This window comes from Neoarius graeffei, chromosome 23, assembly GCF_027579695.1.
Source record: "Neoarius graeffei isolate fNeoGra1 chromosome 23, fNeoGra1.pri, whole genome shotgun sequence".
Taxonomy (NCBI): domain Eukaryota; kingdom Metazoa; phylum Chordata; class Actinopteri; order Siluriformes; family Ariidae; genus Neoarius; species Neoarius graeffei.
The window spans coordinates 50,416,516-50,560,694 of NC_083591.1; the positions used below are offsets into that span (position 1 = coordinate 50,416,516).

At 42.3% G+C, this 144,179-nt stretch overlaps 4 protein-coding genes and 1 pseudogene across 4 annotated transcripts; all 5 read right to left on the reverse strand.

Moving 5' to 3' along the window:
• Window positions 1-4,915: 4,915 nt before the first annotated feature.
• On the reverse strand, window positions 4,916-33,315 carry LOC132871315 (GTPase IMAP family member 8-like; annotated as a pseudogene).
• A 10,247-nt stretch (window positions 33,316-43,562) lies between these two features.
• LOC132871264 (GTPase IMAP family member 7-like) lies at window positions 43,563-48,326 on the reverse strand. The gene is made up of 2 exons (XM_060905385.1): window positions 48,239-48,326; window positions 43,563-46,011 (listed from the first exon to the last, which is right to left on the reverse strand). The coding sequence occupies exon 2, from the start codon at window positions 46,000-46,002 to the stop codon at window positions 44,743-44,745; it is 1,260 nt and encodes a 419-aa protein (XP_060761368.1). The 5' UTR covers window positions 46,003-46,011; window positions 48,239-48,326; the 3' UTR covers window positions 43,563-44,742.
• A 10,510-nt stretch (window positions 48,327-58,836) lies between these two features.
• Window positions 58,837-65,064, reverse strand: LOC132871820 (GTPase IMAP family member 7-like). The gene is made up of 2 exons (XM_060906349.1): window positions 64,996-65,064; window positions 58,837-61,286 (listed from the first exon to the last, which is right to left on the reverse strand). Exon 2 carries the CDS (start codon window positions 61,275-61,277, stop codon window positions 60,018-60,020), a length of 1,260 nt encoding a protein of 419 aa, XP_060762332.1. The 5' UTR covers window positions 61,278-61,286; window positions 64,996-65,064; the 3' UTR covers window positions 58,837-60,017.
• A 17,342-nt stretch (window positions 65,065-82,406) lies between these two features.
• On the reverse strand, window positions 82,407-90,252 carry LOC132871265 (GTPase IMAP family member 8-like). Its single transcript, XM_060905386.1, has 3 exons — window positions 90,172-90,252; window positions 86,587-87,246; window positions 82,407-84,481 (listed from the first exon to the last, which is right to left on the reverse strand). Exons 2-3 carry the CDS (start codon window positions 87,235-87,237, stop codon window positions 83,156-83,158), a joined length of 1,977 nt encoding a protein of 658 aa, XP_060761369.1. The 5' UTR covers window positions 87,238-87,246; window positions 90,172-90,252; the 3' UTR covers window positions 82,407-83,155.
• Window positions 90,253-115,700: 25,448 nt separating this feature from the next.
• On the reverse strand, window positions 115,701-125,510 carry LOC132871266 (purine nucleoside phosphorylase-like). Its single transcript, XM_060905387.1, has 6 exons — window positions 125,393-125,510; window positions 119,406-119,575; window positions 119,046-119,149; window positions 118,351-118,526; window positions 117,996-118,186; window positions 115,701-116,610 (listed from the first exon to the last, which is right to left on the reverse strand). Exons 1-6 carry the CDS (start codon window positions 125,413-125,415, stop codon window positions 116,396-116,398), a joined length of 879 nt encoding a protein of 292 aa, XP_060761370.1. The 5' UTR covers window positions 125,416-125,510; the 3' UTR covers window positions 115,701-116,395.
• Window positions 125,511-144,179: the final 18,669 nt, after the last annotated feature.

Sequence of the window (144,179 nt, forward strand, 5' to 3'; positions counted from 1 at the left end):
TGACTTTTTTCCCTTATTGAGATAAGTAGAAACACTCTCAAAAAAAGCAATAAACAGCAATATGTTTTCTATAACATTAATGAAAAGCGTAAATAACCAAAGGCCAATTTTGCCCTGACATGATCAATATTGAGAGTAACCACAGGTGCCCCTAAAATCACTGAATCATTGAAATTGAAAAGGATCCCTCCACCCCTGCACAGCCGCTCTCAGGTGATCATGTCAGGGCAAAATTGGCCTTTGGTTATTGACTCTTTACATTAATGTTATAGAAAACATATTGCTCTCAATGGTGCATTTTGCCCATGTTCAGGGTGGAAAATAAAAAAGAAAGATTCGAGTAAGACAAGCCAAATTGGTGTTTTTAAAAAGAAGGGATCATGGAGAATAAAGAAAAAATATTTAAAAAATCTGTGCACATTCGCACAAGGTGTTACGGTGCTCTGAAAATGACATCCAAAATGATTTGTCAGACTTGTGAGGTCTTCTGTTCAATAGAGTTTCCTTTCTGTTTATTGATTTTTTTGAGAGTGTTTCTACTTATCTCAATAAGGGAAAAAAATCAAGAGCCTATGTTGGGTAAAAATATGTCTTCTGAAGGCCTAAACAGCGCACAGCCAAAAACTCCAATAAAATTTTGATCATCTTTGAGGGAGTGCTATGACCATGCAGGATCATCCAGACCCAAAATGACAGTTTTACTACATACTATGCCTATTTATGTACCAGCATGCAAAATTTGAGCCTCCTACATGGTTTAGTTCTTGAGCTATGGGCTTGTGAACTTTGACAAAAAAAAAAAAAAAAAAGAGTCTGAACAAAATTGACACCCATCTCCCCCAGTAAAACTGGCTGTAACATGGAAAGTATACATCTTACATTCAAATAAATTTACAGCGTTTCTCCTAGGTAACATGGGTACATCTGGTGATTTTTTCAGAATTTTTTGAGACCTACCGGTAAGTGCGTGGGCCCTGGTTGAATTGACGTGGAATGACCCCTATGAATCTGCTTCTGCTGGTCATCAAAGGAACATGTCAAAGGTGCTCTCCAGATCAAACACACAACAAAGTCTACTGGTTCAGTCCTCCGCAAGTGCTAACTATTGTCAAGAATCTGCAAGTACTACAGCTTCTGGTTTGTTTTCTGGTGCCAACACTGGGAAGTTTGAAGGATGCACGTTCCATTTCAATTTCGCTGGTCCTAGCACAAGTGATACTTCTTCTAGCTGTGCAACCAAGAGAAGGTGCTTCAACTTTCTTGACTCTGATTCAGATTAATAAAAAACATTTTCCTTTCTTCTGGGCGAACAGTGATTTCTTTGAAAAGGTGGTTATGCTCACATTTTTGGCATGTTTTGTCACCTAGATCAGGGAAGTGATCTAGATCAAATTTTCTTTTCGGAAAATTCCGAGCTCCTGTAGCTTGTCAAACAGCTTTCTGATGAGTTTGTAGCAGGTTTGTTCTAAATATGGTTTTCCTTTCACGTGCTCTCATTTTGTAACAATTTTGTAAAGAAAAAAAATTATATAAAATTTACTGGGCGGCACGGTGGTGTAGTGGTTAGCACTGTCGCCTCACAGCAAGAAGGTCCAGTTTTGAGCCCCATGGCCGGCGAGGGCCTTTCTGTGCGGAGTTTGTATGTTCTCCCCGTGTCCGCGTGGGTTTCCTCCGGGTGCTCCGGTTTCCCCCACAGTCCAAAGACATGCAGGTTAGGTTAACTGGTGACTCTAAATTGACCGTAGGTGTGAATGTGAGTGTGAATGGTTGTCTGTGTCTATGTGTCAGCCCTGTGATGACCTGGTGACTTGTCCAGGGTGTACCCCGCCTTTTGCCCGCAGTCAGCTGGGATAGGCTCCAGCTTGCCTGCGAACCTGTAGAACAGGATAAAGCGGCTAGAGATGATGAGATGAGATGAGATGAGATGAGATGAGATGAGATGAGATGAGATGAGATGAGATGATGAAAGCGCCTAGTTTTGTGTGGCCTAGATCAAGTTTTTTATTTTTGGAAAATTCCGAGCTGACAGCTTGTCAAACAGGGTTTTGACAAACTTGTAGCAGGTTTGTTCTAAATATGGTTTCCCTTTTGGGCGCTCTCATTTTCTGTTAGAATTTGGTAAAGAAAAATATAAATATGTGGCAGATCACAGAATCCAGGGACACATGTCGGCCCAGGGGCATTTTGAGTTATTGACAGATTCAGAAAGTACAGTTTCTAAGCTTTCCAATGATGCCTTCCATGTGGAGATCTGACAATATTTGAAGAATGTGTGGCCTTTTGAAAGTGTATACTTCTTAAAACAGAAAAAGGAGAAAATCGCCCTCAAAGTTTTCCATCTCAGCTACTCTGGGTGTAGGGCGGGCACATAATGGTGCTCATCTGCATGATATTAAGGAAAGCCCTACCCCCTACTAGCTAGCACGATACTACTTTCATGTAAACAAAGATCACCACGTCAATTTTCCTTCCATGCAAAGTATGCCCAACACAATTATGAAGTACAAAAATAAGTCCTAAAGTATACTTTAACGTTTTGTGGTTGAAAAATTACTCACACCATAAGAAAGAAAGATAGCACGATGATGACACAACTAACACAACGCTAGTCTCATGTAAAGCCTCGGTCACAACCGGCCGTATGTGCTCCTACGGCCGGTCTACATGCAAAAAATGCAAGAAACACACGGAGAGCGCGCGTGTGAAAAGCACGAGAGCGCGCGTGTGATGTGCTGATTTTCGAGCCGCAGAGGTTCTTTGTCATGCCAAACAAACTCTACGGGCGCTTACTTTTTTTCAGGTTGCAAGACAAACTTACGGCCAATGCGCGTCTTTCTCCGTGAAAAAAAAAAAAACGCAGCGATTTGGGAAACGCCAAAAATCACACGGCCAAAAAAATCGTACGTCCAGTTGTGACCTAGGCTTAACCAAACCACAACACTCTCCGTTACATGCAAAAATAACCACACAGCCTTAGATTAATAAACTTACCCCATCAGAAAGAGAAACGTCGCCTTGCACACACCAATGCCTCCGATGGAATAATGTAGTCCTAGAACGGTCCGTGTATCATCCGATCATTCAAGTATTCCATTCAATCTGGAAAACGAGGTTGCGTGTTTTTTTTGCTAGAAATGGTGATCTCCGATGTAAATACCATGTGTCTGTTTGCTTCGCGGTGTTTCAGCTCCTCTGCGCTCTGTTTAGTAACTCATTCCATAGTGAAATCACACGCCTGTATGCAGTTAAGTAGCCATGTGCTCAGCTCGGATCATACAGCTGATTCGCAGAAAAAAAACAAAACAAAAGACTTAAATCATCATGTGAATGGCCCATATGGTAATTTACCCACACCCCCCAGCAGGCTACAGTCCTGACAAAAACGAGACAATTTGCAACAAAAAATTTATGCTTTTCCAACAAAACAATCTATTATCTGAAATACTGATTGCATTCTTCAAGATCTCAACTTGCACATGATGGAAAAAAACAAAAATCACAAATATCGAAAAAAAATGCTTCTTTTGCGATTATCTCGGATTCGTTTCGGCCGACATGTGTCCCTGGATTCGGTGAGGGGTCACATATATTATTGACCAGCTTAAGGTTGGTCCGTATCGTGAAATACCGTGACCTCGGCCTTGAATACTGACCTCGGCCCAGAGGCGTCGGCCAGTATTTTCAAGACCTCGGTCATGGTATTTCACGATAAGGACCTCCCAGCTGGTAAATAATATACATTTCATTGCTATGAGTTGTATTTAAGCAGGAAATGAGAAGCATCATTGACAAATTCTACAAACTCTAGAATAACAGAATCTTTTTTTTCTGCTAGGTGGTAAGATAAGAAATGTATTAAATAGTGCTGTCAAGCGATTAAAATATTTAATCGCGATTAATGTCGCGACTGTCATAGTTAACTCGCGATTAATCGCAATTTAATCGCACATTTTTGTCACATGAAAAACCATTGTAATTCTCTTATCAGCATAAAAAAGTGAATGGGCTTGCTCACCGTTCGACCTACGGGGGTACTCGGGGGATCCGAGATCCGCTGAAACAGACATGAGATCCCTTGAAAACATGACTTGGGAAATGTTGGGGGGTCTCTAAAATATTGGCAAAATGATGTTTATTGACATAGCAATCGTGTGTAACGGGAAGCATTTGCATATCCGAAGTGAGCGCGTGATGGAGAGCCGCGCTCTGAGACAAGTGCAAGCACCCCCCCCCAAGGGAATAAAGGGACCCCCCGAAAATATCGGCATAGTTCGAACACTGGTTGTACCAATGTTTGTTTTTTTTTATTGCAGAGCATAACACGTCTTGTCACAGCCACTGCAAAGTGGGGCTGGAGCCGCCGATGGGAAAACGAAACTTAAGCCGAGCACCGTGGCTCTTCGGGGGAGGGCAGAGGACTCTGGCTGTGCGGGGCGTGGCATCATGTCACAGAGCGTTAATCTCGCGATAAAAAAATTATCGCCATTAAAATTGAAACAAGTTAATGCGTTAATAACACGACATTTTTGACAGCACTAGTATTAAATTAAAACAAAGATATATGAATAAAAATACATGAGACACTATTTGGAAAAATCCAAAATTTATTGTATTTATGAAAGATGTATTGTCATTCCTTACAATAGTCTACTAACCCCATACGTACTTTGTTGCATGCAAACTTATAAATCTGATTAATGGAACATGTACATACTAGGAATGTGTATTAACATAGAAATATTTAGAATTACAGTTCTACTTACTATATTGATTTTTCTGTTTGCAGTAAAATGTTTTGAAATTATTGCATCATTGAAAAGCCCAAAGACAGAATTGCTTTGTACTAGATGGCAAAGAATGCAAGCCCTAGACCGACTATGATTAGTAGATGCAAAAATGAATAATAAAAGAGATTATGATTGTAATAAAATTTAAAAAACATAAAACAACTTTTTAAAGACATGTTTCGGCATATCCTATGCCATCTTCAGTTTCCTGAGGAATCCTATGCTTTATCTTAATTTTTTAATGTGTGTTGTAGTTGGCTGATTGGTTCATGGTGTATATATTGTCATGTGATGTAAGACTAGTCATTCCTTATTAAACTGAAGACGGTATGAGATATGCCGAAACATGTCTTTAAAAAAGTTTTGTGTTTAAATTTCTCTTAATTTTATTGCTATCAATCAATACATTCAATAAGATCAATAACATATTTCTTATTTTTCCTGCACACTACAAGCATCTGATACGACCTGATTCCATCACACAGATTAGAGCAGCGGTGTGAAACTCAGGGGTAACAGGCCACAATACACTTAGTCCCATGTCAAATCAGCCAGATTGAATACAAAACAAATGAACAATTCATTACTATTACCATATTCACATCCAAATTGTGGTTTTACCATGCAGTGTCTTGCATAAATATTCACCCCCTTGAACTTTTCCACATTTTGTAGTGTTACAAACTGGAATGGATTTAATTAGGATTATATTGGACTAATATGTGGACTGAATGAGGAAATGGACTCTGATATGATGATGTGTAAAACTGGTAGCTTGTTATTGGAAAATTACTGATCAACTTGTTGGTCTATTTTGCTCTCGAGTCAAAAAACAAATAAAGCTTTGTTAATATCTTGCAATTTGGTTTTGCTTCACAAGGCAGTAGTTACTGAGAATATTTTAGATTTATTTTCTGTGCCTGTTTTACACTCCTGGACTGGAGGATGGCAACATTACTGAATTTTCCAAACTTACATGATCAGACAGATATATGCTTTGACTTCTGTGTTACTGAATGGAACAAAGGCCAGTCACCAATGGAGCTACCTGTGCTGCTGTGGTACAGACTGCTAACACGGCAGCTGCAAGCTCTGGTCCGAGCAGTGCAGTTAACTCTGCCGCCAGTCCCACAGGTGCTGCAGCGGTGAAAAAAAGTGCATGTACTAATGCGAATCCAGCTCCAGTGCTTCCCAAAAAAAAGACAAGGTACTTCAGAATAGTGAAATATTTTTCATCATAATACCATCTGCTTTCATCTTCATTTGAAGCTTTTTCTCTCTCTTCTTGTTCTCTTCTCTGCTCTTCTTCCTTGCTCCATTTTTCCACATCCCTTTTCTTTTTTTCACTTTCTTTTATCTTTAATTCCATCTCTTTCTCCAGCTTTCTGACCCTGTTTTCTGCAATCTTTAGAGACTCCTGCAGCAACTGCTGCTCTCCATAAGGTTTTTCATGCTTTTTGTGAATTTCTGCTGTTAAATGGCCGATTTCACCCTGGCTGTGACACCTGCGTCTTTCTATCTCCTGCTTCTCTATCTCCAAGGCCTTCATGATATCAGCCTTGCGACGTTCAGCCATCTGTTTAACTTCCTGCTTGGCCTTCTGAATTGATGCATTTAGTTTTTCTTGCTTTTTCTGTTCCAATATTGCCAGTGTTTTCTCTATAATCTTTGTTTCCTGGTTGGTGAAGTGACCATAGTCGTTCTGTTCCAGCATCTCATCCAGCTTCTTCAGGAGCCGTTCCACCTGGTCCCGGTTCTCTGGGTTCTTGTTGTTGAAAGCCAAGAAACGGCCACCGAATCGTGTAATGACATCCCGGATGCTTTGACTCTGTCTCGATATAAACTGCTCAATTGGCTTTCCTTTCAGCTCGTCTTCATGGGTAAATATGATGATTGTGTGGTCACTCATGTTCTCCTTGAAAGCTGCCTCAATCATATCTAAAGTCTTCTGCTGCTCCTCTGTGAAGCGAGCGATTGGTATGATGAGCAGAAATGCATGTGGTCCAGGTGAACACATGGTCAGACATCTTAGCACTTCTTCTGTGACCTCACTTTGCTGGAGCGAGGTGTCAAACCAGCCAGGAGTGTCAATCAGCGCCAGGCTCCGCCCCTGAACTTCCCCACATTCCTTCTGGCATTTGTTTGTCACCGAGTCCATGCTCACTTCAGATGGGAAGCATTCTTTACCCAAGATCGTGTTTCCAGTGGCACTTTTACCTGAACCTGTTCTGCCCACCAGCACCAACCGTAGCTGAGTTCCTGGGGACTGAACGGCTCCATGGAGACTGGTGGAGTTTCGCCTCATCTCTGGATGCTGTTTGGACAGAAAGGCGACCTTATATTTTAGTAACACCAACAGAATAGTGTAGGATATATATGTATAAATCTATTAGTCTCCGTATCTCTCCGTTAGCCATTTAAACTGCATATGAAGTGATTTTTTTTCAAACATACAACTGCAAAGTTTAAGACAACAGTCATAAAAACTGATGTTTTTACGACACAAAGAATTTTCATGGGTTTACTAAAATATTGTCTGTTTTTAAGTCGCAGCCAAAATGCATCATACAGCACTGCTAAGACGTCACGCTGATTGCAAACTTACTATCACATTTCACTACGGCAGACAGTAAACCCAAACAAAGAGGAGGTCGATATTGTGTCATCAGAGCACCAAATAATGTGAGTTATATGAACATAAATTTTACCCCGGTACATGGATGCATCAGTTCCCATCCAATCCACCTCTGAGACAAAACCGGGTCATGTTTGTGCAGCAGCATCTACCGGACTTTCATGAACTTCTGAGCAAATATACTGTGCTATGTTCAACACATTTTGAAGACGGCTGTTATGAAAGAAGGTATTCTGCCTTCATGGTTGGTGAAAATAAACTACACGCCATCCTGTGAAAAGAGTCCATACCAACCAGAGACTCTGTCATGATAAAGCCATCAGAAATCACCAGTGAACACCAAAAAAAACAAGTTTATATCCTAAAATGTTATATTTTCTGTCAGTAGCAATCGAACAATCTGTGTCACATGATTTATTGTTCTTATTGTCCTTTCTGTGGACCAAATTTGTAGCAAGTAAGAATATTAAGACCTATTCTTGTCGAGATGGAATAATAAATAAACAGTCAGGCTAGCCTATTTATTATTCATTATGCAACAAAACTAGGTGGTGCTTCATAAAGAGCCTCATTAATACTACTAAAGGTAAAATGGAAACGAAAGCCTAGGTTTCATGTTAGTTTCATAAAACTGCCTAATTACTAAGAGAATTGTTGTCTTCATGCTGTGTGATGCATTTTATTCGCTCGATAGAACCGTCAAAAGCCATATTTCCAACAGCATCAACCACTTCTCAACAGCAGCCAAATTCCAATGTCCTCACAAGATTGGAAGCATCACAATGTTCACATTTGCACCTATATACAGTAAAATATTATATTCATAAAATTTTCAGCAAACAGCCAGCTATAATTTGAGTGAAAAAGGTATCGCTCTGTCATATCACCACACTAGAGATCAGACTGTCAGTCATACAAATGCCACTGCACACGACATACAATTTATGTTTTGCTTTTCCTTTCCATCAAATAATTTGTTTATTCAAATAATGTAGTTTAAAACTAATCAAGCCTCAACTGCTCCTGTTCCGTCATAATATGCTTCTAATACTGTTTGACTAAGACCATCAATATCAGCTTGTTCGTCCATATTGTTGTCTTGGTCTTGCTCTTTGTGAGTGGTTCATCTTTATATGGTGCATACTGGCTGTGAAAAACATCGTAGTCTGCTTCTGCTTCATTTGAACTAAATCATCGTAAAATGTCAACTACATTCAGTATAAAAATCTGGGTGGTATTTTTCGTCCCTGTGTAGATATATAGTAGGAACACGGAACAGACACTCTAACATGTTGGAAATCCCATTTCTCGGATAATCTCTTCAGCTATGACGCTGTATTGGTAACTATCAAGAACTTGGTACGCCATTTTCTTAGCTACTGGAAAGACACTGTGTATAAATGGCAATATCACTTTCAAATATAACCAGAATTTGCAGAAATGTATAGAAATCTAAACATTTATTATACTGTGTCCGAATATTAATTAGATTAGACTTTATTGATCCCTTTGGGAGGGTTCCCTCAGGGAAATTAAGATTCCAGCAGCAGCAGCAGCATTACAGGATAATAGAGAATAGGAAAAAAAAATTATATATATATATATATATATATATATATATATATATATATATATATATATATATATATATATATATATATACACACACACACACACAGCTGGGGTTATTGACTAAAATTTAATACAAGTGTTTTCTTTGCTTATTGCCCAGTAGGTAAAAAACAAACATCGCTTCATATGCATTTTAACTTTTGCAACAAACATCATTCCTACAGAACTAACAATGAGAAAGAAACAACAACAACAGGAAAAGTGCATAACTACTCACTTTTTAAAATCACAGAAAAAACCTTTCCTCAGTAAATAGAATTTTGCTTCTCTCTGCCTCTCTCTGTGTCATGTGTAGCCTTCTTCTGAATTTAACTTCCTCCTGAAAGAGTAATGTAGCAAGTGTTCTAGGTGGGTGGAGCACAGAAGCACGGCAGTCTAGAACCGAGTTCTCAAAACTCGTTTATTGTAGCTTTTCAGCTTTTAACTATACACATGCACGCACGCACACAAGTATCCAGGTTGGGAGTAGCTCCCTTCCTCCGCTCTCCCTCTCCTCTTAGAGGGCACAGTCACTGGGGAAGACACACAAACACAGGTTAATTCCCGTCACGTGCAGTGATTCCGCCACTTACCTTCCCTGACTCCGCCCTCCATTCACAGACCGCCGCTTGACCACGCCCCCGCTGCCACATACCCCCACCGCCCGACTCAGGCCGGGCAGCCGTCCGGCCTGCAGCCGACTCCCCCCCGATGGGAGAGGAAGTCCGCCACAACCATCTGCGCCCCCGGCCTGTGGACCACCTCGAACTTAAACGGCTGGAGTGCCAGTTACCAACGGGTGATCCGCGCGTTGGCATCCTTCATGCGGTGGAGCCACTGCAGGGGCGCGTGGTCCGACCAGAGGGTGAAAGGGCGCCCCAGCAGATAGTAGCGGAGGGCGAGAACCGTCCACTTGATGGTGAGGCATTCCTTCTCTATGGTGCTGTACCTGCCCTCGCGCACCGACAGCTTGCGGCTGATGTACAGCACTGGACGGTCCTCCCCCTCCACCTCTTGGGACAGAACAGCCCCCAGCCCTCTGTCTGATGCGTCCATCTGTAAAACAAAGGGGAGAGAAAAGTCAGGGGAGTGTAACAGTGGCCCCCCACACAGTGCAGCCTTTACCTTAGAAAAAGCCCGCTGGCATTGCTCCGTCCACTGGACCGGATCTGGCGCCCCCTTTTTAGTGAGATCAGTCAGCGGGCTGGTGACATCCGAATAATTAGGTATAAACCTACGATAATAGCCAGCCAGCCCCAGGAACTGCCTCACCCCCTTTTTGGTCTTGGGCCTTGGGCAGGCCGCAATCGCTGCTGTTTTTTTTTTTTTTTTTTTTTTTTTTTTTAAATCTTTTTTTTATTTTTTATAGTTAAACACATACATACCAGTATATGCATATGTACATACAATATACCAAAATATATATACATAATATATACATACTTACATACACATGAAAACTTCAATTATATATATAAAAAAAAAAAAAAAAAAAAAAAACAACAATGAACAAAAAAAAAAAACACTACCCTACCACCCCCCGCCCCTCCCATCTCCCACGGCTCGTCCTGACAAAAAAAAAAAAAAAATGATACTGGTTACCGATGCATTCCTGAGTACAACAGACACACTCAGTTGGGCAGTACCTCCAAATTAGTGAAATATGAAATAAAGGGTTGCCATTTGTGAAAAAACTTGTCTGTACATCCTCTCAATGTATACTTAATTTTCTCCAGTTTTAGGAAAAACATGGTGTCTTTAAGCCACCTGAAAATGGAAGGACATTTAGCAGATTTCCAATGCAACAGTAAAGAACGTCTTGCTAGTAAGGATGTATAAGCAATAATATCCTTTTGTATAGAATTCAGTGCAAGTGAGGCATCAGGAATCCCAAAAATGGCAACCAACGGGCAAGCCTGCAGATTTACACCAAGAACAGTGGACATAATGGAAAAATAGCCTGTCCAAAAACTATTCAGCTCAGGGCAAAGAAAAAACATATGGCTGAGGTGACAGGGAGAGCCATGGCACTTATCACATGTATCTTCTACTTCTGGATATATTTCAGAAAGTCTTGACTTGGAAAAATGGACCCTGTGTAAAACTTTGAATTGGATAAGTCCAAGACGAGCACAAGAAGTAGTAGACTGTATCCTACCTACAGCGCGTTCCCAGACCTCTCCAGTTAATTGAATTCCCAGTTCCCTTTCCCATGCATTCTTAATTTTGTCATTTGACTGACTGTTTAATGCCAAAATGAAGTTATATATATTTGAAATCATTCCTCTCTGATGTGGAGAACGTGAGAGCAAGCTTTCCCAAGGTTGCTCTGGAGGTACAGAGGGAAAATTAGGGAAACACTTAGAAACAAAATTACGAATTTGAAAATAGCGAAACAAATGAGTAGCAGGGAGTCCAAAATTAGATGACAAGTTGGCAAAACTATCGAAAACGCCATCTACATATAAGTGTTTAAATTGTTTGATACCCTTGTCATACCACCCTGAGAATGTTGAGTCTAAGAGTGATGGAGGAAATAAGTGGTTGTTGTTTAAAGGACCCAAAGAAGATATGGCTGTGAATTTAAAGTGTCGTCTAAATTGATACCAGACCTTTAGTGTATTCAGAACCACTTGGTTATCAGTGTATAAAGAGAGTTTTGTAGGTAAAGAAGAATAGAGTAAAGCGGCTATGGAGGATCCCCTACAAGATGGTAGTTCTAATTTACACCAGCAGGTTCCAGGAGATTGTAACCAGTAGCAAAGTTTATGAATGTGAGCAGCCCAGTAATAAGATTGAAAACTGGGTAAAGCAAGTCCACCGCTAAGTCTGCATCTCTGCAATAAAGATTTACGAACCCTTGGTGATTTCCCAGCCCATATAAAAGAAGAAATTATCTTATCCAGGGAGTCAAAAAAGTTTTTTGGCAGAAAAAGAGGAATTGACTGAAATAAGAAAAGGAATTTTGGTAAAATATTCATTTTGACAACATTAATCCTGCCAATTAACGAAAGGGGTAGGTTACCCCACCTTTGAATATCCGATCTAATCTTTGAAATGAGAGGAGTGAAATTAGCTGCTGCAAGGCCAGATATTGAACGCGTCACATTTATACCTAGGTATTTGAACCCCGCCAAATTAAAATGAAAAGGCAAGTCTGACTGTTGGAGGCAACATGCTGCAGTGTTAATGGGAAAACATTCACTTTTCTCCAAATTCAATTTATAACCTGAAAACGAACTGAAGTTCTCCAGAATATTTAAAACGGGAGGGACAGAAGTTGCAGGATCAGTTACATACAATAACAAATCATCAGCATACAACGATAATTTATATTCAATCCCATTTCGAACGACTCCTCTAAATAAAGGGGAGGACCTTAGTATAATAGATAAAGGCTCAATAGCGACTGCAAAGAGCAAGGGCGACAAAGGACAGCCTTGGCGACATCCGCGACCCAGGACAAAATAATCAGAGTAGATATCGTTAGTATGGACACTAGCTTTTGGGGATGAGTAAAGAAGGCGAATCCAAGAAATAAATTTATCACCGAATCCAAATTTCTTCAAAACTGCAAACAGGTACTCCCACTCTACCCTATCAAAAGCTTTTTCAGCATCTAATGAAATTACAATCTCAGGAAGTTTAGATGAATACTTGGAGTAGATTATATTAAAAAGTGTACGGGTATTAAAAAACAGTTGGCGTCCTATTATAAAACCATTTTGCTCTTCAGATATAATAGAAGGGAGCACGTTCTCTAAACGAGATGCGATTACTTTAGCCAGCACCTTCACATCAGCATTAAGCAGAGATAACGGTCTGTAAGAACCACAGCTGGTTGGATCTTTATCTTTTTTAAGAAGGAGAGCTATAGTGGCTTGTGTCAGGGTTGGTGGTAAAGAACCAGATTCCAAGGATTCGTTGAAAACTGATAAGAGTAGTGGTGCCAGTTTTCCAATAAATGTTTTAAAAAATTCAATTGGAAACCCGTCGGGGCCAGGGGCTTTATGAGATTGCATAGCTTTAATTGAATTGGACACTTCCTCAACAGAGAGAGGGGAGTCCAATTGTTTGGCAGTGTCGGAATCAATCATAGAATTAGAAAGATTCTGAAGAAATTCATTCATTCTAGTATTGTCTGCAGGGACGTCAGCCTTATATAATGATGAGTAAAATGATTTGAAAGTAGCATTAATTTCCTGAGGGTCTGTAGTAATTATACCAGTCGTGTTTTTAATACTAAGTATCAATCGGGAAGTGGCCTGTCGCCGTAATTGATGTGCCAGTAATCGACTGGCCTTGTCACCATGCTCATAGTATGAGCTGCGGCTGTGTAATAACAAGCGCTCTGCCTCTTTAGTTGACATAAGAGCAAATTCTGCCTGTAAATCTAAACGCTGTTTAAGAAGTTCTGGAGAAGGGTTCAGACCGCATCTTTGATCAAGGTCACCAATCGCAGAAGTAAGTACTTTAAGCCTAGCATTAAGCCTTTTATTAGAAAGCGCAGAATAAGAAATAATCTGTCCTCTAATATAAGATTTAAATGTCTCCCATAACAATGAACATGAAGTGGAGTCATTCTGATTGAAAGAAAGGAACTCATCAATAGAATTTGAAATGAAGTCACAAAATTCCTTATCTGACAAAAGAAGAGGGTTAAATCTCCAAAGTGGGGGGCTACGTCTGTAAGTAGATAATTGAATATCTAATAACAAAGGTGCATGGTCAGATATTACGATGCCTAAATAGTCAGAGGAAACTACACATGAATTAAGAGTGCTATCTATAAAAAAATAATCAATCCTTGAATACGATTGATGCACCTGAGAGAAAAAGGAGAATTTTTTAATGGAGAGGTTACGAGATCTCCATGGGTCAACAAGACCGTTCTGCCTCATAAAATCAAAGAATGTTTTAGCCATACCAGATTGAGCCAGATTACGGGGATTAGACCGATCCAACTTTGGGTCAAACACGCAATTTAAATCCCCACCGAAAATCAACAGGTGAGTATTTAAAAAGGGGAGGTTGCTTAATAATCTGTTAGCAAATTCAACATCGTCAAAGTTTGGTGCATACACATTTACCAACAAAACCTTTTTTTGCATTAATGTTCCGGCAACTATGAGGTAATGGCCATTCTTATCAGCAATGACATTAGTGGATGTAAACTGTACTTTTTTGCTAAATAAGATGGCGACTCCTCTTGCTTTTGAGTTAAAGTTTGAGTGGAAGACCTGACTCACCCAAGGGCAATGTAGTCTGTGATGGTCCTTAACCTGAAGGTGAGTCTCCTGTAAAAATACTATATCAGAGTTTAAACGTTTCAAGTGTGTAAAAACCTTAGATCTCTTAACAGGATTACCCATGCCTCTAATATTCCAAGTAATAAATCTGAGAGATGTGCCTGATTTATTGTGGTTAACCATTTAAGTAAATAAAGAAAAAAAAATACAGATAGTCATAACAAGCCGTGGTGGGACACCCTCCCCCCAACACACCCCTAAACACACATACACCCAAAGTCTCCACATAACCCCAGAACAAAGGAGACAGCGGTGTTCCCCAAAGTGACAAAAAGTCGTCCACAACAAAGTGAAAACGACTCGGAGAGTAAGCAGAACAAACAGGAGTAAGAGAAAAAAACCAAGAGTACAATAAGAAAAAAAAACCGAAAACTCCTACCGATTTCAAATCAGATTAACAGCATGCGCAAAATGACAATTACAATATATATATAAAAAAAACTCACACGAAGACTTGTTTCGTCCGATAGAAAACATTCCACCAAAATACCAATGATAAACATCCCGTCAAGTTTCCATAGAGATCACGAGAAATACAGGCAGTATGGGAGCAAAGGAAAATATTCTAAATAACAAACCAAGTTATACACAGCACTGCGAAAGTCTCCAAAAAAGTAGTGAAAATACAATAATTTCCATTGCTCTTTAAATAACCAAAATAGTGTGTATAACTCCTAAGAAAATAAATTATATATATATATATAAATAAATCTTTTTTTTTTTAAAAACGGCGTATATTACAACAAACAAAAGCTACACTAACCTAGTTAGTGCATCAAGTCGGAAAAACCCTCATTAATGCAATGACAAATTTGAGATTGAGTCCACAACTGTAAACAATAGAGCAAAGATCAAGCCTGAGTGCGATAAAGAGTAAAAAAAGATCGACTGTGTAAAAGAGTCATTACAGCTCACCCATCCGTCAACTTTTTGACATAATCTCCGGCTTTCTCCGCTGAAACAAAGTCCTTCTCCACTCCGTTATACGTGATGCGAAGCCGCGCCGGGTAAAACAGCCCATATCGAACACCGTCAATGCCACGAAGTTGCCGCCTGACATCGTTGAATGCAGCCCGAGCCCGGGCTATCTTTGCAGTGTGGTCTGGGAAGACTGAGATGGTCAAACCTTGGACTTTAATTTCACGGAGCTCTCTCGCGCGGCGTAAAATGTCCACACAATCACTATAATAATGAAATCTGCACACAATAGCTCGTGGTCGTTCTCCGGGCTTGGGCTTAGGTTGAAGAGTCCGGTGGGACCGGTCCAAAAGCGGCTCCTTTTCCAACGCGAACGCTTCCTTTAGCATGGCAGCTACAGCAGTGGTGGTGCAAGTGTCGGGGCCCTCCGGTACTCCAATTATCCTCACGTTGTTACGTCGTGACCTAGACTCCAAATCCTCACACTTATCTTCCAGCTTGGCTACGCGAGCAGTGAGGTACTCGATGGCGCTTTTCATCTGGACGATGTCGTCGGTACACTCAGAGAGTACATTCTCCATCTCCACAACAGTACCTTTCAGTGTAGCCACATTAGCATCCGTATCAGCTTTATCCTTAGCCAACTGTGCTTTCACGGTTTGCAAGTCGAGCTGGATAGTTGACAAAGCATCCCCAAGAGTCGCCTGTAGCTCCTTCTTAAAAATATCAGCGATGTCAGCCCTCAACGAAGCCAACAACTCGAACTTGAGAGCGGCGACGTCAGGGCCAGCCTGCGACGGGACGGACTCGGCGGGGTTGGGTGGGTCACTCGAGGCTGTGGTCGAAGCTTGCGGGCTAGGCCTCAGTTGCGTCTGAATAGTGTTGCGAGTTTTTACGCTCTTCCCGGCCATTTTACCGTCGTCCAAGATTAACTTTGCAAATAAAAAATGAAACGAAGTGAGACTAGACAAATTTTATGACCAAAAAGCGCAGATTAATTACAATTTAACTCGAAATCGGCAGGAGCCCTCAAACTCACGTCCTACTCCATTGACTGCTCAGCAGCGCCCCCCTCGCTGCTGTTTTATTGATTTGGGGACGCACCTGTCCATTGCCCAAGTGGAAGCCCAGATACCGTACTTCCACCCGCCCAATCGCACACTTCTTCGGGTTGGCTGTGAGCCCCGCTCGCCTCAGCAACCCCAGGACGGCCCTCAGGTGTTTTAAGTGCCGTGGCCAGTCATTACTATAAATAATAATGTCATCTAAGTATGCGGCCGCATAGGTGGCGTGGGGGCGGAGGACCCTATCCATAAGCCGCTGGAACGTAGCGGGCGCCCCAAACAGCTCAAACGGAAGTGTGACGAACTGGTGTAAGCCAAATGGTGTGGAAAAGGCCGTTTTCTCTCGGGATAGTGGAGTCAAGGGGATCTGCCAATATCCCTTTGTCAAATCCAGTGTTGAATAAAAACGAGCCGTGCCTAGTCAATCGAGCAACTCGTCAATCCAAGGCATTGGGTATGCGTCAAATTTAGACACCGCGTTGACTTTTCTATAGTCCGCACAGAACCGGACCGACCCGTCGGCCTTGGGATCCAAGACCACCGGACTGCTCCAGTCACTGTGGGACTCCTCGACAATGCCCATTTCAAGCATGGCCTTGAGTTCTTCCCGAACCACCTTTTTCTTGTGTTCAGGCAGTCTGTAAGGGCGGCTGCGCACTACCACCCCCGGGGGCGTCTCAATGTGGTGTTCTATGAGGTGGGTGTGGCCGGGCAGGGGCGAGAACACATCAGAAAATTTTGTTTGCAACCAGGCGACCTCCGCGAGCTGGGTCGGGGAGAGGTGGGCTCCACAGGGGACCGGAGCGGTGGGTGATGCCGATTTTCCCTTTTGAACCTCCGGCCCTAGCTCTGCCTTCTCTGGAACCACCGACACCAGCGCCACAGGGACCTCCTCGCTCCAATGTTTTAACAGATTGAGGTAGTATACCTGTAACTCCCCGCCCCTGTCCGTTCGCTTCACCTCATAGTCGATGTCCCCAACTCGCCGTGTGACCTCAAAGGGTCCTTGCCACCTGGCGATTAATTTAGAGCTCGATGTGGGCAATAACACGAGTACTTTGTCTCCCGGTGTGAATTCCCTAAGGCGTGTGCCCCTGTTGTACAGGCGGACTTGATGTTCTTGAGCCTGCCGCAAATTCTCCTGGGTTAGGTGTGTGAGTGTGTGGAGTTTTGCATGCAGGTCAATAATATATTGAATTTCATTTTTGCATGGGGAAGGTCCCTCCTCCCAATTTTCCCGCAGCACATCTAGGATGCCACGTGGCTTACGCCCATATAATAATTCAAACAGGGAGAACCCCGTGGAGGCTTGTGGGACCTCTCACACTGCGAAAAGCAGGGGTTTGAGCCATTTATCCCAGTTACGTGCATCCTCGCTTACAAATTTTTTAATTATGTTTTTGAGGGTGCGATTAAACCGTTCGACTAAGCCATCCATTTGTGGGTGATACACGCTGGTGAGGATCGGCTTGATTCCCAATAACCCATACAGTTCGCGCAGTGTGCGTGACATGAACATAGTGCCTTGATCAGTCAGAATCTCTTTGGGGATTCCGACTCGGGAGATGATGTGGAAGAGCGCTTCCACAAAACTACATGCAGAGATATTGCAAAGCGGCACTGCTTCTGGATATCGCATTGCATAGTCCACCAGAACTAAAAGCGATACCCTCATGTTGACCGATCCAATGGCCCGACGAAATCCATCCCAATTCTTTCGAACAGGGTCTCGATTAATGGTAGAGGGTGCAAAGGCGCTTTTGAAATGGACGCTGGATTTACTAACTGGCATTCATGGCATGCCGTACACCACCTACGGGCATCGCCGCGAATCCCTGGCCAATAGAACCAGGCCATTATTCAGGCTAGTGTCTTATCCTGCCCTAAGTGTCCAGCCATGGGATTAAAGTGAGCCGCCTGGAATACCAATTCCTGGCAGCTCTTTGGGATCAAAAGTTGGGTTATTTGTTCCTTAGTTTGAGTGTCCTGCGTCACTCGGTATAACCTATTCTTAATAATGGAAAAATAGGGGAAAGACGGGGTGGCGTTTGGCCATCGATTACTCTCACTTGGTCAAATGCATGCTGCAGAGACTCGTCTCGCGATTGCTCTAATGGAAAATCCGCGAGGGATTCCCCGAGAGAGGGAGGAGGAGCCTGCTGCTCCTCACTCTAACGCGGTGATGACATAGACGGCTCTGTGACAGCTGCTCCCATCAACGCCACTCCGGGACCTCCCCCTGCTGAACTACGGCAGGACCCACTCTTCACTAAGTGCATCATTAAATCCCAAAATCCCGGCCAATCAGTCCCCAAAATTATCGAGTGGGTGAGGCGAGCATTAACCGCCGCCTGAACTCTAAATTTCTCCCCTCGAAACAGAATGTGGACCGACATTAAAGGGTAGTTGTGAACATCCCCATGCACACATACAACACCTTCACCAATTGTGCTCTCCCCAATGCCTCATCTTGCACCAGGCTTTGGTGGATTGAGGTCTGATTACAGCCGGAGTCCACCAAAGCCTGATACGTATCCCCTTGGATACTCACTGGTATGCGATATGCTCCGGCCCAATCGAGGGCGGTTCCTGGTGCATCGGGGATCCAGACCACCATGCCCACCTCCATCGCCGAGCACTGATGCTGGAGGTGCCCCGGCTCCCCGCAGCGCCAGCACACTGGCCCAGGCTCTCTCTCTGCACCGGTGTTCCGGATATCACTCACCTGAGGGGAGGGAAGACACAGACACGGAAGTAGGAAACGGTAGGACACCGCGGGTGTGGTGGGCCGGCTGGGGTGGAGCCGGCCCCCGCCTCCGTAGTGGGGGAATGGGGCGAGGGAGAGGGACAGAAGGGGAGAGAGAGGGAGAGGGGAGGGGAGAAGGGGAGACACGCTGTCCTGCTGTTGGAACGGCCGCCATATGGTCCTCCGCCAGCTCAATGGCCTGATCCAGCAACGCCGGGCGATGGCACTGGACCCACTCTGTGTTTCCTTTTGGAAGTTGAGTGACGAACTGCTCCAGCGCCACCAGATTGATGATCTTCTCAGCGTCGCGGTTGTTGGCCCTCAGCCACTGGCGGCAGGCGTCCCGGAGTTGCTGGCCAAACGCGAACGGCCGGCCGACCTCCTCCAGGCACAGTGCGCGGAAGCGCTGCTGCTGCTGCTCCAGAGTGCGACCCACGCGCTGGAGGACGGCCCTGCGGAGGTCCGCATAGACCAGCCGGCTGTTGGCAGGGAGCTGTAGCACGGCCAGCTGCACCTCGCACGTGAGCAGGGGGAGGAGGCGCGCCATGCGCTGTTCCACTGGCCAACGCCACGCCTCTGCTGCCTGCTCAAAGAGAGCAAGGAAGGCCTCGGGGTCGTCGTGCGGGCCCATCTTCGTTAGGGTGAGGTGGGAAGGGCCCGTGGCGGTGGAGGTGGTGGACCCCGCCGACGCGAGTAGGTGCCGGAATGCCTGGCGATCTTCCTGCTGCGCCAGCACCAGGGCCTCGAACCTTTGCTCCCATTCTTCCCGGAGGGCGACCAGCGCCTGGTGCTGGCTCTGTTGGGCCATGGCAAGGGCATGGATCAGGTCCTTGAAGGGGGAGGACTCCATGGGGCTGTTCTCTCCTGCGCTCCGTCCTGGGTTTCAGCACCACTGTAGCAAGTGTTCTAGGTGGGTGGAGCACAGAAGCACGGCAGGCCAGAACTGAGTTCTCAAAACTCGTTTATTGTAGCTTTTCAGCTTTTAACTACACACATGCATGCACGCACACAAGTATCCAGGTTGGGAGTAGCTCCCTTCCTCCACTCTCCCTCTTCTCTTATAGGGCACAGTCACTGGGGAAGACACACAAACACAGGTTAATTCCCGTCAGGCGCAGTGATTCCGCCACTTACCTTCCCTGACTCTGCCCTCCATTCACAGACCGCCGCTTGACCACACCCCCGCTGCCACAAGTAATGATACGACAGTGTGTACAGCCATTGCGGCCAAAAGGAGAGAGCTGGTCCAGCACACCTGCTCAACTCAACCCAACATTGTCATTCTTCCACATACACAGTATACAGCAGAAGGGAGCGTCGTTCTCAATAGACCAAGGTGCTTAGATAGTGCAAACATTATCATGACAAAACAGTCAGCATTAAATACTAAATAATACAAGAGCTAAGGCAGGTGTCATGAGTGTGAAGAGGTAGAGATGTAAGAATAACGTGCTAGTGTGCAGTTTAAAGTGATTGTGTGCAGTTTTGTGCTAAATATCCATTGTTCCTTTTTGAGTGATGGAGTACAGATGCTTGGAATGTCCATTGTCTATTTTGTGTGTAGTGTAGCATGAGGGAGGCAGGTTGTTATGGACGTAAGGTGTTGGGTGGCACCAAGGTGTTCAGAGGGCTGATAGCTTGGGGGAAGAAGCTGTTGTAGAACATTGCAGTGCAAGTCCTGATGGCAGAAGGTCAAACAGACTGTGGGAAGGATGAGAGGGATCCTTCACAATGGCAGAGGCTCTGCATACACATGTGTCTGGAAGTTGTTCTTGATGGAGGGGAGGGAGACCCCTATAATCCTCTCAGCTGTCCTCACTATGCATTGTAGGGTCTTGTGTTCCAGTATTTTGCAGTTCCCGAACCACACAGTGATGCAGCTGGGTGGGACACGCTCCACAGTTCCTCTGTATAAGGTTGTGAGGATGGGTGGGGGAAGGCCAGCTCTCTTCAGGTTCCACAAGACGTGAAGACGTTCTTGTGCCTTCTTCATAGAGGAGTTGGTGTTGATGGACCAGGTGAGAAATGTGCACATCAAGAAACTTTGTGCTTCTGAATCTCTCTACTACAGAGCCACTGATGAACAGGGAAAGGTGATCAGTCGACCCTCTCTGGAAATCAACAACAATCTCTTTTGTTTTGTCTACATGAAGAAACAGATTGTTATCATGACACCAGCTCACCAGTTGTTCCCACATCTTCTCTGTGTGGTGTTTCATTGTTGTTGCTGATGAGGCCCACTATTATTGTGTCATCAGCGAACTTGACAGTGAGGTTGGATTCCGACTTGGCCGTGCAGTTGTGGGTGAGTAGCGTGAACAGCAGTGGGCTGAGTACGCAGCCTTGGGGGGTACCTGTGCTAAGCATGATGGTGCCTGATGTTCTGCTGCCGATGCACACTGACTACAATCTTTGTCAAAAGTCTAGAATCCAGTTGCAGAGCGGAGTGTCAAGATCCAGCAGAGAGAATTTCCTCTTGATTGTACTGAATGCTGAGCTGAAGTCAATGAACAGCATTCTAACCTATGTATCCTTTGTGTCCAGATGTGATAAAACAGAGTGCATGGTGTCAGAGATTGCATCACTGGTGGAGCAATCAGGGTAGTATGCAAGTTGCATAGGGGTTCAGTGAAGTGGGCAGAATGGAGTGAATGTGTCTCTTGACCAGATGCTTGAAGCAGATCATCATGATGAGAGCCAGTGCTACTGGACAGTAATCATTAAGACATGTAACTGTTGACTTCCTCGTCACTGGGATGATGGTGATCTTTCTGAAGCTCACAGGGACCACAGCCTGGCTCAGGAAGATGTTAAACATGTTTGTGAGGACACCTGCCAGCTGGTCAGCACAGTCCCTGAGTGCTCTCCCTGGTATGTTGTTCAGGCCTGCAGCTTTGTGTGGGTTGACTCTGGAGAGTGTCCTCCTCATGCCAGCTGGGGCCAGGCAGTGCGCCTGCTCCTCAGGGGTGGGCATGGACTTGCATGCCACATATTGTTCAGTCTGTTTCAACCATGCATAGAAGTCATTTAACATTTCAAGGAGATAGGCGTCATTGTTGTTGGTATGCGGTGTGATTTTATAATCTTTTAGGGCCTGAATGCCCTGCCACATGCATCTGGGGTCTTTAGTATCACAGAAGTAGATGTTAATATTTTGTGTGTACTGGCATTTTGCTTTCCTGATGGCCTTGGAAAGCTGAGCCCTTGCTGAGAAAACGACAACATTCTCAGGTGAATAGCAGTTGTCAAGGTAGTGTTTATTTGGACTGAGTGAATGGCAAACTAACCAATCACAATTAAGCAGCGTGGGACCGTATCAGAACGAGTACACTGCATAAAGCCAATGGCACTTTAATGAAAAGACTGAGACTTTCATATGAATTTCTTTGGGTGTGAATTAACTAAATTAGCTTGCAGATTGAATTTGACAAGAGGATATGCAATTTTCTACAACCTTGATTTTCTGGTTGGTGAAGTGACTGTAGTCATTCTCTTCCAGCACCTCATCCAGCTTCTTCAGGAGTCGTTCCACCTGGTCCCGGTTCTCTGGGTTCTTGTTGTTGAAAGCCAAGAAACGGCTACCAAATCGTGCAATAACATCCTGGAGTCTTTGACCCTGTTCCAATATAAATTACTCAACTTTATCTTCTTGTAGCTCGTCTACACAGGTAAATATGATGATCATTTGGTCACTGATGTTCTCCTCGAAAGCTGCCTCAATCATATCTGTAGTCTGCTGCTGCTCCTCTGTGAAGCAAGCGATTGGTATGATGAGCAGAAATGCATGTGGTCCAGGTGAACACATGGTCAGACATCTTAACACTTCCTGTGTTATCTCACTTGGCTGGACGGAGGAGTCAAACCAGCTAGGAGTATCAAACAGCGCCAGGCTGTGCCTCTGAACCACTTCACATTCATTCTAGCATCGGTTTGTCACTGAGTTCATGCTCACTTTAGATGAGAAGCATTTTTTTCTTACCAAAGTTGGTGTTTCCAGTGGCATTTTTAATTGTATATATATGACAGAGAGAGAGAGAGAGAGAGAGAGAGAAAATATTACATGGTGCCATGAAGATATGAAGTTTATCTTCGAGTGGTGAATATATTTCATGAGTGAGCTAAGTGAACGAGTGAAGTATTTTCCAACACAAGAAAAACTTCATATCTTTTTGCCACAGCCCTGTGATGACCTGGCTACTTGTCCAGGGTGTACCCCGCCTTTCGCCCGTAGTCAGCTGGGATAGGCTCCAGCTTGCCTGCAACCCTGTAGAACAGGATAAAGCGGTTAGAGATAGAGATGAGATGAGATCTTTTTGCCACCATGTAATATCCTGTTTGTATCTGAACTAGTAATGTCCCCCTGTGACCTGAGTGCAGCAGACAACCACTAACTCCTCAAAATACAGCAGCAGGATCACTAAACACATCACAAATATTTTAATCAAACATTTTATTCCAAAAGCATTTTAAGGTTGACCTCTAATTTAGTTTTCAATATTTTTATGTAGTTACTGTATAGAAATAAATTCGCATGTAATTTACTCTGTTAGCATCATAGCCAGATAATAAGACTCTTTACATAGCTCAAAGGAAATGATACAAAGTTCTTATGAAGTCGGTTCAACTACATCACACGTAATCTAATGAACCGTTTCTGAGATTGGGTTTGAAAAAGAATAGAACTGGAGTCAGCCACTAGAGGGCGACAGACACTTCAACATGGGAAAAATGGCGTCTCATTAGTAAACCAGCCCGCCAATGACGCCACCATTTTAGAGAGGGCAACTTTCCATGTTGAGCTTCAAGGTTCTTAGTTCATGTGGTTAATATTTGGAGGTACAGTGCTCAGCATAAATGAGTACACCGCCTTTAAAAAGTAACATTTTAAACAATCTCCCAAATGAACACAAACAATTTCCAAAATGTTGACAAGACAAAGTTTAATATAACATCTGTTTAACTTATAACATAAAAGTAAGGTTAATAATATAACTTACATTACACATTTTTCAGTTTTACTCAAACTAGGGTGGTGCAAAAATGAGGACACCCCACAACAAAAACTACTACATCTAGTACTTTGTATGGCCTTCATGATTTTTAATGACAGCATCAAGTCTTCTAGGCATGGAATGAACAAGTTGGCGACATTTTGCAACATCAATCTTTTTCCATTCTTCAACAATGACCTCTTTTAGTGACTGGATGCTGGATGGAGAGTGATGCTCAACTTCTCTCTTCAGAATTCCCCATAGGTGTTCGATTGGGTTCAGATCAGGAGACATACTTGGCCACTGAATCACTTTCACCCTGTTCTTCTTCAGAAATCCAACAGTGGCCTTAGATGTGTGTTTAGTTATCTTGGAAAAGTGCACAACGACCAAGGGCATGGAGTGATGGTAGCATCTTCTCTTTCAGTATAGAGCAATACATCTGTGAATTCATGATGCCATCAATGAAATGCAGCTCCCCGACACCAGCAGCACTCATGCAGCCCCACATAAGGACACTGCCACCACCATGTTTCACTGTAGGCACCATGCATTTTTCTTTGTATTCCTCACCTTTGCGAAGCCATACAGTTTTGAAGCCACCAGTTCCAAAAACATTTATCTTGGACTCATCACTCCAGAGTATAGAGTCCCAGTAGTCTTCATCTTTGTCAGCATGGGCCCTGGCAAACTCTAGGTGGGCTTTTTTGTGCCTGGGCTTTAGGAGAGGCTTCTTTCATGGACGGCATCCATGCATGCCATTCCTCTGCAGAGTACGCTGTATTGGGTCACGGGAAATAGTCACCCCAGTTTGGCTTTCTACTTTAGATAACTGCAGTCAACTTGCATGACGATTTTCTTCAACCCTTCTCATCAGAAGACGCTCCTGTCGAGGTGTAAACTTCCGTGGACGACCTGGACGTCTCTGTGAGATGGTTGCAGTTCCATCTTTCTTAAATTTTTGTACCACTTTTGCTACAGTATTCTGACTGATAAGTAAAGCTTTGCTGATCTTCTTGTAGCCTTCACCTTTGTGGTGTAAAGAAATTATTTTCTTTGGGGAATTCTGAAGAGACAAGTTGAGCATCACTCTCCATCCAGCATCCAGTCACTAAAAGAGGTCACTGTTGAAGAATGAAAAAAGATTGATGTTGCAAAATGTCGCCAACTTGTTCATTCCATGCCTAGAAGACTTGATGCTGTCACTGAAAATCATGGAGGCCATACAAAGTACTAGATGTAGTAGTTTTTATTGTGGGGTGTACTCATTTTTGCACCACCCTAAATTGAGTAAAACTGAAAAATGTGTCATCTAAGTTATATTATTAACCTTACTTTCATGTTATAAGTTAAACAGATGTTATATTAAACTTTGTCTTGTCAACATTTTGGAAATTGTTTGTGTTCATTGAGATATTGTTTAAAATGTTACTTTTCAAAGGGGGTGTACTCATTTACGCTGAGCACTGTATATGTGAGGTTTGGTAAGATTAGTGAGTGGATTGGTATAGACAGGGCTAATCTTTCTACAGGAACATGTACATATATTTGAAATATTGTCTTATGGTAAAACTGTCTTGGTTTATTTGACCTCATAACTAAAGCCAGTATTTCACTGGGCTGCGACAGCTCGCGACAAATAGCAAGCATCATTTGCGAGAGAGTTTCAAAAGTGTCTTGAAACATTCGTGGGGCTTCTCAATTTCCCCGCATGAGTCGCAAAGTGTCGCTCTTTCATCGCTGAAATTTTGAACATGTTCAAAAAATTTGAGCGGCAAAATTTCTCTCAAAATAGCCGCAAACGCGTCGCTGGTGTCGCAAAGCCGTCACGAACTCTTCTCAAGTCAGTTTCTGTGAGGCTTCCTCTACTTCCCTGCGTGCCGAGGGAAAGCTGGCCTGCGACTAGTTGGAGACACAACAATTGCGATAAAATATGCGAATATCAATTCAGTGTGATTTCAAGTGAAAATTGTCACTAATTTGCATATTTTATCGCAATTGTTGTGTCTCCAACTAGTCGCAGGCTGTCGCAGCCCGGTGAGAGACTGGCTTAATAATCAAATCAGAATGAATTTGGAATCTAACATTTTGGCTGCATCTCCCTGTTATTATCCCTTTAACTGATTCAACAACCATCATTCCTACTGAGCTAGCTAACAATTAAAAACAGGAAAAGTGCATAAAACTTTTTTTTTAAATCATCAAAAAAGCTTTTATCCAAACACGTAAAAATTGCATTTGTTCATGAAAGAATCACGGTTGGGCGGCACGGTGGTGTAGTGGTTAGCGCTGTCGCCTCACAGCAAGAAGGTCCTGGGTTCGAGCCCCGGGGCCGGCGAGGGCCTTTCTGTGTGGAGTTTGCATGTTCTCCCCGTGTCCGCGTGGGTTTCCTCCGGGTGCTCCGGTTTCCCCCACAGTCCAAAGACATGCAGGTTAGGTTAACTGGTGACTCTAAATTGACCGTAGGTGTGAATGTGAGTGTGAATGGTTGTCTGTGTCTATGTGTCAGCCCTGTGATGACCTGGCGACCTGTCCAGGGTGTACCCCGCCTTTCGCCCGTAGTCAGCTGCGATAGGCTCCAGCTTGCCTGCAACCCTATAGAAGGATAAAGCGGCTAGAGATAATGAGATGAGATGAATATGTCGATTGCCATTGTTGTACAAGTTCCTGTGCCTTGTACAACAGCAATGCTAGCAGACAACTCCAAATAAAGTATTTTCAGTGCTATGAGCTGTATTTAAGCAGGAAATGAGAAGCATCACTGACAAACTCTAAAATAACAGAATCTATTTTTTTCTATTAGGTGGTAAGAAAAGAAATGTATTAAATCAAACCAAACAAACAAGTGTTGCCAGGCAAAACAAACCTCGCCCGGTAGCACTTATGATGAATATGAATGAAGATATCGCGAAAAAAAAATAGGTACCCTATGGGTACATGTAGCTACTGCTTATAAATAAAATTGTTTTCTGATACCATGTCCATATACTGTAGCATATATACGAGGGTAAGTCAAAAAGTTCTAAGACAGATGTTATAATTTCAAAAGGTGTGAAAGATATCCCCCAGAATTCTACAAAGAAGGAATTCTCCGATGGAAACACCGCTTGCAGAAGTGTTTAAACTTAAATGAAGGATATGTAAAGAAATAGTTTTTGTTATTTTCATAAATAAAAAGATTTTTTTCAATTTGTCTTAGAACTTTTTGACTTGCCCTTGTATTTACTCTGTGAGCCAGTAGCCACAAAAATGAAACGTAATCCAAAAATGAATAATTTAAAAATCACAGAAGTAAAATATACCAAGCGTCTGTACTTTATATTATTCGACTCTTACCTCTTACAGTTTTTTGAAACTGAAACCTCTGAACCGAGGCTGATATACACACGCTGTCGCCATGACCCAAACCCTTATTTCCCGGAAATGGCCCGGCGCTAGAACTCTGTGGAACGCACTTTACCTCTGCAATAAGCATAAACATGTCTGAAAGCAATTTCTTTAGTCTAGTCCATTTATTTCGAATGGTGAACCGAATTGTATACACTCACCGGCCATTTTAATTGGAACACATGTATGTGCATGCACAGTGCACGATCGTTACACTCTTACATTCTTACAGCACGATGACGTAGTGGCTAGCGCCTCTATATGAGGCAGTAGCCACAACAAAAACGATTTTGACCTTTTTGGTGACCTTGACCGGATGACCCTCAAAATGTTGGAGGTTCTATTTGAGACCAATGCCCATCTATCCTGAAAGTTTCAAGAAGATTGATCCAACCATTTTCCCAGAATATCGTTAACAAAAAACCCCACCGAAAACAATACCTCGCCCCCTGGTGGACTCCGTCCCGGGCGAGGTAACAAAAATATGTAAATAAAAGACATTCATAAACAAAGATGTATGAATGAAAATAAATGAGACACTATTTGGAAAAATCCAAAATTTATTGTATTTATGAAAGATGCATTGTCATTCCTTACAATAGTCTATTAACCCCATACGTACTTTGTTGCATGCAAACTTATAAATCTGATTAATGGAATGTGTACATACAAGGAATGTGTATTAACATAGAAATATTTAGAATTACAGTTCTGCTTACTATATTGATTTTTCTGTCTGCAGTAAAATGTTTTGAAATTATTGCATCATTGAAAAGCCCAAAGACAGAATTGCTTTGTACTAGATGGCAAAGAATGCAAGCCCTACACCGACTATGATTAGTAGATGCAAAAATGAATAATAAAAGAGATTATGATTGTAATAAAATTTAAAAAACACAAAACAGCTTTTTAAAGACATGTTTCGGCATATCCTATGCCATCTTCAGTTTCCTGAGGAATCCTATGCGTTATCTTAATTTTTTAATGTGTGTTGTAGTTGGTTGATTGGTTCATGGTGTATATATTGCCATGCAATGTAAGACGAGTCATTCCTTATTAAACTGAAGACGGTATGAGATATGGCGAAACATGTCTTTAAAAAAGTTGTTTTGTGTTTTTTAAATTTCTCTTAATTTTATTGCTATCGCAGTCAATATATTCAATAAGATCAATAACATATTTCTTATTTTCCTGCACACTACAAGCATCTGATACGACCTGATTCCATCACACAGATTAGAGCAGCGGTGTGAAACTCAGGGGTAACAGGCCACAATACACTTAGTCCCATGTCAAATCAGCCAGATTGAATATATTTCACTTACAAAACAAATGAACAATTCATTACTATTACCATATTCACATCCAAATTGCGGTTTTACCATGCAGTGTCTTGCATAAATATTCACCCCCTTGAACTTTTCCACATTTTGTAGTGTTACAAACTGGAACTGGAATGGATTTAATTGGGATTATATTGGACTAATATGTGGACTTAATGAGGAAATGGACTCCGATGTGATGATATGTAAAACTGGTAGCTTGTTATTGGAGAATTACTGATCAATTTATTGGTCTATTTTGCTCTTGAGTAGAAAAACAGGTACAAACATTTTTAAAAATATTTTGCAATTCGGTTTTGCTTCACAAGGCAGTAGTTACTGAGAATATTTTAGATTTAGTTTCTGTGCCTGTTTTACACTCCTGGACTGGAGGACAGCAACATTACTGAATTTTCCAAACTTACGTAATCAGACAGATATATGCTTTGACTTTTCTGTTACTGAATGGAACAAAGGTCAGTCGCCAATGGAGCTCCCTTTGCTGTTGCACCCATTAAAGGAGCTGCTTTTTTACGTGCTGCTAACACGGCAGCTGCAAGCTCTGGTCCGAGCAGTGCAGTTAACTGTGCCGCCAGTCCCACAGGTGCTGCAGCGGTGAATAAACGTGGATATCTCAATGATAATCCAGCGCCTCCCAAAAGAATGATGAGGTACTTCAGAATAGTGAAATATTTTTCATCGTAATACCATCTGCTTTCATCTTCATTTGAAGCTTTTTCTCTCTCTTCTTGTTCTCTTCTCTGCTCTTCTTCCCTGCTCCATTTTTCCATGTCCCTTTTCATTTTTTCAATTTCTTTTATCATTAATTCCATCTTTTTCTCCAGCTCTCTGAGCCTGTTTTTTACATTCTTTAGAGATTCCTGCACCAGCTGCAGCTCTCCATAAGGTTTTTCATGTTTTTTGAGAATTTCTGCTGTTAAATGGCCGATTTCACCCTGGCTGTGACACATGCGTCTTTTTATCTCCTGCTTGTCTTTCTCCAAGGCATTCATGCTATCAGCCTTGCGAAGTCCAGCCATCTGTTTAACTTCCTGCTTGGCTGTCTGAATTAATGCATTTAGTTGTTCTTGCTTTTTCTCTTCCAATATTGCCAGTGCTTTCTCTACAACCTCTGTTTCCTGGTTGGTGAAGTGACCATAGTTGTTCTGTTCCAGCATCTCATCCAGCTTCTTCAGGAGCTGTTCCACCTGGTCCCGGTTCTCTGGGTTCTTGTTGTTGAAAGCCAAGAAACGGCCACCGAATCGTTTAATGACATCCTGGATTCTTTGACTCTGTCTCGATATAAACTGCTCAATTGGCTTTCCTTTCAGCTCGTCTTCATGGGTGAATATAATGATTGTGTGGTCACTCATGTTCTCCTTGAAAGCTGCCTCAATTATATCTAAAGTCTTCTGCTGCTCCTCTGTGAAGCGAGCGATTGGTATGATGAGCAGAAATGCATGTGGTCCAGGTGAACACATGGTCAGACATCTTAGCACTTCGTCTGTTACCTCACTTTGCTGGAGCGTGGTGTCAAACCAGCCAGGAGTGTCAATCAGCGCCAGGCTCCGCCCCTGAACTTCTCCACATTCCTTCTGGCATTTGTTTGTCACCGAGTCCATGCTCACTTCAGACGGGAAGCATTCTTTACCCAAGATGGTGTTTCCAGTGGCACTTTTACCTGAACCTGTTCTGCCCACCAGCACCAACCGTAGCCGAGTTCCTGGGGACTGAACGGCTCCATGGAGATTGGTGGAGTCTTGACTCATCTCTGGATGCTGTTTGGACAGAAAGGCGACCTTATATTTCAGCAACACCACCAGAATAGCACACACACACATATAATTTATATATATATATATATATATATATATATATATATACACACACATACACACATATAATTTATATATATATATATATACATACACACGGCGGCACGGTGGTGTAGTGGTTAGCGCTGTCGCCTCACAGCAAGAAGGTCCTGGGTTCGAGCCCCGGGGCCGGCGAGGGCCTTTCTGTGTGGAGTTTGCATGTTCTCCCCGTGTCCGCGTGGGTTTCCTCCGGGTGCTCCGGTTTCCCCCACAGTCCAAAGACATGCAGGTTAGGTTAACTGGTGACTAAAATTGACCATAGGTGTGAATGTGAGTGTGAATGGTTGTCTGTGTCTATGTGTCAGCCCTGTGATGACCTGGCGACTTGTCCAGGGTGTACCCCGCCTTTCGCCCATAGTCAGCTGGGATAGGCTCCAGCTTGCCTGCGACCCTGTAGAAGGATAAAGCGGCTAGAGATAATGAGATGAGATATATATACACACACACACTCATCTATTAGTCTCCGTATCTCTCCATTAGCCATTTAAACTGCATATGAAGTGATTTTTTTTCAAACGTACAACTGCAAAGTTTAAGACAACAGTCATAAAAACTGATGTTTTTACGAGGCAAAGAATTTTCATGGGTTTACTAAAATATTGTCTGTTTTTAAGTCGCAGCCAAAATGCATCATACAGCACTGCTAAGATGTCACGCTGATTGCAAACTTACTATCACATTTCACTACAGCAGACAGTAAACCCAAACAAAGAGGAGGTCGATATTGTGTCATCAGAGCACCAAATAATGTGAGTTATATGAACATAAATTTTACCCCGGTACATGAATGCATCAGTTCCCATCCAATCCACCTCTGAGACAAAACCGGGTCATGTTTGTGCAGCGGCATCTACCGGACTTTCATGAACTTCTGAGCAAATATACTGTGCTATGTTCAGCACATTTTGAAGACGGCTGTTATGAAGGAAGGTATTCTGCCTTCATGGTTGGTGACAATAAACTACATGCCATCCTGTGAAAAGAGTCCATACCAACCAGAGACTCTGTCATGATAAAGCCATCAGAAATCACCAGTGAACTCCAAAAAAAACAAGTTTATATCCTAAAATGTTATATTTTCTGTCAGTAGCAATCAAACAATCTGTGTCACATGATTTATTGTTCTTATTGTCCTTTCTGTGGATCAAATTTGTAGCAAGTAAGAATATTAAGACCTATTCTTGTAGAGATGGAATAATAAATAAACAGTCAGGCTAGCCTATTTATTATTCATTATGCAACAAAACTAGGTGGTGCTTCATAAAGAGCCTCATTAATACTACTAAAGGTAAAATGGAAACAAAAGCCTAGGTTTCATGTTAGTTTCATAAAACTGCCTAATTACTAAGAGAATTGTCGTCTTCATGCTGTGTGATGCATTTTATTCGCTCGATAGAACCGTCAAAAGCCATATTTCCAACAGCATCAACCACTTCTCGACAGCAGCCAAATTCCAATGTCCTCACAAGATTGGAAGCATCACAATGTTCACACTTGCACCTATATATAATAATTATATTCATAACATTTTAAGCAAACAGCCGGCTATAAGTTGAATGACTCACCACAATAGAGATCAGACTGTCAGTCATGCAAATGTCGCTGCACACGACATACAATTCATGTTTTGCTTTTCCTTTCCTTCAAATAATTTGTTTTTTCAAATAATGTAATTTAAAACGAACCAAGCCTCAACTGCTCCTGTTCCTTCATAATATGCTTCTAATACTGTTTGACTAAGACCATCAATATCAGCTTGTTCATCCATATTGTTGTCTTGGTCTTGCTCTTTGTGAGTGGTTCATCTTTATATGGTGCATACTGGCTGTGAAAAACGTCGTAGTCTGCTTCTGCTTCAATTGAACTAAATCATCATCATAAAACATCAACTACATTCAGTATAAAAATCTGGGTTGTATTTTTTGTTCCTGTGTAGATATATAGTAGGAACACGTACTCTAACATGTTGGAAATCCCATTTCTCAGAAAATCTCTTCAGCTATGACGCTGTATTGGTAATGATCAAGAACTTAGTATGCCATTTTCTTAGCTACTGGAAAGACAGCGTGTGTATAAATGGCAATATCACTTTCAAATATAACCAGAATTTGCAGAAATGTATAGAAATCTAAACATTTATTATACTGTGTCCGAATATAAATTAGATTGGAGTTTATTGATCCCTTTGTGAGGGTTCCCTCAGGGAAATTAAGATTCCAGCAGCATCATTACAGGATAATAGAGAATAGAAAATGGAGAAAAAAACTTCTAGATAAATTAAATATTGCAAAAGTCGGGAGTATTTTATTATTAGGAGAACTGGTTCTGCCAGTGTGTGTGTGTGTGTGTATATATATATATATATATATATATATATATATATATATATATATATATATATACACACACACACACACACACACACACACACAGCTGGGGTTATTGACTAAAATTTAATTGGGGTTTCTTTGCTTATTGCCCAATAGGTAAAAAACAAACTAAAAAAACAAACATCGCTTCATATGCATTTTAACTTTTGCAACAAACATCATTCCTACAGAACTAACAAAGAGAGAAACAACAACAACAGGAAAAGTGCATAACTACTCACTTTTTAAAATCACAAAAAAACCTTCCCTCAGAAAACAGAATTTTGCTTCTCTCTCTCTCTGTCTCTCTGTCTTGTGTAGCCTTCTTCTGAATTTAACTTCCTCCTGAAAGAGTAATGAGACAACAGTGTGTACAGCCAATGCGGCTAAAAGGAGAGAGCTGGTCCAGCACACCTGATCAACTCAACCCAACCCAACTTTATTGTCATTCTTCCACATACACAGTATACAGCAGAAGGGAATGTCGTTCTCAATAGACCAAGGTGCTTAGATCAGTGGTTCCCAAACTTTTTTTTCTCAAGCCCCCCTTTGATGATATAAGAACATTGTAAGCCCCCCACCCCTCACCCCTCACCGCACCTGATCCCACCCACCCCAAATCTATCGCACCTTCTTTGTTTTGAATAAATTGAATAATATATAAAACACTATATAAAGATCTTTCTAAAATATGTACATATCACTTCACATTTCAATTTCACAGTTTTTATTGTTTGTTATGCTGAAAACTAGCAATACTAACAAACTTTAAATTGAACTCTAGTATTCATTCAGCATTCAGACAGTATTACATTCTTGAATATGTATTCAGGTAAATTTAACTTCATGTTTTAACATTTAATTGAGGAACAGTGCAACACCAACAAATTCCAAACTGAAATGAAAACCTTATGTGCACGCTATTTCTGCAGTGACCTGCATCAACATCATTCAAAGTGCTGCATATCAATTAGTGACTAATGTGGGCTTGCTTTGTTTTGCAAATTTTTTCAAAGCAGGGTTGCTGTTTGGAAATAGCCACTCTCAATTCATGTTCAATGTTCAACTTGGATCTGTATTTGGTCTTGATTGCAGCAACTGCAGAAAAGCCTGTTTCACATAAATAGGATGTGGCAAAAGGCAACAGTATGTCCATAGCTCTTTGGCCAAGTAGTGGGTAGTCTTTCTCCACTCCAATCCAAAACACAGCCAGTGAAGTGGATGTGAACTGTAATCTCTTTCTTGAGTCAGATTTCATGTCAATGTACTGTTCTTCCTCTGTGGCACTGAGGTCTGCAGGTACAGTTGCTTGAAAGGGGTCTCGTATCCAGTCATATTTTGCAGAATCCTCAGGGAAGTACCTCTGAAAGTGCTTCTGCAGGGCCGAGATATGAGCCTTCATACATGGAAGAATTGTATTTTCCAGCTCATTTTTGTCAAGGTATGCTTTCAGGTTTTCAAATGAGTCCACGTTTCCCTCTGCAAGCCTTCTCTCCCACATCTTCATTTTTTTTGTGAAAGAAGTTATTTTGTTTGTGATTTGTGGAAGATGAGTGTTGGTGCCTTGCAACTGTAAATTCAGTTCATTTAGCTTCTGAAATATGTCACTGAGAGAGGCAAGCTTTTGTAAGAACTTTTCATCATGAAACTTGCGGGCAAGGTCATGCCCTTCTTCAGTCAGGAAAACTCCAATCTCATCCTTCAGTTCAAAAACCCTGGACAGAACCTTCCCTCGTGAAAGCCATCTATACTCACTGTGCCACAACAGAGCTGTGTGCTGAGATCCCATTTCTTCACATATTGAAGATAAGATTCTGGATTTCAGGGGTCTGGTTTTTATGTACTTGACTGTTGTGATGACATCTGTCAATACTGAGTTTAGCTCAGGACTTAGCTCTTTGGAGGCAAGTGCCTCTCTGTGAAGCAGGCAGTGTGTCCACTGTGCTTTGGGGGAGACGCGTCTGATGAGAGCTTGCAGTCCGCTGTGTTTACCAGCCATCGCCTGAGCCCCGTCTGTACAAACTCCCACACAGTCCTCCCACTTCAGGTCTGCCTCTTTCAAATATATGTCAATAATTCGGAAAAGTTCCTCTGCAGTGGCTCTGTTAGGGATATATTTGCAGAAAAGCAAATCCTCTTTTATATCTTCCTCGTCAATATACGGTACCTGACGTATGCTATTAACAGATTGTCTTTATTACTGTTTGTTGCCTCATCCATTTGCAACGCAAAACGACCATCTTTTATCTTTTCAATAAGCTGCTCTTCCATATCTGCAGAGAGGTCACTTATACGTCTTGAAATAGTGTTGTTTGACAACGGGATAGTTTTCAGTTTACTGGCAGTTGATTCATCAGAGTTGAAACCATGTCAAAAGCTGCGGGTAGTATTAACTCCTCCACTATGGTGTGCGCTTTTTTGCACTGGGCGACTCTGAAGGCTACCTTGTAAGAAGCGAGTTGTGCTTTCGCAGGGACAGATGCACTTTGGACAAAGTGACTCTGCTGGGCACGACAGTTTTCCAGTTTCTTTTTAAAAAAATCAAGGTGCTTGTTCACATGTTCGGGGTGGTGGGTTTCCAAGTGTCTTTTCATTTTATTGGGCTTTAGACTGTCGGCCGCTAGTATTTTTAGACACACAACGCACTGCGGTGTCTCTTCTTGGCTGACCACAGTGCTTGTAAAGCCCAGGGACAGATATGCCTCGTCATATTTTCTTGTTTTACCTTTTTCTTTTCCGTTGTTGTGGGGGTCGCATCGCTTGTTACATTTGACTTGCCATCTGATTTTCGCTTTGTGCCTGTCACAAACCTGTCCATCTTTACTTTTCACTCTTAGGCTACTTCTCACTCTACTTTTCACGTCTTCTTCTTCTACGATTTCTGCAGAACAAACGTCACTCGTTCTTCTTGTTTATTTTATTGCGGTTTGCAAACCCAGTGAAGGTAAGTGCATTACCGCGATTAGCTGGACTGGAGTGTATAGCAGGAGATCCTTTGACGCCCCCCTGCAGTTCCACCGCGCCCCCCCAGGGGTCGCGCCCCCCAGTTTGGAAACCACTGGGTGCAAACATTAAGTATCATGACAAAACAGTCAGCATTAAATACTAAATAATACAAGAGCTAAGGCAGGTGTGATGAGTGTGAAGAGGTAGAGATGTAAGAATAACATGCTAGTGTGCAGTTTAAAGTGATTGTGTGCAGTTTTGTGCTAAATATCCATTGTTCCTTTTTGAGTGATGGAGTACAGATGCTTGGAATGTCCATTGTCTATTTTGTGTGTAGTGTAGCATGAGGGAGGCAGGTTGTTATGGGAGTGAGGTGTTGGGTGGCACCAGGGTGTTCAGAGGGCTGATAGCTTGGGGGAAGAAGCTGTTGCAGAACCTTGCAGTGCAATTCCTAAAGGCAGAAGGTCAAACAGACTGTGGGAAGGATGAGAGGAATCCTTTACAATGGCAGAGGCTCTGCATACATCGTGTGCCTGGAAGTTGTCCTTGATGGAGGGGAGGGAGACCCCTATAATCCTCTCAGCTGTCCTCACTATGCATTGCAGGGTCTTGTGTTCCAGTATTTTGCAGTTCCCGAACCACACAGTGATGCAGCTGGCTAGGACACGCTCCACAGTTCCTCTGTATAAGGTTGTGAGGATGGCTGGGGGAAGGCCGGCTCTCTTCAGCTTCCACAAAACGTGAAGACGTTCTTATGCCTTCTTCATAGCAGAGTTGATGTTGATGGACCAGGTGAGAAATGTGCACATCAAGAAACTTGGTGCTTCTGAATCTCTCTACTACAGAGCCACTGATGAACAGGGAAAGGTGATCAGTCGACCCTTACTGGAAATCAACAACAATCTCTTTTGTTTTGTCTACATGAAGAAACAGATTGTTGTCATGACACCAGCTCACCAGTTGTTCCCACATCTTCTCTGTGTGGCGTTTCATTGTTGTTGCTGATGAGGCCCACTACTATTGTGTCATCAGCGAACTTGACAGTGAAGTTGGATTCTGACTTGGCCATGCAGTTGTGGGTGAGTAGCATGAACAGCAGTGGGCTGAGTACACAGCCTTGGGGGGTACCTGTGCAAAGCATGATGGTGCCTGATGTTCTGCTGCCGATGCACACTGACTACAATCTTTGTCAGAATGTCTAGAATCCAGTTGCAGAGCGGAGTGTCAAGGTCCAGCAGAGAGAGTTTCCTCTTGATTGCATTGAATGCTGAGCTGAAGTCAATGAACAGCATTCTAACCTATGTATCCTTTGTGTCCAGATGTGATAAAACAGAGTGCATGGTTTCGGAGACTGCATCATTGGTGGAGCAATCGGGGTAGTATGCAAGTTGCAGAGGGGTTCAGTGAAGTGGGCAGAATGGAGTGAATGTGTCTCTTGACCAGACGCTTGAAGCACATCATCATGATGAGAGCCAGCGCTACTGGACAGTAATCATTAAGACATGTAACTGTTGACTTCCTCGTCACTGGTATGATGGTGATCTTTCTGAAGCTCACAGGGACCACAGCCTGGCTCAGGAAGATGTTAAACATGTTTGTGAGGACACCTGCCAGCTGGTCAGCACAGTCCCTGAGTGCTCTCCCTGGTATGTTGTCCAGGCCTGCAGCTTTGTGTGGGTTGACTCTGGAGAGTGTCCTCCTCATGCCAGCTGGGGCCAGGCAGAGCGCCTGCTCCTCAGGGGTGGGCATGGACTTGCATGCCACATGTTGTTCAGTCTGTTTCAACCATGCATAGAAGTCATTTAACATTTCAAGGAGATGGGCGTCATTGTTGTTGGTATGCGGAGTGATTTTATAATCTTTTAGGCCCTGAATGCCCTGCCACATGCATCTGGGGTCCTTAGTATCACAGAAGTAGTTGTTAATATTTTGTGCGTACTGGCATTTTGCTTTCCTGATGGCCTTGGAAAGCTGAGCCCTTGCCGACCTTGCTGAGAAAAGGACAACATTCTCAGGTGAATAGCAGTTGTCAAGGTAGTGTTTATTTGGACTGAGTGAATGGCAAACTAACCAATCACAATTATGCAGTGTGGGACCGTATCAGAACGAGTACACTGCATAAAGCCAGTGGCACTTTAATGAAAAGACTGGGACTTTCATATGAAGTTCTTTGGGTGTGAATTAACTAAATTAGCTTGCAGATTGAATTTGACAAGAGGATATGCAATTTTCTACAACCTTGATTTTCTGGTTGAAGTGACTGTAGTCATTCTGTTCCAGCACCTCATCCAGCTTCTTCAGGAGCCGTTCCACCTGGTCCCGGTTCTCTGGGTTCTTGTTGTTGAATGCCAAGAAACGGCTACCGAATCGTGCAATAACATCCTGGATTCTTTGACCCTGTTCCAATATAAATTACTCAACTTTCTCTTCTTCTAGCTTGTCTACACGGGTAAATATGATGATCATGTAGTCACTGATGTTCTCCTCGAAAGCTGCCTCAATCATATCTGTAGTCTGCTGCTGCTCCTCTGTGAAGCGAGCGATTGGTATGATGAGCAGAAATGCATGTGGTCCAGGTGAACACATGGTCAGATATCTGAACACTTCCTGTGTTATCTCACTTGGCTGGACGGAGGAGTCGAACCAGCTAGGAGTGTCAAACAGCGCCAGGCTCTGCCTCTGAACCACTTCACATTCATTCTAGCATCGGTTTGTCACTGAGTTCATGCACACTTTAGATGAGAAGCATTTTTTTCTTATGAAAGTTGGTGTTTCCAGTGGCATTTTTAATTGTATATATATATGACAGAGAGAGAGAGAGAGAGAGAGAGAGAGAGAGAGAGAATATATTACATGGTGCCATGAAGATATGAAGTTTATCTTCGAGTGGTGAATATATTTCATGAGTGAGCTAAGTGAACGAGTGAAGTATTTTTCAACACAAGAAAAACTTCATATCTTTTTGCCACAGCCCTGTGATGACCTGACTTGTCCAGGGTGTACCCCGCCTTTCGCCCGTAGTCAGCTGGGATAGGCTCCAGCTTGCCTGCAACCCTGTAGAACAGGATAAAGCAGTTAGAGATAATGAGATGAGATGAGATCTTTTTGCCACCATGTAATATCCTGTTTGTATCTGAACTAGTAATGTCCCCCTGTGACCTGAGTGCAGCAGACAACCACTAACTCCTCAAAATACAGCAGCAGGATCACTAAACACATCACAAATATTTTAAACAAACATTTTATTCCAAAAGCATTTTAAGGTTGACCTCTAATTTAGTTTTCAATATTTTTATGTAGTTACTGTGTAGAAATAAATTTGCATGTAATTTACTCTGTTAGCATCATAGCCAGATAATAAGACTCTTTACATAGCTCAAAGGAAATGATACAAAGTTCTTATGAAGTCGGTTCAACTACATCACACGTAATCTAATGAACCGTTTCTGAGATTGGGTTTGAAAAAGAATAGAACTGGAGTCAGCCACTAGAGGGCGACAGACACTTCAACATGGGAAAAATGGCGTCTCATTAGTAAACCAGCACGCCAAGGACGCCACCATTTTAGAGAGGGCAACTTTCCATGTTGAGCTTCAAGGTTCTTAGTTCATGTGGTTAATATTTGGAGGTACAGTGCTGAGCGTAAATGAGTACACCGCCTTTAAAAAGTAACATTTTAAACAATCTCCCAAATGAACACAAACAATTTCCAAAATGTTGACAAGACAAATTTTAATATAACATCTGTTTAACTTATAATGTGAAAGTAAGGTTAATAATATAACTTGGATTACACATTTTTCAGTTTTACTCAAACTAGGGTGGTGCAAAAATGAGGACACCCCACAACAAAAACTACTACATCTAGTACTTTGTATGGCCTCCATGATTTTCAATGACAGCATCAAGTCTTCTCGGCATGGAATGAACAAGTTGGTGACATTTTGCAACATCAATCTTTTTCCATTCTTCAGCATTGACCTCTTTTAGTGACTGGATGCTGGATGGAGAGTGATGCTCAACTTGTCTCTTCAGAATTCCCCATAGGTGTTCGATTGGGTTCAGATCGGGAGACATACTTGGCCACTGAATCACTTTCACCCTGTTCTTCTTCAGAAATCCAAGTGGCCTTAGATGTGTGTTTCGTCATGTTGGAAAAGTGCACAATGACCAAGGGCACAGAGTGATGGTAGCATCTTCTCTTTCAGTATAGAGCAATACATCTGTGAATTCATGATGCCATCAATGAAATGCAGCTCCCCGACACCAGCAGCACTCATGCAGCCCCACATAAGGACACTGCCAACACCATGTTTCACTGTAGGCACCATGCATTTTTCTTTGTATTCCTCACCTTTGCGATGCCATACAGTTTTGAAGCCAACAGTTCCAAAAACATTTATCTTGGTCTCATCACTCCAGAGTATAGAGTCCCAGTAGTCTTCATCTTTGTCAGCATGGGCCCTGGCAAACTCTAGGCAGGCTTTTTTGTGCCTGGGCTTTAGGAGAGGCTTCTTTTGTGGACGGCATCCATGCATGCCATTCCTCTGCAGTGTACACCATATTGGCTCATAGGAAATAGTCACCCCAGCTTGGCTTTCTACTTCTTTAGATAACTACAGTGAACTTGCATGCCGATTTTCTTCAACCCTTCTCATCAGAAGACGCTCCTGTCGAGGTGTAAACTTCCATGGACGACCTGGACGTCTCTGTGAGATGGTTGCAGTTCCATTTTTCTTAAATTTTTGCACCACTTTTGCTACAGTATTCTGACTGATAAGTAAAGCTTTGCTGATCATCTTGTAGCCTTCACCTTTGTGGTGGAAAGAAATTATTTTCTTTGGGGAATTCTGAAGAGACAAGTTGAGCATCACTCTCCATCCAGCATCCAGTCACTAAAAGAGGTCACTGTTGAAGAATGAAAAAAGATTGATGTTGCAAAATGTCGCCAACTTGTTCATTCCATGCCTAGAAGACTTGGTGCTGTCATTAGAAATCATGGAGGCCATACAAAGTACGAGATGTAGTAGTTTTTGTTGTGGGGTGTACTCATTTTTGCACCACCCTAATTTGAGTAAAACTGAAAAAAATGTGTAATCTAAGTTATATTATTAACCTTACTCTCACGTTATAAGTTAAACAGATGTTATATTAAACTTTGTCTTGTCAACATTTTGGAAATTGTTTGTGTTCATTGAGATATTGTTTAAAATGTTACTTTTCAAAGGGGGTGCACTCATTTATGCTGTGCACTGTATATGTGAGGTTTGGTAAGATTAGTGAGTGGATTGGTATAGACAGGGCTAATCTTTCTACAGGAACATGTACATATATTTGAAATATTGTTTTATGGTAAAACTGTCTTGGTTTATTTTACCTCATAACTAAAGCCAGTATTTCACTGGGCTGCGACAAATTGCAAGCATCATTTGCGAGAGAGTTTCAAAAGTGTCTTGAAACATTCGTGGGGCTTCTCAATTTCCCCGCATGAGTCGCAAAGTGTCACTCCTTCATTGCTGAAATTTTGAACATGTTACAAAAAATTTGTGCGACAAAATTTCTCTCAAAATAGCCGCAAATGCGTCGCTGGTGTCGCAAAGCCGTCACGAACTCTTCTCAAGTCAGTTTCCGTGAGGCTTCCTCTACTTCCCTGCGTGCCGAGGGAAAGCTGGCCTGCAACTAGTTGGAGACAACAGTTGCGGTAAAATATGCGAATATCAATTCAGTGTGATTTCAAGTGAAAATTGTCACTAATTTGCATATTTTATCGCAATTGTTGTGTCTCCAACTAGTCGCAGGCTGTCGCAGCCCAGTGAGAGACTGGCTTAATAATCAAATCAGAATGAATTTGGAATCTAACATTTTGGCTGCATCTCCCTGTTATTATCCCTTTAACTGATTCAACAAACATCATTCCTACTGAGCTAGCTAACAATTAAAAACAGGAAAAGTGCTTTTTTTCAGAATTCTACAAAGAAGGAATTCTCCGATGGAAACACCGCTTGCAAAACTTTTTTTTAAATCATCGAAAAAGCTTTTATCCAAACACGTAAAAATTGCATTTGTTCATGAAAGAATCACGGTTACTGCACTGTGGAAGGCCAGTAGGGTTAAATTGGGGCAGGGTGGTACAATTGTGATTTTTTTTTCCAGTTGGCGTTTGAGTTAAATATCCCAGTGATCATTATGCTTAGGTTTGCTTTATCTTGAGCCAATATGCCGATTGCCATTGTTGTACAAGTTCCTGTGCCTTGTGCAACAGCAATGCTAGCAGACAACTCCAAATAAAGTACTTTCAGTGCTATGAGCTGTATTTAAGCAGGAAATGAGAAGCATCACTGACAAACTCTAAAATAACAGAATCTATTTTTTTTCTATTAGGTGGTAAGAAAAGAAATGTATTAAATCAAACCAAACAAACAAGTGTTGCCAGGCAAAACAAACCTCGCCCGGTAGCACTTATGATGAATATGAATGAAGATATCGCGAAAAAAAAAAAATAGGTACCCTATAGGTACATGTAGCTACTGCTTATAAATAAAATTGTTTTCTGATACCATGTCCATATACTGTAGCATATATACGAGGGTAAGTCAAAAAGTTCTAAGACAGATGTTATAATTTCAAAAGGTGTGAAAGATATCCCCCAGAATTCTACAAAGAAGGAATTCTCCGATGGAAACACCACTTGCAGAAGTGTTTAAACTTAAATGAAGGATATGTAAAGAAATAGCTTTTATTATTTTCATAAATAAAGATTTTTTTCAATTTGTCTTAGAACTTTTTGACTTGCCCTCGTATTTACTCTGTGAGGCAGTAGCCACAAAAATGAAATGTAATCCAAAAATGAATAATTTAAAAATCACAGAAGTAAAATATACCAAGCGTCTGTACTTTATATTATTCGACTCTTACCTCTTACAGTTTTTTGAAACTGAAACCTCTGAACCGAGGCTGATATACAAACGCTGTCGCCATGACCCAAACCCTTATTTCCCAGAAATGGTCTGGCACTAGAACTCTGTGGAACGCACTTTACCTCTGTAATAAGCATAAACATGTCTGAAAGCAATTTCTTTAGTCTAGTCCATTTATTTCGAATGGTGAACCGAATTGTATACACTCACCAGCCATTTTAATTGGAACACATGTATGCGCATGCACAGTGCACGATCGTTACACTCTTACATTCTTACAGCACGATGACGTAGTGGCTAGCGCCTCTATATGAGGCGGTAGCCACAACAAAAACGATTTTGACCTTTTTGGTGACCTTGACCGGATGACCCTCAAAATGTTGGAGGTTCTATTTGAGACCAATGCCCATCTATCCTGAAAGTTTCAAGAAGATTGAGCCAACCATTTTCCCATAATAGCAACAAAAAAACAAAGAAACCCTACCGAAAACAATACCTCGCCATCTGGTGGACTCCGTCCTGGGCGAGGTAACAAAGATATGTAAATAAAATACATTCATAAACAAAGATGTATGAATGAAAATAAATGAGACACTGTTTGGAAAAATCCAAAATTTATTGTATTTATGAAAGATGTATTGTCATTCCTTACAATAGTCTACTAACCCCATACGTACTTTGTTGCATGCAAACTTATAAATCTGATTAATGGAATGTGTACATACTAGGAATGTGTATTAACATAGAAATATTTAGAATTACAGTTCTACTTACTATATTGATTTTTCTGTCTGCAGTAAAATGTTTTGAAATTATTGCATCATTGAAAAGCCCAAAGACAGAATTGCTTTGTATTAGATGGCAAAGAATGCAAACCCTACACCGACTATGATTAGTAGATGCAAAAATGAATAATAAAAGAGATTATGATTGTAATAAAATTTAAAAAACACAAAACAGCTTTTTAAAGACATGTTTCGGCATATCCTATGCCATCTTCAGTTTCCTGAGGAATCCTATGCGTTATCTTAATTTTTTAATGTGTGTTGTAGTTGGTTGATTGGTTCATGGTGTATATATTGTCATGTGATGCAAGACTAGTCGTTCCTTATAAAACTGAAGACGGTATGAAATATGCTGAAACGTCTTTAAAAAAGTTGTTTTTAAAATTTCTCTTAATTTTATTGCTATCAGTCAATATATTCAATAAGATCAATAACATTTATTTTTCCTGCACACAACAAGCATCTGATACGATCTGATTCCATCACACAGATTAGAGCAGCGGTGTGAAACTCAGGGGTAACAGGCCACAATACACTTAATCCAATGTCAAATCAGCCAGATTGAATATATTTCACTGACATACAAATGAACAATTCATTACTATTACCATATTCACATCCAAATTGCGGTTTTACCATGCAGTGTCTTGCATAAATATTCACCCCCTTGAACTTTTCCACATTTTATAGTGTTACAAACTGGAATGGATTTAATTGGGGTTATATTGGACGAATATGTGGATTTAATGAGGAAATGGACTCTGATATGATGATATGTAAAATTGGTAGCTTGTTATTGGAAAATTACTGATCAATTTATTGGTCTATTTTGCTCTCGAGTCAAAACACAGATAAAGCTTTGTTAATATCTTGCAATTTGGTTTTGCTTCACAAGGCAGTAGTTACTGAGAATATTTTAGATTTATTTTCTGTGCCTGTTTTACACTCCTGGACTGGAGGACGGCAACATTACTGAATTTTCCAAACTTACATGATCAGACAGATACCTGCTTTGACTTCTGTGTTACTGAATGGAACAACGGTCATTCACCAGTGGAGCTACCTTTGCTGTTGCACGCATTCAAATAGTTATTTTTGTAGGTGCTTCTAACGTGGTAGCTGCACGCTCTGGTTCGAGCAGTGCAGGTAACTCTGCTGCCAGTCCCACAGGTGCTGCAGTGGTGGAAAAAAGTGCACGTCCCAATGCTAATCCAACTCCAGCGCCTCCCAAAAAAATTACGAGGTACTTCAGAATAGTGAAATATTTTTCATTGTAATACCATCTGCTTTCATCTTCATTTGAAGCTTTTTCTCTCTCTTCTTGTTCTCTTCTCTGCTCTTCTTCCTTGCTCCATTTTTCTACATCCCCTTTCTTTTTTTCACTTTCTTTTATCTTTAATTCCATCTCTTTCTCCAGCTCTCTGAGCCTGTTTTCTGCAATCTTTAGAGATTCCTGCAGCAACTGCTGCTCTCCAGAAGGTTTTTCATGTTTTTTGTCAATTTCTGCTGTTAAATGGCCGATTTCACCCTGGATTTGACTCCTGCGTCTTTCTATCTCCTGCTTCTCTATCTCCAAGGCTTTCATGATCTCAGCCTTGCGACATTCAGCCATCTGTTTTACTTCCTGCTTGGCCTTCTGAATTGATGCATTTAGTTTTTCTTGCATTTTCTGTTCCAATATTGCCAGTGCTTTCTCTATAACCTTTGTTTTCTGGTTGGTGAAGTGACCATAGTTGTTGTGTTCCAGCATCTCATCCAGCTTCTTCAGGAGCCATTCCACCTGGTCCCGGTTCTCCGGGTTCTTGTTGTTGAAAGCCAAGAAACGGCTACCAAATCGTTTAATGACATCCTGGATTCTTTGGCCTTGTTCGGATATAAACTGCTCAATTGACTTTCCTTTCAGCTCATCTTCATGGGTAAATATGATGATCGTGTGGTCACTGATGTTCTTCTCGAAAACTGCCTCAATCATATCTAAAGTCTTCTGCTGCTCCTCTGTGAAGCGAGCGATTGGTATGATGAGCAGAAATGCATGTGGTCCAGGTGAACACATGGTCAGATATCTTGGCACTTCTTCTGTTACCTCACTTTGCTGGAGGGAGGTGTCAAACCAGCCAGGAGTGTCAATCAGCACCAGGCTCCGCCCCTGAACCACTCCAGATTCCTTCTGGCATTGGTTTGTCACCGAGTCCATGCTCAGTTGAGATGTGAAGCATTTTTTACCCAAGATGGTGTTTCCAGTGGCACTTTTACCTGAACCTGTTCTGCCCACCAACACCAACCGTAGCTGATTTATTGGGGACTGAACGGCTCCATGGAGACTGGTGGAGTTTCGCCTCATCTCTGGAAGCTGTTTGGACAGAAAGGTGACCTTATATGTCAGTAACACCAACAGAATAGTGTAGGATATATACAGGTACGTATAAATCTATTAGTCTCCGTATCTCTCCGTTAGCCATTTAAACTGCATATGAAGTGATTTTTTTTTCAAACATACAACTGCAAAGTTTAAGACAACAGTCATAAAAACTGATGTTTTTACGAGGCAAAGAATTTTCATGGGTTTACCAAAATATGGTCTGTTTTTAAGTCGCAGCCAAAATGCATCATACAGCACTGCTAAGACATCACGCTGATTGCAAACTTACTATCACATATCGCATTTCTCTATGGCAGACAGTAAACCCAAACAAAGAGGAGGTCGATATTGTGTCATCAGAGCGCCAAATAATGTGAGTTATATGAACATAAATTTTACCCCGGTACATGGATGCATCAGTTCCCATCCAATCCAGCTCTGAGACAAAACCGGGTCATGTTTGTGCAGCGGCATCTACTGGACTTTCATGAACTTCTGCGCAAATATACTGTGCTATGTTCAGCACATTTTGAAGACAGCTGTTATGAAAGAAGGTATTCTGCCTTAATGGTTGGTGAAAATAAACTACACGCCATCCTGTGAAAAGAGTCCATACCAACCAGAGACTCTGTCATGATAAAGCCATCAGAAATCACCAGTGAACACCAAAAAAACCAAGTTTATATCCTAAAATGTTATATTTTCTGTCAATAGCAATCGAACAATCTGTGTCGCATGATTTATTTTTCTTATTGTCCTTTCTGTGGACCAAATTTGTAGCAAGTAAGAATATTAAGACCTATTCTTGTAGAGATGGAATAATAAATAAACAGTCAGGCTAGCCTATTTATTATTCATTATGCAACAAAACTAGGTGGTGCTTCATAAAGAGCCTCATTAATACTACTAAAGGTAAAATGGAAACGAAAGCCTAGGTTTCATGTTAGTTTCATAAAACTGCCCAATTACTAAGAGAATTGTCGTCTTCATGCTGTGTGATGCATTTTATTCGCTCGATAGAACCGTCAAAAGCCATATTTCCAACAGCATCAACCACTTCTCGACAGCAGCCAAATTTCAATGTCCTCACAAGATTGGAAGCATCACAATGTTCACATCTGCACCTATATATAGTGAAAAATGATATTCATAACATTTTCAGCAAACAGCCGGCTATAATTTGAATGAAAAGGTATCGCTCTGTCATATCACCACACTAGAGATCAGACTGTCTGTCATACAAATGCCGCTGCACACGACATACAGTTTATGTTTTGCTTTTCCTTTCCTTCAAATAATTTGTTTATTCAAATAATGTAGTTTAAAACTAACCAAGCCTCAACTGCTCCTGTTCCTTCATAATATGCTTCTAATACCGTTTGACTAAGACCATCAATATCAGCTTGTTCATCCATATTGTTGTCTTGGTCTTGCTCTTTGTGAGTGGTTCATCTTTATATGGTGCATACTGGCTGTGAAAAACGTCGTAGTCTGCTTCTGCTTCATTTGAACTAAATCATCATCATCATAAAACATCAACTACATTCAGTATAAAAATCTGGGTGGTATTTTTTGTTCCTGTGTAGATATATAGTAGGAACACGTACTCTAACATGTTGGAAATCCCATTTCTCGGATAATCTCTTCAGCTATGACGCTGTATTGGTAACGATCAAGAACTTGGTACGCCATTTTCTTAGCTACTGGAAAGACAGTGTGTGTATAAATGGCAATATCACTTTCAAATATAACCAGAATTTGCAGAAATGTATAGAAATCTAAACATTTATTATACTGTGTCCGAATATAAATTAGATTAGACTTTACTGATCCCTTTGGGAGGGTTCCCTCAGGGAAATTAAGATTCCAGCAGCATCATTACAGGATAATAGAGAATAGAAAATAGAGAAAAAAACTTCTAGATAAATTAAATTAAATATTGCAAAAGTCGGGAGTATTTTATTATTAGGAGAACGAACTGGTTCTACCAGTTATATATATATATACACACACACACACCTGGGGTTATTGACTAAAATTTAAATGGGGTTTCTTTTGTTTTCACAGATTTTCCACATACAAGTGTTTTCTTTGCTTATTGCCCAGTAGGTAAAAAACAAACATCGCTTCATATGCATTTTAACTTTTGCAACAAACATCATTCCTACAGAACTAACAATGAGAGAAACAACAACAGGAAAAGTGCATAACTACTCACTTTTTAAAATCACAGAAAAAACCTTTCCTCAGAAAATAGAATTTTGCTTCTCCCTCTGTCATGTGTAGCCTTCTTCTGAATTTAACTCCCTCCTGAAAGAGTAATGATACAAGTGTGGACAGCCAATGTGGCCAAAAGGAGAGAGCTGGTCCAGCACACCTGCTCAACTCAACCCAACCCAACCCAACTTTATTGTCATTCTTCCACATACACAGTATACAGCAGAAGGGAACGTCATTCTCAATAGACCAAGGTGCTTAGATAGTGCAAACATTAAGTATCATGACAAAACAGTCAGCATTAAATACTAAATAATACAAGAGCTAAGGCAGGTGTGATGAGTGTGAAGAGGTAGAGATGTAAGAATAACGTGCTAGTGTGCAGTTTAAAGTGATTGTGTGCAGTTTTGTGCTAAATATCCATTGTTCCTTTTTGAGTGATGGAGTACAGATGCTTGGAATGTCCATTGTCTATTTTGTGTGTAGTGTAGCATGAGGGAGGCAGGTTGTTATGGAAGTGGGCTGTTGGGTGGCACCAGGGTGTTCAGAGGGCTGATAGCTTGGGGGAAGAAGCTGTTGCAGAACCTTGCAGTGCAAGTCCTGATGGCAGAAGGTCAAACAGACTGTGGGAAGGATGAGAGGGATCCTTTACAATGGCAGAGGCTCTGCATACATCATGTGCCTGGAAGTTGTCCTTGATGGAGGGGAGGGAGACCCTTATAATCCTCTCAGCTGTCCTTACTGTGCATTGTAGGGTCTTGTGTTCCAGTATTTTGCAGTTCCCGAATCACACAGTGATGCAGCTGGCTAGGACATGCTCCACAGTTCCTCTGTATAAGGTTGTGAGGATGGGTGGGGGAAGGCCGGCTCTCTTCAGCTTCCACAAGACGTGAAGACTTTCTTGTGCCTTCTTCATAGCGGAGTTGATGTTGATGGACCAGGTGAGAAATGTGCACATCAAGAAACTTGGTGCTTCTGAATCTCTCTACTACAGAGCCACTGATGAACAGGGAAAGGTGATTAGTCGACCCTCTCTGGAAATCAACAACAATCCTCTTTTGTTTTGTCTACATGAAGAAACAGATTGTTGTCATGACACCAGCTCACCAGTTGTTCCCACATCTTCTCTGTGTGGTGTTTCATTGTTGTTGCTGATGAGGCCCACTACTATTGTGTCATCAGCGAACTTGACAGTGAGGTTGGATTCCGACTTGGCCATGCAGTTGTGGGTGAGTAGCGTGAACAGCAGTGGGCTGAGTACACAGCCTTGGGGGGTACCTGTGCTAAGCATGATGGTGCCTGATGTTCTGCTGCCGATGCGCACTGACTACAATCTTTGTCAGAAAGTCTAGAATCCAGTTGCAGAGCGGAGTGTTAAGGTCCAGCAGAGAGAGTTTCCTCTTGATTGTATTGAATGCTGAGCTGAAGTCAATAAACAGCATTCTAACCTATGTATCCTTTGTGTCCAGATGTGATAAAACAGAGTGCATGGTGTCAGAGATTGCATCATTGGTGGAGCAATCGGGGTAGTATGCAAGTTGCAGAGGGGTTCAGTGAAGTGGGCAGAATGGAGTGAATGTGTCTCTTGACCAGATGCTTGAAGCACATCATCATGATGACAGCCAGCGCTACTGGACAGTAATCATTAAGACATGTAACTGTTGACTTCCTCGTCACTAGGATGATGGTGATCTTTCTGAAGCTCACAGGGACCACAGCCTGGCTCAGGAAGATGTTAAACGTGTTTGTGAGGACACCTGCCAGCTGGTCAGCACAGTCCCTGAGTGCTCTCCCTGGTATGTTGTCCAGGCCTGCAGCTTTGTGTGGGTTGACTCTGGAGAGTGTCCTCCTCATGCCAGCTGGGGCCAGGCAGAGCGCCTGCTTCTCAGGGGTGGGCATGGACTTGCATGCCACATGTTGTTCAGTCTGTTTCAACCATACGTAGAAGTCATTTAACATTTCAAGGAGATGGGCGTTATTGTTGTTGGTATGCGGTGTGATTTTATAATCTTTTAGGGCCTGAATGCCCTGCCACATGCATCTGGGGTCCTTAGTATCACAGAAGTAGATGTTAATATTTTGTGCGTACTGGCATTTTGCTTTCCTGATGGCCTTGGAAAGCTGAGCCCTTGCCGAGAAAAGGACAACATTCTCAGGTGAATAGCAGTTGTCAAGGTAGTGTTTATTTGGACTGATTGAACGGCAAACTAACCAATCACAATTAAGCAGCGTGGGACCGTATCAGAACGAGTACACTGCATAAAGCCAGTGGCACTTTAATGAAAAGACTGAGACTTTCATATGAAGTTCTTTGGGTGTGAATTAACTAAATTAGCTTGCAGATTGAATTTGACAAGAGGATATGCAATTTTCTACAACCTTGATTTTCTGGTTGGTGAAGTGACTGTAGTCATTCTGTTCCAACACCTCATCCAGCTTCTTCAGGAGCCGTTCCACCTGGTTCCGGTTCTCTGGGTTCTTGTTGTTGAATGCCAAGAAACGGCTACCGAATCGTGCAATAACATCCTGGATTCTTTGACCCTGTTCCAATATAAATTACTCAACTTCCTCTTCTTCTAGCTCATCTACACGGGTAAATATGATGATCATGTGGTCACTGATGTTCTTCTTGAAAGCTGCCTCAATCATATCTGTAGTCTGCTGCTGCTCCTCTGTGAAGCAAGCGATTGGTATGATGAGCAGAAATGCATGTGGTCCAGGTGAACACATGGTCAGATATCTGAACACTTCCTGTGTTATCTCACTTGGCTGGACGGAGGAGTCGAACCAGCTAGGAGTGTCAAACAGCGCCAGGCTCTGCCTCTGAACCACTTCACATTCATTCTAGCATCGGTTTGTCACTGAGTTCATGCTCACTTTAGATGGGAAGCATTTTTTTCTTTCCAAAGTTGGTGTTTCCAGTGGCATTTTTAATTGTATATATATGACAGACAGAGAGAGAGAGAGAGAATATATTACATGGTGCCGTGAAGATATGAAGTTTATCTTCGAGTGGTGAATATATTTCATGAGTGAGCAAAGCAAACGAGTGAAGTATTTTCCAACACAAGAAAAACTTCATATCTTTTTGCCACAGCCCTGTGATGACCTGGCGACTTGTCCAGGGTGTACCCCGCCTTTCGCCCGTAGTCAGCTGGGATAGGCTCCAGCTTGCCTGCAACCCTGTAGAACAGGATAAAGCGGCTAGAGATAATGAGACGAGATCTTTTTGCCACCATGTAATATCCTGTTTGTATCTGAACTAGTAATGTCCCCCTGTGACCTGAGTGCAGCAGACAACCACTAACTCCTCAAAATACAGCAGCAGGATCACTAAACACATCACAAATATTTCAATCAAACATTTTATTCCAAAAGCATTTTAAGGTAGACCTTATTTAGTTTTCAATATTTTTATGTAGTTACTGTGTAGACCACTACTGGCCTAGTGGTAGCGTGTCCGCCTCTCGATCGGGAGATCGGGAGTTCTATTCACGGTCGGATCATACCAAAGACCATCATAAACATGGTACCTACTGCCATCTGGCAAGGCATGCTGCAATACAGATGTGAGTGGGGAGTTAAACTCTTGTGGTTACCAGAGGACTAGCTCCCCACTGTAACCCTAGCTATGTAATAGGTGAGAGGCCGAGGGCTGTGGAAACGGAGATCGGTGCCGCCCGATGCGCCACATGGCGTGGGAAGGACTTTAAAAAAAAAACTGTGTAGAAAGAAATTCGCATGTAATTTCTCTGTTAGCATCATAGCCAGATAATAAGACTCTTTACATAGCTCAAAGGAAATGATACAAAGTTCTTATGAAGTCGGTTCAACGACATCACATGTAATCTAATGAACCGTTTCTGAGATTGGGTTTGAAAAAGAATAGAACTGGAGTCAGCCACTAGAGGGCGACAGACACTTCAAGATGGGAAAAATGGCGTCTCATTAGTAAACCAGCACGCCAATGACGCCACCATTTTAGAGAGGGCAACTTTCCATGTTGAGCTTCAAGGTTCTTAGTTCATGTGGTTAATATTTGGAGGTACAGTGCTGAGCGTAAATGAGTACACCGCCTTTAAAAAGTAACATTTTAAACAATCTCCCAAATGAACACAAACAATTTCCAAAATGTTGACAAGACAAAGTTTAATATAACATCTGTTTAACTTATAACGTGAAAGTAAGGTTAATAATATAACTTAGATTACACATTTTTCAGTTTTACTCAAATTAGGGTGGTGCAAAAATGAGGACACCCCACAACAAAAACTACTACATCTAGTACTTTGTATGGCCTCCATGATTTTCAATGACAGCATCAAGTCTTCTAGGCATGGAATGAACAAGTTGGCGACATTTTGCAACATCAATCTTTTTCCATTCTTCAACAACGACCTCTTTTAGTGGTCAACCTGTACCCCCCCTCTCTTTCTTTCGCCTTCACTACTCCTCACCAGTACTGTCTCTTTCACTACCTCTCCCTCCCTCTCTAATTCACTACCTCTCTCTCTCTCTCTCTCTCTCTCTCTCTCAATACCACCATGTCTCACACACACACACACACACACACACACACACACACACACCATTTCTCTAAACTTGTATGTGTAATGTTCAAATTGTGCCCTAATTTTTAGTTGAATGAAATCTAATGTTGTATGGATTATCAGGCAGGTGACGGTGGCAGAGTGAATGAGGGAGAGGTGACAGGAGGAAGTGACAGAAGCCCCATAAAGGAAGAGAGAGGTTAGTTTTGACTGTGGCAGGAGTAATAGACTGTTAGTTTAACATACATGTGTAATCATTTTTAGACACTGTGTGTGTGTGTTTGTTGTGTTGACCGCTCTTATTTATCAGCACTAATAATCTCATTTTATGTCTTCCATAGATGATGATGCCTCACCCGCTCCCAAAAAAACAGCATTGGACCAGCTCTTTGGAGAGTTCATCACTTCCAGACTTCCAACGAAGACCATACGGGAGCAAGCTAAGACTGAAATGATCAAATACAGAGAGAGAGATTGTCTAGATTTGGAGGGCAATGTGTTGCAGTGGTGGAAAGGGCAGATAGACCTACCACTCCTTTCAGCTTTGGCTAAGAACTACTTGTCCATACCAGCAACTAGTGTATCTTCTGAGCGTGTCTTTAGCACTGCAGGGGATATTGTTACTGCCCACGAAGTCTCCTACACCCTGATCATGTCGATCAGTTGATATTCCTTAAAAAAAACTTGAAAAAGAAACACCTTAGTTAAATGTTTGAATCCAGGAGCCTTGTTACTGCCTTGTTACTGGTTTTCTAAAGTATTTTCAATCTTTTTGAGGAAGATAGAATATGTCAACGGGTTAATTTTTTGTTAATTTACTAGTTATTATTATTGGATGGGATCCACTATCCTAAAATCTCATGGCTTTTTTCTTTTTATTATTAGTATAAATCTAATTCTTTATTAAACCTCTTTCAAAAACTTAACGCAGCATGAGCTGCTTAGGCTAACATAAAAATGTGGCAGAAAGTTAATTGTTCATTATTCAGGTCTGAATTTTGAAATTGTGTAATTCCTGTTTTTTAAAATAAAAGGCACAGCCAGTGGTAATGCTTTAAGTGCCAGTACTTGAGAAATACTATGTATTCCATGGTATAATTTTCTTCTGCATCGCATCGCATCGTATCAAATCTCACTGCATCACATTGTGTTAAAATGAAATCGTACAGTATCGCACTGTATCGCAGTAGTTTGGAAAATCGTATCGCATCTTACCATTGGTAATTTCATGAATCGTTAATGTATTGAATCGTTGGCAGTGCATCGAGATGCGTATCGTATCGTGTTGATGATGAAGATTCCCATCCCTGGTAAACAAGCACGCCAATGACGCCACCATTTTAGAGAGGGCAACTTTCCATGTTGAGCTTCAAGGTTCTTCATTCATGTGGTTAATATTTGGAGGTACAGTCTCATCTCATCTCATTATCTCTAGCCGCTTTATCCTGTTCTACAGGGTCGCAGGCAAGCGGGAGCCTATCCCAGCTGACTACGGGCGAAAGGCGGGGTACACCCTGGACAAGTCGCCAGGTCATCACAGGGCTGACACATAGACACAGACAACCATTCACAATCACATTCACACCTACGGTCAATTTAGAGTCACCAGTTAACCTAACCTGCATGTCTTTGGACTGTGGGGGAAACCAGAGCACCCGGAGGAAACTCACGCGGACACGGGGAGAACATGCAAACTCCGCACAGAAAGGCCCTCGCCGGCCACGGGGCTCGAACCCGGACCTTCTTGCTGTGAGGCGACAGCGCTAACCACTACACCACCGTGCCGCCCCTGGAGGTACAGTGCTCAGCGTAAATGAGTACACCGCCTTTGAAAAGTAACATTTTAAACAATATCTCAATGAACACAGTTTCCAAAATGTTGACAAGACAAAGTTTAATTTAACATCTGTTTAACTTATAACATGAAAGTAAGGTTAATATAACTTAGATTACACATTTTTCAGTTTTACTCAAATTAGGGTGGTGCAAAAATGAGTACACCCCACAACAAAAACTACTACATCGAGTACTTTGTATGGCCTCCATGATTTTTAATGACGGCATCCAGTCTTCTAGGCATGGAATGAACAAGTTGGCGACATTTTGCAACATCAGTCTTTTTCCATTCTTCAGCAATGACCTCTTTTAGTGACTGGATGCTGGATGGAGAGTGATGCTCAACTTGTCTCTTCAGAATTCCCCATAGGTGTTCGATTGGGTTCAGATCAGGAGACATACTTGGCCAGTGAATCACTTTCACCCTGTTCTTCTTCAGAAATCCAACAGTGGCCTTAGATGTGTGTTTAGTCTGTTGGAAAAGTGCACGACGACCAAGGGCACGGAGTGATGGTAGCATCTTCTCTTTCAGTATAGAGCAATACATCTGTGAATTCATGACGCCATCAATGAAATGCAGCTCCGCGACACCAGCAGCACTCATGCAGCCCCACATAAGGACACTGCCACCACCATGTTTCACTGTAGGCGCCATGCATTTTTCTTTGTATTCCTTACCTTTGCGAAGCCATACAGATTTGAAGCCACCAGTTCCAAAAACATTTATCTTGTTCTCATCACTCCAGAGTATAGAGTCCCAGTACTCTTCATCTTTGTCAGCATGGGCCCTGGCAAACTCTAGGTGGGCTTTTTTGTGCCTGGGCTTTAGGAGAGGCTTCTTTCGTGGACGGCATCCATGCATGCCATTCCACTGCAGTGTACGCCGTATTGGGTCATGGGAAATAGTCACCCCAGTTTGGCTTTCTACTTTAGATAACTGCAGTGAACTTGCATGACGATTTTCTTCAACCCTTCTCATCAGAAGACGCTCCTGTCGAGGTGTTAACTTCCGTGGACGACCTGGATGTCTCTGTGAGATGGTTGCAGTTCCATCTTTCTTAAATTTTTGTACCACTTTTGCTACAGTATTCTGACTGATAAGTAAAGCTTTGCTGATCTTCTTGTAGCCTTCACCTTTGTGATGGAAAGAAATTATTTTCTTTGGGGAATTCTGAAGAGACAAGTTGAGCATCACTCTCCATCCAGCATCCAGTCACTAAAAGAGGTCATTGTTGAGGAATGGAAAAAGATTGATGTTGCAAAATGTCGCCAGCTTGTTCATTCCATGCCTAGAAGACTTGGTGCTGTCATTAAAAATCATGGAGGCCATACAAAGTACTAGATGTACTAGTTTTTGTTGTGGGGTGTACTCATTTTTGCACCACCCTAATTTGAGTAAAATTGAAAAAATGTGTAATCCAAGTTATATTATTAACCTTACTTTTATGTTATAAGTTAAACAGATGTTATATTAAACTTTGTCTTGTCAACATTTTGGAAATTGTTTGTGTTCATTGAGATATTGTTTAAAATGTTACTTTTCAAAGGGGGTGTACTCATTTACGCTGAGCACTGTATGTGTGAGGTTTGGTAAGATTAGTGAGTGGATTGGTATAGACAGGGCTAATCTTTCTACAGGAACATGTACATATATTTGAAATATTGTTTTATGGTAAAACTGTCTTGGTTTATTTGACCTCATAACTAAAGCCAGTATTTCACTGGGCTGCGACAAATTGCAAGCATCATTTGCGAGAGAGTTTCAAAAGTGTCTTGAAACATTCGTGGGGCTTCTCAATTTCCCCGCATGAGTCGCAAAGTGTCACTCCTTCATCGCTGAAATTTTGAACATGTTACAAAAAATTTGTGCGACAAAATTTCTCTCAAAATAGCCGCAAATGCGTCGCTGGTGTCGCAAAGCCGTTGCAAATCCTTCTCAAGTCAGTTTCTGTGAGGCTTCCTCTACTTCCCTGCGTGCCGAGGGAAAGCCGGCCTGCGACTAGTTGGAGACACAACAGTTGCGGTAAAATATGCGAATATCAATTCAGTGTGATTTCAAGTGAAAATTGTCACTAATTTGCATATTTTATCGCAATTGTTGTGTCTCCAACTAGTCGCAGGCTGTCGCAGCCCAGTGAGAGACTGGCTTAATAATCAAATCAGAATGAATTTGGAATCTAACATTTTGGCTGCATCCCCCTGTTATTATCCCTTTAACTGATTCAACAAACATCATTCCTACTGAGCTAGCTAACAATTAAAAACAGGAAAAGTGCATAAAACTTTTTTTTTTAAATCATCGAAAAAGCTTTTATCCAAACACGTAAAAATTGCATTTGTTCACGAAAGAATCACGGTTACTGCACTGTGGAAGGCCAGTAGGGTTAAATTGGGGCGGGGTGGTACAATTGTGATTTTTTTTTTTCCAGTTGGCGTTTGAGTTAAATATCCCAGTGATCATTATGCTTATGTTTGCTTTATCTTGAGCCAATATATCGATTGCCATTGTTGTACAAGTTCCTGTGCCTTGTGCAACAGCAATGCTAGCAGACAACTCCAAATAAAGTATTTTCAGTGCTATGAGCTGTATTTAAGCAGGAAATGAGAAGCATCACTGACAAACTCTAAAATAACAGAATCTATTTTTTTCTATTAGGTGGTAAGAAAAGAAATGTATTAAATCAAACCAAACAAACAAGTGTTGCCAGGCAAAACAAACCTCGCCCGGTAGCACTTATGATGAATATGAATGAAGATATCGCGAAAAAAAAAATAGGTACCCTATAGGTACATGTGGCTACTACGGAGCCGTAGAGGGGACATGGTGAATAAAAAAATAACAAAGCGTGGGAACGACTTATAAGGCGTGTGCACGAGATATTAATGCGCGCGCACGAGTTATAACCCGTGCGCACGCTTTGCGTTAAGGCGTGCGCTCGGGTAGTTAAAAGTGAAGGGACGAGTTACAAATCGTCCCTTCACTTTTAACTACCCGAGCGCACGCCTTAACGCAAAGCGTGCGCACGGGTTATAACTCGTGCGCGCGCATTAATATCTCGTGCACACGCCTTATAAGTCGTTCCCACGGTTTGTTATTTTTTTATTCACCATGTCCCCTCTACGGCTCCGTAGGCTACTGCTTATAAATAAAATTGTTTTCTTATACCATGTCCATATACTGTAGCATATATACGAGGGTAAGTCAAAAAGTTCTAAGACAGATGTTATAATTTCAAAAGGTGTGAAAGATATCCCCCAGAATTCTACAAAGAAGGAATTCTCCGATGGAAACACCGCTTGCAGAAGTGTTTAAACTTAACTGAAGGATATGTAAAGAAATAGCTTTTATTATTTTCATAAATAAAAAGATTTTTTTCAATTTGTCTTAGAACTTTTTGACTTGCCCTCGTATTTACTCTGTGAGGCAGTAGCCACAAAAATGAAACGTAATCCAAAAATGAATAATTTAAAAATCACAGAAGTAAAATATACCAAGCGTCTGTACTTTATATTATTCGACTCTTACCTCTTACAGTTTTTTGAAACTGAAACCTCTGAACCGAGGCTGATATACAAACGCTGTCGCCATGACCCAAACTCTTATTTCCCAGAAATGGTCTGGCACTAGAACTCTGTGGAACGCACTTCTCCTCTGTAATAAGCATAAACATGTCTGAAAGCAATTTCTTTAGTCTAGTCCATTTATTTCGAATGGTGAACCGAATTGTATACACTCACCAGCCATTTTAATTGGAACACATGTATGCGCATGCACAGTGCACGATCGTTACACTCTTACGTTCTTACAGCACGATGACGTAGTGGCTAGCCCCTCTATATGAGGCAGTAGCCACAACAAAAACGATTTTGACCTTTTTGGTGACCTTGACCGGATGACCCTCAAAATGTTGGAGGTTCTATTTGAGACCAATGCCCATCTATCCTGAAAGTTTCAAGAAGATTGAGCCAACCATTTTCCCATAATAGCAACAAAAAAACAAAGAAACCCCACCGAAAACAATACCTCGCCATCTGGTGGACTCCGTCCTGGGCGAGGTAACAAAGATATGTAAATAAAATACATTCATAAACAAAGATGTATGAATGAAAATAAATGAGACACTGTTTGGAAAAATCCAAAATTTATTGTATTTATGAAAGATGTATTGTCATTCCTTACAATAGTCTACTAACCCCATACGTACTTTGTTGCATGCAAACTTATAAATCTGATTAATGGAATGTGTACATACTAGGAATGTGTATTAACATAGAAATATTTAGAATTACAGTTCTACTTACTATATTGATTTTTCTGTCTGCAGTAAAATGTTTTGAAATTATTGCATCATTGAAAAGCCCAAAGACAGAATTGCTTTGTATTAGATGGCAAAGAATGCAAACCCTACACCGACTATGATTAGTAGATGCAAAAATGAATAATAAAAGAGATTATGATTGTAATAAAATTTAAAAAACACAAAACAGCTTTTTAAAGACATGTTTCGGCATATCATATGCCATCTTCAGTTTCCTGAGGAATTCTATGCGTTATCTTAATTTTTTAATGTGTGTTGTAGTTGGTTGATTGGTTCATGGTGTATATATTGTCATGTGATGCAAGACTAGTCGTTCCTTATAAAACTGAAGACGGTATGAAATATGCTGAAACGTCTTTAAAAAAGTTGTTTTTAAAATTTCTCTTAATTTTATTGCTATCAGTCAATATATTCAATAAGATCAATAACATTTATTTTTCCTGCACACAACAAGCATCTGATACGATCTGATTCCATCACACAGATTAGAGCAGCGGTGTGAAACTCAGGGGTAACAGGCCACAATACACTTAATCCAATGTCAAATCAGCCAGATTGAATATATTTCACTGACATACAAATGAACAATTCATTACTATTACCATATTCACATCCAAATTGCGGTTTTACCATGCAGTGTCTTGCATAAATATTCACCCCCTTGAACTTTTCCACATTTTATAGTGTTACAAACTGGAATGGATTTAATTGGGGTTATATTGGACGAATATGTGGATTTAATGAGGAAATGGACTCTGATATGATGATATGTAAAATTGGTAGCTTGTTATTGGAAAATTACTGATCAATTTATTGGTCTATTTTGCTCTCGAGTCAAAAAACAGATAAAGCTTTGTTAATATCTTGCAGTTTGGTTTTGCTTCACAAGGCAGTAGTTACTGAGAATATTTTAGATTTATTTTCTGTGCCTGTTTTACACTCCTGGACTGGAGGACGGCAACATTACTGAATTTTCCAAACTTACATGATCAGACAGATACCTGCTTTGACTTCTGTGTTACTGAATGGAACAATGGTCATTCACCAGTGGAGCTACCTTTGCTGTTGCACGCATTCAAATAGTTATTTTTGTAGGTGCTTCTAACGTGGTAGCTGCACGCTCTGGTTCGAGCAGTGCAGGTAACTCTGCCGCCAGTCCCACAGGTGCTGCAGTGGTGGAAAAAAGTGCACGTCCCAATGCTAATCCAACTCCAGCGCCTCCCAAAAAAATTACGAGGTACTTCAGAATAGTGAAATATTTTTCATTGTAATACCATCTGCTTTCATCTTCATTTGAAGCTTTTTCTCTCTCTTCTTGTTCTCTTCTCTGTTCTTCTTCCTTGCTCCATTTTTCTACATCCCCTTTCTTTTTTTCACTTTCTTTTATCTTTAATTCCATCTCTTTCTCCAGCTCTCTGAGCCTGTTTTCTGCAATCTTTAGAGATTCCTGCAGCAACTGCTGCTCTCCAGAAGGTTTTTCATGTTTTTTGTCAATTTCTGCTGTTAAATGGCCGATTTCACCCTGGATTTGACTCCTGCGTCTTTCTATCTCCTGCTTCTCTATCTCCAAGGCTTTCATGATCTCAGCCTTGCGACATTCAGCCATCTGTTTTACTTCCTGCTTGGCCTTCTGAATTGATGCATTTAGTTTTTCTTGCATTTTATGTTCCAATATTGCCAGTGCTTTCTCTATAACCTTTGTTTTCTGGTTGGTGAAGTGACCATAGTTGTTGTGTTCCAGCATCTCATCCAGCTTCTTCAAGAGTCGTTCCACCTGGTCCCGGTTCTCTGGGTTCTTGTTGTTGAAAGCCAAGAAACGGCTACCAAATCGTTTAATGACATCCTGGATTCTTTGGCCTTGTTCGGATATAAACTGCTCAATTGTCTTTCCTTTCAGCTCATCTTCATGGGTAAATATGATGATCGTGTGGTCACTGATGTTCTTCTCGAAAACTGCCTCAATCATATCTAAAGTCTTCTGCTGCTCCTCTGTGAAGCGAGCGATTGGTATGATGAGCAGAAATGCATGTGGTCCAGGTGAACACATGGTCAGATATCTTGGCACTTCTTCTGTTACCTCACTTTGCTGGAGGGAGGTGTCAAACCAGCCAGGAGTGTCAATCAGCACCAGGCTCCGCCCCTGAACCACTCCAGATTCCTTCTGGCATTGGTTTGTCGCCGAGTCCATGCTCAGTTGAGATGTGAAGCATTTTTTACCCAAGATGGTGTTTCCAGTGGCACTTTTACCTGAACCTGTTCTGCCCACCAACACCAACCGTAGCTGATTTATTGGGGACTGAACGGCTCCATGGAGACTGGTGGAGTTTCGCCTCATCTCTGGATGCTGTTTGGACAGAAAGGTGACTTTATATGTCAGTAACACCAACAGAATAGTGTAGGATATATACAGGTACGTATAAATCTATTAGTCTCCGTATCTCTCCGTTAGCCATTTAAACTGCATATGAAGTGATTTTTTTTTCAAACATACAACTGCAAAGTTTAAGACAACAGTCATAAAAACTGATGTTTTTACGAGGCAACTCTAAATTGACCGTAGGTGTGAATGTGAGTGTGAATGGTTGTCTGTGTCTGTGTCAGCCCTGTGATGACCTGGCGACTTGTCCAGGGTGTACCCCGCCTCTCGCCCGTAGTCAGCTGGGATAGGCTCCAGCTTGCCTGCGACCCTGTAGAAGGATAAAGCGGCTAGAGATAATGAGATGAGATGAGATGAGAATTTTCATGGGTTTACCAAAATATGGTGTTTTTAAGTCGCAGCCAAAATGCATCATACAGCACTGCTAAGACATCACGCTGATTACAAACTTACTATCACATATCGCATTTCTCTATGGCAGACAGTAAACCCAAACAAATGGCCCTTTTCCACTACCCTTTTTCAGCTCACTTCAGCTCGCTTCAGCTCACTTCAGCCCGACACGGCTCGCGTTTCGACTACCAAAAACCAGCACGACTCAGCTCGTTTCAGCCCTGCTTAGCCCCTAAAACTCGCACCGTTTTGGGGTAGGGCTGAAGCGAGCCAAACCGTGCCGACTGAGGCTGGGGGCGTGAGCAGACACTCCCCTGTGCACTGATTGGTGAGGAGGAGTGTCCTCACATGCCCACACACGCCCCGCGAGCGCGCTGGGATCTGTAAACACCGCAAACCCGGAAGGAGAATAATTACGAATTACGAGAATTTCTGAAGCCTTATGCGCCTCGCCTCATCCATACGCTCTTGCCAGTATCTGTTGGCGTTGTCAAGCCACAGCACCAAGACCAGCAACACTAACGACTCCATGTCCTCCATGTTTATTGTTTACTATCCGGGTCGTGAGACTACCGCTTAAAAGCTCACTGAATCAGTGAGATACAGAGCATCGTGGACGAGTTCGCGGAGCGCAAGGCTCGTCGTATGCCCTTCAAATAATGCGCGCAGTAGGCTATTGATGTTTTATTATGAGCCATGTACAGTATGTCGCCGAATGTTTTTTTGTTTCTGAGTTACATGTTCGTTTGAAGGACTTAATGTACAAAATAACATAGTTGCACCCCGTAGTGTTGAAATTGGTAAACACAGTGCATTCAGTGAGGTTTGCACCGCCCTCCTTTTATTTCTGACTCTTCCTGTCACTGCTGCAACCTCTGAGCGCTCATTCGTATGCCCTTCAAATAATGTGCGCAGTATAGGCTATTGATGTTTTATTACGAGCCATGTACAGTATCCTAATGTTTTTTGTTTCTGAGTTACATGTTCGTTTGAAGGACTTGATGTACTAAATAACATAGTTGCACCCGGTAGTGTTGAAATTGGTAAACACCGCAGTTGCGGACATTTTGTAGCCTAAAATGATGTTATGATAAGCTTTAATAAAGGGTCCGGTCATTTGCCCCGCCCCCGGCCCGGCTCTGACTTGTTCCGCCACTGTCACTGATGTCACTGTTTGCGCTGCTTAACGACATCACATGACGTCTACCCACTTTCGCTAACTCCACCCAATGTGTCCACCCACTTCCAGCCAGCACGGTTCAGCGCGGTTGTAGTCGAAATGCAACTCCAACAGCCCCGCTCAGCTCGACTCAGCTCGACTCAGCACGGCACGGCTCAGCCGCGTTTGTAGTGGAAAAGCGGCAAAAGAGGAGGTCGATATTGTGTCATCAGAGCGCCAAATAATGCGAGTTATATGAACATAAATTTTACCCCGGTACATGGATGCATCTGTTCCCATCCAATCCAGCTCTGAGACAAAACCGGGTCATGTTTGTGCAGCGGCATCTACCGGACTTTCATGAACTTCTGCGCAAATATACTGTGCTATGTTCAGCACATTTTGAAGACAGCTGTGATGAAAGAAGGTATTCTACCTTAATGGTTGGTGAAAATAAACTACACACCATCCTGTGAAAAGAGTCCATACCAACCAGAGACTCTGTCATGATAAAGCCATCAGAAAATCACCAGTGAACACCAAAAAAACCAAGTTTATATCCTAAAATGTTATATTTTCTGTCAGTAGCAATCGAACAATCTGTGTCACATGATTTATTGTTCTTATTGTCCTTTCTGTGGACCAAATTTGTAGCAAGTAAGAATATTAAGACCTATTCTTGTAGAGATGGAATAATAAATAAACAGTCAGGCTAGCCTATTTATTATTCATTATGCAACAAAACTAGGTGGTGCTTCATAAAGAGCCTCATTAATACTACTAAAGGTAAAATGGAAATGAAAGCCTAGGTTTCATGTTAGTTTCATAAAACTGCCCAATTACTAAGAGAATTGTCGTCTGCATGCTGTGTGATGCATTTTATTCGCTCGATCGAACCGTCAAAAGCCATATTTCCAACAGCATCAACCACTTCTCGACAGCAGCCAAATTCCAATGCCATCACAAGATTGGAAGCATCACAATGTTCACATTTGCACCTATATATAGTGAAAAATGATATTCATAACATTTTCAGCAAACAGCCGGCTATAATTTGAATGAAAAGGTATCGCTCTGTCATATCACCACACTAGAGATCAGACTGTCAGTCATACAAATGCCGCTGCACACGACATGCAGTTTATGTTTTGCTTTTCCTTTCCTTCAAATAATTTGTTTATTCAAATAATGTAGTTTAAAACTAACCAAGCCTCAACTGCTCCTGTTCCTTCATAATATGCTTCTAATACCGTTTGACTAAGACCATCAATATCAGCTTGTTCATCCATATTGTTGTCTTGGTCTTGCTCTTTGTGAGTGGTTCATCTTTATATGGTGCATACTGGCTGTGAAAAACGTCGTAGTCTGCTTCTGCTTCATTTGAACTAAATCATCATCATAAAACATCAACTACATTCAGTATAAAAATCTGGGTGGTATTTTTTGTTCCTGTGTAGATATATAGTAGGAACACGTACTCTAACATGTTGGAAATCCCATTTCTCAGAAAATCTCTTCAGCTATGACGCTGTATTGGTAACGATCAAGAACTTGGTACGCCATTTTCTTAGCTACTGGAAAGACAGTGTGTGTATAAATGGCAATATCACTTTCAAATATAACCAGAATTTGCAGAAATGTATAGAAATCTAAACATTTATTATACTGTGTCCGAATATAAATTAGATTAGACTTTACTGATCCCTTTGGGAGGGTTCCCTCAGGGAAATTAAGATTCCAGCAGCATCATTACAGGATAATAGAAAATAGAGAAAAAAACTTCTAGATAAATTAAATTAAATATTGCAAAAGTCAGGAGTATTTTATTATTAGGAGAACGAACTGGTTCTACCAGTTTTATATATATATATATATATATATATATATATATATATATATATATACACACACACACACACACACAGCTGGGGTTATTGACTAAAATTTAAATGGGGTTTCTTTTGTTTTCACAGATTTTCCACATACAAGTGTTTTCTTTGCTTATTGCCCAGTAGGTAAAAAACAAACATCGCTTCATATGCATTTTAACTTTTGCAACAAACATCATTCCTACAGAACTAACAATGAGAGAAACAACAACAGGAAAAGTGCATAACTACTCACTTTTTAAAATCACAGAAAAAACCTTTCCTCAGAAAACAGAATTTTGCTTCTCTCTCTGTCATGTGTAGCCTTCTTCTGAATTTAACACCCTCCTGAAAGAGTAATGATACAAGTGTGGACAGCCAATGTGGCCAAAAGGAGAGAGCTGGTCCAGCACACCTGGGCCCTGTACTACGAAGCGGGTTTTCTGGCTTACCAGGGTAACTTCGAGAGTAACTTGATCACGTGCAGCGTAACTTCCTGATTAACCCATACTACGAAAGTTGGCTATGTTCAAACCGAGGTATGCTGCCATGGCAACTTACGCTGCATCTCAAACCTGCTCATCTCAGGTTATGTTCTTGGTTAACCCGAGGTTTCCGATTAACCACACCCTTTTTAAACACCACCTCTCCACCGACATTTCCTCTAGAGACAATGCCAGCGTACCTGGATGACCCGTGCGATATCGGAGCGCAGATTAGAGATGGGATTTATGGCTCTTTGATGAGATCCGCATCTTTGTGATCCGTTCTTTGAAAAGAGCCGTTCAAAAGACTGGCTCATTTGGCTCTTTTTAAATATTTATTCAGTTTTAAGAAGACAGCGTCTAAAGAAGCCAGATCCCTCTGCTTAGACAGTGACATCAATATTTCTGGACATACCTTTTATATAAAGCAACCTAGACTTACATTATTGTAACCCCTAAACGCTCATAAATAACCATTAAAAAACAATGAGGGCTTCAATGAATGTCCATGCAGATCGGCTTTTCTGTAAAAAAAAAAAAAAAAAAGAACCCACTCAAGAACATAGTTATCAAGAACGCAAGAATATTTTATAGAAAAACACTTGTCTTACAAAAATATTTAAGTCTGAGATACAAAATAGATACAACTACAATAAATATAACACAAGAACTAGTTATCACACAAGAACATTTTAATAGAAAAAAACAAACTTTCTATATTAAAAATATTGAAATTGTAACAAAAATAGATACAACTAAACAGTCAGATAAATAAAGTTATAACAAGAACACAAGATTATTTTAATAGGAAAAAACAAACTATTAATGCAAAAAATATATTATTATTAGAAAAATAGATACAACTAGACAAACAGATAAATAAATAAAATACACAAAAATAGAACAAACAAAATGACGATAGAATAAATTAAATGAATGTCCGTGCAAAGTAGTTTTCCCATAATATTATCATTAATATCATACAACAACATTATAAACTATATACAAAACAATTTGAACTATTAGGCAAACAGATAAAACTTGAATAAATAAAAGGCAAATGAATGCTTGCTTGCACGCGCTCACACACACACACACACACACACACACACACACACACCATTATGAATGATGTTTTTATATTTCATTTTCACCTGTTGCCAGGTGCGTTTGTCACTGCTGTTGCCTCTGAAATGTTCACAGGACATACACCAACTTAGTCAAAGGGACTGAACAGTCAGTCATCCTAATTCATGTGACTCTGTGCACATATCAGCTTAAGTAGGCTACTCCATGAATTTACCATACCGAATTTTATTCAGGATTTTTCGGACATTAAACAAGCTATATATGACTGGGGCCACGTCGAAGGACCATTTTCTGTGACTTGTGATTGATCATGAAGCTTTCTCTCATCCTATACTTCTGTTCTGGAACATGTAGAAGGGAGAATGTACTTACGCATTTACCCGATCGGCAATTCGTTGCCAACATGCTTGCCGCTCCTTATTGGCAGCCGCTGTGTTAGATTTTGCGCTTAATGTTGTTTTGAACTCCTCGTAGCTTTGCATTATGACAGCGCATTCTTCCTCCGTGAAGTACGGCGACCGTGCCATTGTGAACAGTGGGGATTTGCGCTGATAACCTCCCCTTTAACGTGAACGCGCATTAACCCTGATTAGGTTAACACAGGTTCAACAAATCAACTTCATAACTGGCGTCGTAGTACCGTTTAACCCCAAACAAGATAACCAGGTTTTGTCAACTCCGGTTTAGCGGGGGAACCCTGGGTTACTTCTGGGTAGGTTGACCTCCGTTCGTAGTACAGGGCCCTGCTCAACCCAACCCAACTTTATTGTCATTCTTCCACATACACAGTATACAGCAGAAGGGAACGTCGTTCTCAATAGACCAAGGTTATAAAAATGGTTGTCCGGTGATGGACAGGGTAAAGGACTGTATAAGAGGGACACTGGATCAGGTATACAGCAAGCTACACAGGCTGTCCGGTTAGAACAGGAATTAATGGATGTCCACTCATGAGCAACAGTGTAAACCGTGGTTTTACTAGAAAACAGAATAAAATACAAATACAACAAGACATGAGCAATAATATACACACAAGCAATAATGTAAATAATAACAATGATATAAATACAAATACACATCGCATTAAATATATATTAACACAAATGAATAATAATTATATACAATGTAATACAAATGTAAAACACACAAATGAATACTATATAAGTAAAACAATGTAAAGCCCAATGAATGCTACTTACACCCCATAATAAATAACACAACACACTAGATACTGACTATATACACGATATGTACACAATATGTACAATGTGTACAACGTACACGGAGGATGAGGATAGCTGCCTACAGCAGCTATCATTACCAAGGTGCGTAGTGCAACTGCTTACAGCGAGTCACACCCGCATGAAGACACAGTGTGTCGGCTGAATGAAGGGGAGCGTGGCTCCTTTAAGCGCTGCTCCGCGCTGTATTGCGCATAGAAGGTTAGAATATGTGGCGCGGTTATGAACTGTACATACCACCACTACACTCCCAACACGACAATGGCTAATAATGAAATGTGCTCCCGTAACAAACCGTGGTCGAGAAAACAAGCGCTATCATTACATGGCTACTGAACAGAACAGAACAAACACGTAAGAAAATAGACAGACACAGGATGAGAGAAAAAGAGAAGAAATACTCGCTAGCCTTACCGCTACATGTAACAGTTACAGATAGCGAGTACACACATAACACAGTAGCTACGCAACAATAAACAACTTACATTCAAGGACGCACGGAATGCACACACGGCACGAATGATGGACGTTGGATCCTGACACGTCCGCGATAGAAAGATAGAAAGCAAGAAAGAAATGAAACAGACAGAGAAAGAGAGAAACGGATCCAAATATTCACTGATGAGAAGCAGGTGTTGCATGGAGTCCCCGTCTGATGTGTGCTGTGTTTTCTTCGATGTTTGTGCGCATCTTATATAGTCCACGCAGCACAGTGTGATGGACAGTGGCGCCAGGGTGTCTGAAGTTGGCGTGTGATGGACAGTGGCGCCAGGGTGTCTGAAGTTGGCGTGTTGTAACATGCCCTGACAACTAACGAGTTGGGAGCCACTATGTCTGACAAGGGTGCCTGTTTACTACTTTTAAAGGTCAAAATAATTAAGACCTGGCACCGCAATTCTGAACAGCCGCCCCCAACTTTGTGGAACAAAGTTGTGTCCATGATGTCAGGCAGAGGTGTCCTGAGGGAGTGAAGGGAGTCTCACCAGGCGTGAGACTGGGCGTGTGTAGGTCCGGTCCTTGACCTGCACCTGTGCAGTACGTACCCTGCCATCTGCTCCAGGGATGACAGCAGTGACCTTGCCCACAGGCCACAGGGCACGTGGGAGTTGAGGGTCGACAATCATCACGATGCTGTCAGCGATGAGGTCCTCCCGGTCTCGTTGCCACTTGGAGCGGGTTTGAAGAGAGGGCAGGTAGTTCCTGATGAACTTAGCCCAGAATTGGTCCGCAAGGGCCTGGCACTGTCTCCACCTGCGCCTGCTCAGGATGTCGGAGTCGGTGTAGACCACTTGTGGTATGGAGGGGTCGTGCCGCCCCATCAGCAGCATGTTTGGAGTGATGGGATCTGGATCTGCGATGTCTGACGAGGTGTAACCCAAGGGCTTGGAGTTGATGATGCTTTCCACCTCGATCAGCACTGTCCTCAACACCTCCTCAGTGACTGTCTGTGCATCGAGTGTAGTGTGTAGGGCAGCTTTGATGGAACGGATCTCCCGTTCCCAGGAACCACCGAAGTGCGGAGCATGTGGAGGATTGAACTTGAAGTCAATCTGTTGACTGGCTAAGTGGGACTGTAGCTCTGGGCTGAGGGCTTTGAACGTCTCCTGCAGTTCAGACTGACCCCCTCTGAAATTGGTGCCTTGGTCGGAGAGCAGCTCATGTGGCTTCCCTCGGCGTGCGATGAAGCGCCGCAGGGCCATCAAGAAAGCATCAGTGTCCATGCTGGTGAGGAGGTCTAGATGCACTGCATGGATTGTCAGGCACTTGAAAACGATGCCCCACCGTTTCTCAGTGCGTCGGCCGATTTTGATGAGGTACGGCCCGAAACAATCCATTCCAGTGGAATAGAAGGCTGGCTTGTGCAAGCGCAGACTTGATGGTGGCAAGTCAGCCATTCTGGGGATCACTGGTGTGCCTCGCCACTTCTGACAATCTGGACAGCTGTGCTGATGTTTCTTGACAGCCGCTCTCCCACGCACGATCCAGTACCGCCGGCGCAGCTCAGCAAACACTCGCTCTGGTCCTGGGTGCGCCAGGTGGCTGTCAAAGTCTCGAATGATGAGCTGGGTGATGGGGTGCTGAGGGTCAAGCAGGATGGGGTGCAGAGTCTCCTCCTCAACCGTGTCACACTTGCGCAGATGACCTCCGACCCGGATCAGCTGTGTCTCAGCGTCGTACTCCGGGGACAATGTGAGGATCCTGCTGTCAGTGGAGACTGGCTTCCCCGCTGAGAGCAGGGTGAGGTCTTCGGGGAAGGAGTCACTCTGTGCCTTCCTGAGGAGTGCCATCTCCGCTTGCCTGTAGTCCTCAGCTGTGATGGCGGATGTGGCCGCCCCGTGACGCGCTCTGACTGTGGCCTCCAGCAGCTCTGGATATTGACTGAAGGTCCCTGCATCAGGCAACGCAGGGTCAGAGGTCACGGTGATGTAGCCACAGAACTGGGACTTCCGCAGCTCGGTGGCGTCCTGCAGCAGCTCCACTGATGGTGACGGTGCACTGATGAACAGGCATGCTGGGGTGGAAGACCACTGCTTGACAGCCTTGGCGGGGCCTTGAAGTGTCCACCCAAGGCGTGTCTTCAGGGCAATGGGTCCACCTGGTGGGCCTATGTGCACAGGCTCGATGGGGATGAGGAGGTCTGGGTAGTCAGACCCAATGAGGAGCAGCGGACGGGCCTGAGTAAAGGAGTGAAGAGGCAGCCCTCTGAGGTGGTGGTAGGTCTTTTGGAGAGCCTCGACTGGGTGTGAATGAGGGGACAGTCCCAGTTCGGGTGATGTGAAAGCCCGCTGTATCTTGTACCGCTGCTGCGGTTGACTGAGGGATGACACAGAGAAGGACACTGACCTCCCCGGCACCGTTCTGATGTCATGACGGATGGTGCGGAGGGCCAGATTCTCACTCTGTCCTTTGAGGCCAAGCTGCTGCGCTGCTTGGGGGAGGAGCATGGTGCGCTCTGACCCGTCATCGAGGATGGCGTAGGTCTCCATCTTCTTGCCCCCGTGATGAAGGAGCACCTTCACCATCTTCAGCAGCACACAACTACCTCTCCGTGCTGGGTCGAGGTAGTAGGTGGATGGCTGGCTGGGTGAAGACAGTGTCGCAGTCTCCGGCCTGCTTTGTGCATTCACCTCATGCAGTACCTCGAGGTGCCGGCGATTGCACTTCGGGCACCATGCCTTGAGGTAGCACTGAGCTGCTTGATGGTCGCGTCCACACCTCCAGCACTTCTTCCCGGTCTTGATCCACTGGAGCCTTGGTTCCAGTGACATACTCTTGAACGCAGTGCACTGGTTGAAGTAGTGCTCCGTGCTGTTGCAGAAGGGGCAGTACTTCTTTGGAGGCTCCACCTTGGCGGGTGTGCGTGGAGCTGACTTTGATGGCTGCTGAGCTGACTTGGCTGGGGGGTCTACCAGCAGTACCGTGGTGGAGCGTGTGGCTGCCGGCTGCTTGCCTCTGGTGCTCCGCTGCCGCTCTGCCTGGCTCGCTGTTGCCTTTGGCGGGTCATTGGTCTCGTCCAGCTGCACACCAACCTCGTGCTGTAACCATGCGGCGAAGTCCAGGAGTGTGGGGACAGGCACACGGTCTGGGTCGATGTACCACCTGAAGGCAGTACGCAGCTCGTGAGGCAGCTTGGGCAGCAACCGAGACACATGCGAACCACACCGTAGCTCAAGCTGTTCCTGGGTCCCCATCTTATCCAGCATCCCCACCAAGGACTGCACCTTCAGGGCGAAGTTCCTGAAGCCTCTCTGGTCACCGCTCCTGACAGGGGGCTCAGCCAGGACCTGGTTGATCTGCCTGAGTGCCAGTTTGCGGGGCTGCCCAAAGAGCTTCGTGAGGGCTGCCATCGTATCACTGTAGGGATAGCTGCTGTGGCAGTAAGCATCCGCTACCAGGACAGCATCCTCTAGCTTCAGGTGGTCCAGCAGGATCTGATATTTGAAGCGCTCTGTCGCGTCGGGTGGTAGGACGTTGTCGAGCGCCAGCTGCATCCTGTTGGACTGCCGTGGGTCGTCCTCGGTGAACGCTGGGATTCTCATCTTGGGCCCACGGTAGGTCAGCTCCTGAGGAGGAAGAGATGTCAGTCGCTGTGGGACAGGTGACAGCCTGTGATGATCTGGTGCCACTGCCCTCTGACCGGCCGACACCGGTGATGACGTCCGCTGTCTTTGAGCAGACGAAGGGCGCCGTGGGCTGAATGGCGCTGAGTACTGTGGGGTGGCAGGAGAGGGTGAGGATGACGTGAATGAGTGACCCCGTGGCAGATTCATGCTCCTCAGGTGCTCTGTCAGCTCTGCCGTCAGTGGTGTTGGCAGATGGGGAGCTCCTCCGTGTGGCGGTGTGGACGTCGCTGCCTCAGCTCCTGCGATGTGTGGCCGAGGTAGAGGTGACGACTGCTCTGCCACCGGGGCGCGGCGATGTCCACTGGTTGAGTCAGCAGGGCTGTATGTTCTGTCATGCTGCAGTGGTGATGATAGGACTGCTGGGGGGGTTCCAGGCGTGACGGCTGGAACCTGGATGTCCCTCACTGGAGTGCGTGGAGGTGATGCATAGTGCTGTTGCAACAGGTACTGCACATCCCGCTGCAGCTGCCGATTGTCCTCCTGCATCTGCCGATTATCCCGCTGCAGTTGCTGATTGTCCTCCTGTATCTGCTGAAGGGCGAGGAGGATAGCTGCTGACGTGTCCAGGGGAGTCTGCCCAGCAGGGGGAGTGTGTGATGGCTCCCGGGGCCTACTGTCTCCCACGTGGGAAGAATCATCCTGGGTGTGTGCGCCGTCCTGTGGCAGCCGTCGCTGAGTCTGGGTCACCACGTAGTCATCCAGGTGCCTGGGGTGGTGGGGCTCACGGCGAGGACGGGCACTGCCATCATGAGTGGACATCCTGACTGTGTAGAATGCTGTATCCGGCTCGAAGGACCATATAAAAATGGTTGTCCGGTGATGGACAGGGTAAAGGACTGTATAAGAGGGACACTGGATCAGGTATACAGCAAGCTACACAGGCTGTCCGGTTAGAACAGGAATTAATGGATGTCCACTCATGAGCAACAGTGTAAACCGTGGTTTTACTAGAAAACAGAATAAAATACAAATACAACAAGACATGAGCAATAATATACACACAAGCAATAATGTAAATAATAACAATGATATAAATACAAATACACATCGCATTAAATATATATTAACACAAATGAATAATAATTATATACAATGTAATACTGTACCCCGCCTTTCGCCCGTAGTCAGCTGGGATAGGCTCCAGCTTGCCTGCGACCCTGTAGAAGGATAAAGCGGCTAGAGATAATGAGATGAGATGAGACAATGTAATACAAATGTAAAACACACAAATGAATACTATATAAGTAAAACAATGTAAAGCCCAATGAATGCTACTTACACCCCATAATAAATAACACAACACACTAGATACTGACTATATACACGATATGTACACAATATGTACAATGTGTACAACGTACACGGAGGATGAGAATAGCTGCCTACAGCAGCTATCATTACCAAGGTGCGTGGTGCAACTGCTTACAGCGAGTCACACCCGCATGAAGACACAGAGTGTGTCGGCTGAATGAAGGGGAGCGTGGCTCCTTTAAGCGCTGCTCCGCGCTGTATTGCGCATAGAAGGTTAGAATATGTGGCGCGGTTATGAACTGTACATACCACCACTACACTCCCAACACGGCAATGGCTAATAATGAAATGTGCTCCCGTAACAAACCGTGGTCAAGAAAACAAGCGCTATCATTACATGGCTACTGAACAGAACAGAACAAACACGTAAGAAAATAGACAGACACAGGATGAGAGAAAAAGAGAAGAAATACTCGCTAGCCTTACCGCTACATGTAACAGTTACAGATAGCGAGTACACACATAACACAGTAGCTACGCAACAATAAACAACTTACATTCAAGGACGCACGGAATGCACACACGGCACGAATGATGGACGTTGGATCCTGACACGTCCGCGATAGAAAGATAGAAAGCAAGAAAGAAATGAAACAGAGAAAGAGAGAAACGGATCCAAATATTCACTGATGAGAAGCAGGTGTTGCATGGAGTCCCCGTCTGATGTGTGCTGTGTTTTCTTCGATGTTTGTGCGCATCTTATATAGTCCACGCAGCACAGTGTGATGGACAGTGGCGCCAGGGTGTCTGAAGTTGGCGTGTGATGGACAGTGGCGCCAGGGTGTCTGAAGTTGGCGTGTTGTAACATGCCCTGACAACTAACGAGTTGGGAGCCACTATGTCTGACAAGGGTGCCTGTTTACTACTTTTAAAGGTCAAAATAATTAAGACCTGGCACCGCAATTCTGAACAAAGGTACTTAGATAGTGCAAACATTAAGTATCATGACAACACAATAAGCATTAAATACTAAATAATGCAAGAGCTAAGGCAGGTGTGATGAGTGTGAAGAGGTAGAGATGTAAGAATAACGTGCTAGTGTGCAGTTTAAAGTGATTGTGTGCAATTTTGTGCTAAATATCCATTGTTCCTTTTTGAGTGATGGAGTACAGATGCTTGGAATGTCCATTGTCTATTTTGTGTGTAGTGTAGCATGAGGGAGGCAGGTTGTTATGGGAGTGAGGTGTTGGGTGGCACCAGGGTGTTCAGAGGGCTGATAGCTTGGGGGAAGAAGCTGTTGCAGAACCTTGCAGTGCAATTCCTGATGGCAGAAGGTCAAACAGACTGTGGGAAGGATGAGAGGAATCCTTTACAATGGCAGAGGCTCTGCATACATCGTGTGCCTGGAAGTTGTCCTTGATGGAGGGGAGGGAGACCCCTATAATCCTCTCAGCTGTCCTTACTATGCATTGTAGGGTCTTGTGTTCCAGTATTTTGCAGTTCCCAAATCACACAGTGATGCAGCTGGCTAGGACATGCTCCACAGTTCCTCTGTATAAGGTTGTGAGGATGGCTGGGGGAAGGCCGGCTCTCTTCAGCTTCCACAAGACGTGAAGACATTCTTGTGCCTTCTTCATAGCGGAGTTGATGTTGATGGACCAGGTGAGAAATGTGCACATCGAGAAACTTGGTGCTTCTGAATCTCTCTACTACAGAGCCACTGATGAACAGGGAAAGGTGATTAGTCGACCCTCTCTGGAAATCAACAACAATCCTCTTTTGTTTTGTCTACATGAAGAAACAGATTGTTGTCATGACACCAGCTCACCAGTTGTTCCCACATCTTCTCTGTGTGGTGTTTCATTGTTGTTGCTGATGAGGCCCACTACTATTGTGTCATCAGCGAACTTGACTGTGAGGTTGGATTCCGACTTGGCCATGCAGTTGTGGGTGAGTAGCGTGAACAGCAGTGGGCTGAGTACACAGCCTTGGGGGGTACCTGTGCTAAGCATGATGGTGCCTGATGTTCTGCTGCCGATGCACACCGACTACAATCTTTGTCAGAAAGTCTAGAATCCAGTTGCAGAGCAGAGTGTCAAGGTCCAGCAGAAAGAATTTCTCTTGATTGTAATGAATGCTGAGCTGAAGTCAATGAACAGCATTCTAACCTATGTATCCCTTGTGTCCAGATGTGATAAAACAGAGTGCATGGTGTCGGAGATTGCATCATTGGTGGAGCAATCGGGGTAGTATGCAAGTTGCAGAGGGGTTCAGTGAAGTGGGCAGAGTGGAGTGAATGTGTCTCTTGACCAGATGCTTGAAGCACATCATCATGATGAGGGCCAGCGCTACTGGACAGTAATCATTAAGACATGTAACTGTTGACTTCCTCGTCACTAGGATGATGGTGATCTTTCTGAAGCTCACAGGGACCACAGCCTGGCTCAGGAAGATGTTAAACATGGTTGTGAGGACACCTGCCAGCTGGTCAGCACAGTCCCTGAGTGCTCTCCCTGGTATGTTGTCCAGGCCTGCAGCTTTGTGTGGGTTGACTCTGGAGAGTGTCCTCCTCATGCCAGCTGGGGCCAGGCAGAGCGCCTGCTTCTCAGGGGTGGGCATGGACTTGCATGCCACATGTTGTTCAGTCTGTTTCAACCATACGTAGAAGTCATTTAACATTTCAAGGAGATGGGCGTTATTGTTGTTGGTATGCGGTGTGATTTTATAATCTTTTAGGGCCTGAATGCCCTGCCACATGCATCTGGGGTCCTTAGTATCACAGAAGTAGATGTTAATATTTTGTGCGTACTGGCATTTTGCTTTCCTGATGGCCTTGGAAAGCTGAGCCCTTGCCGAGAAAAGGACAACATTCTCAGGTGAATAGCAGTTGTCAAGGTAGTGTTTATTTGGACTGATTGAACGGCAAACTAACCAATCACAATTAAGCAGCGTGGGACCGTATCAGAACGAGTACACTGCATAAAGCCAGTGGCACTTTAATGAAAAGACTGAGACTTTCATATGAAGTTCTTTGGGTGTGAATTAACTAAATTAGCTTGCAGATTGAATTTGACAAGAGGATATGCAATTTTCTACAACCTTGATTTTCTGGTTGGTGAAGTGACTGTAGTCATTCTGTTCCAGCACCTCATCCAGCTTCTTCAGGAGCCGTTCCACCTGGTTCCGGTTCTCTGGGTTCTTGTTGTTGAATGCCAAGAAACGGCCACCGAATCGTGCAATAACATCCTGGATTCTTTGACCCTGTTCCAATATAAATTACTCAACTTCCTCTTCTTCTAGCTCGTCTACACGGGTAAATATGATGATCATGTGGTCACTGATGTTCTTCTTGAAAGCTGCCTCAATCATATCTGTAGTCTGCTGCTGCTCCTCTGTGAAGCAAGCGATTGGTATGATGAGCAGAAATGCATGTGGTCCAGGTGAACACATGGTCAGATATCTGAACACTTCCTGTGTTATCTCACTTGGCTGGACGGAGGAGTCGAACCAGCTAGGAGTGTCAAACAGCACCAGGCTCTGCCTCTGAACCACTTCACATTCATTCTAGCATCGGTTTGTCACTGAGTTCATGCTCACTTTAGATGGGAAGCATTTTTTTCTTTCCAAAGTTGGTGTTTCCAGTGGCATTTTTAATTGTATATATATGACAGACAGAGAGAGAGAGAATATATTACATGGTGCCGTGAAGATATGAAGTTTATCTTCGAGTGGTGAATATATTTCATGAGTGAGCAAAGCAAACGAGTGAAGTATTTTCCAACACAAGAAAAACTTCATATCTTTTTGCCACAACCCTGTGATGACCTGGCGACTTGTCCAGGGTGTACCCCGCCTTTCGCCCGTAGTCAGCTGGGATAGGCTCCAGCTTGCCTGTGACCCTGTAGAACAGGATAAAGCGGCTAGAGATAATGAGACGAGATCTTTTTGCCACCATGTAATATCCTGTTTGTATCTGAACTAGTAATGTCCCCCTGTGACCTGAGTGCAGCAGACAACCACTAACTCCTCAAAATACAGCAGCAGGATCACTAAACACATCACAAATATTTCAATCAAACATTTTATTCCAAAAGCGTTTTAAGGTAGACCTTATTTAGTTTTCAATATTTTTATGTAGTTACTGTGTAGACCACTACTGGCCTAGTGGTAGCGTGTCCGCCTCTCGATCGGGAGATCGGGAGTTCTATTCACGGTCGGATCATACCAAAGACCATCATAAAAATGGTACCTACTGCCATCTGGCAAGGCATGCTGCAATACAGATGTGAGTGGGGAGTTAAACTCTCGTGGTTACCAGAGGACTAGCTCCCCACTGTAACCCTAGCTATGTAATAGGTGAGAGGCCGAGGGCTGTGGAAACGGAGATCGGTGCCGCCCGATGCGCCGCATGGCGTGGGAAGGACTTTAAAAAAAAAAACTGTGTAGAAAGAAATTCGCATGTAATTTCTCTGTTAGCATCATAGCCAGATAATAAGACTCTTTACATAGCTCAAAGGAAATGATACAAAGTTCTTATGAAGTCGGTTCAACGACATCACATGTAATCTAATGAACCGTTTCTGAGATTGGGTTTGAAAAAGAATAGAACTGGAGTCAGCCACTAGAGGGCGACAGACACTTCAACATGGGAAAAATGGCGTCTCATTAGTAAACCAGCACGCCAATGACGCCATTTTAGAGAGGGCAACTTTCCTTGTTGAGCTTCAAGGTTCTTAGTTCATGTGGTTAATATTTGGAGGTACAGTGCTGAGCGTAAATGAGTACACCGCCTTTGAAAAGTAACATTTTAAACAATCTCCCAAATGAACACAAACAATTTCCAAAATGTTGACAAGACAAAGTTTAATATAACATCTGTTTAACTTATAACGTGAAAGTAAGGTTAATAATATAACTTAGATTACACATTTTTCAGTTTTACTCAAATTAGGGTGGTGCAAAAATGAGGACACCCCACAACAAAAACTACTACATCTAGTACTTTGTATGGCCTCCATGATTTTCAATGACAGCATCAAGTCTTCTAGGCATGGAATGAACAAGTTGGCGACATTTTGCAACATCAATCTTATTCCATTCTTCAACAATGACCTCTTTTAGTGACTGGATGCTGGATGGAGAGTGATGCTCAACTTGTCTCTTCAGAATTCCCCATAGGTGTTCGATTGGGTTCAGATCAGGAGACATACTTGGCCACTGAATCACTTTCACCCTGTTCTTCAGAAATCCAACAGTGGCCTTAGATGTGTGTTTAGTCATGTTGGAAAAGTGCACGACGACCAAGGGCACGGAGTGATGGTAGCATCTTCTCTTTCAGTATAGAGCAATACATCTGTGAATTCATGACGCCATCAATGAAATGCAGCTCCCCGACACCAGCAGCACTCATGCAGCCCCACATAAGGACACTGCCACCACCATGATTCACTGTGGGCACCATGCATTTTTCTTTGTATTCCTCACCTTTGCGATGCCATACAGTTTTGAAGCCACCAGTTCCAAAAACATTTATCTTGGTCTCATCACTCCAGAGTATAGAGTCCCAGTAGTCTTCATCTTTGTCAGCATGGGTCCTGGCAAACTCTAGGCAGGCTTTTTTGTGCCTGGGCTTTAGGAGAGGCGTCTTTCGTGGACGGCGTCCATGCATGCCATTCCTCTGCAGTGTACACCATATTGGCTCATGGGAAATAGTCACCCCAGCTTGGCTTTCTACTTCTTTAGATAACTACAGTGAACTTGCATGCCAATTTTCTTCAACCCTTCTCATCAGAAGACGCTCCTGTCGAGGTGTTAACTTCCATGGACGACCTGGACGTCTCTGTGAGATGGTTGCAGTTCCATTTTTCTTAAATTTTTGCACCACTTTTGCTACAGTATTCTGACTGATAAGTAAAGCTTTGCTGATCATCTTGTAGCCTTCACCTTTGTGGTGGAAAGAAATTATTTTCTTTGGGGAATTCTGAAGAGACAAGTTGAGCATCACTCTCCATCCAGCATCCAGTCACTAAAAGAGGTCATTGTTGAAGAATGAAAAAAGATTGATGTTGCAAAATGTCGCCAACTTGTTCATTCCATGCCTAGAAGACTTGGTGCTGTCATTAGAAATCATGGAGGCCATACAAAGTACGAGATGTAGTAGTTTTTGTTGTGGGGTGTACTCATTTTTGCACCACCCTAATTTGAGTAAAACTGAAAAAAATGTGTAATCTAAGTTATATTATTAACCTTACTCTCACGTTATAAGTTAAACAGATGTTATATTAAACTTTGTCTTGTCAACATTTTGGAAATTGTTTGTGTTCATTGAGATATTGTTTAAAATGTTACTTTTCAAAGGGGGTGCACTCATTTACGCTGAGCACTGTATATGTGAGGTTTGGTAAGATTAGTGAGTGGATTGGTATAGACAGGGCTAATCTTTCTACAGGAACATGTACATATATTTGAAATATTGTTTTATGGTAAAACTGTCTTGGTTTATTTTACCTCATAACTAAAGCCAGTATTTCACTGGGCTGCGACAAATTGCAAGCATCATTTGCGAGAGAGTTTCAAAAGTGTCTTGAAACATTCGTGGGGCTTCTCAATTTCCCCGCATGAGTCGCAAAGTGTCGCTCCTTCATTGCTGAAATTTTGAACATGTTACAAAAAATTTGTGCGACAAAATTTATCTCAAAATAGCCGCAAATGCGTCGCTGGTGTCGCAAAGCCGTCACGAACTCTTCTCAAGTCAGTTTCCGTGAGGCTTCCTCTACTTCCCTGCGTGCCGAGGGAAAGCTGGCCTGCAACTAGTTGGAGACACAACAATTGCGGTAAAATATGCGAATATCAATTCAGTGTGATTTCAAGTGAAAATTGTCACTAATTTGCATATTTTATCGCAATTGTTGTGTCTCCAACTAGTCGCAGGCTGTCGCAGCCCAGTGAGAGACTGGCTTAATAATCAAATCAGAATGAATTTGGAATCTAACATTTTGGCTGCATCTCCCTGTTATTATCCCTTTAACTGATTCAACAAACATCATTCCTACTGAGCTAGCTAACAATTAAAAACAGGAAAAGTGCTTTTTTCAGAATTCTACAAAGAAGGAATTCTCCGATGGAAACACCGCTTGCAAAACTTTTTTTTAAATCATCGAAAAAGCTTTTATCCAAACACGTAAAAATTGCATTTGTTCATGAAAGAATCACGGTTACTGCACTGTGGAAGGCCAGTAGGGTTAAATTGGGGCGGGGTGGTACAATTGTGATTTTTTTTTTCCAGTTGGCGTTTGAGTTAAATATCCCAGTGATCATTATGCTTAGGTTTGCTTTATCTTGAGCCAATATGTCGATTGCCATTGTTGTACAAGTTCCTGTGCCTTGTGCAACAGCAATGCTAGCAGACAACTCCAAATAAAGTACTTTCAGTGCTATGAGCTGTATTTAAGCAGGAAATGAGAAGCATCACTGACAAACTCTAAAATAACAGAATCTATTTTTTTTCTATTAGGTGGTAAGAAAAGAAATGTATTAAATCAAACCAAACAAACAAGTGTTGCCAGGCAAAACAAACCTCGCCCGGTAGCACTTATGATGAATATGAATGAAGATATCGTGAAAAAAAAATAGGTACCCTATGGGTACATGTAGCTACTGCTTATAAATAAAATTGTTTTCTGATACCATGTCCATATACTGTAGCATATATACGAGGGTAAGTCAAAAAGTTCTAAGACAGATGTTATAATTTCAAAAGGTGTGAAAGATATCCCCCAGAATTCTACAAAGAAGGAATTCTCCGATGGAAACACCGCTTGCAGAAGTGTTTAAACTTAAATGAAGGATATGTAAAGAAATAGCTTTTGTTATTTTCATAAATAAAGATTTTTTTTAAATTTGTCTTAGAACTTTGTGACTTGCCCTCATATTTACTCTGTGAGGCAGTAGCCACAAAAATGAAACATAATCCAAAAATGAATAATTTAAAAATCACAGAAGTAAAATATACCAAGTGTCTGTACTTTATATTATTCGACTCTTACCTCTTACAGTAAAACCTCTGAACCGAGGCTTACACACGCTGTCGCCATGACCCAAACCTTTATTTCCCGAAAATGGCCCGGCGCTAGAACTCTGTGGAACGCACTTTCCCTCTGTAATAAGCATAAACATGTCTGAAAGCAATTTCTTTAGTCTAGTCCATTTATTTCGAATGGTGAACCGAATTGTATACACTCACCGGCCATTTTAATTGGAATACATGTATGCGCATGCACAGTGCACGATCGTTACACTCTTACATTCTTACAGCACGATGACGTAGTGGCTAGCGCCTCTATATGAGGCAGTAGCCACAACAAAAATGATTTTGACCTTTTTGGTGACCTTGACCGGATGACCCTCAAAATGTTGGAGGTTCTATTTGAGACCAATGCCCATCTATCCTGAAAGTTTCAAGAATATTGATCCAACCATTTTCCCAGAATATCGTTAAGAAAAAACCCCACCGAAAACAATACCTCGCCCCCTGGTGGACTCCGTCCCGGGCGAGGTAACAAAGATGTGTAAATAAAAGACAGACATTCATAAACAAAGATGTATGAATGAAAATAAATGAGACACTATTTGGAAAAATTCAAAATTTATTGTATTTATGAAAGATATATTGTCATTCCTTACAATAGTCTACTAACCCCATACGTACTTTGTTGCATGCAAACTTATAAATCTGATTAATGGAACATGTACATACTAGGAATATGTATTAACATAGAAATATTTAGAATTACAGTTCTACTTACTATATTGATTTTTTTGTTTGCAGTAAAATGTTTTGAAATTATTGTATCATTGAAAAGCCCAAAGACAGAATTGCTTTGTACTAGATGGCAAAGAATGCAAGCCCTACACCGACTATGATTAGTAGATGCAAAAATGAATAATAAAAGAGATTATGATTGTAATAAAATTTAAAAAACACAAAACTTTTTAAAGACATGTTTCGGCATATCCTATGCCATCTTCAGTTTCCTGAGGAATCCTATGCTTTATCTTAATTTTTTAATCTGTGTTGTAGTTGGTTGATTGGTTCATGGTGTATATATTGTCATGTGATGTAAGACTCGTCATTCCTTATTAAACTGAAGACGGTATGAGATATGCCGAAACGTCTTTAAAAAAATTTTGTGTTTTTAAAATTTCTCTTAATTTTATTGCTATCACAATCAATATAGGGGCGGCACGGTGGTGTAGTGGTTAGCGCTGTCGCCTCACAGCAAGAAGGTCCTGGGTTCGAGCCCCGGGGCCGGCGAGGGCCTTTCTGTGTGGAGTTTGCATGTTCTCCCCGTGTCCGCGTGGGTTTCCTCCGGGTGCTCCGGTTTCCCCCACAGTCCAAAGACATGCAGGTTAGGTTAACTGGTGACTCTAAATTGACCGTAGGTGTGAATGTGAGTGTGAATGGTTGTCTGTGTCTATGTGTCAGCCCTGTGATGACCTGGCGACTTGTCCAGGGTGTACCCCGCCTTTCGCCCGTAGTCGGCTGGGATAGGCTCCAGCTTGCCTGCGACCCTGTAGAAGGATAAAGCGGCTACAGATAATGAGATGAGATGAGATGAGACAATCAATATATTCAATAAGACCAATAACATATTTCTTATTTTTCCTGCACACTACAAGCATCTGATACGACCTAATTCCATCACACAGATTAGAGCAGCGGTGTGAAACTCAGGGGTAACAGGCCACAATACACTTAGTACCATGTCAAATCAGCCAGACTGAATATATTTCACTTACAAAACAAAATGAACAATTCATTACTATTACCATATTCACATCCAAATTGCGGTTTTACCATGCAGTGTCTTGCATAAATATTCACCCCCTTGAACTTTTTCATATTTTGTAGTGTTACAAACTGGAATGGATTTAATTGGGATTATATTGGACTAATATGTGGACTTAATGAGGAAATGGACTCCGATGTGATGATATGTAAAACTGGTAGCTTGCTAATGGAGAATTACTGATCAATTTATTGGTCTATTTTGCTCGAGTAGAAAAACAGATACAAACTTTTTTTTAAAATATTTTCCAATTCAGTTACTGAGAATATTTTAGATTTAGTTTCTGTGCCTGTTTTACACTCCTGGACGGGAGGACGGCAACATTACTGACTTTTCCAAACTTACGTGATCAGACAGATATATGCTTTGACTTTTGTGTTACTGAATGGAACAAAGGCCAGTCACCAATGGAGCTACCTTTGCTGCTGCACCCATTAAAGGAGCTGCTTTTGTCCCGACTGCCAACACGGCAGCTGCAAGCTCTGGTCCGAGCAGTGCAGTTAACTCTGCCGCCAGTCCCACAGGTGCTGCAGCGGTGAAAAAAAGTGCAGGTCCCAATGCTAATCCAGCTCCAGCGCCTCCCAAAAAAATGATGAGGGACTTCAGAATAGTGAAATATTTTTCATCGTAATACCATTTGCTTTCATCTTCATTTGAAGCTTTTTCTCTCTCTTCTTGTTCTCTTCTTTGCTCTTCTTCCTTGCTCCATTTTTCGATGTCCCTTTTGTTTTTTTCACTTTCTTTTATCTTTAATTCCATCTCTTTCTCCAGCTTTCTGAGCCTGTTTTTTGCAGTCTTTAGAGACTCCTGCAGCAACTGCAGCTCTCCATAAGGTTTTTCATGCTTTTTGTGAATTTCTGCTGTTAAATGGCAGATTTCACCCTGGATTTGACTCTTGCGTCTTTCTATCTCCTGCTTCTCTATCTCCAAGGCTTTCATGATATCAGCCTTGCGACGTTCAGCCATCTGTTTTACTTCCTGCTTGGCCTTCTGAATTGATGCATTTAGTTTTTCTTGCTTTTTCTGTTCCAATATTGCCAGTGCTTTCTCTACAACCTCTGTTTTCTGGTTGGTGAAGTGACCATAGTTGTTCTGTTCCAGCATCTCATCCAGCTTCTTCAGGAGCCGTTCCACCTGGTCCCGGTTCTCTGGGTTCTTGTTGTTGAAAGCCAAGAAACGGCATCCGAATCGTGCAATGACATCCTGGATTCTTTGGCCCTGTTCTGATATAAACTGCTCAATTGTCTCTTCTTCCAGCTCGTCTTCACGGGTAAATATGATGATCGTGTGGTCACTGATTTTCTCCTCGAAAACTGCCTCAATCATATCTAAAGTCTTCTGCTGCTCCTCTGTGAAGCGAGCGATTGGTATGATGAGCAGAAATGCATGTGGTCCAGGTGAACACATGGTCAGACATCTTAGCACTTCCTGTGCTATCTCACTTGGCTGGACGGAGGTGTCAAACCACCCAGGAGTGTCAATCAGTGTCAGGCTCCGCCCATGAACCACTCCAGATTCCTTCTGGCACTGGTTTGTCACTGAGTTCATGCTCACTTTAGATGGGAAGCATTTTTTACCCAAGATGGTGTTTCCAGTGGCACTTTTACCTGAACCTGTTCTGCCCAGCAGCACCAACCGTAGCCGAGTTCCTGGGGACTGAACGGCTCCATGGAGACTGGTGGAGTTTCGCCTCATCTCTGGATGCTGTTGGGATGGAAAGACAAACTTATATTTTAGTAACACCAACAGAACAGTGTAGGGTACAGAGTGAACAATGAGAAGGAGAGAAAAAAAACAGGAAAAGTCTATAAACTACTCACTATTTTAAATGAAAAACAAAACCTTTCCTCAGAAATCAAAATTCTGGTCTCTCTCTCTATGTAGCCCCCTTTCATCTAAGTTTCATTTCCTCGCTAAGGAATAATAGTACTGTACTGTGGAAAGCCACTGGGGTCCAAATGAGAGAGAGAGAGCTGTTACTGTACCCCTACTCAGGGAGTTTCTCTTGCTGCACTCTCAATGGCTGTATTTTACACAATGCTCTTCACATTTTGTCACTCATACTGTTTTCCATCAACAGATTAAGTTTATAAATGTAGAGGTAGGTGCCGTGTCTTTCTGTGGATTTGAAATGGAATTTTTAAATCTCATCTCATCTCATTATCTCTAGCCGCTTTATCCTTCTACAGGGTCGCAGGCAAGCTGGAGCCTATCCCTGCTGACTACGGGCGAAAGGCGGGGTACACCCTGGACAAGTCGCCAGGTCATCACAGGGCTGACACATAGACACAGACAACCATTCACACTCACATTCACACCTACGGTCAATTTAGAGTCACCAGTTAACCTAACCTGCATGTCTTTGGACTGTGGGGGAAACCGGAGCACCCGGAGGAAACCCACGCGGACACGGGGAGAACATGCAGACTCCACACAGAAAGGCCCTCGCCGGCCCCGGGGCTCGAACCCAGGACCTTCTTGCTGTGAGGCGACAGCGCTAACCACTACACCACCGTGCCGCCCACGAATTTTTAAATGTATTTTTTAAAAAATAACTTTTCATTATTCAGTGTCACCAGATATTAAAATGTGTGACCTTTATTTGTGCTTGAGATACATACAAAAGATGAACAGTGTTTGGCAGTGGCGTGCACAGACATTTTGGGGGGCAAGTGCTCTGGGGGGGAAAAAGGGCACTGTAATCTGTTACATTTATAAACTTAATCACTTTTTTGCGCATGTGGAACACCTTATTATAAAAGTCTGAGATTTAACCCTCCTCTTGTGTTCGGGTCGCCACTGACCCGTTTTAGTTTTTAAAGGTGTAAAACAACCACATAATGTTAATTTATTACATCAAGGCTTTTTGACTTTGCCAGGAATCTCTAGTTGAACAAAATAGAAAAAGAAATTTTTGTTTTCCTAAATCTGAAAATGGTCTAGCAAAAAATATAATACTTATGTGCAGTTGTTTCTGTATGCGACGGACTACTTCACGACAAAATAATTACAGCTTGGGCTTAGAGGGCAAATAATACATTTTCACTCGATTCATGTGTTACCTGGCTGGTGGGGCAGGGGAAGAGCTGACTGACTGCCCGATGTGTTGTCTGCGCTACGACAAGGCCGTGGCTTCCAGGACGCTATGCTGCTGCAACCTCACATTGAATGCACTGCACGCTTGTTCACGTGACAGAGCAAGAGAGACAGAGGTCCGGTGTGTGTGCGGAGGGGGCACACATCGGGACATAATTTTCACACACGCTTTTAATGCCGCGGCTTTTCTAAAAGATCATGTCGACATTGGCCTCAGTAAACTGTAAAAAAAAAAAAATTCAAAAGGGCACTTTTTTGGACAGAGGGCAGAGGGGCAGGTGCTTGAGCACCACCTCGTGTCTATCTGTGCACGCCACTGGTGTTTGGTTTAGGGAAACATGTATTTTGAGAACTACTGAACATGGTAGTGACCCGACATGTTCCCCAAGTGATTGTATCCTCTGCACTTTTTTTTTGTGCACGGTGCACATGCCATTAATTGGGCCTGACGTTCACAAATCTCTGAAGAAAAAGGACACAACATGTTGAGGTGAATAGCATTTTTCGAGGTATTTGTTATTTGGACTGAGTTAACGGCAACCTAACCAATCACAATTAAGCAGGTTAGGAATGTGTCAGAATGAATACATTGCATTAAGTTAGTGGGACTTTGATGAAAAGACTGGGACTTTCATATGAAGCTCCTTGGGTGTGAATTAACTAAATTAGCTTGCAGACTGAATTTGACAAGAGAATATGCAGTTTTCTACAACCTTGATTTCCTGGTTGGTGAAGTGACCGTAGTCATTCTGTTCCAGCACCTCATCCAGCTTCTTCAGGAGCCGTTCCACCTGGTCCCGGTTCTCTGGGTTCTTGTTGTTGAAAGCCAAGAAACGGCCACCGAATCGTGCAATGACATCCTGGATTCTTTGGCCCTGTTCCAATATAAACTGCTTAATTGTCTCTCCTTCCAGCTCGTCTTCACGGGTAAATATGATGATCGTGTGGTCACTGAGGTTCTCCTTGAAAGCTGCCTCAATCATATCTAAAGTCTTCTGCTGCTCCTCTGTGAAGCGAGCGATTGGTATGATGAGCAGAAATGCATGTGGTCCAGGTGAACACATGGTCAGACATCTTGACACTTCCTGTGTTATCTCACTTGGCTGGACGGAGGTGTCAAACCAGCCAGGAGTGTCAATCAGTGTCAGGCTCCGCCCCTGAACCACTCCAGATTCCTTCTGGCATTGGTTTGTCACTGAGCTCATGCTCAGTTGAGATGGGAAGCATTTTTTACCCAAGATGGTGTTTCCAGTGGCACTTTTACCTGAACCTGTTCTGCCCAGCAGCACCAACCGTAACGGAGTTCCTGGGGACTGAACGGCTCCATGGAGACTGGTAGAGTTTCTGAACTGAGAACGCCTCATTTCTGGATGCTGTTGGGATGGAAAGGCGAACTTATACTTTAGTAGCACCAACACAAAGAATATTACAAAGTGCCTCGAAGATATGAAGTTTATCTTTGAGTGGTAAATATATTTCACAAGTGAGTGAATCAAACAAGTGAAATATTTTTCAACACGAGAAGATAAGCTTCATATCTTCATGGCACTGTGTAATATTCTTTTTACTGTATAGACACACTGACAAAAAATACGCAACTTAATCAAAACAATTTTAATTTTGAACTGGCTCACTATTTTGACAATGTGCGTCAAGTCAGTGGGAAAATATTGGTAGTGAAGTCATCGGAGTGAAATATCAGGAATTATTATACATACAGGACACTTTTTTGGTGGAATAAAAGCATGTGTTCTATTCCCTTGTAGCGGGTTTCATTCATTTGGTTTGATAGCATGCAATATTGTTAGGATATCACTTATCCTATGTGTATTACGTCACTCTACCCAATAGAGAATGAGCGTTGAATATGGTTTATGATATTGCATGGTTGTCAAAACAACATGACGTAAAACTTCCATGCTATTGAGTGACTGTGACAGTTTGTAAACAACCATAACCACTAGGTTTGCTTCGTTAAATACGGAAGATTTTGAGAGAATTTTGAAAGAGAAAGACATGTTGAACACCTGAAAGGAATGTGCATGTACGGTATTATAATAATAATATTGACTGGCTTTTTTTCATGGTATATCAGATATTCATTCAGCAACTTGTCTTTGACTCGTTCAATATTATACTAGCTGAATGGAATATATCTGATATTCCACTCACTGCCAGCCAATATTATTTAAATACGTCACTCAGATCCGTGATATATATCTGGAAAAAAATAAGGGACAACTTCAATTTTTTTTTTTAAGTCAGTATCTGTACGGCAGCCATTTCATTCCAGCGTCTGTGCTGGAATTCCAACACAAGCACACCTCATTTTACTTTTGAGGTACTGATTCCTAGATCACCTGAACCGAATCTTATTTAACAAGGAAAAGTATTAAAACCACTGCTGTGGCCATCACTATCCTCTTGCAATAGGACCAGTTTAGATGGCAAAAACAGGGCTAGTAGTACCTTAAATTTATTTGGAATACAAAAATATTCATTCATCATGTCAAAAGAGTTAAAGAGAAAAGTTTTGAGTGAGAAAAAGAAGGGTTCAATTCTGGCTTTACTGGCAGAAGGATACAGTGAGCTTCAGGTTGCTTCCATCCTCAAAATTTCAAAGACTACAGTTCATAAGAACAAGGTCATGCAGCAGACATTGGGGACAACAAAGTTACACACTGGCAGAAGGTCAAAGCAACTCTTCACTGACCAGGATGATCAACTCTTTCAAATGTCACTCAACAGCTGGAGGATGACATCAAGTGACCTATAAAAAGAATGGCAAATGGCAGCTGGGGTTAAGTGCACAGCAAGGATGGTTTGAAACAGGCTCCCCTTGGTGGGATTGAAGTCATGCAAAGCTAGGAAAAAAGTCCATCAATGAGAAGCAAAGAAGAGCCAGGCTGAGGTTTGCTAAAGACCATAAGGATTGGACCGTAGAGGACTGGAGTAAGGACATCTTCTCTGATGAGTCCAATTTTCAGCTTTTCCCATCACCTGGTAGTCTAATGGTTAGATGGAGACCTGGAGAGGCCTACAAGAAGGCACAGTGTCTTGTATCCATTTTGAAATTTGGTGGAGGATCAGTGATGATCTGGGGGTGCTTTAGCAATTTTGAAATGGGCCAGATTTTAATTGTGAAGGACATCAATCAAGCCATGTACAAGGTTATCCTGGAAGAAATCTTGCTTCCTTCTGCTCTGACAGTGTTCCCTAACTCTGAGGATTGGGTCTTCTTGCAGGACAATGCTCCATGCCAAGTAAATGGCAGCTGAGGTTTGCTAAAGACCATAAGGATTGGACCGTAGAGGACTGGATTAAGGACATCTTCTCTGATGAGTCCAATTTTCAGCTTTTCCCCATCACCTGGTAGTCTAATGGTTAGATGGAGACCTGGAGAGGCCTACAAGAAGGCACAGTGTCTTGTATCCATTTTGAAATTTGGTGGAGGATCAGTGATGATCTGGGGGTGCTTTAGCAATTTTGAAATGGGCCAGATTTTAGTTGTGAAGGACATCAATCAAGCCATGTACAAGGTTATCCTGGAAGAAATCTTGCTTCCTTCTGCTCTGACAGTGTTCCCTAACTCTGAGGATTGGGTCTTCTTGCAGGACAATGCTCCATGCCAAGTAAATCAAGGTGTGGATGGAGGACCACAGGATTAAAATCCTGTCATGGCCAGCCCAATCTCCAGACCTGAACCTCATTGAATACCTCTGGAATGTGATCAAGAGGAAGATGGATGGTCACCAGACATGAAACAAAGCTGAACCGGTTGAATTTTTGCGCCAGGAGGGGCATAAAGTCACCCAAGAACAACGTGAAAGACTGGTGGAGAGCATGCCAAGACGCATGGAATATCAGGGATATTCCAGCAAATACTGATTTCTGAACTCATCCAAAGTTCAAACATTAGTATTGTGTTGTTTAAAATTGAATAAGATCTTGATTTCTATGCATTATTCAAGGTCTGAAAACACTTCATATTTTTTTTGTTATTTTTGACCACTTGTTTCTGCAATTAAATGCTCTTAGTGACAAAAAAATGTGATGTGGAATTTGGGGGAAATGTCAGTAGTTTATGGAATAAAACAAAAATGTTCATGTTCCTCAAACACACACCTATAAATAGTAAAACCAGAGAAACCTATAATTTTGCAGTGGTCTCTTAATTTTTTCCAGAGTGATGTGATTTATTTAACTGATTTAAAAAATGCAAAAAATAAATAATTCTTGCAGAGCTAACAATAAGAAAGAACAAATAAAACAACAGGAAAAGTGCATAAACAACTCACTTTTTTAAATGACGAACAAAGCCTTTCCTTAGAAAACGGAATTTTGGTGTCTCTCCCCTTTTCTCTCTCTCTCTCTCTCTCCCTCCCCTTTTCTCTCTCTCTCTCTCTCTCTCATAGCCCCCTTCTCTTAAGTTTCGTTTCCTCGCAAAGGAATAATAGTACTGCACTGTGGAAAGCCATTGGGGTCCAAATGAGAGAGAGCTGTTACTGTACCCCTACTCAGGGAGTTTCTTTCACTGCACTCTCAATGGCTGTATTTTACAGTCCGTGTATAACTGTCATCAGTTACTTTAATAGTATGAATCATATTTTGAATATTGAGGGTAGAAATTAATCTTTTGGTTTATGTGTTCATTTTGTGAACAGTATGTGTGTGTATTATAATATGCATAGGTTTTATGTTGCATTGGGGCGGAACCTTTAATTGGAAGCCACTTCCCGTGGGACATAAATTTGAGAACACACATGTAAACAGGGCGGCAAGGTGGTGTAGTGGTTAGCGCTGTCGCCTCACAATAAGAAGGTCCGGGTTCGAGCCCCGTGGCCGGTGAGGGCCTTTCTGTGCGGAGTTTGCATGTTCTCCCCGTGTCCGCGTGGGTTTCCTCCGGGTGCTCCGGTTTCCCCCACAGTCCAAAGACATGCAGGTTAGGTTAACTGGTGACTCTAAATTGACCGTAAATGTGAGTGTGAATGGTTGTCTGTGTCTATGTGTCGGCCCTGTGATGACCTGGCTACTTGTCCAGGGTGTACCCCGCCTTTCGCCCGTAGTTAGCTGGGATAGGCTCCAGCTTGCCTGCGACCCTGTAGAACAGGATAAAGCGGCTAGAGATAACGAGATGAGATGAGACATGTAAACAGAGATATTTGGGGTAACAGTGGAAAAGGAGAGTATTCTTAAAGTCAGTGGCGATCCTAGAGTGATTTACTCCCCGGGCGAAACCCCCTGCTGGCGCCCCCCCCCCCCGCCCGTCTCGTTTTTTTTTCGGGGGTTTCTTTTGGGGGGAACCTTTTTTTTGGGGGGGGGACCGTTTTTTTTTTTTTCGCGCCCGCGCTTGTGCCCCCCCCCCCCGCGTTGGGCTCTGTATTAGCCAACAGAATGTTAACAGCTTTACATGGTCGTTTAAACATTTCTCGTCGTGTGTTGTACGTCGCGGACACGGCCCGTTATAAATTTGCTGTTACCAGAATGGCAATGATCAAGTTGTATCGTATTACTTAAGACTCTGTGTAATGTCATAGTAGTGTAGTACTATGGTAGTAAAGTCTTTTTGATGACTAGTACAACGTTCCGCTGGCGGGATTGTGCATATTATGGGGCTACGACAAGTTAGGCACACACATGCACACTGATGACGTCACCTGCGCAACTTTGGTATTGGGCTTCCCCATCCAAAATGTTCACCCCCCCCCCCCCCCCCCCCCCGCCCGTCTTGTTTTTTTTTCGGGGGTTTATTTGGGGGGACCTTTTTTTTGGGACCGTTTTTTTTTCGCACTCGCACCGCCCCCCCCGCGATGCCGCCCTGGGCGGCTGCCTGGTCGGACCGCCCCCAGGACCGCCCCTGCTTAAAGTGAATGGTTTTATTTTGCATTAACTTTTAAGTATTGTTCTGGAAGCCATCATGAAGAAAGGTGGAAATTATTAGTAGAGTTGAGCCAGATACTCAGCTGAAATGAGTATCCGGTACTGATAAAGCACTTTTGCCGAGTACGAGTATTATATGAGTAATACGAGTCAATATCTGTGCTCGGACTGAATGAAAATCCTCACACAGCGTCACAGCACCCCTCCCCTACACACACCGCTCTGCTCACTCACACAGCGTCACAGCGCCCCTCCCCTACACACACCACTCTGTTCAATCACACAGAGAACAGCTCTCTGTCTCTTTCCGTTAACGTTTCGGGTTTCTTCAGCTTCAAGTTTGTTTTTATTTCAGTTTGTACTTATAACCAGTAGAGTTCTGGTAAACATAGGTTCGTTCAGATGTGGTGCTTGGTAGAAAGCGATTTGCGTTGCGTCTCTGCCTGTCGGATTTTTTTTTTTTAACCGTTGGTTAAAAACAGTTTTTTTGACTTCACGCATTGAGTGTCTGACACTTTCTTGCTGTAATTCATGTAAAAATAAAGGTAGTAGTGGTAGAAGTATTACAAATTAAGCTACACTCACTCTCTCTCTCTCTCTCTCTGCCGGTCGTCGGAGTTTTTTTTTTTTTTTTAAACCATCAGTTGGCTCTAACCAGTTTTATTTTACTTCACGCACTGAGTGTCTGACACTTTCTAGGTAGTAGTGGTATAAATAATATTACAAATGAAGCTACACACACACACCTGGTATGGAAATAAAAAAATAAAAAAGAACCAAAAAAATAAAAAAGATCACACTGATCATAAAAAAATTAAAAGTTAAAAAAGAAAGTTATGTTGAGTACAGTGGCGGGTCCTGAAAATTTTCTCAGGAGGGGCAAATTATCCAATAATGTCATAAGGTGACTCATTCAACAGGTACATTATAGGTAGCCAGACATTATTGACTCTTTTTTGTTTTCTCTCTGCATATCACAGTTCCATGCCACTTCTGTCCACTAGGTGGCAGCACATTACAGAAATCTTTCACAATCAAAGAATAGTTTGGCTCCACAATGATCAATTCCAATTACGCCCTATTCACTATTCATATTATTTCAATATTGTATGATGTGAAATAGCCAAGAATTATATCTTTTATAAAGATATAATTCTTGGCTATGTCCAACAACTAAATAAGAAAGGAAACCATATTTTTTAAAAATAATACATATTTATTTGCCAATCTTGAAAGTACTGTTCTACAGAAGGTTCTGTAAATGGATTTTGTACTTCAAACTCCATGACCAGCAAGAATTTTACAGACTGTGCAACTTAAGGACAACAGAAAAGTGCACTTACTGTAACAAAACATTGTAAATAGTTGGCTAACATAACAATAGTAGTTGAATAAATAGATGAGTGGATCTTTAGATCTTGCAATTACTTGTATTTACCAAGGATATTACCAAAGTGCTAACTCTCAGAGCAAAGTGTGGCAAATATAAAAATGCACATTGAAAACATCAAAAGTGAACGGATTCTGTGTGTGTGTGTGTGTGTGTGTGTGTGTGTCACGAAGTCAACCAAACCCAGAAAACACCACAGTGACTGGAGCCCTCAGTTTCATCTTTGCCTCGTAGAGCTAACTCAAACACTCCACAAAATTTCACGCATTGGATGAGCCGGTTTAATATGTGCCTGTTCTTGCTCACCTCATCGTTGTGGCGGTGAACTGCTAGCCTGTAGCCCTCATCCAGCTGTGTAGCGATGTTCACTCTCCCAAAAGCCAAAAATTTCACGCAGCTGCCCATGTGAATCTTTGATGACTCATGTTTTTTTTATTTTCTCCGACAAATGATGCATGTCCGAAACTCCAGTGACCGTCCAAGCAGTGTTGTCCGTGGAGCCACCTCCAGGGTGGAAAAGTAAGCAGGGGTAGCAGAAAACCGCTGAGGTGTCCTCGCAGCCAGCTCGCCAGGATTTGCGCTGAGACCATGTTGAAGTAAAACCTCGAGTATATGATTTCCCCCACTTTGTCGAAATTTGTTTTATGTTTAGATTTGGTCGAGGGGGGTCCAGATTGTTTTGTTGCCAATTTAGCTTGATTTGATCGCTGACTAAATGGAACTTCTTTTAAGGACCGCACTGAATTGCTTTCCGCATCCATCTCACCTCAGAAACTGAGCGGATCGAACGCAACTTTGCCGCGCTTCGCAGTGACGTAAGCACGTTAGGGCAAGCCCCCCCGGAACCCATAGAGATTGCATTGAAGTATCAGTTAGGAGAAAAAAAAATATATTAACATGGGACTCTATCAGTGAACTCTTGGGCGATTTTCAACGTGACTGAAATCGCCCCAGAAGGGGCGGTACTCTAGAAGCAAGACCACCCTGACTGGACAATGATACCCAGAGACAGATTAAAACGGCCTAGAGCAGCACTGGTGAAAGTTTGTTTAAAAAAAAAACAACTTTTTTTTTCATTTTGGCAGTGCGTCGCCCAATCGCCCTTATGCACCACCCGCCCTTGGTTGAGTATGAACACTCTTGTTCATTACACTTCATTTCAAAATTGCAACCGCATGTGTTGTATTCATTGTTGCAAAACTTGTTCTGTAAATAGTTCGTTTGCTATCGTGATCAAAACCATTGATCTGAAGCTCAATGCTGATGCTGTCCTGTAAATAGTTTTCTAATCAGCAATAAATATAACAATTTCTGATCAACCCATATCAATTGCATGCTTAAAATAACATACTGGTTAAAACTGGTTAACATTACGTTTTAAAAGTTGAAGTAGGTGTAGTGTCTTTCATCCATCCATCCATCCATCCATCCATCCATCCATTATCTGTAGCCGCTTGTTCTACAGGGGCGCAGGCAAGCTGGAGCCTATCCCAGCTGACTATGGGCGAGAGGCGGGGTACACCCTGGACAAGTCGTCAGGACATCACAGGGCTGACACATAGACACAGACAACCATTCACACTCACATTCACACCAACGGTCAATTTAGAGTCACCAGTTAACCTAACCTGCATGTCTTTGGACTGTGGGGGAAACCGGAGCACCCGGAGGAAACCCACACGGACACGGGGAGAACATGCAAACTCCACACAGAAAGGCCCTCGCCGGCCACAGGGCTCGAACCCGGACCTTCTTGCTGTGAGGCGACAGTGCTCACCACTACACCACCGTGCCACCCCATAGTGTCTTTCAGTGGACTTGAAATGGAATTTTAAAAAAAACTGTAATGGCACTCCGTTAGCTCTTCCTTGGTTACTGTACCATTTCTCGAGTCAGTCGAAAAAACACTTTTTTTTTTCCATGCGAGCGACGAGACATGACAACTTCCCTTGTCTTTCTAAAATGTTTACTTAAAAACAACAAGGTAAATCACAAAGTCTTTTGAACGTGCACCAGACTTTGTGATTTACCTTGTTGTTTTTAAGTAAACATTTTAGAAAGACAAGGGAAGTTGCCATGTCTCGTCGCTCGCATGGAAAAAGAGTGTTTTTTCGACTGACTCGAGAAATGGTACAGTAACCAAGGAAGAGCTAACGGAGTGCCATTACATTTCGTCAAAAGACTAGCTTAACGAGCAGAGCAGCGGAGCTGGAGTTGCACTGTGTATGTGTGAGAGAGCGGGGCCCGTTGCATGAAAGGAAAAAAGGAGAGCTCACCCAAGGATGCTGAAGCAGAAACGGACTATTGTTTGAAATATTCTCCAAGACAAGGTACTGATAGATAATATCCAAGTGCAGTAAGACGAGCAGACGTGAAGTGGATAATTACGGAGCTCGAGCCGAAATTAAAGGACGATTGCAAATAAAAATGCAAGTTACGGATTTCCCCTGTGAATTGTAATGCAAGTCTTGAGTCAAACAACGTGGAGTTTGGCATCATTTTGAAAGGTTGTATTGCACTCGTTTTATGAAGAAAAGTGACTTTGAAGGAAAGTGCTTTTAAACTTTTGCATACTACTTGAGCCTTTACTCTGCAATATAAGACAGCTAATGAAAAGGAGCCAGGATGTCTTGAGGATACAATGGAACAGGGAAGGTCACGCAAGCTGACAGAGAAAGCACTACAGGAGAAATTACAAAGGCACATAGCACTGAGGAAGCACAACTTAGGAGCTCTCACAAGTAAAATAAGGGACATGGAGACATTGAAGAGTGATGCTCAAAATTTACAAAAAGAGTCAAAGAAGTGATGGAAAATGATTTTGCACTTCATTTACAGGGGCTTAGTCGCCACAACGATGAAGTCGTAAATCTTTTGGCTGAAGATGAAAAAATATATGACCAGGAAAAATGGTTTGAACCCAAAATGGCATCCATCACAAAATTTATGAAAGAAACTAAAAAATGGATTGCAGATGTATATGAATCTGTACGGCAAAGAGAGAAGGATGAGGACATTGACCCCCAAGATACTGTTACACCAAGTGACAGCGTTTCTCAGGTTGATGTCAATGATGATGGGCACACCCGCCCATGTGGATCTCAAGTTAGTCGCACGTCATCCACAACCCGAGTCGCAGCAACACGCATTAAACAAGAAGCGGAACATGCAGCCCTGCTTGAACGTGCAGCTGCACAGAAAAAAAGGCAACAGCTTGAGCTTGAAATGGCTGCATTTCAAGCTCAAAAGGAGACTGAAATGACCAGACTTAAAGTCGCAAAGGAAGAATTTGAGCTGGAGACTGCATTAGCTGAAAGTAGTGCAAAAATAAAGGTGCTCAAAGAATATGAGAACTCAGAAGATGGTTTGAGTAGCCACAGACAAGCACAAAAGCTACGAGGTGGGAACGTGAAGCAAGAAAGAACCAGCTTTCCTCTTCAACCAGGCAGCATGAACTTTCACACACCACCACAAACGCGGCACAATGTGGTTCCACAAGATTTGAACTATAATGCACCAACTAACAGAGATGAGGACATAATAAAGGTCATGAAAAATCAGAATGTAATTACGGAACTGCTAGTTAAACAACAGAAGCAATCTCAGCTACCCGTGAAGGATATTTCTGTCTTCAGAGGTGATGCACTGCAATACAAATCGTTCAAAAGAGTATTTGAGCACTCAATAGAACAAAGGACAGACAATGATCAAGACAAATTGTACAAGATCAAGTCAGATGATGGAAAAGCATTGAGTGCTTATGCAATGTTTTTGGTTGGATGTCGCAACTCTATGGAGGACATAGACTTCTTAGACGAGATGGACAATCCTACTAACCTACGAACAGTGGTATCCAAACTCATCTCATTATCTCTAGCCGCTTTATCCTTCTACAGGGTTGCAGGCAAGCTGGAGCCCATCCCAGCTGACCACGGGCGAAAGGCGGGATACACCCCGGACAAGTCGCCAGGTCATCACAGGGCTGACACATAGACACAGACAACCATTCACACTCACATTCACACCTACGGTCAATTTAGAGTCACCAGTTAACCTAACCTGCATGTCTTTGGACTGTGGGGGAAACTGGAGCACCCGGAGGAAACCCACACGGACATGGGGAGAACATGCAAACTCCACACAGAAAGGCCCTCGCCAGCCCCGGGGCTCGAACCCAGGACCTTCTTGCTGTGAGGCGACAGCGCTAACCACTACACCATCGTGCCGCCCGGTATCCAAACTACCTTACAAAATGAAAGAACGCTGGCGTGCTGAAGCTTTTGATATCAAAGAGCAAAGAGGCATAAGAGCAAGGTTTGCTGATTTAGTGAGTTACATAGACCGCCAAGCTAAAATAATGCTTGATCCACTCTTCGGTAATATACCAGACAGCCGCTCAGTCACAACTGGAAAAACTGAGCACAAAGAAAGGTATCCTGCAAAGAGAGAGATCCATGGAAGCAGTTTTGCCACAAACGTTTCAGCTGAAAACCAACGGTCTCCAGGATCATATATGAAACCAGCAAATTCAAGCAAGACAGGGATTGCCTTTGAGAAGCCATGTTTGTACTGCCAGCAATCTCACACCCTAGCTACATGTAGCCAAATCAAAATGCAGCCACACAAAGAACGCGTGGAGTTCTTGAAGCTAAAGGGCCTGTGTTTTGGATGCTTAACCCCTGGCCATCTCAGCAAATTCTGCAAAAGAAGAATTGAGTCTAAAGAATGTGCATTAAAGCACCCAGACATTCTACACACACCAAAAAGGGAAGTTTCTGTCTCACCTGACAAGAGTGATGGTGGCCACGGAAATAAAGCAAGTTCTGTTTCATCTGAGAAGGCTTGTGGTGCTCACAAAGAAAAAGTATCATGTGCTCAAGTTTCTATCGCTCAAGAATCTTGCAGCCTCACAGGGGCCGGAGAACCTGAATGTGTGCTGTCAATAGTACCAGTGAAGATTAAGTCAAAAAACTGTGACAAGTATGTGGAAACGTTTGCTTTCATGGATCCAGGAAGTACAGCAACATTCTGCACTAGAGACCTGCAAAGAAAACTGAACATTAAAGGGAAACCAACGCAAATACTTCTCAGCACCATGGGTCAAGACAAACCTGGGGAACAGAAACTCATGAACAGTTATGTGATATCGGACCTGGAAGTGTGCGGACTGGAAGACAACAAGTATATTCAGTTACCCAAGGTGTACACTCAACAACATACCTGTTCACACTGACAACATACCAAAGCAATCAGATATAGAGAAGTGGCCTTACCTCAAAGAAGTACGCTTGCCAGAAATAGAAGCAGATGTAGGCCTACTTATTGGAGCAAACTGTCCAAAGGCAATGGAGCCATGGTGCATCATCAGCAGTAGAGATGGAGGACCTTATGCGGTGAAGACTGCTGTTGGCTGGGTCGTGAATGGGCCCATAAGAAAAGAGCTGGACGACACCGAGAATAAACCACCTCGGTGTTCAGTGAACAAGATCTCTGTGATGGAAATTGAGAAGTTGCTGGTCCAACAATACAATGCTGACTTCCCAGAGCGTAACTATGACGACAAAGAAGAGTTGTCACAAGAAGACAAACAATTCATGCAGTTTGTGCAGGAAACAGCAACTTTAGAGAATGGACACCACAGCATTGGATTGCCACTCAGGAACAGAAGGCTTCAAATGCCTAATAATCGTTGTGTGGCAGAACAGCGCATAGCCACTCTACTCAGAAAGTTCAAGAAGAATCCTGGGTTCTATGAAGAGTACAAGGCCTTCATGGACACCGTTATTGACAAAGGCTATGCCATTCAAGTTCCAGCACATCAGCTGAACCGTGATGACAACAGAGTGTTTTATATACCACATCACAGGGTGTACCATCCTAAAAAAGGAAAGTTAAGAGTGGTCTTTGACTGTACAGCCTCGTTTCAGGGCCGGTCCTTGAATGATGAGTTACTTCAGGGACTCGACATGACCAACACACTGGTTGGCATCCTCTTAAGATTTCGTGAGGAGCCAGTAGGCATGATGGCAGACATCGAGTCTATGTTCTACCAAGTCAAGGTCCCAGAAGAGGACACAGATCTCCTCCGCTTTCTATGGTGGCCCAAAGGCAATTTGGATGGGCCTATGGAGGAATTTAGGATGTCAGTGCACCTCTTCGGGGCCACCTCATCGCCAAGTGTCGCTTCATATGCACTGAGAAGAACTGCTGAGGACCACAAAGACACTGCGTCCCCCAAAGCTGTGCAAACAGTCCTGCATAACTTTTACGTAGATGACTGTCTGAAAAGTGTAGCTACAGAAGATGATGCAGTGACCTTGGCTCGTGATCTTCGCACTGTGTGTGCCAGTGGAGGCTTCAATCTAACAAAATGAACAAGCCATAGCAGAAAGGTGTTAATGTCCATCCCAGAAGCACACCAAGCCAGTGAAGTAAAGGATCTGGATCTAAGCCACGACGCTCTACCAGTCGAGAGGGCTCTTGGCATACAGTGGAATACAGAAACACATATTTTCACCTACAGTATGAAGCTGCAAGACAAACCGATAACAAGAAGGGGCATTTTATCAATCATCAATTCGATCTACGACCCCCTCGGGTTCCTGGCTCCGGTCTTGCCTGCTAAACTCCTGTTGAAATGGCTTTGTAAAGAGCAACGTGGTTGGGATGAGAACATCGCTGAAAAACATGCTGAGGAGTGGAAAAAATGGAAAGAAGATGTTACTCACCTCTCCAAGTTCCATGTGGACAGATATTTGAAACCATCAGACTTCGGATGCATCACTGCAGCACGTTTGCATCATTTCTCAGATGCCTCAGATCATGAGGCATATGGCACTGTGTCTTATCTACTGCTAGAGAACAAGCAAGGCAAGAAGCATTGTTACTTCCTGATGGGGAAAGCAAGAGTGGCTCCACCCAAACAGGTCACAATTCCCCGACTCGAGCTGATGGCAGCAGTCGTCGCAGTGAAGATAGACAATATGTTACATCAAGAACTTCAAGTTCCACTGCAACCATCTATCTTCTGGACAGACAGCACAACCGTGCTCAGATATATTGACAGTGAAACTGCTCGATTCAAAACTTTCGTTGCAAACAGAGTCACACTGATTCGAGAAGCCACCAAGCCTTCTCAATGGAACTATGTTGGAACAGCAGAAAATCCTGCAGATCAAGCTAGCAGGGGCTTGAAGGCCAAGAGTTTGATGCAAGGAGGAACATGGATTAATGGACCAAACTTCTTGATGAACAATGAATGTGATTGGCCAACACAACCTATGGAAAGGCAAGAAAGCCTTCAAGATGATCCAGAAGTCAAAAGCACAGTTACAGTCAACACAATCGAAGTCAAAGATAACATGGAACCAATTAACAATTTGATCTACTACTATTCTGACTGGCATAAGCTAAAAAGGTCAGTTGCCTGGATTTTAAAGGTAAAGAAAACTTTGCAGCAACTGAAGGATGAAAGAAAAGGACCCTGAAAGGCAAAGGTCAAAGTTAGGACAGCATATGGAAAAATGCAAAACAACGATAGAATGGAAATCACTTACCTTGGATGATCTGGCTGCCGCAGAAAAGGAGATAATTATGTTTAGCCAAAGACAGAAATTTGGAGAAGAAATCAAAGCTCTGCAAAAAGGCAAACAAGTCAGTTGCAACAGTCGGCTGTTCAAACTAGACCCAATCCTTCAAGATGGCATTTTGAGAGTCGGAGGAAGACTTAACAAGTCGACTATGCCAGAAAATGTCAAACATCCAGCGATACTCTCTAAGCACAGTAGAGTCGCCACACTGATTTTGAGAGACATACACCAAAGAACAGGACACCGCGGACAGAGTTATGTTTTGTCACAACTAAGATGCAAGTATTGGATCCCACAAGCCAATTCTGCCATCCGAAAGATAATCAATTAGTGCACAGTGTGCTGCAGGACTAATGGAAAGGTCGGAGAGCAAAAGATGGCGAACCTACCGGAGGACTGCCTTATGCCCGCCAAACCATCTTTTACGAACACAGGTGTTGATTACTTTGGGCCATTTGATGTCAAGCGGGGCCAGAGTACAGTCAAGAGATATGGCATGATGTTTACCTGCCTCATCCTCAGAGCTGTGCATATTGAAGTTGCAGACAGCCTCGATACAGACTCCTGTATTAATGCCATTCAACGTTTTGCAAGCAGAAGGGGTCAAGTCACCATCATGCGCTCTGACAACGGTACAAACTTTGTGGGCGCTGAAAGGGAGGTGAGAGAAGCCATACAGCACCTGGATAATGATAAGATTGAAAGAGCCTTGCAACCAAAGGGAATAAAGTGGATATTTAACAGTCCAGCAGCTTCCCACCAGGGCAGGATCTGAGAAAGACAGATTCGCACAGTGCGAAGAATCCTCAATTCCCTGTTGAAAGAACAAGCTGTGAATGATGATTGTCTTCAGACAATAATGTGTGAGGTCGAGAGTATCATCAACAGCAGGCTGCTCACAAGTATCTCAGATGATGTGAATGACCTTGAGCCTCTAACACCTAATCACTTATTGCTGCTGAAGTCTCAACCCAGCGTGCCACCAGGCATCTTCAACAAAGATGACACATATACAAGAAAGCAATGGAAGCAAGTCCAATATCTTGCAGATTTATTTTGGACTAGACGCGTGAGTATCTTCCTCTCCTCCAAGAATGCCAGAAATGGTCAAGACCAAGGAGAAATTTTATTACTGGAGATGTCGTGTTACTAGTGGACAGCTCTTCTCCTCGCAATTCCTGGCTCATGGGAAGAGTAGTCGAAACATTACCGGATTCCAGCAGAATGGTGCGAAGAGTGAAGATAAAAACCAAGACCAACATCTTGGAAAGACCTGTTAAACTGTGCTTGTTGGAAGAAGCAGCGTCAGAAGAGACGATTGAGTGAGAAGATGTGGAAAAAAAGGGAAAAATCATAAGAATCCAGTTGGACTGTTCAGAGATATTGAAAGTAATTTGAATGTTTAAGTTTGTAATTGGGGCGGCACGGTGGTGTAGTGGTTAGCGCTGTCGCCTCACAGCAAGAAGGTCCTGGGTTCGAGCCCTGGGGCCGGCGAGGGCCTTTCTGTGTGGAGTTTGCATGTTCTCCCCGTGTCCGCGTGGGTTTCCTCCGGGTGCTCCGGTTTCCCCCACAGTCCAAAGACATGCAGGTTAGGTTAACTGGTGACTCTAAATTGACCGTAGGTGTGAATGTGAGTATGAATGGTTGTCTGTGTCTATGTGTCAGCCCTGTGATGACCTGGCGACTTGTCCAGGGTGTACCCCGCCTTTCGCCCGTAGTCAGCTGGGATAGGCTCCAGCTTGCCTGTGACCCTGTAGAAGGATAAAGCGGCTAGAGATAATGAGATGAGATGAAGTTTGTAATTGCTTAGTCTTCCTGCCTAACCAATTAGGGGCCGGGTAATGTAAGGGCCAGTTAAGCAATAATAATTTAAGTTAAAAAAAACAGTTAAAAGATAATTTAAGAACATAGAAAAGAGTTTAGAACATAGAAAAAGAACATAGAAAAGTGTTTAGAACATAGAAAAGAACATAGAAAAGAGTTCCATGTTCTAAATCTTATGATATGACATCACTGACTGTGTATACCTTAGTTTCGAGTCAGGACACAGTGGAAGCAACACAGTCTTTTGAACATGCGCCAGACTGTGTGATTTACCTTGTTGTTTTTAAGTACGTAAACATTTTAGAAAGACAAGGGAAGTTGTCATGTCTCGTCGCTCGCGTGGAAAAAAAGAGTGTTTTTTCGACTGACTCTAGGTACAGTACAGTAACCAAGGAAGAGTTAACGGAGTGCCATTACATAAACTTTTCTTCATTATTCAGTGTAACTAGATTTTAAAATGCTTGACCTTTATTTGTGGTTGAGCTACATGAAAAGATGAACATTTTTTGGTTTGGTTTAGGGAAACCTGTACTTTGAGAACTACTACACATGCAGGGGCATAGTAGTGGCCTGAAATGTTCCCCAAGTGATTGTATCCTCTGCACTTTTTTTTTCTTTCACAGGGTGCACATGCCATAAATTGGGGCTGACATTCACAAATCTCTGAGTGAAAAAAGGATGCAACGTTTTTAGTTTGTGAGAATGCAGGCACTTACAGATGTACGCACAGAGGAAGACAGATTGCAGAAAGTCAACAAAGCCAAATCAAGGGACTGGAATCGGTGTCGGTAAACTAGCAAGGGTCGAGCGATTGGTGAACAACGTAACGTGGGAAAGACAAAGAGCGAGAATTGAGAAGAAAATAGCAAGGGTCAGAAATGTAAGAGGCAGTCAGAAAGATACAAGGCTTGATATGAACTGAGAGCAGAACAATACTTCACAAAGGTGTGTCTGTGAAGGGAGCTTATGTAGAGGAACAGGTGATTGAGGAAATGGAAGCCAGCTGTGATTCAGCAGGCGGGCGACAGAGGGCGCTGTGTGTTCTGGGAATTGTAGTTCAGAGGGTCCATGTTTGTAGTTTGCTCATTCTCTGTGGGTTTACTGGCATAAGTGACTAGCATTTTTCAAAGTAGTGGTGATATGGTCCAAGTGAACGGCAACCTAACCAATCACAATTAAGCATCATGGAACCATATCAGAATGAATACATTAAGAATACATTACGTTCTTAGGGTGTGAATTAACTAAATTAGTAAACAAATAGAATTTGATAAGAAGATATGCAATTCTTGATAACCTCGATTTTCTGGGTGGTGAAGCACCGGTACTTATTGTGTTCCAGCACCACACCCAGGTTCTTCAGGAGCTGTTTCACTTGGTCCCAGTTCTCTGGGTTCTTGTTACTGAAATGCCCATTGTCTTATGCAGTGAGGTCCTGGATTATCTGGCTCTGTGCCAGTATGAACTGCTCAGTTGTTTCTCCTTCCAGCTTGTCTGCATGGGTAAATATAACAATTGAAGTTATCTTTGCAAACAGCCTCAATCATATATACAGTCTTTGGGATTGGGATAATGAGCAGAAATACATATGATTCAGATGAACACATGGCCAGACATTTTAGCACTTCCTGTATTATTTCACTTTGCTGGAGGAAGATGTTGAATCAGCCAGGAGTGTCAATCAGTGCCAGATTCCACCCATGAACTACTAGGGCGGCACAGTGATGTAGTGGTTAGCACTGTTGCCTCACAGCAAGAAGATTCTGGGTTCGAGCCCAGCGGCAGGTGAGGGCCTTTCTGTGTGGAGTTTGCACGTTCTCCCCGTGTCTGCATGGGTTTCCTCCGAGTGCTCCGGTTTCCCCCACAGTCCAAAGACATGCAGTTAGGTTAACGTGGGGTGGCCTTGGTCTGAAGTGCCCTTGAGCAAGGTACTGAACCCCTGACTGCTCCCCGGGCGCTCTGGTGTGGCTGCCCACTGCTCTGGGTGTGTGTGCGTGTGTTCACTGCTTCAGATGGGTTAAATGCAGAGGATGAATTTCACCGTGCTTGAAGTGTGCATGTGACAAATAAAGGTTTCTTCTACTTCTTCTTCTTCTTCTTTCACATTCCTTCTGGCATTGCTTTGTCACTGAGTTCATGCTCAATTTAGATTACAATTTTTTTTTTTTAAAGATTGTGTTTCCAAAAGCACTTTTACCTGTACATGTTCTGCCACCAACTGAGTTACTGGAGACTGGATGGCTCCATGTAGATTGGTGGAGTTTCTGAACTGAGGATGCCTCATCTCTGGATGTTTTGAACAGGAAGGCAAACTGTGAGTTTTTTTAATTAAAAAAAATGCAGCACCTACGTAATTACTGGCCTTTTACAAATTAGCTCGAGAATGGCATCTGCACCTTTTAGAAGAAGAAACCTTTATTTGTCACATGCACACTTCAAGAAAGAAAGAAAGAAAGCACAACTTTATTCGTATGAGTCTTCAGTAAAATCTCCAGAGCAGAGGAGAGACCACCTCATAGGCGCCCAATGTGCCCGTGAATTTCTCGCAAAACGTGTCTAAATCTTTGCAGTTTGAACATTCTTGGGCCATAAATGCAACGTAAATCCACCTTCTGTAGTGTTGCTGCACCGGCCAGCAACACATCTACATGGCATGGTGATAAATTAGCTCAAAATGGAGGATTATTATTATAACCTTTATTTAACCAGGTTTGTCCCATTGAGATCAAAGATGTCTTTTACAAGAGAGACCTGGCCAAGAATCGCAGCACAAAAAAACAACAGTTTCAGCACATTGTCACATTAGACATAGACATAAAAATACAAATAAACAATTGAATTTACAAAATCAGGTCAAGATCAAATAAGACATTTCCATTCAAATAAAACATTTGCACTCATGAAGCCTCGATACAATGGGATTTATCATGAACTTAAATATATTCAGAGATACCAGCTTTTGGAGTTTGAGCTCTGACTGCAAATTATTCCATATAGTTGGAGCAGAAAACCTAAAAGCTTTCTTCCCCATTTCTGTTCTAACCCTAGGAACAGTAAAATGTAAAAAGTCCAGAGAACGAAGACTGTAGGCTCTATTATTCAGGATTAAAAGAGATGATAAATAAGATGGAATCATCTCAAGGATAGCCTTGTAGATAAAAACATACCAATGGCCGAGCCGGCGCGCATATAAAGATGGCCAATTTACTTTAGTGTATAAGACACAGTGATGAGTTAGAGCTCCACAGTTTATGATAAACCTCAGAGCGCCACGATACGCACTCTCCAGCACATGGAGGCATTGAGCGGAGGCATTCATATATAACACATAATCAATAATCGGAAAAAAGGTCAGCTCCACCAGTTTCCGTTTCACCCCAAAGGAAAAACAAGACTTATTTCGAAAATAAAATCCAAGTAAAACCTTCAGCTTCTTAGCAGTATACAGAATATGTGCCTTAAAAGACAAATGGTCATCAATCAAGAACCCCAGATATTTAAAAGTAGATACAAGTTCAATTTGTTGACCATTACCGGTGACAATGACAAACTGATTTGACCTTGCTGATTTTGAATTAGTGAAAAACATAAGTTTTGTTTTATCAGCATTTAGAACAAGTTGCAATTGGCAGAGTTGTTCTTGCACTCTATTAAAAGGCCGTGGGTGCAAAGCAATATATGACTGTCGTTAGCATAAAAATGAAAGGCTGCATTTGGGATATTCACTCCAATATTGTTTATATACAAGGTAAATAACAAAGGTTATTTACCTTGTATATAAACAATACTGAGCCTTGTGGCACCCCCTTGTGGACAAACTAAACCTCAGAAGAAACACCTTCTAACTGGACAGCCTGGGTTCTGCCTTTAAAGGCCCGGTCCCACTGGCCGATGGACACAAAACGTATGCAAAAAGGACACAGCGGACGAGCAAAATTTCGGGGGTGGCTCTATCCGTTTTCATCCGCTCCAGAAATGGACAAAATTGGCGAAAATTTGCGAAAACAGAACGGAAAAGAACGGACGTGGGTAGTATATAGCGGGGATGTTAAACGCATGTTCATAGGGAGCTTAGCGGATGAAAGCGGATGGAAGTGGATGACAGCTCCGAAGGGGTTACCGGTGATAACTGAGAAGCGGACGCATAGCAGAAAGAGCGGGTGCATAGCGGATGAAGGGGATGCATCACGTACGCCTAACGGAAACAAAGGGGATGTTGCGCGGATGTATATCGGATGCAGACCGATTGTCCGCTAGGTTTCCTTCTACATACTCTAGACATACTCCAGACATCCTAAATATACGAGATACATCCCAGATATAAACGCTTTGTCCGTTTTGAATACTTTATATAGGAGATGCATACGCTTACATCCTTTCTATTTCCGTGCTACTAACGATGAATAGACGTTTCATGTACCTTATCTTTCCTCCCTCTTTCTGTTTTCAGCTGCAGCGGATGTGAGTTGCGAGGATGCCCAGAGGATGCAGAGAGGATACAGCAGACGTTTAACGGATGATAACGGACATAGAACGTTTGTTGCTCGTATATGTCGCGGATTTACATCGTACACGGCGGAAAGTTCATCCGTTCTAAAAGTTTTGTGCAGCTCAAAACTTTTTGCGCGGATGAAATCACAGTGGACGGATGCTCGATGGATAGAGCGTATGAAGCACGTATGCAATGAGTACACAACGGATGCGTAGCGTTTTCCAATGGATGGCAAAGATTTTTTTACGTTTTACATCCTCTTTGCATCCGTAAGTGCAGTGGGACCGGGCCTTAAGATAGTTTGCAAACCATCCAACTGCATGTAAAGAAAACCCAACTGCTGTAAGACGTTCAGTCAAAATGTTATGGTCCACGGTATCAAAAGCCTTAGAAAAGTCTATAAAAAGAGAAAGACAGCACTGTTTATTATCTAAGGCTTCTGTAATATCATTTATAACCTTCAAGGTTGCAGTAATGGTGCTATGTTTTTTGCGAAATCCCGACTGGGAAATCGATAAAATAGAATTAATTGCCAGGTATTCTTTTACTTGTTGACTGACAAGGAATTCAAGTACCTTAGCCAGAACAGACAGTTTAGAAATAGGCCTGTAATTGTTTAAGATAGTTGGATCTCCTCCTTTCAAGAGGGGGATAACAAACACAGATTTCCAGACTTTGGGAATTGCATTGGTCAACAAACTAAGATTAAAAATGTAACACAGTGGAACAGCTACAATTTCAGATGCCAGTTTTAAAAAGAAAGGCTCCAAATGATCTGGCCCTGGTGTTTTTTTAGGATCAAGGTCTTTTAGTGCTTTAGCGGCCTCTGCTGTAGAAAAAGGGGTGAAATTAAAAGCCTGAACATTGCCAGCGGCCCTATTAACCTGTGAAGGGTCATTAGAGGACTTGTCACTAGGGGAGGGTTGTTTAAAAGGGTTTTTAGAGTTAAACAAAAACCCAGAAGAAATAAAATGTTTGTTAAAACAATTTAATATGTCTGTTTTGTCAGTTACCCTACTACCATCAATCTGGAAGGGAGACTGAGTTAGAGGTGGAAGACAAAGATTTAATTGCTTTCCAAAATTTCTTTGGATTTTTCAAACTTTTGGTAGTCATAGACAAGTAAAACTCAGCCTTTGTATTTCGGAGAAGAGAAGTAAATTTATTTCTTAATTGTCTAAAATAAAGCCAGTCAGTTTCCAAACCTGATTTACGGGCCCTAGCCCATGCAGAATTTCACTTATGCAGAACTTCTGCTAGTTCGGTTGTAAACCATGGATTATCTCATCTCATCTCATCTCATCTCATCTCATCTCATCTCATTATCTCTAGCCGCTTTATCCTGTTCTATAGGGTCGCAGGCAAGCTGGAGCCTATCCCAGCTGACTACGGGCGAAATGCGGGGTACACCCCGGACAAGTCGCCAGGTCATCACAGGGCTGACACATAGACACAGACAACCATTCACACTCACATTCACACCTACGGGCAATTTAGAGTCACCAGTTAACCTAACCTGCATGTCTTTGGACTGTGGGGGAAACCGGAGCACCCGGAGGAAACCCACGCAGACACGGGGAGAACATGCAAACTCCACACAGAAAGGCCCTCGCCGGCCACGGGGCTCGAACCTGGACCTTCTTGCTGTGAGGCGACAGCGCTAACCACTACACCACCGTGCCGCCTGGAAAGACACCTGTTGTCACATATTTAGAAGGCATGTTGGTTAAAACTAAGTCAATGAGTGTTGCTTTTTGAAAACATTTGGGGTTGGGTCTAGTAGGGGAAGTAATTAAGTGTGTGAGATTAAGAGAATCACATTGTGCTTTCAGATCATCGAACACAGTCCCAGTTTAAATCTCCCACCAAAAGTAATTCATTGTATTTCAGCTGTGATAAAAACTTCACAAGGGAAGATAATGCATGTTTAGAAGCAGATGGTCTATAACATACTACCAACATAATACGGTGATTCTTCGATAATTCAATTTCAAGAGCAAGCAACTCAAGCTCTTTAGATACTGACTCTTTAAGCACTAAATTAACATCAAAATTACTCCTGATATAAATCGCAATTCCGCCCCCTTTTCTTGGACGATCAGCACGATAAACATTATAACCATTAATACAAATATCCTTGCCAACCACAGATTTTGTGAGCCAGGTTTCAGATAAAACAAGAACATCAGCATTTGTTGGATTTATCCAGACCTTTATCATAGTGGGCCTGTTAAGCATAACAATTGTGCACAAAATGAAAAAAGCATGAAACTTTCAGGGTTTGTTCTTGAAGGCATAAGCTTTAATTTGAGACGTGGAGGCATTCTCAGTTTGACCTCTGGGGTCAGCTAGAGGTCATTGACCTCCATGATATCACATTTCTATGCATGAAATTAGAAAAGGCTGTATCTTAACATCTAAATGTGATGTAAATGTAAAATAAATGTGTTTTTCCATGTGCCTGGACATGAAAAAATCACATATAATACTGATATTCCTCTTAGGTGTAACTTCAGGGGTCAGGTAGAGGTCATTGACCTTTGAAATTTGAAGTTTCTATGCATGAAATTCTAGACGGGTGTATCTTAGGATCTAAATGTGATAGAAATGTGAAGTTAATGTGTATTTCCTTGTTTCTGACCATGAGAAACCCATTTTTGATACTGATATCATTCTGAGAGGTCAACGTCATGGAGAACAGGCAAGGTTGGGAAACATCCCACATTTTGATAAATCTATATAAAAATCTCATGTGTTTTGGATTGTAAGAAACAATTCCATATGAATATGAACATGACAGAAATATACTTCAACTTGTCAGAAATTATAAACTTTAACTAATCAAAAACTTGAACTACAATCAAAACTCTAAATGCAGTGTAAACAGTTGAGCAGGTTCCATAAAGAACATTTTAAAATCACTATAGTATCTACATTTATTCTAAGGGCCTTGACCTTTGGGGATTACAATGTTGGCCTACAAATTGTAACTACAGAACACTGGAAAACAGAACACTGAAAACAGAACACTGAAACAGAAACACTGAAAACAGAACACTGGAAAACCACACCCCTTGCCCCACTCTGAACCGCGGGAAAATAATGGGCTACACACAAAACATGAACATGAAAATTCCATTGAATCTCTACCTCTGCTAGACTGACATATAGTTATTCCTATGAATTTAGAATTGCCCTATCAATGTCCAACATTAAAATGACTGAAAATTAAACTACAATATACTGTATTCTTCAACTCTAGTGCAAATGAGAGCAAATGCTCCAAAACATTACTCACTTTGAAATTATCAATGGAAATGGGGCAACGGTGTTCAGCTTCTGACATAGTTTGTGACCACTGGAGATGTTTTACTTATCAGAAATGAGTTGTGTCATGTCCAGAAACATGGAATCATATATTTACTTTACATTTACAGTATTTCACATTTTAATCCAAAGATAGATTGTTTCTAATTTCATGCTTAGAAATGCATTATCGTGGAGGTCAGTGACCTCTAGCTGACCTCAGAGGTGACTTATAAAAATGATATCAGTATTAGAAATTAGTTTATCATGGCCAGAAACATGGAAATACACATTTAGTTTACATTTCTATCACATTTAGAACCTAAGATACACCCGTTTCTAATTTCGTGCATAGATATGCATTATGCTGGAGGTCAGTGACCTCTAGCTGACCCCAGAGATGACCTGTAAGAGTAATACCAGTATTAAAAATGGGTTTCTCATGGTCAGAAACAAGGAAATACACATTAATTTCACATTTCTATCACATTTGGATCCTAAGATACACCCGTCTAGAATGTCATGCATAGAAACTTCAAATTTCAAAGGTCAATGACCTCTACCTGACCCCTGAAGTTACCCCTAAGAGGAATATCAGTATTATATATGATTTTTTCATGCCCAGTAACATGGAAAAACACATTTATTTTATATTTACATCACATTTAGGTGTTAAAATACAGCCTTTTCTAATTTCATGCATAGAAATGTGCCATCATGGAGGTCAATGACCTCTAGCTGACCCCAGAGGTCAAACTGAGAATGCCTCCACGTCTCAAATTAAGGGCCCGTTTACACAAGGACGCTGTCAGGTAAAAACGACTAAATATTTTATCAGAAGTGCCTTTCGTTTATACGAGGACGGCGTTTCCGAGGCTGAAAAACGGATAAAATTGAAAACGCCTTCCAGAGTGGATAAGTTAAAAACGGCCCCCGTTGCATATCCGTCTAAACTACCCAATACGCGAAACTCTGCTCGGATCTGCTCACGTCGGGTACGCGTTTACGTCATACATATGTCATATACTGTACATGCCAGCCCGGGAAGTAAGAAAGTAAGTAAAAAAGTAAGAGCATGTCTGATTACATCGATCCAACGGACCTTCAAGCTGCTCTGTGTTTTAATGCAGTAGATGTGTTTTCCTGCTCACCCGCCCAGGTGGAGCTCCTCACTGTGGTGTCGCCAAGTTACACACACACGCACGCGCGCGCCGCCTATTCAAGCCGCTCGTGAAACCATAAACCCGAGACTGAAAACAAAACTAGCAGCTGAACGGGTTTATTTTGCTGAAATGGACACTGCCTTTTCTCTTCTTCACCGAAACAAGAGTGAGTGTTACTTAATAAAGGCAGATTAAGAGTTTCGGTTTTCTCCTGCTCCTCCCTTGAGCACTACAGTACCTCAGCCGGACCGGTGTTCTGTAAAGTTATCCTAGCAAGTTCTCATACAGACTGTTTTATTATTCAAAACAAGTCATTACAAATTATTTGATTCGGCCAAAGACTCGACCAATACGCACAAAACATAAAAATCGGCAAATGCGTGAAATTCAGCTGATCGGTGGGACAAAACTACTGTTGAATTTTCCTACCCTCCTGGATTTCGCGCATGTGTAGTAGGCTTGGTAGGATAACTTGACAGAACAGCGGCGCAGATGTGCAGATCAGACAAGACGGAAGATGTTGCGCATGCGTGCAGACATAGCGGAGACATTTATGCGTCACCGTATAGACGCAGATTTCCTCCTTGAAAACGGTCGTGTAGACGCGGAAAAAAGTGAGAACGAAAACGGACTTTTGCGTTTTTGTTTTATACCGTCCCCGTGTAAAGTGGGCCTAAAGCTTATGCCTTCAAGAACAAACTCTGAAAGTTTCATGCTTTTTTCATTTTGTGCACAGTTCTTCTGATAATAAGAGCTTAACAGCCCCACTATCAAGTCCATCTTGTTTAGTAGACTCCTTACATTTATATGAATTAGTCCGAGACCAGTTCTGGATTTAAAATCTGCAGGGGTGTAACGTGCCGGTGAATCAGGGCCTGGATTAGTCTCAATATTCCCTGAAAGCAATAACAATAGTATGACTAAACGTTTAAGCCTGATGTTACAACCTTTTACATCAGACACTAGGCTGGAGGAGTAAGTGTTAGCAATAGAGGAGGTTGTAGAACTACAAAAATGCTCACTCAAAACAAGGAGACAGCAAAACTGAAGAGACATGTCAGATTTAAGCAACCACTTGGATATATTCAAAGACACTGCTACCCTTTGTTCAAGTGAAGTTGTAAGAGTAACTCTGCAACGGTCATTGCAGGGAAAAGTCACATTTTCATAGCTAGATTTGTAGCCTACCCAAACTAATATATCCTCCTGAGACGATGTTATAGCAGGAGGAGGAATGCCACACATGTGGGGCCACCACCCAGCTGGCCCACACGAAGAAATAAAGCACAATACAATGATTAGCGACATTGTAGAAGAAAACAGTAAAACTGTAGGCTACGCTGGAGGCTTGGATTGGATTAATGTCCGGATGGTTACCTCACAGGCCTCAGGCTGCAGAGCAGGATGGATGAAGCAGGCCCCAAGCCGCACAGCAAGGCGGAAGAAGCAAGCCTCAGGCTGCAGAGCAGGGCGGAAGGAGCAGGTCTCAGGTTGCGGCGAAGCGTCTGACCGTGGACGCAGTGGAGGAAAAGAAGAGCAGCACCGAATCTATGAGGAGACGAAGAACACACGCGCGCTGGTTATTTCCTTTAGTTCTCCTTTGCCGGCTCCATCACATCCAAAAACACGGTTTTAACTGTTAAGTTGTTTTTCCTTTCTTCTTCTTTCAGCTGCTCCCGTACGTTAGGGGTCGCCTCAGCGGATCTGTTCCGCATATTGGATTTGGCAATCGGTGTTGCAGTCAGCTCTGTGTTTTAGTATAATGGAAATGGCAATGAGACCGATAGACTTACTGCTGTGACGTTACGGACGTCAAGGTCATTCACTCAGACCGCCACCTGTATGAATCACTTTAATCGTAAAAATTACTATATTAGATTTATTAACACTTAAAACTATTCCTGTGCCATTCTTGAGGTCTCAAGGCATTTATAAACAAAAAATAAGGCCATGGTTCTGCGTATCTCCTTTAATAAGTGTCGCAACAAAGGTAGCTCCATTGGTGATTGGCTTTTGTTCCATTCAGTAACCCAAAAGCCAAAAGATATGTCTGTATTAGCATGTAAGTTTAGAAGAATCTGTGATATTCTCGTCCTCTAATCCAGGGGTGAGAAACAGGCACAGTCCGTGTTATAAATTATAACTGACTGGTGGACCATAATTGAACTGAAAGACATGGAGAAAAAAGAGAGCTAGTATCTGTTTTTTCAATAAACCACTAATTCCCAGTCATTTCCAGCTATAATCCCCATAGACCAGTAATTCTCCATTAGCAAGCTAAAGATTTTAGATATAATCCTAATGAAGTGCATTCTCTAATTAAGTCCATGTAATTGTCCAGTTTCATCCCAGTTAATTACTATATTAGATTTCTTGTTAACGCTTAAAACTATTCCTGTGCCATTCTTGAGGTCTCAATGCATTGATTTATAAATGAAAGTGAGGCCATGGTTCTGCGTATACAACCCCGATTCCAAAAAAGTTGGGACAAAGTACAAATTGTAAATAAAAACGAAATGAAATGATGTGGAAGTTTCAAAATTCCATATTTTATTCAGAATAGAACATAGATGACATATCAAATGTTTAAACTGAGAAAATGTATCATTTAAAGAGAAAAATTAGGTGATTTTAAATTTCATGACAACAACACATCTCAAAAAAGTAGGGACAAGGCCATGTTTACCACTGTGAGACATCCCCTTTTCTCTTTACAACAGTCTGTAAACGTCTGGGGACTGAGGAGACAAGTTGCTCAAGTTTAGGGATAGGAATGTTAACCCATTCTTGTCTAATGTAGGATTCTAGTTGCTCAACTGTCTTAGGTCTTTTTTGTCGTATCTTCCGTTTTATGATGCACCAAATGTTTTCTATGGGTGAAAGATCTGGACTGCAGGCTGGCCAGTTCAGTACCCGGACCCTTCTTCTACGCAGCCATGATGCTGTAATTGATGCAGTATGTGGTTTGGCATTGTCATGTTGGAAAATGCAAGGTCTTCCCTGAAAGAGACGTCGTCTGGATGGGAGCATATGTTGCTCTAGAACCTGGATATACCTTTCAGCATTGATGGTGTCTTTCCAGATGTGTAAGCTGCCCATGCCACACGCACTAATGCAACCCCATACCATCAGAGATGCAGGCTTCTGAACTGAGCGCTGATAACAACTTGGGTCGTCCTTCTCCTCTTTAGTCCGAATGACACGGCGTCCCTGATTTCCATAAAGAACTTCAAATTTTGATTCGTCTGACCACAGAACAGTTTTCCACTTTGCCACAGTCCATTTTAAATGAGCCTTGGCCCAGAGAAGACGTCTGCGCTTCTGGATCATGTTTAGATACGGCGGCTTCTTTGAACTATCGAGTTTTAGCTGGCAACGGCGGATGGCACGGTGAATTGTGTTCACAGATAATGTTCTCTGGAAATATTCCTGAGCCCATTTTGTGATTTCCAATACAGAAGCATGCCTGTATGTGATGCAGTGCCGTCTAAGGGCCCGAAGATCACGGGCACCCAGTATGGTTTTCCGGCCTTGACCCTTACGCACAGAGATTCTTCCAGATTCTCTGAATCTTTTGATGATATTATGCACTGTAGATGATGATATGTTCAAACTCTTTGCAATTTTACACTGTCGAACTCCTTTCTGATATTGCTCCACTATTTGTCGGCGCAGAATTAGGGGGATTGGTGATCCTCTTCCCATCTTTACTTCTGAGAGCCGCTGCCACTCCAAGATGCTCTTTTTATACCCAGTCATGTTAATGACCTATTGCCAATTGACCTAATGAGCTGCAATTTGGTCCTCCAGCTGTTCCTTTTTTGTACCTTTAACTTTTCCAGCCTCTTATTGCCCCTGTCCCAACTTTTTTGAGATGTGTTGCTGTCATGAAATTTCAAATGAGCCAATATTTGGCATAGAATTTCAAAATGTCTCACTTTCGACATTTGATATGTTGTCTATGTTCTATTGTGAATACAATATCAGTTTTTGAGATTTGTAAATTATTGCATTCTGTTTTTATTTACAATTTGTACTTTGTCCCAACTTTTTTGGAATCGGGGTTGTATGTTTTAAGTTTACAGCACGTACTATAGCACTAATACTGCTAGACTGAACGAGAGACAGTAATAAAGAGGTGATATAACAATGAGACACAATAAAACCACTTAATCAGTCCATGCAAAATGTCTGGCCTTTATTGTGTTTATTGTGATCAACCAAAGAGACTTAAAAATAAACTGCAGAATTTTAGATTTGTGAATTTAATACGGTACATGCTTCGCAAAATGGTCCTCACCACAGTATTAGATACAAAAAAATCTTTATAAAAATATTTAACTTAATGTTTTTACTTAAATATGTTTTTAAAGGGTAGCACTGGCAGCTATCCAACAGCGTTACAAGGAAAAAAAATTAAAATAACATTTTTATCCATCACTCCTCAACTTAAGTTATATTTGTGTCAGAAAACAGCATCAGTCAAAAGTTTGTACACACTTACTTATTACTATGAATGAGTACGTGTGTACAAACTTTTGACTGTTACTGTACATCTAATAAATAGTCTGGTCCAAGGGACATGTTAAGTTAGTAATTAAGCGGTATTTCTACAATACTTGACAGCCCACATTCTGTTCAGATACAATATAAATTAGTGCATCATCGTTAATTAAGACATTACATTGGAAATCTTTCAAAACTCTTTTCATTAGGAATGTAAACATTAAAAGTACAGTATAAGCAAGATACTTATTAAACGGGCAAGAAGGTACGAGTGCAATATTCAGATCATCATAGTAGGATGCCTGGTGTACAAGGATGATATGAATCTAGAGGGGAGTGTGATTCTGTTTATAGTTGTTGTACAGCTCTGAGTTAGATCTCAGTAGGCTGAGGGATGCGAGACACAATGGTGGAGACCAGCTTTAGCAGCTGCTGGGAGCGCTGCTCTCCCGTCTGCAGAACCTCCTCGTGGTTGGCCTTCTCTTCACTGTCATAGTCCATCACGGCCTTGTTGGTTATGAGGGAAAGGGCAAAGACTTGCATTCCAGAGTGGCGGGCCACGATCACCTCATGGACTGTGCTCATTCCTATGCAACAGTGATAGACAGATTAGAGAAAAGCTCACAAAATGGGGTTCCGGGGCCCCCGGGTGTCTTTGAGCCTTATTTTGTTACTGTGGAAATCACAACGCACCCCTATCCAAGTTATTACAGTCAAGTGGAATCTAATAAATAGCTCATATTGTATTATCTTGTTATTCAGATATAAATAACGTGCTTAACCATTTTAATGTTTTTTTTTTTAATTTCCGCAACATAAATCTGTACTAAAGGGGTTGAAATATTTTACAGACGATTTCTAACGCTACGTTCACACTGCAAGGCTTAATGCTCAATTCCGATTTTTTTGTGAAATCCGATTTTTTTGTGAGGTCGTTCACATTAACAAATATATGCGACTTGTATGTGATCCTCAGTATGAACGAAAAGCGACCTAAAAGTGTTCCGCATGCGCATTGCAGGATACGACGACGTCACACGCAGTGAGCATGGCCAGTGTTTACGGAAGTAAAACCGCCCGGTTGTGGTATGACTCATCCAATCTAGCTTGAATAGCTGCATCCCCCCAAATGGAAATCAGCTCCCTAACCTCTGCGTCCTTCCATTGAGAAGATTCAGAACCTTCACAGCCCGAAGCGTCCCTCGCATCGATGTCATGCGCAGGGGCGCAGATACGTTTTTTGAACTGGGGGGGACAAAGCTGCCAGCAAACCAACCCCAACCCTGATATGCCTGTCAAACTTGTTGTTAGTAACCATAGCAACCAAGCTCGAGCTCGCAACCTGTGCAGTCTGCGCAGCTCAACCAACCGAATATCAGTCTTTGTTTTGTTTTATATGAATTGTTGCAACTATGTATACACTGCTGTGCACCTCAATAAACCGAATGGTAATTAGTCTTTTGATTTTTCCGTGAGGTTTGCCTTATGCAAAGAAAGACAGCATAGACGTTTTTTCCTCCCTACAAGTGGGGGGGACCGAATGAGGTGAATTTAAATATGACTCGTCCCACCCTCTATCTGCGCCCGTGATTATGCGCCATGTTGTTGTAACTTTTTTGAGAGACCCGCCGCCTACTTCAGCGCAGAATAGTGACGTTTGTGGCTTGTTGATGACGTGTAAGTCGGATGAATGCGACCTGGCGGTTCAGACTGAAGTCGCATATGAAAAGAGCGGATAGGAATCGGAATTAGGACCACATATCCAAACGGCCTGGGTCGGATTTGAAAAAATCGGATCTGTGTCGTTCATATTGTCAATAAAAGATCGGATACAGGTCACATATGGGCGAAAAGATCGGATTTGAGTCACTTCAGCCTGCAGTGTGAACATAGCCTTTGAGAAGCATCAGGCTCTGAAGCACTTTTATGGTAACTATTATGTAACGGTACGGGTTGTTGCCCCACAACTCACCCACGGCATCGGCACCCAGAGAGTTAAGCATTCTGCATTCAGCGATGGTCTCAAAGGACGGCCCACCGAGCACACAGTACACACCCTCCTTCATGAAGTCAGAGAAACCAAGCTCCGCCCCCACTTCTTGAGCCAGCTGCCTCATCTGCTTGTCATAGGCATCCGACATGCATGGGAAACGGGTCCCAAACCTGAGAGAGAGAGAGAGAGAGAGAGAGAGAGAAAATTATGAGCACCCTTTACTTATATGATTCAATGTGATGTTTTCTAGAAGAAAAACAATCATGATTACATACACTTTGTACACTACAAACATTCACACATACACCAATGTGCTTCCCTCCTGCCCCCTTACCTCTCATCATTGTGTCCACACAAGGGATTGTTTCCAGCGAAACCTGGCAGGTTGAGGTGGTCTTTGATGATCATGATGTCTCCAACTTTGTAGTCTTGGTTCAGTCCTCCTGCGGCATTCGTCAAGATCAACAGCTCGACGCCCATCAGCTTAAAGATGCGTATGGGCATGGTGAGCTAACAAAGAAAGAACACAGCATGATATAACGCCATCCACCAACCAAAGACACTCCCACGACATTGTCGCAAAACTATTACCACACAGTAAAGGATGCTAGACTACAAGAATACTAGAGACAGTGAATAGACTAGACTACGTGCTGTTTTTATAAGCGTTACGGTATCATAGAGGTTTCATTTCAGTTGAAATGTATTGCTGGCAAATGAAAATAATCCTCCATGCATTCAATACTAAACTTAAAGTACCTTGATATTAATATTTATCCATTTACTGATTTCATCAGCATACTGTGATGAACAAAAACTTCTCAACACTGCAGCAATCACAGTGTTATAAATATGTTATTACAGTAAACGCGATGCCACAAATTGAATGTGTCACGGGTTATGGTTGCTTGCAATCAGTACCACAAACAGAAGTTTTTACAAAGAATCACATCACAGGCTGTCATAATCTACAATACTAATTAGTAATATAACTGAGTAGTAAAGAAATTTCAGTTCCTTGAAAGTCACCTTTTGGGTGGAATATCCTTCATAGAGGTGGAACCGTCCCTGCATGCAAACACATGGCTTTCCTTTAAGAGTGCCAAATACCAACCGACCAGCATGACCATGCACTACGAGACACACCGCAACCAATTAGAGAAGTGATACGGCAGCCATTATGCAATCACAATCACTTAAAGATAAGCAAAATGAGAGTTAATAGTCACAGCAAACCGATAACGCATGATAACCAGTGATCGGGTGTCCAGATCTTTGATTCGTTGCTTTAAATTGTGAATCTTGATACGACACAAATCTGTGATATTAAGTGATCAACACACATACAGATTAGATGTTTAAACATATTTATATAATGTGCTAACTCACCTGTGCTTTGTGGAAAGTTGGGGATATCGCTGTAATTAAAGACCTTCTGATCTTTCAGCATGTCAGCGAGCCCGCCGAGGCCTGAGCCACACACGATGCCCACCAGGGGGCGGACAGGAGCCTGCTCCTGCAGCCAGTCAGCTGTAGCCTTGCAGGCCTCATAACCACATCTGAAGGACAGGGAATGAACAGAAAGGTATCCAGTCAACACGACATTCTAGAAAAACAGTACGGTACCCGCGTACACAAGGTGAGTTATGGGGGAGGGGAAAAAGGAAGTGGATGAGAGAGCTTCACATGGCATGTCTGACAGGTTATACAAGAGAGAAAATATGATGTAAAGAGCACTGTGATAAACAAACACAAAACTACCGCGTTGTACTGTTGATTTTAGCATAGATCTCCTTACAACTCCAAAAAATAATAGGCAAACTGATTGAAAGAAATCACATTGTAACGTAACACTGAATCATGTAGGTTTTGAAAATGTCATACTTGACAATGTTTCTCAGTTTTTTTTTCCCAAACACACTCATATACTGTAAATACAAACAATGATTCTTAACATCACAAAATGCAGTCAGCATTGTCACGCTGATAAATGATGTTTGCTTTAGACACAGTGTGAATATAAAGTGACAGGATCTAACAGGAAATGAAGTCATATAACCTAATCTCTAAACATTTATAGGTGACAAATTAAAGGAAAGACTAACATAACCCTTGCCGAGGCCCTGGGCAGACACCCCCCCGAGGCCCTACCCACGCCTGTTGTCAGCTGCGCTCAGCAAATTCACCCCCTCGGGCGTGCCTGTCTAACTAGACACAGAAACTTAAATAATGCCAGTGGCACAATTAGAAATACTATTGAACGATAAAACTTTATATCCATCAACACCTATTTAATCGAGAAAAAGCAATGGTGAAATAGGCAATTGCATGGTGAAAAAATCCATCAGACATCACGGTTAACAAGTCTGGTTAACTAAAGTTGAGCCTCAAGAAGCCTTTGAATGAGTGAGTCAATGAACAACATGTCAGGAACATAACCTCGGCCTACAACAGTTTCTTTAGTATTCAGAACAAGAACATTCATTTGGTATATAACCGTTCGTTTTCATTTTGGAATCCAGGCGACTTTTAACTTGTGAAAACAAAGAGCGATAACAAAGAAAGAAAAATATCTTGCTTCTCAGAAATAAATCTCAAAATGTTAGGCTATGTGAAACATTTCATCCTTTCACACACGTAATGTCCCAAACAGCAGTGGCACACAGCTTTGCGCATTCGGTTTGACAGCCATGGGTCAACTTACAAGGGCACTTTCCTACTTTTCTGGAAAGCGAAGTCATTATTAAATCATTGAACTCAAGCTGGCGTAGCATGTGAATACATGGTGGACAGTGATCATATTGACAATGACGGGTGATTTATGCGACGGGACAAGGTGGGCTTCCTCACGGGTGGCGAAATGCATCAGAAATGTTATCAATATGATCAAAACTTCTGAAAATATCGTTTCATATTTTCCGATCTGGGGCGGCACGGTGGTGTAGTGGTTAGCACTGTCGCCTCACAGCAAGAAGGTCCTGGGTTCGAGCCCCGGGGCCGGCGAGGGCCTTTCTGTGTGGAGTTTGCATGTTCTCCCCGTGTCCGCGTGGGTTTCCTCCGGGTGCTCCGGTTTCCCCCACAGTCCAAAGACATGCAGGTTAGGTTAACTGGTGACTCTAAATTGACCGTAGGTGTGAATGTGAGTGTGAATGGTTGTCTGTGTCTATGTGTCAGCCCTGTGATGACCTGGCGACTTGTCCAGGGTGTACCCCGCCTTTCGCCCGTAGTCAGCTGGGATAGGCTCCAGTTTGCCTGCGACCCTGTAGAACAGGGGTGTCAAACCTGATCCATAAAGGGCCTTGTGGCTGCAGGTTTTCATTCCAGCCATGCAGCAGCACACCTGACTTGGCTCATTCAATCAACTGAACTGTCTTCACACAGTCAAATACTTGCAGCCACACCCACCCTTGATTAAAGGGTGGGTGTGTCAGTTGATTGAATAAGCCAAATCAGGGTGCTGCTGCATGGCTGGAATGAAAACCTGCAGCCACACGGCCCTTTATGGATCAGGTTTGACACCCCTGCTGTAGAAGGATAAAGCGGCTAGAGATAATGAGATGAGATTTTCCGATCTCGCTACCTCCGAGGCCCCCTAGTGGCCGAGACCCTGGGCAGCTAGCTGCCCATGAAGCCCATTAGGATAACGTGTCCTTGACATAACCAAATTCCTTAAAACACAAAAACAGCTTTGATACAACTTGGCACTGATTCGACAAACACAAAGGATTGTGGCCGACCCTTCTCACCCCGGACACAAACTTTTGGAATCACTCCACTCTGGTAGGTGGTTACGGTCCATTAGAACCAAAACCTTATGCCATAAGGCCAGCGTTTTCCCCACTGCAGCTGGCCTCAATCATCAATCAGTGACTCTAACCTCACTTTCAATCTGTGACGTACACTTCCTCTCTGAACCATCATTTTGCACATTTCATGGTCGTGATGTCGTACAGCTTCCTTCCGTGAATTTTTATTGCACAATCCGGTACACCCTGTACAGCTTGGCTAGTTATTCTCTTCTTCTTACACATTCATGTCATGGCTCTTCTATATCTTCATCATCTTCATCCCCTGAATTATTTTTGCACATTCCAAGACATACTGTACAACTTGGACTTCAAAACAACCCATACACACACCCTTTAAATATGTCCACTTTTCAAGCTTGTATATTTCAGATTTTTTTTTTTATTCTATTCATATAACAACTTTTTGTCTTTTTTTTTTTTTTTTTAATTCTTAACTGTTCAAGCACCAATCACCAAAACAAATTCCTTGTATGTGAGAATGTACTTCGGAATAAACTTGGTTCTGATTCTCTGATCTGTAGAGCAGGTTGTAGAACATTCTTTCAATACTGCATGTAATAAATCTATCAAAGCAGTATTCATACGACATGTCACAGGGTACAGCACCGTCCTTCGCATTCATACTCCACTGGCATGACAATGTGTTTAATTTTTATAAAGGAAACTAACATCCGAACAATGACGCAGCAGTATGTAGGAAACGTGACAGACGTGGATAGTTGAGATTGGGGCAGATGTACAGTATTTGCAAGACAGTTCAGTTCAGTTAAACGCATGACGGTGTTTACAGAGTACACAAAATGGAAATATTCACCCCATCTGTATGGACTTAAGTAGAGACAGTATAAAACAAGCATAATAGAGGACTCGGACTTGTGCTTTCATGCATAATTTAAATTACGTGCCCGGTGTTAACCGACTGATGGAAATTTTTCTCACAGCATGACAGTCACCAGGTTGATTTCCCTGTTAATTCGTATTTATACACAGTATATTAATAAATCAGGCTCAATAAGACAACTACACAACCCAAAGGTGCTGTGATAGACAGACAGACCAAGGTATTAGTTTAGATGTCTAAAACATGCACTACATGGCCAAAACTATGTGGACATCCATGTGACCATCACATCCAGGTGTACTTTTTTAAATATCCCATCTCAGGTTTATTCCAGATGCAGGATGCTGAGTTTAATCAGGAATTTGTTCTACTTCCTGGTGCTTTCTTTTCTTTCGGGATCCCAAGAGAAAAACAAAAGAAATAGAAAGGCAAATAAAGTCACCGCATCTGTCATTTTTATTTCTAAGTTCGATTTCTGTCTTACTGTTCTTCTTACCATCATCCATCCATCCATTATCTGTAGCCGCTTATCCTGTTCTACAGGGTCGCAGGCAAGCTGGAGCCTATCCCAGCTGATTATGGGCAAGAGGTGAGATTCACCCTGGCCAAGTCGCCAGGTCATCGCAGGGCTGACACACTGAGACAAACACTCACATTCACACCTACGGTCAATTTAGAGCCACCAATTAACCTAACCTGCATGTCTTTGGGGGAGGAAACCCACGCAGACACGGACAGAACATGCAAACTCCACACAAAAAGGCCGTTGCCGACTGCTGGGCTCGAACCCAGAACCTTGCCGCCCTTTATTACCATCATGTCTCGAACAAATTAATTTCACCATTATGGATTAATGGACCGTTAATCCATTCACCATTGGTTCTAATGGACCGTAACCACCTACCAGAGTGGAATGATTTCAGAAGTTTGTGTCCAGGGTGAGAAGGGTCAGCCACAATCCTTTGTGTTTGTCGAATCAGTGCCAAGTTGTATCGAAGCTGTTTTTGTGTTTTAAGGAATTTGGTTATGTTGGTCTTTCCTTTAATTTGTCACCTATAAATGTTTAGAGATTAGGTTATATGACTTCATTTCCTGTTAGATCCTGTCACTTTATATTCACACTGTGTTTATTATTCACTGTGTCTAAAGCAAACATTTATCAGAGTGAAAATGCTGACTTTTCAAACTTGTATATTTCAGATTCTTTTTATTTTTTTATTCTATTCATATAACAACTTGTCTTTTTTTAAAAAAATTTTAAATGTTCAAGCACCAATCACCAAAACAAATTCCTTATTTATTACCCTTTATTACCATCATGTCTCGAACAAATTAATTTCACCATTATGGATTAATAAAGGATGTCGTAGTTTGTGTTAAAAATGGAAATATAACATACAGGTACAGTATTATAAAAGACTAAACAAATGTTCGAGATACTTAGACACTGAGGGCGGCACGGTGGTGTAGTGGTTAGCGCTGTCGCCTCACAGCAAGAAGGTCCGGGTTCGAGCCCCATGCCCGGCGAGGGCCTTTCTGTGCGGAGTTTGCATGTTCTCCCCGTGTCCGCGTGGGTTTCCTCCGGGTGCTCCGGTTTCCCCCACAGTCCAAAGACATGCAGGTTTGGTTAACTGGTGGCTCTAAATTGACCGTAGGTGTGAATGTGAGTGTTGTCTGTGTCTATGTGTCAGCCCTGTGATGACCTGGCGACTTGTCCAGGGTGTACCCCGCCTTTCGCCCGTAGTCAGCTGGGATAGGCTCCAGCTTGCCTGCGACCCTGTAGAACAGGATAAAGCGGCTACAGATGATGAGACTTAGACACTGATATTATTTATTTTTTCAAAAATGGAATAAAAAAAAAAGGGGATATATTCCAAAACCAAAAAATGCCTGAAAAGAAATATTTTCGACAACTGATGTGACCTGAAATTAAAAAAAAAAAAAAAAAGGGTGGAAATGTGAGTCAGTTTCCTTCCGGAAACATGACTGAAGTCACGTCGCAGCATGCGCGCACGCGCGCGGTCGGAAGGGTTACCATGGTTACGGTCAGACGCCCATAATCGTCTCCGAAACAAATGCACCTGCTTGTAGTTACCACATGTGGCGCTCTAAAGGCGCAATTTGGGACGACCCCAGGCATCACGTCCACACCACATGCTTTTCAGCATCAGAGCAATCAGTTATATCAAGGATGATGACTGTTATGATGATAAAACAAACAAACAAACAACTACAGCATAACCGAATTCGAAAACAAACAAGAACGTGGAATGTTAATTCTTTATAATCATCCAGAACTGTCGAAAATGAAAAGAACAAGATGATTCTAAATAATTAATACCAAGTAATATATATATATATGGCAAATATTTTGGACCACAATGCAATTCTTTAGTGGTCTAGGTCTTTTATCATCCCATAACACACAACTTCACACACTTTAAAACCTAAACATTGAAATTTAACTCTGTAGTAAATAGATTAAGCAACAAAACAAGCAAAAATAAAACCATATCCGCTTCACTGGAACATTTTTTTGGGGGAAAAACAAACAAACAAACAAACAGCCCTCCCACTGTATTACTTTCACACATTTCATCATCTTCCGCCTTGTGCTGAAGCGCGTGCTGGTTTACACTAAGGATGCTAACGCTCCGGGCTAACCCGAACACTCCAGTCTCTCTTCAGCTATGTTTAAAAAAATAATATAAAAAATATTCACTCACTCTGAGGAAGACTCGGGATACATTTGTGGACTTTTCTGAAGCTCTTTGAAATAAAATAAACCCGAAAAACAGTTCGTAGATAGACTACTTCAGCTAAAGATGCTGCGCGTGCTGACTCTCTTGTCGTCACTGAATGGAATCTCCGCTACCAGGCGTATATATATAAGCCCCGCCCACTCCCCCGAACGTCACTTTCTTGCGCTGCTATTGGCTGAATCCTGAGGGCTCGGCTGCAGCTGCGCTCTCCTCACTTCTGGAGGTTGATCATGTGTTCGGAAAAGCGCATTTGAAAGGAAAATTCCACCTTGCAACACGTTCTGAAATAGCACGTCTATACTAGAATATTCTGATTAACATTTCTTGGCTGCTGCTGTGTTTTCCAGATGTTGAGGACATTTTTATTGCTAGTGCAGGACCACCAAGGTATCAGTCTTAGCTCCTAAACAAAACTTTTCTCATGCACCATTTCCCAGTAACGTTCAATGCAGGGGTGTTTCCATCCATCCATCCATCCATCCATTATCTGTAGCCGCTTTATCCTGTTCTACAGGGTCGCAGGCAAGCTATCCCAGCTGACTACGGGCGAAAGGCGGGGTACACCCTGGACAAGTCGCCAGGTCATCACAAGGCTGACACATAGACACAGACAACCATTCACACTCACATTCACACCTACGGTCAATTTAGAGTCACCAGTTAACCTAACCTAATCTTTGGACTGTGGGGGAAACCGGAGCACCCGGAGGAAACCCACGTGGACACGGGGAGAACATGCAAACTCCGCACAGAAAGGCCCTCGCCGGGCACGGGGCTTGAACCCGGACCTTCTTGCTGTGAGGCGACAGCGCTAACCACTACACCACCGTGCCATATATATATAACACTTCATATGTATTTTACCTGATTCAGGAAACATAATTCTTACAGAGAAGTGTGTGAAGTTGTGTGTTATGGGATGATAAAAGACCTAGACCACTAAAGAATTGCATTGTGGTCCAAAATATTTGCCATATATATATATATTACTTGGTATTAATTATTTAGAATCATCTTGTTCTTTTCATTTTCGACAGTTCTGGATGATTATAAAGAATTAACATTCCACGTTCTTGTTTGTTTTCGAATTCGGTTATGCTGTAGTTGTTTGTTTGTTTGTTTTATCATCATAACAGTCATCATCCTTGATATAACTGATTGCTCTGATGCTGAAAAGCATGTGGTGTGGACGTGATGCATGGGGTCGTCCCAAATTGCGCCTTTAGAGCGCCACATGTGGTAACTACAAGCAGGTGCATTTGTTTCGGAGACGATTATGGGCGTCTGACCGTAACCATGGTAACCCTTCCGACCGCGCGCGTGCGCGCATGCTGCGACGTGACTTCAGTCATGTTTCCGGAAGGAAACTGACTCACATTTCCACCCTTTTTTTTTTTTTTTTAATTTCAGGTCACATCAGTTGTCGAAAATATTTCTTTTCAGGCATTTTTTGGTTTTGGAATATATCCCCTTTTTTTTTTATTCCATTTTTGAAAAAATAAATAATATCAGTGTCTAAGTCTCATCATCTCTAGCCGCTTTATCCTGTTCTACAGGGTCGCAGGCAAGCTGGAGCCTATCCCAGCTGACTACGGGCGAAAGGCGGGGTACACCCTGGACAAGTCGCCAGGTCATCACAGGGCTGACACATAGACACAGACAACACTCACATTCACACCTACGGTCAATTTAGAGTCACCAGTTAACCTAACCTGCATGTCTTTGGACTGTGGGGGAAACCGGAGCACCCGGAGGAAACCCACGCGGACACGGGGAGAACATGCAAACTCCGCACAGAAAGGCCCTCGCCGGGCATGGGGCTCGAACCCGAACCTTCTTGCTGTGAGGCGACAGCGCTAACCACTACACCACCGTGCCGCCCTCAGTGTCTAAGTATCTCGAACATTTGTTTAGTCTTTTATAATACTGTACCTGTATGTTATATTTCCATTTTTAACACAAACTACGACATCCTTTATTAATCCATAATGGTGAAATTAATTTGTTCGAGACATGATGGTAATAAAGGGTAATAAATAAGGAATTTGTTTTGGTGATTGGTGCTTGAACATTTAAAAAAATTTTAAAAAAGACAAAAGTTGTTATATGAATAGAATAAATAATAAGGCGGGGTACACCCTGGACAAGTCACCAGGTCATCGCAGAGCTGACATATAGACACACAAACAACCATTCACATCTACGGTCAATTTAGAGCCACCAATTAGCCTAACCTGCATGCCTTTGGGAGAAACCGGAGCACCTGGAGGAAACCCACGCAGACACGGCGAGAACATGCAAACTCCACACAGAAAGGCCCTTGCTGGCCGCTGGGCTCGGACCCAGAACCTTCTTGCTGTGAGGTGACAGTGCTAACCACTACACCACCTATAATATATATAAGTGAGATTGGCATTAATATGTTGGTGAGGTTATATTTAAGTTTACAAAATAATATTATCACTGCTCTTTTTGAATTTATGTCGTTCACTTCAGTTTCTGTCTTCTTATTATTAAGTTATTATCATCAACACCCATAATGTCTCAGGAAGTTGAGGCGCGTGCCAATCGACTCTTAAATATCACTAGTAAAATTTATCATCAGTTTCATAAAAAATATATCATTTCTCACTCACATATCTCTCCTTTAGGACCACAAAGACAAATTATAAGATCAATTATTATATTCAAATCAAATCAAAGTCCTTCCCACGCCATGTGGCGCATAGGATGGCGCCAATCTCCATTTCCGTAGCCCTTGGCCTCTCGCCTATTACTGTACATAGCTAGGGTTACAGTGGGGGGCTAGTCCTCTGGTAACTGCGAGAGTTTGACTCCCCACTCGCATCTGTATTGCAGCGTGCCTTGCCAGACAGCAGTAGGTACCATTTTTATGATGGTCTTTGGTATGACCCGACCATGAGTAGAACTCGCGATCTCCTAATCGAGAGGCGGACATGCTAACCACTAGGCCAACTCACGGTAATTATTATATTACAACACTCAAAATCCCAGATGACATCCAAGTCAATTGTTTTCTATTAATCTCGTACTTTTTTTGATGGCGAAAATACCCGGGGCTATAGCCCAAAGTGATACACAGGAAAATTTACTCAAACTGAAGAAAATTTTACTCTACACCAGATAACATTTGGTCCCTCTCTAAAAAGGGTAAAAGTTACTCTTTTGATAGATCTGTTTTTCCAGAGTCAATTCTTCTCAATTCAGTGTTGTGGTGGTATTTGACTCTATTCAGTGTGTCTTGAAATTAACTCTTGTACTATTTTACTCAGTTCAAAGCCACAACTAACTCTATTACTTTGTTACACAATTACTCTGGAATTTTGCTCCCACTCCAAATAGAGCTAAACTCAAAATAGAGCAAAATTAACTATTTTTGAGGAAAGTACTTTTCACTCTGGAAAAATTGCTCAGTCATTTGAATTTCTCCTGTGTTGAGCCTAACGATGCCACTGGTTAAATGTCATGATATATGATATACATGGAGAGGATTCAAGGTTTGTTTGGTCAAAGATAAGGAGACACAATCTACAGACGTACACTATATTGCCAAATGGTTGTGAACATGTGGTCTGATGAAACATGCCTGTATGTGCTTTTTGAACATCCTGTTCCAGATTTAGTCCTCCTTTGCTGGAGCTCCATTCTCCTGTGATGGCTTTCCACTAGATTTTGGATTTGTGTTCATTCCAAGAGCATTCAAGAGCATTAGTGAGATCAGGCACTGATGACTGATGTCAGGTGAGTAGGCTTGGGGTGCAGTTGGCTTTCCACTTCATCCCAGAGGTGTTCAGTGGGGTTGAAGTCAGGGCTCTCTGTTGCCCCTTTTCCACCAAAGCAGTTCCAGGGCTGGTTCGGGGCCAGTGCTTAGTTTGGAACCGGGTTTTGTGTTTCCACTGACAAAGAACTGGCTCTGGGGCCAGAAAAACTGGTTCCAGGCTAGCACCAACTCTCTGCTGGGCCAGAGGAAAGAACCGCTTACGTCAGCGGGGAGGCGGAGTTGTTAAGACCAACAAGAGGACTAAAACAAGGCAGCAAAAGATCACCATTTTTAAGCGACGAGAAGCAGCAGCTGTACAAACGCGAAGTCATCCATTATTATTATTGTTGTTGCTGCTGCTGCTTCTTCCATGTTGTTTTTGCTTCGATATTCGCACCAAGGTTTATGCAAACGTAGCGATGTAACTGACATATACAGCGACATAATGACATATACAACGATGTAACTGATGTATACAGCGACGTAATGACGTGGCTTCCCTTAGCACCGCGAGCTATGGAAAAGCAAACTGGTTCTCAGCTGGCTCGCGAGTTGAACGAGTTGTGAACCAGCACCAACACTGGCCCCGAACCAGCCCTGGAGCTGATTTGGTGAAAAAGGGGTATGTGTAGGACACTCGAGTTCTTCCATTCTAACTTTGGCAAACCGTGTCTTCATTTTGTGTACAGGGATATTTTCATGCTGGAAGAAGTTTGGGTCAATTCCAGTGAAAGGAAATTATACTACAGAATCATTTGCTTCCAACTTTGTAGGAACAGTTTAGGGAAGAACCACATGGTTATGTGATGGTTAGGTGTCTGCATACTGTACTTTTGACCATATAGTGTGTTTATTTTGCTTATTTATTTGAACATAACTGACATAAAATTTAATTCAGAAGTCAGTAAATGCCTCCCCATTGGAGGTGTCAATTTTCAGAATCTCATCCACAAAATGAAAATGTTGCAATATCCTTTACACAGCTGTGGCATCAGTTCACAGAGATCCATGTTGTGTAAAGTTGTACATCATGTGACTGGTATGTGGTTGGGGAGTGCTACGTTTTTCATGCATGCCAGCAATGAGGGACCAGTTCTGTAAGATTCTCTTTGATAGGACATGGTGGAGATAATAATGATGTTATTTCTGCAGGCATGGAGTCATTCTCTGGTAAGGAAAATAATAAGACAATGAAAAATCACAGACCTTAATATGCTCATAGCAGATTTTTATTTCATGGGATTAAATAAAACTCTCAGTGAAAATCTCAACATCATTGGGAGTGACAAAGTTGGACAGGATTAGAAACGAGAATATTAGAGGGACAGCACATGTAGGAGACAAAGTGAGAGAGGTGAGATTGAGATGGTTTGGACACATTACAGAGGAGTGAGCCAGGGTATATTGGGAGAAGAATGCTGGAGATGGAGTTGCCAGGTAGAAGGAAAAGAGGAAGACCAAAGATGAGATTTATGGATGTGGTGAAGGAGGACATGAGGACGGTTGGTGCTACAGAAAAAGATACAGAGGACAGGAGGAGATGGAGGGATATTATCCGCTGTGGTGAGCCTTAACGGGAACAGCCGAAAGAACTATTCAAATATGGCATATATTGACAAATAACGTATGTTCATACTTATTTACTGAGGCGATTTCTTTGTTTGTGTTGAAGTTATCTAGCTTTACATTAAACCATCCATTTAACACAGACAGCTAATTATGTTTATAACTGCATAATAACTCAATAATAATTTTATCACTTATAACCCATTTGACAACCACACGTCCAGCCAATACAGCCATGTTAATCCAGATGTTTTCATTAGAAACAGATGTAAACACCATGGTCTCATGAAAAAATGGAATATACAGCGAAACAACAAAGTTGCTTGAAATATGAATATAAAGTCACTTTAGGACATTATCAGCAATGACCTAAAAAAAGAAAAAGGAAAAAAAGATCAGCTCCTCTGAGCCAGTTTTCTGTTATGAAATATGGAGGGAGTCACGTTGCAGTAGACACAGGGCTATGATGGCTACATCCAAACTCCTTAGGGTACCAAATGTGTCATCTATTTAAGGATACTACTGGTACAGTAATGTGGAGAAAAGTTAATGTTACAGTACTGAAACTTGCTGATGTGTTGAACTACTGTATGTAAATGAATCGTATCAATTATTTTACATCTTATGAAGAGCTTTTTGATGGAAATGAATCAGGTGGTAGTAGTAGGGTGATGATGCAAGGGCTTGTACAACTTCAGACATTTTTTGGGTATTTTGCTAGTACACTGTCAAAAAACACCAATATTTCCATACATTTCATCATATTTCACACTTTTCTGCATCACTTGGTGGATTAAGGATGCTAGCACCTGCCTAGTTCTAATCCATCCATCCATCCATCCATCCATCCATCCATCCATCCATCCATTATCTGCAGCCACTTATCCTGTTCTACAGGGTCGCAGGCAAGCTGGAGCCTATCCCAGTTCTAATCCTTTAATCTAATCTCTTTTCATGTTTAGTGAAAATTAAAATGAAAAGTGACATGAAAGATGTTCAGACTTCTCTGAGAAAAAATTGAGAAACATTGTAGGTTTTCTCTGAAATCGAGTAAACCAGAAAATACTACTTTGAGATCTGTAGATACTTCAGATGAAATGGTGTGTGTTTGCTATCTGTTTATTCACTGCTAATTATGTTTATAACTATCATTTATAATAAAGTTTGAGAATCACAAGTCTAGCCAATTCTTCTTCCTCCTTGTCCAGCAATATTGCCAGGTCAGGTTCCATGTGGACCCTACTGATCCACATGTCATATTAATTGGAGCATGGCTTTATGTCAGACGCCCTTCCTGCCGCAACTCTCCCATTTCTGGGCTTGGGAAACAACCATTCACTCACTCACTCACTCACTCACTCACTCACTCACTCACTCACACACACACACACACACTTAGAGTAGCCAATTAGCCTAATCGCATGGTGGGAGGATGCCATGCACCATAGCATCAACGAAGCTGACTTTGTTAGGACTGTTAATGTTATAGTCATGTTGTCTGTTGTTGTCCGGATGGGGATGAGTTCCCTTTTGAGTCTGGTTCCTCTCGAGGTTTCTTCCTCATGTCGTCTGAGGGAGTTTTTCCTTGCCACCATCGCCACAGGCTTGCTCATTGGGGATAGATTAGCGATAAAATTAGCTCATATTTTAAGTCGTTCAAATTCTGTAAAGCTGCTTTGCGACAATGTTGATTGTTAAAAGCGCTATACAAATAAACTTGACTTGTCTTGACCAGAGCACCTGAAGGAAATCCATGGGGAGAACATGCAAACTCCACACAGAAAGGCCCCTGTTGGCTGCTGGGCTCGAACCCAGAACCTTCTTGCTGTGAGGTAACAATGCTAACCACTCCACCACCGTGCCACCACAAGGCCAATACAGTACCAAATACCAAATTTAGACCATTTGGTAACTAGTAATCATTGTAAACTCGCATTAGCACTCATACAGTATGTGCTCACACACCATGGATATGGCGAGCAAACACAGCTGACTTTCTTGTCTAATTCGTCCACACCCTGCTGCCTCCCAATACTCACCAGAACTAATGCAGAATGACTCAACATCACTGCACACCTACACTTTACAAAGCTGCAGCAGACACATTTTGTTTATGACATTCTTTTTGCTGCCAGTATTGCCACTCCACTTATTCTTGCTACACTACACAAGAGTTTACAGTCCACTGTGCAATACATTTCTTACACAACACCGTTCTGTTGCCGTGCGTATTCATTGTTGTGTGTATTTTTTAACCTATTTATTGTTTGACATATGTTGTTCTGAATATTTATTATCCTGCCCTCATCTCACACAGTCGTGTATTTGCACTGTTGTCTTCTCTACATTTATGTGTTGCACTATGGTCCTGGAGAAACGAAATTTAATTCCAGTATATAGACGCTATAAAGAGGAATGACAATAAAAACCCACTTGACTTGACTTATCAGAACAGGAAGCTAAACAACAAGGGAGGTGTCATTTCTGTTTCACAAACATGTGGGTCCATCGGTCACAAATTCCAAGCTAAAGAAAGTTCGTGTTACGTTGTTAAAAGGGCATAATATACCGTACTTTTGTAAGATGCGCTGGTTTGAGCAAAATGTTTGTTGTAAAGTTGAGTGGAGTGCATCCTGTCAAGCTTAACATATCGGAAATTTACAGGTGATCTGTTCAAGCCTCCTACGGCGTCACTGAAATGTTGTATCATGGTCATCATACCTATGTCCACTTTTCAAATTTGTGTATTTTAGATTCTTCTTATTTTTTATTCTATGTTTATAACTATTTTTGTCTTTGCGAAAGTCTTCTATCTTAACTGTTCAAGCACCAATCACCAAAGCAAAATTCCTTGTATGTGAGAATATACTTGGCAGTAAACTTGATTCTGATTCTGGATTCTGATTCATACCTATGCTATTCGTGCTAGTTCTATATGACGGCATTCAAAACTAAATGTCTCTATGCTTATATTTCCCAGACCTTTCCCTTTTCAAATTTGTGTATTTTAGATTCTTCTTATTTTTTATTCTATGTTTATAACTATTTTTGTCTTTGCTAAAGTCTTCTATCTTAACTGTTCAGCACCAATCACCAAAGCAAAATTCCTTGTATGTGAGAATATACTTGGCAGTAAACTTGATTCTGATTCTGGATTCTGATTCATACCTATGCTATTCGTGCTAGTCCTATATGACGGCATTCAAAACTAAATGTCTCTATGCTTATATTTCCCAGACCTTTCCCTTTTCAAATTTGTGTATTTTAGATTCTTCTTATTTTTTATTCTATGTTTATAACTATTTTTGTCTTTGCTAAAGTCTTCTATCTTAACTGTTCAGCACCAATCACCAAAGCAAAATTCCTTGTATGTGAGAATATACTTGGCAATAAACTTGATTCTGATTCTGGATTCTGATTCATACCTATGCTATTCGTGCTAGTTCTATAATGACGGCATTCAAAACTAAATGTCTCTATGCTTATATTTCCCAGACCTTTCCCCTTTCTATCCAGTTGCTGGATCACCTCTCCTTTGGTGTTCCAGTGCCTCTTGTTTTACAAATTAAGCACTGATTAAATGGAAGTCACAAAACTGCAGATGAATAAGTGAATGAACTAACGTGATTAAAACATGTTTCTTGTATCTGTTTATCTGTTTTCTGCTTATCAGTATGACTAGGTGGCCAGACCCTGTGGTTTTCCATGTTACCTTCAGTTTTGGCATTAAAATATATTTTGATAGCAATCTCACGAAGACACCTGATACATTAACTAACTAATAAAAAAATTTGCATCAGCATTTTTTGTACAGTGAACATTTCATCGTCGCAGGCTGTCCATTGCTAGCAATGATGACTGCTTCATTCAGATGTGCAGAAAAACAGATGGGCCGTGAGGCCCACGCCAGAACGACAGAGCCCACAGCGGCAGCACAAACAGTCCAGCCAAGCCACCACAGAATGTCTGGCCTCATGAGCTCTTGTGTGCTATTCTCTTCCAGTGTTGCCAGATATTGCTAACATTTTCCACCCCAAAATATGTTCAAAACCAGCCAAAAAGCACCTAAACCCGCCCAATCTGGCAACACTGTTCTCTTCTCCTAATGAAGCGCCTTGCACAGTAAGGTAAGACAAATTATGTCATGCCCCCATCATATTGTCTCTCTGAACCTCCAGACCTGATGCTAAGTGGTGCACAAAAGTGCCACAGACCTGACGGGTATAGAAGTTGCCCCGCAGCGACAACTGACTTGCCGAGTGATGCCATCCATTGGCCATTTGAGTGGCTCTTCCGCATGCCATCTAATGGTGTGCCATTGACCCTGTTGGGTTCCTCTGCCACATTGCACCGAAAAGCACCCTGCTGCCAGCGCCTTGTTGGTGATGTACTATTTAACCCATAGCTGGAACCCAGGCAGGTGCTACCACTCTGGATCAGAGCGGACCTGGGAGCAATAGTGATTAAGGGGTAACTCCACTTTCCCCAATACTTAAGTCCTCCCAGACCTGAGACTCACCACCAGTTGCAGTTTAAAGTCATATCCAGGACACTGTGAACATTTAACATTGTAATATAAACTAAAATGTTAGCAAAGATGCATTTTCCTTGGCCTGATAGTATGAGTATAAATGTTTAATCAAACTTGTTAGCCAAACCTACAGTAAACGACAATAAATAGTAGTCAAATGTCTCAGATGCAATCTTATCACGGGCTTCACACAGTGACTACGTTTACATGCACATCCAAATCGAGCTGCTGTCGGTATTCGAGCTAAGGGTCCCAGCAGGGGTGCCAGAGAAATCCAATCCTACATGCACACGATGAAATCGAGCTATTGTGTGAGGTGCATCGTGCACCCGAGCCACAGGTGGCGCTACATGCCCCATCGTGTTGGTACACTTCCGGTTGTCGTCATGAAGAAGAGCTATTCAAGAGTATAAACAAAGTTGTGTTCACAAGTTCCGTGCTCAAGCTGTTAGGCTTGCTCTAACAGACTGTATGGCTACAAACTGTCCTGCGCAGACCACTGTTTTGTAAGACAACTTATTTTGCACAATTGTATATTTTTCTAAAGTCCATTTTTTGCTTACAAAAAATTTTTTTTTGCTTACAATTTAACTTGTGTCTTAATAAACACACAAAAAGTTCAATTGTTTTGCTTTTATTGACATTCTTCAGATGTTGGACATATATACACACACACACACACACAAATACAGTGACTTGTTTATGTACACAATTCACAGCTATGCAACAGCTGTACAGATGTATTTGGTGATACAGTAAGTGAGCTAAATTTTAACAGTGCAAACAATGCCACAAAAAGAAAAGATTCATGCCGTTGTCATGATTCGTTGTCATGCCGACCGAGGCTGTTGTGTTTCCCGCTTGTGGTCTCGTCACTCGTCACTTCCGGAAGGGGCAGAGCTCGGCTACAATCACATAATATAGGTCGTGTAGCTCGATTCCGAGAAATCAAGTTCGGTTCAATTTCAGCCGAATTAAGGTGTATACATGGCATTTTGAACTTCGATTTCAGTCGAGCAACGGCAGAAATTCGATTCTCTCTATGTGCATGTAAACGCACCGAGTGTTCTTAACATTGACTGTCTGTCTCTACTTTCATTGCCAACACAAATTGCCCCATTGTGGGGCAATTTTAGGAAATTTATATTATAAATTATAGGAAATTTCCCCATTTACGGGACAATAAAGGTCTTCTTATCTTATCAAACAAGGTGGTGGTAAAGATGACAAACTTACCTGGGTGTGTCATGTCAATGTTTAGAGATCATCCAGTGTTAAGAAAAAACAAATCACAGAACCCATTATATTTACACCACAAATGTATTTTCACTGCATTGTATCTATGTGTTTATAACTATATAATAACAACATTAATGAACTAATTTATAATTAATTTTAAGAATCTCAAATCTAGTCAACACAGGCATATTCATAGCTTTGCATCAATGGTGCTCTAACTCCATCCAAAAGCTGTATAACTTACTTCAGTTCAACATTTGGGGGACTCTGTTGTGACCTTTTCAGATAAACAGGCAGCCAGATACAAAGACCTAACCATGTTTCAAATAATGTTATTTGAATACTGCTTTCAGTTTGGCCTTGGCTCACTATCGGGGATGGCAGGCGCATTAGAAAGACCAAGCAACCCATTCAAGCTGTTCTCATCACATTCTTTCCCCTCTCCTATCATGTGGAAACAACTGTGTTGTACATTTTGTCTCAAGGTTAGCAGATAATGGCCAATGCATTCTGTTCCCTATAAAGATGTTAAATACGCATGAGTATACATACACTACCGTTCAAAAGTTTGGGGTCACCCAGACAATTTTGTGTTTTCCATGAAAAGTCACACTTTTATTTACCACCATAAGTTGTAAAATGAATAGAAAATATAGTCAAGACATTTTTCTGGCCATTTTGAGCATTTAATCGACCCCACAAATGTGATGCTCCAGAAACTCAGGCTACGTTTACATTACGTCGAATCAGCGGATCATCAGATTAACGTTCTTAAAACGATTCGCGTTTACACTAAAACCGTTAGCCGTGCACACAGCAACGCCAATACGCGGATACGCTCGGCTCCGCAGGCATCCTGCGCTCCAAATCACTCCGCCCTGAACAGCGAGTGCCCTCTGGAGGGTGCGCACTCCGGCCCTGCGCAGCTCACACAGCGCGCGAGTGAAGTGCACAAGCCACGATTCGGGACTGAGCCGCTGTGTGTGTGATCCCAGCGCATATCACTTACTACTTGCAAGTGGAAGGATGGCAAGCCTAAAGACAATCATAACTACACAATGGGCAGTATTTGCATCAGTATTTGCAGTATTTTCATACTTTTATACTCTTTAATGAAAGGTGATACAAGACGGAAGTCCGCGCCGTTTTTCAGCAGTCGCGTCACATGACCAACGCCAGCGAATCAGGAAGGTGGATGTCACAGTGACGTTGTCCAATGAGACGCCAGCTAGAGCTCAGCACAGCGTATCCGCGTATTTTGAATGTTTACACAGCACCGGAGCTGACACGATCTGGATTGAATACGTGGACGCTGGCGGATTCCCGTTTCCAGGCGTTTCCAGGCGGTTTAATGTAAACGGACAGTGCATCCGCGAAGAAAACGAGACAGATACGGTCTAGTGTAACCGTAGCCTCAATCTGCTCAAAGGAAGGTCAGTTTTATAGCTTCTCTAAAGAGCTCAACTGTTTTCAGCTGTGCTAACATGATTGTACAAGGGTTTTCTAATCATCCATTAGCCTTCTGAGGCAATGAGCAAACACATTGTACCATTAGAACACTGGAGTGAGAGTTGCTGGAAATGGGCCTCTATACACCTATGGAGATATTGCACCAAAAACCAGACATTTGCAGCTAGAATAGTCATTTACCACATTAGCAATGTATAGAGTGGATTTCTGATTAGTTTAAAGTGATCTTCATTGAAAAGAACAGTGCTTTTCTTTCAAAAATAAGGACATTTCAAAGTGAGCCCAAACTTTTGAACGGTAGTGTACATAGGTGTATAGAGGCCCATTTCCAGCAACTCTCACTCCAGTGTTCTAATGGTACAATGTGTTTGCTCATTGCCTCAGAAGGCTAATGGATGATTAGAAAACCCTTGTACAATCATGTTAGCACAGCTGAAAACAGTTGAGCTCTTTAGAGAAGCTATAAAACTGACCTTCCTTTGAGCAGATTGAGTTTCTGGAGCATCACATTTGTGGGGTCGATTAAATAATAATAATAATAATAATAATAATAATAAGTTCAATTTATATAGCACCTTTCACAAACCCAAGGACGCTTTGCAAAAGAGTTACCACCAAAAAAAAAAAATTAGGAAGATGCTCAAAATGGCCAGAAAAATGTCTTGACTATATTTTCTATTCATTTTACAACTTATGGTGGTAAATAAAAGTGTGACTTTTCATGGAAAACACAAAATTGTCTGGGTGACCCCAAACTTTTGAACGGTAGTGTACTCTGAATCTGGACTAATTCTAGACGGTGTGTGTTTGGTGGTGGGGTGGATGGGTGTTGGGCTGTAGATGACATCTGCTTCACTTGTAAAACTCTCTGAGTGGTGAATCAGCAGCGGTTTATCTTTAGAAAGACAGCGGAGATGGTGGTGACCTTCTGGAGGGCCAAGTCTCCTTCCCCCATCTCCTCTTCCTATTGACAGAGTCAATGAAGAGCAAACACCACCTTAAAGTGCATATTCTGGACCAATTTCGTGTTTTTTTATATGAAAGTATGTCCCTTTACACACTCATCCAGAAGGGTAATTTTGCACAAGGCCATCTGTCTACAGCAGAAAAAAATTAAATAACAGAACACATCTGGAAAAATCCCAAGGGAGTCTGGAGCCAGATTCGTGACGTTACCTGCGGAAGCGCCAGCAGGCTGCGCGAGCTTTGCACGGTTTCAGTGCACAGTCTGTGTAGACCAAGCGCTCCCATTTCTCTCTCATTGTCCGGTCTTTTGGGAAACAATGAGTACTAATCTCATCAAGATTGGTGTTGCTACACCCTCCTACGATACATCTGTTAACCATTTTAATAATTACGCGATAACGTTGAAGAAATTTGCAGAAAACCACCAGGTCGTTTTCTCATAAACAAACCAGCGCTGATGTAGGATTCAGAAGGAGGCGTCCCACAGATGACGTCACGAAAATCAATGTTTGCCGGGAAATTCAAATGCCAAGTTTTTTCAGAGGCGGACCAATTCACCTCAAATGGCTTGATTTCAACTGAATTTTTCTGGTATTGCGCAAGGGAAAAAAATTGCAGAGAATGCAGAATGTTACAGATATTTGACCAAAGTTTAATATAAAATAGGAGAATTACATTGATCTTGCTCTTGAATTTACCCGTGATATGCACTTTAATGGTTCAGTATTTCCAGTCTATAACTATAAGACTTTATAATGAGCCACAGCTTCTTATACTATTTATTTGTGAAACCAGTCATGATTGTAGGCTTTGGACATTTTTAATTATTAATATGCCTTTTATTTAATTAATTAATATTTATTCCACGAAACCGAGTTGTACGGTATAGACCCCTTTCACATGATGTCACCGCGCCGCGAGATTTTGTTAGGCGCCATATTGGAAGACCAAGTACATGCACTCACAATATAAAACAAAGTACGAGCGAGAGTAAAGTGACACGATGGCTGATAATTCTGGTTATGTGAGTACATTACCAGCTGCAGAAAGGGCACGGTATGTGGAGAAACTGGCTGTGATTGATGGGTTTGACCCATATGATAAGACTCGGGGCAAGGGAGAATGGAAACATAAGGAGGACCTGACACCAATTCTGCCATCTGTTTGCTACCCAGACATTGTAAACTATTTGTTGTTTACACCCAGTGCCTACACTCAGTGTTCGAACTATGCCGATATTTTCGGGGGGTCCCTTTTTTTCCCTGGGGGGTACTTGCGCTTGTCTCAGAGCGCGGATCTCCAAACACATGAGAAGCCTATCTTATGCACATATCACGCGGACTCCACACCTCCACACACGCATCGCGTCTGAAGTCATAACTCATCAGGGGAAATCGTGTCCGCATTGGCATGTTCAAAAAACAACCTCGCGTCAACAATGATACCACACGCAAGGGAAAAAAAAACAAAACAGTCAGGCTACTCAACAACCAACCTGGCAGCAGCGAGCAAGCCCCAAACCATCCTAAATTATTATTATTATTAAATTGTAGAAGTCTGGGAGGCTTGCTCCTCATACAGTTATCAAATTGGGGCCAATTTAGCATGTTTTAAATCTGAATTTCTTGCGTTTGCTTACCTCAAAGTGTCCACAGATCATGCACAGACTTATCCATTATATCCACAGTTTTTTTGCCAAGTCTCACACAGGTTTCTTTCAAGTCTACTGTTGGGCCAATAAATCATAAATAAAACAGCTCAGATTTGTTTGTTTAAGTCGTTTGCCACTCCACTTTATTCTCGTGGGTTCACATACCGCTGCCGTTATCACGAGTTTGTTGGTCTTCTAAAATGGCGCAGGGTCTGTTTACTTCCGGTTTTGGGTGACGTCAGTGAAAGGGGTCTATATGAGCTGATAGCCAACGAGGCCTGTAGCGTCAAGTTGGCTATAAGCCATGTACGAAGAGATTGACTGGAATAACTGGTTTATTCTATCCACATTCACTGGATTTTGAGAAACAGAGCATTTTTATTTTTATTTTTTGCAAATTCGATAAACAAAAACTTTATACAAAACATCTGACAAAATCATTTCCGCTTAGAATGTAAACAAACCGGCGAAATGATAGTAGCAATTTGTGAAAAATGCTATAATAATAATAATAATTCTTGAAAAATAAAAAAATATACGTTCTTACCATCAAATACTTTCATTCCATATTTTGTTGCTTTTTTTCAGAGTTGGACAAAGTACCCAACTTCATTATTTAAGTCAAAGTACAGATCCCACTGGTCAAATGTGACTCCGATATAAGTGAAAGTTGTCCAGTCAAATTTTTACTTAAGTTAAAGTACTGAAGTACCTGCTTTTAAAAATACTTAAGTATTAAAAGTACATTTTCTGTCAACACATCGTTGTATTATTGCCACAACATTTACAAAACCTAATGCTGTTACCAAAGACAGAAATGTGAATTCACAAAATGAACGCATGCTGTGCCATCATGGTGGTTTAACGTTAGCTAGCTAATCAGTGAAACTCCACCTGACATGCTAGCAAGTGCTTTTCAAACTCGAAATCATATTGGGTAGCTAATGTTACGAGAAAAGAAAGATTTCTACATTCTGTTTATTTGGCAAGATTATGCAAAAACATATTTCTGAAAGGACTTCAGATAAGTTAACATTACTAATGTTAGCATAACTCTGTTTTTACATGCTAACTAACAGTGTCCAAGTTAACTAGCTAACATTAGCCGTGGACAAGGCTACGGCAACTTGGCGGGCAAATCCATAGAAAGTCATTTGACGAACCAGATTGCATAGCTACATTTGCAATGTTATTGCTAGCTCTAAAAGCACAGACAACTTCGTTGCAAGCTTTCTCTTGGAATAAAACGTTTACCGTATATACAGGGTGCGATTTGTAGGGGGGATGGGAGGGATTTCTCTCCTTCTGGTTTTCCTATCCCTACCTCTGCTAAATTATTTTTATCTCTGGTGGGGACACGGACTATCCCCCCTTGATAGCAATGAATGCAACTTAACTGATGCTACTTAAAATCTAACGATCTTCAAACATGCAGCCCATACATCAGAGTAGGCTACTGACAGACGGCGCATCTACGCTTAATGTTTCTGAACGTCACCAGACACAATATAAACATTAGAACATTTTAGTGTGGGAACTTGGCCGAGAGCGGTAGTGAAAACAGGACCAAGAAAATGAAACACATTCAGAGCAGCATATCGTCATATTTTACAGGACCCGCAAATAAAACAATTAGATTAACACCTGAGAGTGATAGCGCAAGAAATGATGATGTTGCGATGGCAGTTAGCGCTCATGTACAGGTCGACTCCCAGCCTCACGATGAAGAAAGAAACTCCGAGGTAGACCTACTTGCTAGCGACTCATCTGAGACACATGTGGTAGGAGGGTGCATTGAGCCGGCGTGCTTTGCTAATTGAAGAGAGGGTCATGAGTGGCTTGCTGTCAGCACAGACGGGTCAGTCAAGCACCAAGCTTGTTCCGACATAAAAGATTTAGGGCCACATACACAGGAGAGACTTCATATCGACTCTGCCTTCATTAATGGCATACTGTAAAAGCTAAAACCGCAAAGAAATTAAATGACAAGATTAGCAAGCACAGAAAGTGTCAGAGCCACATCAAATGCATTGAAATTTTACAAAAAAGACAAGAGACCGCAATTGAGAAGGCAGCTGAGAACAGTGCAGCTCTGTGGCGAAAGCATCATGAACAGTGTTTGAAAAGAAAGAAAGGACAACTTTATTCATCACACACTTGTGAAATTTCCTCTCTGCATTTAACCCATCTGAAGCAGTGAACACACACATGAGCAATGAGCACACACACATACCCAGAATAGTGGGCAGCCATGCTAACAGTGCCCGGGGAGCAGTTGGGAGTTAGGTGCCTCGCTCAAGGGCACCTCAGCCCAAGGCCGTCCCATATTAACCTAACCTGCATGTCTTTGGATTGTGGGGGAAACCAGAGCACCCGGAGGAAACCGGAGCAGACACAGGGAGAACATGCAAACTCCACACAGAAAGGCCCTTGTCGGCTGGTGGGTTCGAACCCAGAACCTTCTTGCTGTGAGGCGACCGTGCTAACCACTACACCACCGTGCCTCCCCCCCAAAAAAACTACAGAGTACTGCTTTCGCACAGCTTATACGATCTGCTACACTGACCTCTCATTCAAAATGCAGCCACACTTGGTCGAACTGCAACAACTCAACGGTGTTAACCTTGGCAACATGCTGCGTTCTGACAAGGCATGCCGGAATTTGCTGGTGTTTATTGCAGAGAAAATGTCAGTGCTTCTAGTGGACTCTATTAAAAAGTTCAGCATTCTCATTGATGAGAGCACAACTGTTTCAAATAAAACGTGTCTGATCATTTATATCAGAATTCCCTTTAAAGGGGAGTATTGCAATTTTTTCTTTCAACTTGCTGAATTACAGTCATGCACTGGATCGGCGATATGTTTACTTAGTCTAGTTTGTCAACCCTGCTCCTGAGTGCAAGGCCGGATTAACTATATGGGCCTGCGGCACAGTGCCCAGGGGCACTAACCACTCACAGCCAGTGGGGGGGGCACCACATGACAGAAACTTTAAAAATATTTTTCGTGAATGTTTGTACACTTAAAATGGTTATACACTTGACATTGTTAAATAGTCATATATAATTCATTATGAACACTAATTTCATAAGAACAACAACAACAATAATCATAATTCTGAGCAAGAGTGGCCTATGTGACCATTAACCCTCCTTTCCTCAACCTGTCAGTTGAGCCAGTCCACCTACGGTGAAATGCATCAATTTTTAAAAAACCGCGGTAGAAATGAAAAATGAACAGACATCAATTGAGTGGTTGTGCGAAGAGAAAATTAAAAAAAGAGAGAGACTCCAGGCGTGTAGCTGCAATTAAAAATGTTCCAGTGTCGGGGGCGTCGTGGCTCAGGTGGTTAAGGCGCCATACCATGAATGCGGGCGACCCGGGTTCGATTCCGGCCCGAGGTCATTTCCCGATCCCTTCCCGTCTCTCTCTCTCCCGCTCATTTCCTGTCTCTACACTGTCCTATCCAATAAAGGTGCAAAAAGCCCAAAAAAATATCTTTAAAAAAAAAAAATGTTCCAGTGTTAGATCGTTTTTTTTATAAAAA

Coding starts and splice junctions, on each gene's coding strand:
- LOC132871820 (XM_060906349.1), bottom strand. CDS start 61,277: ATGAGGCGAAACTCCACCAGTCTCCATGGAGCCGTTCAGTCCCCAATA.
- LOC132871266 (XM_060905387.1), bottom strand. CDS start 125,415: ATGTATCCCGAGTCTTCCTCAGA. Junction 118,527..119,045: donor AAGGATATTCCACCCAAAAG/GTGACTTTCAAG, acceptor TTTCTTTGTTAG/CTCACCATGCCCATACGCAT. Junction 118,187..118,350: donor TGTGGACACAATGATGAGAG/GTAAGGGGGCAG, acceptor TCTCTCTCTCAG/GTTTGGGACCCGTTTCCCAT.
- LOC132871264 (XM_060905385.1), bottom strand. CDS start 46,002: ATGAGGCGAAACTCCACCAGTCTCCATGGAGCCGTTCAGTCCCCAATA.
- LOC132871265 (XM_060905386.1), bottom strand. CDS start 87,237: ATGAGGCGTTCTCAGTTCAGAAACTCTACCAGTCTCCATGGAGCCGTT. Junction 84,482..86,586: donor TCACCAACCAGGAAATCAAG/GTTGTAGAAAAC, acceptor CCATCCCAACAG/CATCCAGAGATGAGGCGAAA.